Source organism: Pelmatolapia mariae, linkage group LG3_W, assembly GCF_036321145.2.
Source record: "Pelmatolapia mariae isolate MD_Pm_ZW linkage group LG3_W, Pm_UMD_F_2, whole genome shotgun sequence".
In the NCBI taxonomy this organism is placed as follows: domain Eukaryota; kingdom Metazoa; phylum Chordata; class Actinopteri; order Cichliformes; family Cichlidae; genus Pelmatolapia; species Pelmatolapia mariae.
Genome location: NC_086229.1, coordinates 350,649 through 494,594, shown reverse-complemented (window position 1 = coordinate 494,594; position 143,946 = coordinate 350,649). Strand labels below are relative to the sequence as shown.

The window sequence follows — 143,946 nt, the reverse complement described above, 5'->3', positions numbered from 1 at the left end:
CTTGCCTTCACGATCGTGTGGTCAAACGTTGCAACTGATAACACAACACCTACGAACCATAGCTGAAGCTGTATCCTGTGTCTAGCCTACTGTCATGGCGGAAAGGGGCGTGGCCCAGCTCCAGTGACATCACGCTCCAAAGCCCTATATCAAAAGCTGCAAAATTGGACATAAACCAAATTAAAATGTGAGCGGTGAGAGGTTACAGTTCTCTCAGTCACACTGATCGAGTGTTTATATGATAAGATACATGTTTAATACATAAAGTTGGAATTACAAGTTAGTAAGAAGGTTTTTAACAAAGGTTTAAATTAACCCTGAAGTTTAAAGGTGACAGAAATTTCAAGGTTTATCAAAGCTAACAAGGACATAGGTCAAAGGTTAAGATTAAGTGAAATTTTAAGCCTTTGTTAGTTAAACCAGATAAAATAATCAGAATTGGGGGAAAATCGCAAAGATGTTGTGATCAAAGCTCTTTTAAAATAGTTTGTACGGCATAAAGAAAAACACGTTTCAGTAAATTGTATGTTGAGCTAAAACCACTGTAGACACTGGTAGTGACCTCAGATCATTGTTACTGAGGAAGGAGGAATTCTGCTTTAACCAGTAAAGTGTTCTTTAACCGTACGACATTGATAGAGTTTGTTTGTGTGTTTGTGTGTTTGAGAGTTCAGACTGAAAGGTGTGTGTGTGTGTGTGTGTGTGTGTGTCTGCAGCTGTTCTTTGTGTTGTTGCTGGATCGTTGCCTCAGGGTGAAAGTTGTGTGTGTGTTGAACATGCAGACTAACAGAGACTGCAGCTGTCAGCAGCCACACACACTTTATATTCTTCAAATCAAATCACAGTGAAACATGTTCACTGACAGCTCAGCTTCAGCATCTTCTTCATGCTGTGACTGCAGCCGTTCAACTCTGTTTCTCTTTAACCCAAATCATCACAACATGGAAATATAATCATCAAAATGATGTGACTGGAAGGATGCAGCAGTCTGTGCTCCACCTTTCTCCTCCACACCTGCAGGTGGAGAACATGGATGCATGAATCTCTACAGAGTTCTTTGAATATTATCCATCTTATCAGTTTTCAGTCAACAAAAATCCTCACAGAGCCAAAATAAGCAGTTTGTATCCAACATAACTCAGCTGGACTCTGATGCTCCGTATAACAGCCACACATGAGTCTGGATTCACTCAAAGCATTGAACAAACTTTATTGTAAATGAAGCTTTTGGACATTTATTCTCTGATATTTGCTCTTCAGCTCGAGTCTCCATCAGTGGGAACATTTCCTGATTCAACTTTTCTTCTGTTCAAATCAAACTCCATGAGAATCAAAGTGTGAATCAGAGTCCTGATGATCAGATTCTATAGAAACATGGAGACTGTAGAGGATTTACACTCAATACACTGAAAAAAGTCTAACATGCAGTCATTCATTCAATCTAATAAGTGCCATTCAAAACAGAATAAAATCATTGATTTGATTGTGAAACCCTTTCTTTTTGCATTTTAAAATACCACTTTTGATTTGGATGAAACTAAATATCTGTACAAAGGACACAACGCAAAGTTTTTGATTTCTCTCAAAACATATATTTCTTTTCATGTTGAACAGATAGTATCTTTAATTTGAGTCAAAGTGATTTGCACTTGAACACGCCCACCAGAAATAGACCGGGACCCATTTTTATTCTGCATGGCTGCTGGAAACATCGTGTCACATCTTTGATTAATTTCATCTGAAAATAAATGTAAGTAAAGCCAAGTGTGTTACAAAAGCTTTTATAATTTGTATTGCCAAAATTGCAGAAAATAACCCCATTTAAGCTGGGTCGACAGCCACCCCCAATTTTTGCATGATTGTAGCTGCTAGCTACAAGCTAGCTAGCTATCCGGCGCGACGTTAGAACTGGTTACCAGCAACCGACCATCACTGTCGGGAATGCAAGTTAGGCAAAAAGCCGTTTTTTACCAGTATACTAACTAGCTAGCGTTACCACGATGCATCGGTGGTGGATACAGCTAGCTAGCATAAGTTCATAGTTCATAACATTCATAGTATAACTTAATTAATAAATTACAGTGGAGTGGACACTCACTGAAGCTCCGCTTCGTTTGAATTTTTCTGGTGAGCTCGCGGTTTCTAGACACAAGCTTGTGTTTGTGCGCGCACGTTTGTCTCTGTCTCTCTTCATATAAATATCTGTGTGTTATGTGTGTGTACACCGAGCGCAAAAGATAATTATTAATGTGCATGATTTAGAGACAGAAATAACACGCCAGCATATAAGATCAATGACATAAGACTAATTCCTTCAATTGACTTTCAGGCGCGGCTCGGAAAAATGTGCATTTTCTGAAGAAATTTTAATTTTAACAGCAAAAAAATGACCCTATGCCAAACTTAGTCGCTAATGGCTGGTCTGTAGACTGTTTGGTAAACCTAAATCAAATTATAGTACTAGCTTTTTATAAGGATGTGTATGTCATGTTACGTATTTCTTGGTTTTTCTATGTTATGTGTTTTATAGAGAAGTAACATTATTCTTTTTTTTCTGTATGCTTTCAGAACCACAGATCGCTCCATCCATTCCATGGCTGAAGCATACATTTTCATTTAATCTGAACAGGTATCATTTTGCATTTACACTGCACATCCTTTTTAAACATTTCATAATAATCTAGACCCTCCCTCATTATCCTCTCATTCACCTTGCTGATGTGTTGGCACTATTGTGTGCAATAATTGCTCTCTCGGCTTCACCCAGGTGTGTGCTCAGTGCTGGTTGTGTAGGGAGATGTGCCCCATTTCCCCTTTTCTAGTCTTCGTAATTGAAAAGCACTCTGAAAATCACTTTTGTAGTAGTAAGTAATATTGCTATTGCATTAGTTACATCCGTTGTGTGAGTTAGTAAGAGATCCTTGTCCACTAATTTCCTCTGTCCAGTTATAAATGCAGCAACATTTTCTATGGAGGGCAAAGGGAACATTTCATTTTGGTTGTGTCCTGTTATTTTGGAGTGTAACTACTTAAAGAGTAACTGAAGCCTAACAACTTGTTTTGCTTAGAAACTGTTATAATGGGTTTTTACAAGGCAATCTTTCAGTTTTGGGCAGTTTTTGACATTTCTGTGTAAACTTGTTAAATTCTACCCTTTTTGGTCTAACTCTTACACATGGTTTACATTGGCCACAGGAACACTTCGAAGTGGTGCGCTTAGGAAAATCATACATTGTTCGCAAGCTGAGGGCGTGGCATTGGGAGCATTTCAGGGCCTTTGAACTTCAAGTGAGCCCCAACAAGGACATTTTGCTTTTGGGGCCAGATGAACTGACAGATCCATATCCATTGGTGGATTATACTGTAGGAGGAATGCGTTTGATTACCTTAAAGAGATATATTCAAGTTTAAGGTCTGCATTGACATAGCACTTACAATTTTAACCTGATCATCTTTATGCCAACACAAGGAGATTGTAAATGGGAACTAATGCCTCCTCCCTCCCTTGCTCCTTTTCTATAGACATCCAGGACGTGTTTTGACATTAAATTCCTGCGCTACATAAGTAGTTTGTGCACAGTCTACATCAACCCTTCAACACGCACAGGTAAGAATGACAGTTGTGACTTGTAACATTTATTTCTAACCTGGTCTTCTCTTGCCTCCTGTGGTCTCCATGGAAGAGCATGTCCACAAAAAAGTCAAGGTTGGACTTAGAACACACTTTATCTTCTGTGCAATACAGGCTAGAAAAGTCCATGACATAACTGGACCACTTTTGGCTTTGGAAAATGTCCTTTGTATAGGATAAGGTGTGGTTGTACACACTAAACATGCAATCCAAATTTGCAGTCTTCTGTGACAGTACCCTTATAACATATGTTCAAAAACCTGCAGTGGGAGCTGATACTGTGTTGTGTCTCTTTCCTTTGTGTTATTTTATGTTGTAAGTTTTGTGTACACTAGCGCTGAGAGGCAACTTGATCCACAAATATGGCAAATCCCATACGACTCCTCATTTTGTTTAGTGACAATAGCTCTGAGAGGATGGATCTATCAAGGGTGCCAGACACAGTTGAAGAGCTCATTGAACAAGTTAAAGAGTCATGCAAAGTTGCTAGAGGTATCAGGCTGCAATATAAAGATGTAGACTTTGGTGGAACATTTGTGAACTTGAACTCAACCTCCATGATCACGGATCTTACCACCATCAAGGTCATACCGTCTGCTACTGAAACATTAATTTTAGAATTTGTAGAAAGTGACCTAGATACAAGCTCCATCTCAACACACACTGATGACACAGTCATACTAAGCAGCAGCTCCTCTGAGAAACTCCTCACAGAGCCCTGGCCAAAGGAGTTCAACATCCCACAATTCTCTTTTGAAACAGAAGGTCAACTTGAGAAAGGGAATGCGGAATACACAAAGGACCAAACCAGGCTCACACCTACATCGAAAATGTTCTCCGACATTCTGGAAAGACTGGCAGAGAATTTTCTCCTACAAGGCGTACCCCAGTGATGCAGACCTGAGTGACGTTGCGGAGGCTCTGACAAGGAAACATCCCTGCTTGAGGCAACCAGACTCCTTCAATGAGAGCTACGGATGGAAACTCAGACTAAAGACTAAGATGAGCAATTACCGCACTCAGCTTAAGTCACATGGACTTGCATCTGAGCTCTTAGTAAATACCCTCAAATCAAAGTCACGAGAAGATCCTGTTCCCAAGCCAGCCAAGAACAACAAAAAGGCAAGAAGAGGTGAGGCCAATTACTATCCTCAGACCAGCAGTGAGAATCCAGAAAGCCTAGAACTAGAGCGAATATCTCTCCTGACCGAATTAAAGAAGAGAAACAATGAGAAAACTGTACGAGAGAAGATGGCCAGGACCTTCGAATTCAGGAGGAAAGAGGTTGTGGATAAGAAGCCTGACATCAAGAATCTCTTGGAAAGATGGCCAGGTCTATTTCAGATGAAAGAGGTATAACTTTAACTTTTTTGTACTAATGCCTTTTATCATAGTTTGGAAATGGGAAATATATGTTTTGACTTTTTCTTGTTGGAAGTTGGTCTTTAAAAAAATGTATTGTACACTGTCTACTCATGTACAGATTAATGCAGAGTTTCTGCGGGTTACTGCAGTTCCCCTGCTAACCAGATTCATGGCCCAGCTGGACAAGCACTCCCCACAGCTACTTAAAATAATCAGAAAGAAAGGAGGGACAACCAAAGCAAAAACTGCCATAATCCTAGAGTTTCTTGATCAGGTAGGGTGTATATAATTAACTATTAACATGACAGTTAGCATTTTAACCCCTGTATCTAATGAGAATTTGTATCCTGTTACAGTTTTATTTTGGTAACGTCAGTGATTATGGCTGTGACGTTTTAAAATGTTGAAAGGCAGTGTGGGCTTTGTCCTTGAATGAATGAAGAGATTTATTGTCATTATACAAGTACAGAGCACAACTACAACAAAATTTATTTTGGAGACACATTTTCACTCTCACTCGCCAGATACACATACATACATATATACGTATAAACTTTTATTTAGGGACAAGAAAGCATATGCCGCTTTTCCACCGACAGAACACGGTGTGGCTCAGTTCACTTTAGCCCCCTGCAGACGCTTTTCCACCGCCTTTACACCTGATTGGCCCGGGTGTGTGTGGTGCCCACGTGATGTGATATAGAAGCGCTCCCACAAAAGGCTTTAAAAAAAACTCCCAGCAACCATACTCCACTGACTTTGGACCATGACGACTTCCTCCACAAGAACCAAAAATCAAACCAATCAAAATGAACCACAGACAGAGCAAAGTACAAAAACACACATATATCGCGATTGTTGTTGTTCTTCGGGCTGTGACGTTGCGGACAAAGACTTTTGCGCGCGACTTTTCATAGCCAGATGGGTTCGCCCCTGTTCCCAGTTACGTCCGCTTTATGTTTCCACCGCAACAAGCGAGTTCATCCGCGCTAAACTGAACTGCTCTCAAGCGCACCGTGCCGATTTGTCGGTGGAAAAGGGGCATTAGTCACCTCATGAGGATAGAGAGGTGAAAAAAAAATTCCTCTCACGCAGCATACTCTCCATATTGCATAGTAACAATTTTAACTGTTCTTGCAGGATGCTGATGCTGACATTAGGAGGGAGTGTATACTTAAATCTCTCATTATCTACCTTGGAGAACGTGTTGAGGAGTTGATAAAAGAATACATGGTATGTCCATATCTGTTCTGTCTCTACATGAGATGCAGTCTCTTGATGTAAATTTGACAACTCTGCTATTAAATGCAGTGATTAATGTAGAACAGCAACGATTAATCAACTCATCAAGTTAATATCTTAGGGTTCTGTATTGTTTTCTTTTTTTTCTTGGGCTTTGTGGAACATTTATGAAAATGTTCCACCATTGATTTAATTTAATGATTATGCAATTCACAATCTGATTAGTCAAATAATTGTTCTAATAGTCTGTGACCAAACAACTATCAAAATAGTAGTTTATTATGGTCAAAGATTTATCAGGTGTGCCAGACTTCAGTTCTTCACTTGTACATTTTGTTCCATATTTTAACTCAAGATATCCCAGAAAGATGAAGCTGAGGAAGAGCTGCAGAGTACCACCATGGCACTCTTCGTCTTCAGGGACAACTCAAGCCTCCTACATCAGCCTCGAGACATCGGGATAATCATTGATGGTGTGGAAGTCCTGAATGAGTTGCCTTCTGTGGCAGCTGGAGTGGCAATGGTCTTTGGACTCTGTTATGCTCTTAATATGGAATATCCACGAGGATTCAGGTTCACCTTTGAGGCTCTTCAAAAGATTATGATGGAGCTTGACTTTAACAAGATGACCTCTAAGATTCGCAAACTTAATTGTGAACTTAACACTGCACAGTAGTGTGTTTGCATGCATGTGTGCATGTGTATGTGCACATGCATGTGCATGTGTGCTTGGTTATTTTGCTTGGTTGGCCTGCAGTGGTATTCTACATTCAAAAATTATAAGAACACCCATTTGAAAGGGAGATTTAAGTTGATTTCATTGATACATGTGTAGATTTTTTTTTTACATTGTACAGGCACAGTGCACATAAACATTTTTGAGTACTTGCAAATTGGTTTAAAAAGAGTTTTTATAATGGTTTTATGCCAGTTTTAGACAGGTTGCAGGTTTTATACCAGTTCTAAAAAGATTGCAGGTTTTATACTGGTTTTCAAAAGATTGCAGGTTTTATACTGGTTTTCAAAAGATTGCAGGTTTTATAAAACAAACATTTCTCTAATCATTTCTGCCGTAGCACTAAATCTGTATATTACTAATCCTCTCTATTGATTATAGTTAAAATGGTTTGGAACAATAAATAATTTTGAAATAATTGGTTGGCCAACTGTCTTGTTTTTTATAGGAAATGCAGAGCATTTTTGAACTGAAATAAAATGAAATGTAAAAAATATAGTTTGAATATCCATCCATTCGCTTCCGCTTATCCTTTCCAGGATCGCGGGGGGCGCTGGAGCCTATCCCAGCCGTCATAGGGCGAGAGGCGGGGTACACCCTGGACAGGTCGCCAGTCTGTCGCAGGGCCAACACACAGGGACAGACAACCATTCACACCTAATGACAATTTGGATGATCCAATTAACCTATCCCCTCAAGCTGCATGTCTTTGGACGGTGGGAGGAACCCGGAGTACCCGGAGAAAACCCACGCAAACACGGGGAGAACATGCAAACTCCACACAGAAAGACCCCGGCCTGATGGTGGAATTGAACTCAGGACCTTCTTGCTGTGCGGCAACAGTGATAACCACCGTGCCACCGTGATATATGTAAATCAATTACCTAGCTTCAACACAAACATATTAGTTCATGTTAATTTGGTTCGATGTGAATACATTAGGTTGGTTAAATTTCAATATATTAGCTTGGTTCAATAATTAAAATATGGTTCTATGTAAAAAAAATCAATTTGGATCAATGCAAAATTTAAAGTTTCAGTCAAGTCTAGTAATATTGTTTATATCAACATAAAAGTATCAGGTCATATCAAGTGACTCAATTTGGATTCTATGAAGTCAAATATTTTGGATGTGACAATTGGACATAATTTTTTAAAATTTGAATAGGGTTATTCTTTTTACAGTGTATGTTCATTTGGTCCCTTCAAGAAAAATCAATCATTCATCAAATAAAATCAGTCGTTGATCGACTCAGTTTGATTGACAGGACAGATGATCAGAGGTGCAGAGTTTTTACCACCATAATTAGGACATGGACCGAACAATGGGTGGAGTTTGTGAGTGAAGGAGCAGCCAGTAAAGGAGTAGACCAGAGCTGCAGCACCTACATCATAAAAGGAGACCAGACCCTCCTCATAATCCACAAACACCCCCACCTTCTCAGGACCAGGATGAAGACAGAGGGGGAGTGGTGAACCAATAAGAGCTCTGTACTTATTTCCATTTCTCAGCCTCACAGTCCAGAAACCATCCTGAGGTCTCAGTGTGATTTGTCCCTTCCTGTTGATCGACTCTGTGGCCACTCCTAAATCCCAGTCAGTCTTTCCTTCAACCTGAACCTCAAAGTAAAATCTGCCTGAAGAGAAACTCTGCTCTCCTAAAACACAAGCACAGTAAGAAAATCTCTCTGGGTTGTCTGGAAGATTCTTCTCCACATCACCACAGTACACTTGTTTTCCATCATCAGACAGGATGAGCCATGGATTTGCTGTATCAGGATCCAGAGTCACATCCACCTCATACTGCTGCACCCTCTGCAGCTCAGCCTCAAACAGCTCCTTCTTCATGGGTTTCCAGACTGTCTCCTCCAGCTGAGCCACAGCTCTCACCACAGTCCCCTCATATGATGGTGGATGAACTTTGACCTCTGTCCAGTCCTTGCTGGGTAGAGCAGCTTTCAGGGAGGAGAAGCTTTGGAGGAGGTGGAGGTGGTCTTCAGAGCGTGAGAGCTGCTCCACCTCAGAGCTTCTCTCCATCAGCTCAGAGATTTCCTGTTCCAGATCTTTGATGAGACCTTCAGCCTGTTTCTCTGTTGTTTCCTGTTTGTCTTCGATCTCCTTCATGAGCTCCTTCAGGCGTCTCTCAACAGACTCCATCAGAGCAGTGAAGACCTGAACACCTTCTGCTTTCTGTCTGTCTGCAGCATCTTTACTCATCTTCACCGACTCTGTGATCTCCTGAATCTTCAGTCGTCTCTTCTGGATCATCTGCTGAATCTCAGCCTCTGTCTTCTCCAGCTCTGCCTTCTTTCCTTCATATTCTTCTCTCAGAGGAACAAACTCGTGGTTCTTGTGGTCTAAAACAGAGCAGAGCACGCAGACACATGTCTGGTCGGTCTTACAGAACAGCTCCAGAGGTTTATCGTGCTTCGTACACATCCTGCCTTCCAGGTTCTCCACAGCATCAATCAGCTGATGTCTTTTCAGACGTTTCACTGTCAGATGAGGCTCCAGGTGAGTCTGACAGTAGGAGGTCTGACACACCAGGCAGGACTTCAGGGCCTTCAGTCTGGTTCCAGTGCAGACGTCACAGGGAACTTCTCCTGGTTTGGCAGCTTGTTGCTCTGAGCTGCTGCTGCTGGCTTTCTGCTGAGCTTCACGTCTGAACTGAGCAACCATCTCAGAGATGAAGGTGTTGACCCTCAGCTGAGGTCTAGTGTAGAAAGTCTCTTTACACATGGGACACTGACAGCTCTGATTCAGGTCCCAGTGCTGACTGATGCAGGTTTTGCAGAAGTTGTGTCCACATGGTGTAGAGACTGGATCAGTGAACACATCCAGACAGATGGAGCACAGAAACTGATCTTCAGATCGCAGATTGCTGGCAGCAGACATGTCTGCACTCTGAGGGAGAAAGAAAAGAAACACATTTGATTCAAAATTCACTTTAAATTTCATTTTTAAAAAGAGAGAAACAAGCGTCAGTAGTCTGAGGAGCTTGGAAAGAAAAGCGTCTGGACTTTTATTTTATTAATACTGGACTTTTGGAAGAACCCCCTCCCCTGCAGCCTCTTATCGTCAAAGGGGTGGAGGTGGAGAGGGCAAACAGCCACAGGTTGCTGGGACTGCAGGTTACATCAGACCTGAGCTGGACTCTCAACACCACAGCAACAGTGAAAAAAGCCCAGCAAGGCTTTATTTCATTAGGCTGCTCAGGAAAGCTGGCATGAACCACCACCCTCTCACCCAGGCCTACAGAGGACTGATAGAGAGCATCCTCACCGCAGGCATCACTGTCTGGTATGGAAACACTACACAGACAGAGAGGAAGGCTCTGCAAAGAGTCATAAAGTCTGCAGAGAGGATTATGGGAACAAAACTTGCCTCCATGGACCTGCACATACAATCTCAGAGACAACAGAGCGGACAGCAGCATCACACACAGAACAAGATTCTTCAATAGCTTCTTCGACTGTTAGACACTGAGAGGTTGATGGCTCCGTGTCAGAGCACTGGCCTCAACGAAAAAGTTATCAATCGTTCTTTTCATCTTTTCTCATTACCCACAGCTACATCCACTCCTATCAGGCTGCTCACCTCCTGCACTTTCAAACGTACACACTTAGGCCTGCAGGAATATTTTATTTATTTTTTATTTTATTTATTTAGGACAGTGCATGTTAATGAACATAAATGTAAAAAAAAATTACATGAATGTAAACATGCCAGATTATAGCCAAAGGCTAATTCCAATCTGTTGTCCTTAAACATAAAAAAAATAGACATAATAATTCATAAAAGTTCATCATTCATTCATAATAAAAACTCCATCACCAAACTTACACATACACACCATTCTGTTCCCAAATAAAACATTAAAACTATACAACTCATACATGATCACACACTTGATTTGTCCATAACCAGTTTTTAACCTTTGCCTTAAACAAGTTGAATGTCGCGCATTCTCTAATGGGTTGAGGAAGACTGTTCCACAGATGGCCACCCTTGACTGAGAGGACGTTCTGCCCAAATGCTGTCCGTCTGTGGGGTATAAACATGTCTCCTCGGATTGTAGCTCGAGTGGTCCTGTCTGAGCTTTCTTTATGCCTAATGAACTGCTTTAGTGGTGGTGGAGCAAGGGAGTGTAAGACTTTATATATTAAACAGACTCTTTTAAGTTTCACTAAGTTATTGAAGTTCAGTAATTTATGTTTTTTTAACACATGACAGTGGTGGTAGGAAGTCGGTTTTTTGTCAAGTAGTTTTAAACTTCTTTTATAAATGTTTTCAATAGTTTTAAGTGTTGTTGGACAAGCAAGGGACCAGGACGTCAAACAATAGTCCATATGAGAGATGATCATTGAGTAAAAATACGTTTTTGCAACATTCATATTAAAATTATTACGTATATGATTAAAATTTTGATTATTAAATTTAAGTACCTGGGACACTTTATTTATGTTACTCTTGAAGGATAATGTTGGGTCTAGAATGACCCCAAGATATTTAAATTCTGGAGCTAATTCAAGCTCTACTCCATCCAGGAATATGTTTGACTGCTTCAAGTTTAAGGGGCGTTTTCAAAAATACATACAGACAGTTTTTGAGGTGTTCAACATTAGGCATGAGTCCTCCAGCCAGCTGTGCATTAATGCTAAAGCAGCTGTAAGATCTTTTGCCACCTGCTGGACACTATTTGCTTGCGTATATCTAACTGCATCATCCGCATACATTTGAGCAAATATATTTGGACAGACTTCAGGTAAGTTATTGATAAAAAGAGAGAACAATAAGGGCCCAAGAACAGATCCTTGAGGAACCCCTGTATCACAGTCTAAATATGGAGATTTAACCCCATCCAACACCACACACTGTTTCCTGTGTGAGAGATATGAGGCAAACCACTGAAGAGCCTGACTGGAGATATTAAACTGAGTCAATCTGGACAACAATATCTGATGGTTTACAGAGTCGAAAGCCTTCTTCAGATCTAAAAATACAGCTCCAACACAGGGACTGTTGTCCAGCAGGCTCTTCAAGTTCTCCACTAACATACACAGGGCAGTATCCGTGGAGTGATGTGCCCGAAAGCCAAACTGCAATGGATGGTTGGGTGTTTTCTAGGTGAGCAGTGAGGAGTTTAACCACCCACTTCTCAGCTATTTTAGATACGACCGGGAGTATGCTTATGGGGCGATAATTAGCCATGTCAGTCTTGTGTTCAAAAGACATATTCAAAACATGAGTGGTTGGACGTACAAGCAAATCCATATGTTCCTTTAGGAAATTTGTGTTAATACCATATACATCAAGTGCTTTTGATTGTTTTAAACCTGTAATTAGTTTAGCAACTTCAGTGTCTGAAATATGAGTGATGGTGAACAAATTTTGACCAACATCATTTACATTATCAGAGCATACGACTGAGTCAAAGCTCTGACTGATCTCCTTTACAGATGAAATAAAGAAAGTGTTTAAGTTACTGGCAATAGATAGAGGCTCTCTAACAATAGAGTTATTTACATAAAGTTCAATTGTATTTTTACTTTTGTTTGAATGACAGCCAAGTAATTTATTTAAGTGTTGCCAGATAATTTTACCATTACCTTTGGCTCTTTCAACTATATTTATAAAAAAAATTTGCTTTGGCCTGTCTCAAACTTCTTGTTACTTTGTTCCGCATTGAAGTAAATCTCTGTCTATCCAGAGTTAGACCTGTTTTCAGGAACTGTTTTAGTAATTGATCTCTTGTTTTCATTAAATTCTTGCACTCTTTGTTTAACCAGGGCAAATTAGATGTTGTCTTTATTTTTTGTCGACCTCTAATGGAGTATGTTGATATAACATCCTTGACAATGTCAGTGAAGTGACTGCTGCAGAATTGTGGATCATCACTACACAATAAAGGCTCCCAGTTAACTGATGCTGATGCTAATGCTTCTGCTACATTTTGTCGCTGACTTCTTGGTATAAATTCATAAAAGGATCTCCTATTAGATGAACTATGAAAGTGATTCTTAACCCGTGATTTTATAAGTTTTCTAGAAAATAATATAAAATTGTGGTCTGAAATACCAGTGATAAAATTATAAGATTTAATAATTCGCTCGGGCTTATTACTGAAAAACAGATCTATTTTAGTTTTAGAATGTCTCGTTATTCTATGTGTTGAGTAAAGTTCAAAGTCTCCATTATGTCCTTGAGTGTTTTTCTGTCCTTTTCACAGTCCCAGTTGACATTAAAATCTCCCATTACAATTATTTCATTAGACTTATTATTTATAGTATGATATTTAAGTAATATCTGTAGTTGTTCATAAAAAATATTCTTTGCAGAAGGAGGGCGATATAAACAGATCAACGTAAATGACATTTCTGGGGAAAGAGTGATTTTAACAGAAATATGTTCTATTTCGACATCTATTGGTGAACTAAGTAAAGAGCAATCCAGGTGTTTTTTTTACATACACAAGTATTCCTCCTCCTCTTGTTCCAATTCTATCCCTTCTGAATACTGTGTACTCTGGAAAGACAACCGCAGATTCAGGAGAAGAACTTGTGAGCCAAGATTCAGAGATACCCAAAATAGAAATATTGGAATTGCTTAGAATATGTTCCAGTTGCTCATGCTTTGGTAACATACTGAGAATGTTAATGTGTCCACATAGAAGCCCCTTTGGTTTATTTTTAGTGTCCCAGATTACTTTAGCCTGATTAAATGTCTTGCAGATATTTGTTCCTCTGTAACTTTTAATAGCAGGATTTCTTGTCCTTTTGTTGACAATGCTATGAGCATTTAATGATGAGAAACCCTTTAGCAGCCGAGGTGGGGGCCCAGGCAGCCGAGGCGGGGGCCCAGGCAACTGAGGCGGGGGCCCAGGCAACTAAGGCAGAGGCCCAAGCAGCTGAGGTGGTAACCCAAACAGCAAGAGTGGAGGCCCGGACAACAGGGGCATAAATACTATTAGCTGCAGGTGTAGCCTTACTAACTGGGACGGTGGTTGGAGCACAGTTAGTTGAGGTGGAAAGCAATGCAGAGATAGCTGTGCCCATAGGCTAACTAGGCTAATTAGTTGTAGCCAGTCCAAATCACTGATGTTTGAATTAGGTCCAGGATTTAGTTCTATATCACCAGCCAAAAGTAGCATCAGAACAAGTTTCAGAATCTCCAGCGATAGTTGTGGTATATTTGATTGTTCATGTTTACCTGGGGGTGGTCTAGCATGACCAAAATCCAAGAATCTTGTGAACAAAAGATGTTGACTCCATTTGGCTGGGAAAGTGGTATAATTATCCAGCTTTCTTGGACATGTCGAACTCCACAGAAGATGAAAATGTATAAAAACAAAAAGACAAGTTGATGTCAAGATCCAGGGGTTTTTAGATGGTTTTTTAGGTGGGGTTTTTTGGCAAAAGCACAGGACCTGCCAAGCTGTGTGTCTGCACCCTAGCAGCCATCTTTTTGCCCTCCAGGGTCATATCTGGACCACGGCCAATCAGAGAGGTCCTGACTTCTCTCTGATTGGTTTAGCCAACGATATGGGCATAATGTGTTGTTGACCACACGGAGACTTTCAGATTTGCAGAGATTTCCTTTTGTTTTTGCTGGAATGGCTGGTCATACCGGTGTGACCTAGCATTTGTTTAGGCTACGTCCACACTAATGCGGTTTCGTTTGAAAAAGCACTGTTTTCTCTCCGTTTTGGCCTCCACACTGAGACGCCGTTTTCTCCAAGGAAAACATTTTGAAAACAAAACGAGACGGTGCGTTTGTGTCACAGTGTGAACAGTGAAAACAGAGACTTTCTAAAACGATGATGCATGTTAGTCATGTGATGCAGTCATGTGACCAATTAAACAAAGATAGTGGAGAGCATTATACAGCAGCAGTTTTGACAGGCCTATTAAAGATTAATATCAGTCTGTAAATGCTCCACATAGCTTTTCTTCAAATTCTTTAATTCTCACTCGCTTTTGCAAGTTTGTACTTTTGTGTTACTCGCAGCAACAACTCCACCTCATTGTTAGTCCATTTAAAAAACTCGGTGCTTTTCCTCCACCTTTTGCCGCGAAGTTTAAAAGAGCCGGAAAGTAAATAAATGGCCGAAAGAAATGAGACCGGTCCAATCGTCTTGCGTTTCACGCATGCGCAGGACTGGAGCGTAAGCGTTTTCGGCCGTTTTAATGTGGACGCGCAAATCTGTGAAAACGACAGAAAACGCTACTGTGGACACGGAGTGCTGTTTTCAAATCTATCCGGGCGAGTGTGGACGTAGCCTAAGTCGCACCATGGAGAAATGAGGTGGCGCTCTAGAGCCCTGATGAAGTGAACAGAGTGAAGATTTGTGTAGAAACAGGAAGTGTGATCAGCTGCACTCACCACTGTTGCTGAGAGAAACCTGATGGACTCCAGTGAATCTTCTTTTAGAGACAAACAGGACTCGACTGCAGCTCTGCTGCTGCTCTCTCACACTTTCACTTCTGCAAAATGACGTTGAACTTCTCGTCTTTGCTCCGCCTCTTCCTTTATCAGCCGGTCTGTACTCTGACTGTGTGCAGCGGGTGGGAGGAGTGAGGAGTGGTGTGTGGGTCACACAGTAATGACGGCCTCAGGTGATCAGGAGAAACTCACCTGGATTTCCTTTCTCCACAGCAGACTGAGAGCTTCAGGTGGACCCTGAAGGAGGTCTCAGACACAGGTGGTAAAAGTACACACAGTGTGTACTGAAGTAGAAGTACTACTGTTAAAAATACTCCAAGTACTATTTCAACTTCTTTACTCAAGTAAAAGTAAAAAAGTACTGGCTGTGAAATGTAAGAGAGTAAAAAGAGCTGATTGAAGAACATTTCTAACACATGTGTTTATACAAAGCTAACTGAACCATGTGCTGCATCAACGTAATAATAAAATAATATTATTCACTTTATTTCTGTCTAAATTTGAATTCTAATAAATATTTTAGCTTGAAATAAGTGAAAAAAATCTGCCAATGGAACAAGTTAAAATTCTCTAGTTTTTCTCTGGTTACAACACCAACTGTCTGCCATCTATAATCCAGTTTTGAGTTCCCTTCACAGATGCCTTAACGCCCACTCACATCCTGGGCCATCTGACCTCAGGAAATCACATGATAGGGTGGGGCCAGGTTTCATAATGAGCTCACCCGAAACCCTGGCTGATTAGGACCCACACCCACTTTCACACCTTGGCTCATGTGATTAGGTAGAGGATCATCAGGGGGTCCTTTGTCCCCCTTTGGGGGGAAACTCCCACTGGGTTTAAATCTGGGACTCTCCACCATTTGACCCTTGGAACTGAAGAAGCTTCTCGGATGAGAGGTGAAATGTCTTCAGGCAACTCAAGAAGTCCAGACGCTTTTCTTTGCAAGCTCCTTAGTCTCTCTGGTTTCAAGATTCACTGTCTTGAAAAAAGTTCATATATCTTACAAAATGTTGCTCTGTAGCTGATTGTGTCTTATTTTAAGTGTAATAAGATATTTTGACAAATATACTTGGTAAGATTTTGAGTTTTTGCAGCGCATCAGAGATCTCTGTCCAGAAGAGCTAGTTCATGCATGTATTACTTCCAGGCTGGACTTTCGTAATTCATTATTATCAGGAAGTCCTAAAACTCCCTGAAAAGCCTTCAGTTAATCTAAAATGCTGCATGAGCACTAGAACTGTTAAACTTACTTTATTGTTATGATTTTAGTTACATGAAATACTGCATCAAAAAGAACAACACAGTGATCACAGACATGTTTATGCCAACAAACAAACATGAACCCAGAAAAGCCTTTAAAACAACCTGCTGTGGTTTGGAGTAGAGACTCCTGAATTTACCAGGTGCACCTAAAGGCAGCACGTACTAGAGTTTCTTTGTTGCTGATTTTTGTTCCACAAACCAAAAGAAAAAAAGAATCAACCTTTAATATATTTTCATGTGTGTTTCAAGCACTGTGACATATCACACACACACACACACACACACACACACACACACACACACACATGCTGAGTGTGTAAAGCTGTGACACAGCAGCTCACTCAGTCCAGTCCAGGTAACAGACTCACCTGTTAGCAGCAGCTCTCCCCTCACAGAGCTCAGCTGCTTATTTTAGTCAACAGGAAAATGATCTGTTAATATTATGGCTACAGCAGTCTGTCAGGGCCGTTCAAGGACACAAAGTCACACACAGGTTTAAACTGTTAGACTCATGAATATCCACAACGTTAGATTTTAGATGCACATTTATCTTTAATGGGAGCAAACGGCCTGATCAAGGTCTTAAATAATCAGGCCCCATCTTATCTTAATGACCTTGTAGTACCATATCACCCTCTTAGAGCACTTCGCTCTCGCTTTGCAGGCTTACTTGTTGTCCCTAGAGTATTTAAAAGTAGAATGGGAGGGAGAGCCTTCAGTTTTCAGGCCCCTCTTCTGTGGAACCAGCTTCCAGTTTGGATTCGGGAGACAGACACTATCTCTACTTTCAAGATTAGGCTTAAAACTTTCCTCTTTGCTAAAGCATATAGTTAGGGCTGGACCAGGTGACCCTGAGTCCTCCCTTAGTTATGCTGCAATAGACGTAGGCTGCCGGGGATTCCCATGATGCCATGATTCCCATTCCTTCTTTCACCCCAACTGGTCGCAGCAGATGGCCTCCCTGAGCCTGGTTCTGCCGGAGGTTTCTTCCTGTTAAAAGGGAGTTTTTCCTTCCCACTGTCGCCAAAGTGCTGCTCATAGGGGGTCATATGATTGTTGGGTTTTTCTCTGTATCTATTATTGTGCGATCTGCTGTACAATATAAAGCACCTTGAGGCGACTGTTGTTATGATTTCGTGCTGTATAAATAAAATTGAATTGAACTGAACAGAAGAGTGCAGTCCTAGGAACAGCAAAGATACTGTGCAGGACCCTCAAGCTCTGAGGCCTCTGGTGGATAATGTCGGGTTTTTGATTCACTTTCGGTTTCTTAATGATTGCGTGTTTATTGAAGATGATTCTGGGTTGTGTAGGTGCCTGAGATATTTCAGAGTTTCTCTGGTAAAGGAGCAGAAGGATGGACTCTCATCATATCTCTTTATACATGACATGATTTATTAGTCTGATTGCATTATTTAGCAAATACTCACTGAGACCTGTGACTTGTTCACTCACCTCTGACACTGAGCATCACTACTCTCTGTAGCAGCATGTGTCCATCCTTGTTGTAGACGGTGCAGGTGTAGACTCCACGGTCAGTGAGGTGGAGGTCTTTCAGGGTCAGACTGAGGTCTCCCAGAGAAGCATGGTATCAACTGTTCAAAGACATTAATCATTCATATATAGAATATTTTCATAATCCAGGTAAAACTGTGCCAACCACAAGCTTCTTTGTATTAAAAGAAAAACACGACTTATTTTGAAATTAAAAACTCAGTGTTAACTTTACATGTGGTTAGAAGGTGAGCGAGTCATCAGATAAATAGATATTTATACGTGTGAGCCAACTCTATTTTATTACCTTCAAGAGCGATTACTGACTCAATCATTTGGGCCCATTTTTCTTGATTTGGAAAACAACAGCTTTGTTTTGTCTGCATTGAGATCAAGTTTAAGCTGAAGTGATGAGTGTTGGACAGTAAAAATTACTTTCTGGAAGGAATCAATGTCTTGGACAAGAATTGAACCACAGCTGTCAATAACTGTGTCATCAGCATAGAAATGCAAGCTTGCATCTGACACATTTAGTCAGAGATTGTTAATGTAAATGATAAATAGAAGGGGACCTAATACAAAGCCCTGTGCACTGTAACAGATTCAGAACATAGACCATTAGATTTAATGCAATGAGACCTGTTACTGAGGTCATTAGAGAACCATGCTCTCTCAGCAAGTCCTGACTGGAGGAGTCCAAGTTTTAAAATACAATGATTAACAGTGTGCAATGCTTTTGATAAATCAATAAAAAGAGATGCACAGTGTTGTTTCTTATCAAGTGCAACAGTGATATCATTTACCACTTTCACTGCAGAACGTCTGTGGATTATTTTCTCAGTGGTGACAGACAAGTAATATTCGGATTTAGCTTGAACGCGGACATTGCAGACTCGGCTATCCAGCTAACCGGATTAGCATGCTACCGAGCCGACAGAGAAGCCTCCTTATCTGGTAAGAGCCTAGGCGGTGGTTTGTGTGTGTACAGCAACAAACAGTGGTGCACAAACTCAACTGAAGTGATTTGCCACTGCTCACCACAGGAGGGATTTTTAATAGTGAAGTGTTGCCCGTTTGATCTACCAAGACAGGCATTTCTGCTGCACACAAAGGTAACTGAATATCATTTCTTCTTTTCAGGTTGGAAATGTGTCCAGACTCTAACATGACCCACGGGCTCCATCCTTGGGATTTATGAGGAACAGGGAAAATGATCAGGAGAGAAGCAACAGACTGACTGACAGAACTGGAACGAGCTCATATAGAATCAGCTAAACAATATTCTGGATAAGCAAATAGAAGCTTAAATACCTCAGACAAAACTATTTTGAAAACGGCCCCAAAGCTAAAAAAATAACAGCATGGAAACTGTGCAAACAATTAACAGTTAGAAACATTAAAAATCCACCTGCTTATTGCTGCAAACCCAAAGATACAGAAGAATCCTTTTGGTCCTCCTTTGTCACTTGCCTGCTCCTCCTCTGCCTCACCTCGTGCTGTCATCCTGGGGTTGCATTGAAAGTATTCCCCACCTAATCCCTTATCTATGTAATGCTGAGCTTTGTGCCCCTTTTAAAAAGAAAACAAGGAGAGAGCGCTCCAACATACACCCTACCAAAGTTACTAGAATTATAGACCTGCCACCAACAGGTCAGCAGATCTCCCAGCAGCTCCATGGAGGGAATTTCACCTCCACAGATATTTTTTTACTTTTTGTTTTTTTGTGGTTATTAGTGACTCCAGAACTCTTGCAGCTGTTAGTAATCACAGCAAGTTTCACAATCCCAGCTTTAGTTTTCCACTCACCCTTTATTTACAGACAGACATCGGGAACATTGTCAGCTCTGTTTTGCCTGTTGATGTTTTTGTTTTCACATTTTTGGGTTTAATCCTTTTAAATAAACTATTAAAAACAATCCATGTGTCAGAGCCTTGTTTGTGGTGATTATTGTAGATTCAAGATTCTTTATTTGTCACATGCACAGTTATACAAGTACAACACGCAGTGAAATGTATCCTGACACGCTCCTGCACTGTGCAAAAGGGACAGAAGAACATTATATTATATACATTAAGTACACAAAATATACATTGATGTATATATTATATACACTGTAGGTGTTGGAGCTGTTATCGATGAAACACTGTCCTTCTCCCTGCCGTCTCTCTTCATGAGATCCTCCACCGATGGGCCAAAGTAGGCTGTCATTCCCAGAATAGTCCCAGGTCTCTATCTTACAATAAAACACAGACCTATCTCTCCTTCCTCCTCTTCCTCCTTCATCCTCTTCCTCCTTCATCCCCTCTGAAGATCCAGAAAAGGGTTCAAAGAGTCTCTACTCCCTGTCAAAATTCGCCGAGCCAGCAGCAAAAGAAGCAGCAAACTACGCTTCACATTTGATCAATGTCCTCATGAATTTCCTCTGACTTTTGCTGTTTTGCTTCCACCACGATAAAAATCACACTTCATACACAGCTCTTTGTGTGTACTTGAAGAACAGTTTCCATCTCAAATCTCTGTTTTCTGCATTATTCATTCGCTTATTACCCACCAGTCTACCGTTGTTTACAGCGCTGTCGGCCGCTGTCTTTTTCTTTTCTTTTTCTTTTTTTCACTTAAATGTCCTCGGACAAGAAAGCCTAATTTCTGCTGTTCAATACTGAAGAAATTTAAACTTTTTAAAATTATGCAAAATTGCAGAATATTGCAGAATATTTTTAAGGTTATCTGCTATAAAAAGTCAGACCAGGAAAATCTCCTTCATGTTTTTCTGTGTTTTATTCTCAGTTACTTTTACACAAAGGCATCTGCTGTGATGTTCACAATTCTGATGAAGTCTCACAAGTGTCAGTACTGATAAATGATCAGAATTATAATATTTCTGACTGTCTGAGGCTAAATTGAATCGAATCAGGACTTTGAGAACCGGAATCGAATGGATTATAGAAATCAGTGATGATATCCAGCCCTAGTGAGCAGCCTAGGCCTGACAGAAGTGGATGTAGCTGTGGGTAATAAGAAAAGATGAAAAGAACTATTGATAACTTTTGTGTTAAGTTAAGGCCTGATCCGTCTGAAATTCATAGTCAGTGCCATCAATCTTTGAATGCTGAAAAAACAGCAGTGTATCCAGAAAACACACTTCATGCTGCAATAAATGCACTGCCCAAGTGTCCTCTCTCCCCACTGCCTTTCAGCAGCAGCAGCAGCAAACAGGTCGTCAGAGGAGGCCAAGATGATGATTAAGTTTAACATTTTCTACAATATTGACAAAGCACTTTAAGCACAACATTGTTAGTTAATAATTTAGAAATGAATATTGTCTGTATGGACTTCCCCCCAAAGAAAGTGCACATGTAAAACTGCGGTGTTAAGTGATGTGGTTGAAAAATTTGAGTGCGCCTAACTTTTGTGCCGGTACGCCTAAATTTTTAAAGTTAGGCGTACCGGTGCGCCCATGTCAAAAAGTTAGTCTAGAGCACACAGCACAGCAGCTACACACCAGAGATCAGCTGAGCCGCCTGATGCTCAGATTAACTGGAGACGGTCAAACAGATGTGTGACAGACTTTAAGGAGCTGCTGCCAACAAACCAGCAAATAAACACTGAATATTTCATGTGTGACATTTGTGAGTTTACCTTAAACACAGTCCGTCAGTCTTTTTGCTCTTGAACAATAAAATATTAAAAACTGTCTCGAGTTTATTTGGTGATGTTCTCATGCACGAGGCGAAAACAGCAAACAAACGTCACAGTAAATCTTTCCAGCTGATGTCGGGCATCCTCCACCTGCTGAATCCACTTCAGCCTCTTCCTGCTCATGTTCCTGTTTAGAGGCACAGTCAGTCTGTACAATGGAGAAAACTGAACACAGGAATATTTGGATTTTCCTCTTTTTCTCTGCTCATGTTCAACTTGTCTGATTCAAGCTGGGAATATTTATTAGAATTCAAATTTAGACTGAAATAAAGTGAATAATATTATTTTATTATTACGTTGATGCAGCACATGTTTCAGTTAGCTTTGTATAAACACATGTGTTAGAAATGTTCTTCAATCAGCTCTTTTTACTCTCTTACATTTCACAGCCAGTTTTTTACTTGAAATACTTTTTTTTATTATTTATTAATATTTATTTATTATTTATCAATTTTTTCAATTAATTATCAATTTATCAATATTTATTAATATTATTTTTACTAAAAATAATAATAAGAACAACTGGAATGTTTTGCTTCTATAACATTTTTCTGTCATCATTTTATTATAGATTACGTGTAAGAGTTGTTAAGTGTGGATAATTAAATAATAGTTTATTGCAATAGCAAGTTGTGCCTTGTTCTCAGATGTACAGCAAGTGGAGAGTGATATCTGAAATGAGGGGATGGAAGGAGGAAGAGATGCAAAGAGTGATTCACAGGCAGAGCCTTGTTTGTTTCTCAGTTTTTTGTTGCCTTATGGTTCCAAGCGCTGTCACCAATCTTTGCATTTTGTTATTATCTCATGACACTTGTTTAATCAGCTACCATCTCTCCTATGGACTTTTTAATGTCTACAGTCTCAGATCAACACAGCCCTGCCCTCCAGCACTATCAGCAGCAGGAGCAGCAGCAATAGAGATTGACAGACCACGTGACTTTCGCGCGTTGCATGCCAGGAGGTGATGGAAAAACATTCAAAGTACCGCATTAAATACAAGCATTTGCAGCACCACAAAACGTTTATTCTCCGGTTCCAATACCTTCTTGCTTTTTCTTTCCTCACCAAAAAAAGAATGTACAAATGAAGGACAGAGACAGACTCGACAAAAAGGCAAAGAAAAGGTACGAGGAAAATATCAAAGGAGTGAAAGGGTCAGACCCTTACGAGCACACAGAGTGGATAAAAGACGTCAGCGTACTGGCCAACTTTCACCACGCTCAGATTTATAATTATATGGTTCTTGGAGTGAGTGCATACACTCATGAAGTTTTTAGTAACTTCAGGTCATTGCAACAAGCCCAGGTACAGTTTACCGACGGATGGGTGCAGGACCTTGAAATGCACCGTGTAGAACACAAGACCATCGTACGAACAAAGGTAAGTTTACCAGTCTCACAAATCGTCTGCATAAACGTGGCAATTATTATATATAATATATTATATTATATGCCCAGTCTGGATCGCATTCCAGCATTTCGTAGGCTGGTTTGCCTACAAAATACAGCAAACATTACACACAGCAGCATAGCGCGATGATTTCTGTTCAGCGCCAATTAAGACGTATTAACTACCACAAAACACTTACCTTTGTGGAAATGCTTGGAGCAGACTAACATGTGAGGTGGAGTGTTTTCGAACGTTATATTAGGTATTAGGATAGCGGCAATCCAGGCCATCCATCGCCTCTTCGTGACTTCGGAGACATGGCTTGGACAATTTCTCTTTCACGCCGGAATCCGATAAAAACCAAACGCATTTCCCGTCGACTTCACGCGGCTGTCGTTCGCCCGGCTTGTGCAGTTAATAATACAACAGCTTCTTGCCATTTTATGTTTCTTTTTATCGCTGTTTAACTGATTTCTATTGAAAGCCAGTGCCCGCTAGTACCTCTTACCACCACCTCCCAGAATCCTTTGCGGTTTTACCCCTGAATGACGTCACATTTTCAATCTCTATATAGGCTACGTTAGCTTTGCCTCACAACAGTGATATAATATGATGCGATCCCATATTAGATTCTTGATGAATGTGTGTTGTTGTTATTCAGCCTGGTTCAATGTGCCCCTTTTTAGCTTTGAGCACCTGCCCCTTTAAACGTCTCTGCACGGCCCGGGTTAAGTTAAATCCAAAGTATTAACCGACCTTTGAGGTGAAGTGCAGCTGCGAAGAACGCTAAGGCAGGCAATGAGGTGCGTTTAATGTCACTCTGTTAATTTGAGTGTCCATAAATCAGTGGTCCCCAATCTCTTTTTGCTGGGCCCCCCTTTGTTTTACAAGAAAAATGTCCCCCCCACCCCCCCGCACGTAGCACGCACACTCACAAACACATCCTCCAACCACACACACCCATATTTTGCTCCATTGCTGTTTATTTCACACCTCAAACATTTAGTAAACAATTAAGCAAATACAAGTAATCTGCAATAAATTACAGGTAGCAAGAAAATAAACTACTATCTCTTTTACACTATATCCGCACCTAAACGGGTATTTTTGAACACGCAGCTGTTTCGTCCACACGTGAACGACTTTTCGAATCACCACAGAGATTTTTTAAAACTCCTTTTTTGCGTTTACGTGTGGACGAGGAATACAGAGTTCGTCACACAACGTCAAAGGCATGTGCCTTTTTTCACGTCACGCTGTGCGCCACGTTATTGTTTACATGAGATGAACTGCAGAATGGCAGATAGAGACAAAATACTGTTAATCTGACTATCTGCAGTGTAACACGCTTACATACACACACGCAGTTACTGTCCCTCCATTTAGAAAGGCAGAGGCGTCACGGTGTGATTATTTTACATGTAGTTGTTTTTTTTCCTGTGTAATAATATTCAACATTGCTATCAATACATTTTTCAATCCCTCTGCAAAATGGGTTCAAAAACATAAACAACTGTAGGATACTGTTTGTCTGTGATTTGAACCAGGGGAACAAATCGTGGCAGGATCAGCCTGATGTTATTTGTATCCCACTATAACTTTACTGTATAAAGAGCTAACATGTCCAAAATGTCAGGAGTAAGTTAGTCATTACAACAAGTGTTTGTGAACTAAAAATCAAGAATGTGGGATACTGTTTGTCCGTGATTTGGAGAGCCCAGCGCTGCTCCCTACGAGGTCAGCACCACCGTATATGGAAAAGACCCCGACACCAAAAACTGAACCGGTGAAAAAGTTTTGTTGCAGATAAACTATTAACTTTATGTTATTTATTTTCAGCTCATACCATCATGTTAGCATGATGCATGTTAGAACACGCATGTAGGATTTCACAAATCATCGCTCCTAAATACATTTAATCGCATCCATAACAATTGTTTGTACATGTTAGCTTTGAAAACATCACATTCTTCATGTTAGTTGGTTTAGATGAGTGATCTCCAGGATGAAGGATGAATGAGTGCAGAGGCCCGTTTCATGGAGACTGTTTAAGTGTGATGTAAACCTGGATTAAAAACCCCACATTTGAACACATTCATCAGTGGCTGTGACCATGTTGAAGGACTAATGCTGACGTGCTCTGACACTCATTAGCATAGAAAACAAAGTGGTGAAAGCACAGAGCCCTGAGGAGCTCCACTGGACGGCTCTGTTCACACAACTTACATTTAATGATTTCACTTTTATTTACATGCAAAACACCCTCAGAGAGAACAGTTGTTTCAGAGCTGCCAGCTTTATTGGAAAGATGAACTGAAATCATTTAACCTAAAATAGTTCAATTTATGACAAACTAACACGGTGAAATGTTGCAGGATTAAAATGTGTCGATGGATGAACTCTTTCAGTATAAGATCAAATAATACAAAACACATGAAGGTGAGGAGAAATGAATTTTAAAGTAAGTGTGATTTAAAGCAGACTGATTCTTTCCTGGTCAGGCTGAAGCTTTCACTGTCTGACGTCTGTAAAGAAACTGAAACACGTTCACAGTGTTTAGTTTTACTTCACAAACACAGAGAGAATCTGAACTACAGGCTGTGGGAGTTACACCTGACCCAGAGACACACGTGTCACACAGTGGAGGTCAAACCTTTATTGTCCCGCTCTGTGCCACAAACACCAGATTAACCAGTTTCACTCATCATCCTTCTACTGTCAGATTTTACTGGTGCAGGTTTTATGAATCACCATCTGAGAACGTCTCTGATGTAGGCGCCACTCACAGGGATCACTTCCTGTAGAAGGGTCACATGACCTGTTATAGGCCCCTTTGTGATGATGACAGTTGGGTTAAACCCAGAGAGCTTCGTGTGACCTCTGACCCTGATCACCAGCGTTAGGGTCAGTGAAGGTGAGATACCGTGTGACAGGAGGAGGAACAATAAAGTTTTATTTGTACGAACACGTAGAAGAGATGAAGTCAGAACAAAGCAGGTGGAGCTCAGTCAGGGTGGAGGTGGAGACAGGTGAGCTGAAGGGGAGGAGCCAGTCTGGTCAGGAACTCTCTGTCTCCTCGAGTGAACCTCCTCACCTCTGAAACACAAACACACACACACACACACACACACGACTGAAGGTTGCAGTCAGGTTGGTCAGGGTGGTGAGGGTGGGGTTACCTTCTGGTCTCTGGTTGGTGCGTTTCCTGCAGGTGAGGCTGAGCGGCCGAATCATGACATCACTGCTGCACAGACACAACAGGAAGTGGAGGAGGAAGTCGTCAGCGTCCCCGTCACACACCTGAGACAGAGACAGAGGTTATGTGACTGCAGACTCACGGCTCGGCCCTGTGGAAACGTCATGCAGGACGTCTGTTTCTCTCTGTGGTGTCCCCCCACAGTGTCCCCACCGTGCTTCACTGTGTGGACGCTGTTCTTTGGGTTGTAGCTGCATCTTCTTCTCGTTTCACCTCCTCTGACCACAGGACGTTTCAGTCTGCAGGGTCTTTGTCCCGGTCGTCCTCAGCAGTGTGGCTGAAGGTGTCTGCTCTGCAGACGTGGAGCTCTGTGAGCTCACAGTGTGTCCCTGTGCAGCCTATAGAGTCTTTGAAGTCTTTGCTCTGACAGGCTTGTTCTGTACTGGGCGGCTCTTTGACTTTCTTCAGGTTTCACTTCCTGACACTCTGATAAGCTCAGATATCCACAATGTGAATCCTCACAAACGTCTGTTTCTTTCTTTTCACTCAAACCTTCTGACGTTTTTACACCGACTGTAAATATGAAGAAAACCCTCAGTTTGAACTTGAGTCTACAAACTGAGCTTTGCAAAGTGAATAACAAATAACAGATATGAGTTAAAACCATAAATGGAAATAAGTGCTCATTAATCATAAAGAGTCTCGTGTCACAGTTTATGGAGTTAAAACGTGTTCTTGTTATTTTAAACAGGACGTCTCAGTTTAGACTCCACGTTTGTGTTTTTAGAAACTGTTACTGTTTGATACTAATCTCACTTTCTTATGATTATAATTATTTTCTGCAGTAAAGGACAAAAATTAATATTCAGTTAACACAGCTCCACCTGTGGGTGGAGGGTCCCTGTGGGTTCTCCTGGTGTGACCCGAGTCCTAAATGCCTCTCGCTGTCCTGCCCCTCCCCTGTGGTCTCCACCCTCCGTGTGGGAGGTGTGGCGTTGCAGTGAACATGGAGCTGGTCAGCCCTGATTACCCTCAGAACTACACCACCTGCTGCTTCTTCAGGTCGAGTGGGTGGAGTCAGGGGCACGACCTGAGTCTCGCTGAAACACACGGCTGTAAGGCCCCTCCCCCCTGTTCACGTGAGCCCAGCGTGGGTCCGTCACACCTACAGACTTTTAAAGGTGGAAGTGGCCACGCCCCCAAACCAGTTCAGCAGTGTGAGCAGACGGAGCTGTTACCAGGATGCAAACAGGATGTGCCCTTTCACAGTTAAAGCCTCAGAAATAAAAAATGACCCGATCTTAAATTTTAAAGACAAAATAAAGTTTAAAGAGGACGATGAGCACGTGACTCACCTGTGACAGGTAAATATATACACCTGACAGGTGGTACTGACCTGGCTCTGCCCACGAGGGAAGATTCTGATGTGACCTCTGACCCTGAGTGCTCTCTGAAGCCCCTCCCACTGAGCATCAGCCAATCCCAGCAGAGCACGAACCAGAGCAGCTGAGAACCAGACGTGAGCCTCACCTGTCCCGTCATCAATCACCAGCCTGATCGAAGAGCAGAGCGACATGGTTTGATCATGTGACTGTCACCTGACTGATCCAGGTGATTAACATGTATCAGCAGGTGAGCTCAACAGGAAGCTGCTCTTACTTTGCTGTGGACTGAAACACTGACGAGGTCGAGTGACACTGAGAGCTGCTGCAGCCCTGAGAGAGAGAGAGCAACAGGTAAACACACACACACCTGAAATCGTGAGCAGTTTACTCCAAAACTACACTTTACTTACGTGCACTAACACTAACACACCACCAACACGCTAACAACACATGAAGCACTCTGAGTACTTTCACTGCACCCGAGAAACTACAACTAAACACATCCTGTACACACTGTGTGTATTTTATGCAGTACCTGTGTGTACACGCTGCCACACAGCGAGCAGCTCCACTGCAGTTGCAGGAACAGGAAACACACCACGTGACCTTTGACCTGTCCCACAGTGCACCTCTGCTTGCTGCTCAGAGCCCACTCACCCAGGTGCATGATGGGAGCAGGAGGAGGAGGCTGGGCCGAGCTGATAGAAACAAACAAATAAACAACAGCACGACAAACACGTGAACCAGACTTTACCTGCCCTGTAAACTTACCTGGTGTCTCCCAGGGAGACCACAGTTATCGAGCTGACAGGTAAGTACGTGCAGTACACACTTCCTGTCCTGAAACACACACACAGGTAAACCACACAGGTACGTAACCATCAGCGTAACTTTGTATTGAACATTGGGGGGTCAAGATCTCTGTCTAAATAAATAAATTAATCTGGGTACATTCCCAGATGATTAAACATGCAACTATTTTGCTGGTAACACCTGAAATGAGTAAAGAAGATCAACAGCCTATTTATGGAAGATAATTCATAATTTTATTGTTGGGTTACATTGGTTGGAAATGAGTCCAAATAAAGAGTCCAAACATTTATAAGCCTGTCTATATCTGTGTCCAAATTCATGGGCTGCATCCTCCTGAGGACGCATTTGTAGACCGATTACGTCACAGCGACGCGCCGAAGGCTGTCCAAATTCGTAGACTCCTCCGAATGCAGCCGACAAATGCATCCTCCTTTTCCCCGAATTTGAAGGATGGGTCGGGTGTGTCCTTCGTGGCCCACCATATCCCAGAATTCATAGCGCAGCCCAGCCAAACTCTAGTTTCCAACAATGGCGGCCGCTACTAAGTTTTAAAATTACTCTTATTAATCTTTCTCGGTCACAAAATAAACTTTTAACATATTTTCAGGCGAGAATGTAGCTGTGTAAACTTCGAATATCTGCTCAGTTTATCAAGATATCGCATATTTCTAAAAGTGCTTCGACGTTTTTGGAGACGTCTGTTACCCACCAGCTCGATAGCTAACCGGGAGCTCGAGGGTCGAGAACGGCACAACTCCCGGCACATCATTTTCAGATCATTTCCCTACTCAGGTTAAACTTAATATGTAAGTCACTTAGACAACCTAAAAATTTTATTGTTTTTGCTTTTTTCAGTGTTTTATTTGTTCATGGCTAAATCTGTTTGGCTGAGATTAAAGTTATTAGATCAGATTAGATAAAATAAAACTTTATTAATCCCCTGGGTGGGTTCCTCCTTGGTTTTCACACAGCTGACTAAACGTCAAACAGAAAACTGATTAAACAGAAGTGTGAGACGGTCGAGAACTTACGTCAGTGTCCTGTTATATTTTAGATAGCAAGGAGCAGACGGCCGAGTTTATTAAACTCCACTGAGACAGCGGTGACACTAATCTGAAGGCTAGACTGTCCAATTTCACAGCCGTTTACTTCCAGCTTACCCGACCTTCTGAGGACCCGGCCCACGTAGACCACGAAGGCCGGGTCCTCAGGAGGATACAGCCCATGAATTTGGACAGGACCTTTGTCCAGGAGACTGAAAGAAGAACAGAATCAATACAATGAAACAGGAGCAGACAGGACTGGCTCACAGACGCCTTCTGCTGGTTGCTGGTTAGTGCATAAAACTGTGTTTCATAAACACTCAAACACACCTCGTGATAGATTTCCTGTGACATGTTCATTTTTACTGTGTTCATTTTGCTTTTGTTAAAGGTCTTTGGCTCTGACTGTGTATGTTCAGCTTGTACTTTAAATGATTATGTCCTGTTATATCTGAGCTGTGAGGCTCACCAGCGAGTGCTGCACCTGAATGCAGCACTCGTAAAAACAGGAAGATTTCAGGTTGTTGAGTTTTATTCATAAAGTCATAAAAAGCTTCACGTTTTTTCATGTAACACTTTAAAATCAGACAAAGGCCCATACAGAGAAGACTTTACAGGAAACATTAGATTACAAAGCAGAGCGGGGTTATTCTAAGCTTCACACAGAGCACACTGTCATCTGCCTTTAACACTTTTCACGTCCATGCCTCTGGCGCCCTCTACAGACGGCAGTAGAAACTGCTGCAGAGCTGTGAGTCAGTGGGATGTCACACGATGTTGAAGTGTGTGTCAGTGACTCAGTGGGCAGCTGTTACTGACCCACAGTCACTGTGAACACTTTACAGAGCTCCCACAGATCTAAGTGCTGACTCACCTGTTCAACATGCCAGAGGAAGCTCACATACACACAGAGCTCTGACATCATGACTCATGACATCAGCTCAGTGTAAAACATTTCAACAACTTCTTTAAGCAGTTTGGCAAAAAGGATCAGTCTCTTTTATCTAAAGGAGGCTTTTTTTAATCACACATGCTAATATCACCCTTAAATTTGACCCAAAATGCACTTTGTGAAGGTGGATTCAAAAGTTCAGGGTACCAACGTTCATATATGTATCTACATCACAGATATTAAATGTTTTCCCACTAGATCATGGATCTATGTCTGATGGTATTGGTGCAGTTTCTAACAGAGCTTAAACAGGTTTTTCAGGTCATAATTTAATAAAAATGCTGGAACTCAGTTAAAGCACCACATTTAGACCCACCTGTGTGCACTTCAAGGGCCTGACACTCTTTTCTACAGAGGCCACATCAGAGCAGTAATATACTGGTTTACAGCGTCAGAGCGAGAGGATAACATCCATTACTGTGTATGTGTGTGGTTGTTGTGTTACCTGTCCTCCTGCCAGCCTTCCTCTGAGGTTTGATGGCCACCTGACAATAAGTGACCTCAGGAGGACCTGAAGACGTGAAGACATGAATGAAGTGATGCTGCTGGATCAGACACAGGAAACATCTCACTCCTGAGAGACCTGAATCAGCTGAACGTGTCTCTGAAACACGTCTGAAACGCTCTGTGAGAACCATGAAACTGTTTTTGATAGAAACCCCACAAAGAACAGATCCAGACTGGGGACAAAATGGTTTTAAGACATTTCTCAAATAAAAATGATTTTATCTTCATCTGCTGTTCTTAATAAAGCCAAAATAAAACGTGCTACATTAAAAACACATCAGTGAATGAACCTAAAGGAATCCTTCCCACCAGGTGCTCACACAGTCTGTCCCATCCTGAAGTTAATTTTAACACCCTGTTCCTGCTCCAGGAGCTGAGCTCTCAGACTCTCAGCCCATGCAGCAGGTCATGGTTACATGTCCTCTACCCTTGATCACCTCTGTGATCCTCAGAGCCACTATCTACTCTAACTAGACTCAGACATGATTATCATCTTGTATCACAGCAAGCGATTAACAGACACGCTGGTCCACAGTGTGGATTCTACGCTTTGCCTCTGCTCAGTGTGAAATGGACACGATTATTTATTCACAGCCAACCAGTCGCTACTGATGAAGGAATGTAGGTAGTACAGTCCAGGTTACAGAAAATTTAAAAGAATATAGAATTAACAACTTAATTATAGTTGCTAAATTTTTCATTCACAAATGTCGCTTCTTGAAAATTACTCCAATTTTTGTTGGTTTTAAAAATGAAGCCCTGCTGTGGAAGGCTGTATTTAGATAAGTGTAACTTAAATAAAGCTCAAGCCTTACTGGAGTTTTTGATTGATGTAACTGGATTGTATATGCATACTTGTATATGTTATGTCACCTTACTGTACTTGTATGCTGCTTTATTCCTGACCTATACTGTTCTTTAAATGTTCCTTTGCTTGACTACTGCTTTGTTCCACTTATACTTGTATATGACTCTTTGTTGACATGTCAAAATAAGCGCTGTACTGTTATATTGTTTGAGAATTAAAAAAGTACAGTCCAGGCACCTTTTCTGCCTGGTGAGATCGAGCTGGGTGTCTGATATGTCCTAACATGTCCTAGAATTGTCTTTATGTTGGTCGGAAATCAAACATCTTCCTACTGCTGATACTGCAGCTTGCTGCAACTCGTGAATGCGTGTTCATTCCACACTCTTTCATAGTTAATAACATAATTTAATAATAGGCCCCGCCCCCGACTGTACCGCCACCTTTATTAACCAGCAGCGGGGTGGTCCCATTAGTCACATACTCAAGTTATTGGAGAAATGAGAAACACAGTCACTACATTATGAACACGTATGAATTCAGTCATCTCCATTTTCACTTTTTTTACATTTAATGAAACAGTTCATGAACAACCCCTAACTTTTATAAAGTGTCCTGAATTTAAAGAACCAAGATTCATAAACGAACATTTATTCAGAACATTTAAATACAAAACCGAGTGTTACATTCAAACCAGGACAGATTCAAAAATCAGAAAGTGAGTTGTCATTTGTCCCTCTGCTGTGGTCTCTCTGTTGTTAATGTAGACGTATTAATGACATCATCGATAAAGAGAATAAAACAGCAGCTTGGTGCTGAGAAACGCCCCCTGTCAGTGTTTCCTGTCCAGCAGGGAGGAGACTCTCTGCGCCTCCTTCAGCAGAGTAACGGATCTGAGAGCTGTCGGTGGTTCCTGTGTCGGTGGTGAGGATCAGCTGTAACGGGACTGTTTAAAGATGCTGATGTTTCTGCTCCTCGTTTTCGGTAAGAAGGCCTCTCTGATCCTCTGAGCGCGCGCGCACGGACAGCTGTGAGCACGTGTTTAAACACCACCACAGTAACGTGTGTGACGTCATTCTGTGTGGTCAGCTGCTACTCGTACATAAACTCACTGTGCGGCTCATGGAGGCTTTAAAAACCAGAAGTGCAGTTAATACAGTTATGTCACAGAAGCCGCTGTCGTCACCATCATTGTTATTATTGTTATTACTGCAGATTAAATCTTCAAAACCAAACTTTATGGTCCATTTGCCGCTGTGTCGCTCGTGCTGTATGTACTGACGTCACCCGTACTTCCCCACAGTCACGCCTTCTATTCCTCGGAGAGGATAATGCGTCAGTAAGTCTGTGGAAAACATCAGAGCTGTCTGCTGGAATTTGGGGATTGAACCGAGGCTTGTTCTGTTAGAAGCTACTTTATTGTTGTGATTTTAGCTCTGAGTTATATTAAACCTTCATCACAATGAATTTCAAGCGTATCTGGCCAAAGTGTTTTTATTTTGGGTAAATAAGTCTTCATTGAAAGTACAGAAGTAACTTTTAACCTGTAATTTTACGCAAATAAAAACTGTAAAATAACTTTTCTGAACACAAAAGTAAGAACCACGATTTTTCAAACTTATACAATTAATGAATGATTTAAAAATCTGACATACTCCTGATATCAGTTTTCTGTCAGATACATCAGACAAACAGGTTTCTGTGACATTTGTTATGTGCAGTTATTTCATTAATCATCCATCATACATGTTGAAATATCAGCCAGTACATCAGTCACACACCTTTAATGTTGTAGCAGCAGTCTCTCTCTCTCTCTCAGCAGGTAAAACAATGTGACAGCACAGGCATGTGTCATGGTTTAAACAGAAAATAACAAAGAAATGCATTTTTAAGCAGAAGTATTCACGTGTTTGTCAGCAGGTAGGATTTTATCCTACACATCTGTTTCACTCTCACCTGTTAATCTGAGGCAGCTTTTCCAGGTGAAACACATCTGTTTGTGTTTTATATACAACTTGTGTGTCTCCCAGGAGCTGCTGTGCATGTTCATTTATAGTAAACAAAACTGATAACAGTCAGAGTTTAAACATGTGGAGTCACACAGACATGATATAAACTCATCAATCTAATAAATGACGATAGGCGATATATTCATGCAGGTGACTTTTTGATGGCAGAGCCATGCAATCATGCACGGACTGATTTGTGCATTTAGAATTTATACGTTTTGTTTGGAAGAATATTTTACTTTTTCTTCTTTGTTTCAGCATTAGCATAGCTACTTTTTGAATTATTCATTTATTTGAGATGGGCCAACTCGCACTGAACTTTTTTTTATGTCCCCAGAAGATACATTTTGATTTTTAGCTTTTTGTTTAATTTTGTATTTGTTGTTTGGTCAAGTGTGTAAGACAGATAAACAGTGGATTGGCCTGTAAACACAGTTATAGTAGAAAAAAGAAGCCAGTTTCTCTTTGTTTGATTTTCACACAAACATCACCCAACAGAATAGTCCCAAAGACAGAAAGATTCAGTGAGTGGCAGCTCTGTGGGACAAATTGTCGTGTTGATACATACCAGAGAACGATACCTTTGATTCTGGATGGGTTCTCAATCTGTGGTACGCGTACCACTAGGCTCTCTCTGGTGGTAGGCAGGAAATGAACCACCATTACTTACACTCCCTGATTTTTTTAAGCTCCTCCCACCTGTTTAAATTAGGCCATTATTCCTGTTTTGGTCTCATTTTGTGAATTACAACATTTTGGACATTTGAGTTTCTTTGGATTGTCCACGAAAAGCTCACTTTAAGTTTGCAGTATAATGTGTCACATATAACCCTCCTGAATGATATCCAGCAGTATGAAGTACAAACAGTATTTCTGTCACAAGTTATAAGCAGCAATCACTTTTTGGCAGCTTGAAAATGGATGTTGTCAGTCGTTATTCTCAAAAACAAAGAAAGAGTCATGGGGAAACTGGCACAATCGGTTTTTATTGTTTTACCTACAAATTATTCAGACTTATAACCAGTATGAACAATGAGAGTAGATATACTAAACCTGTAGGTATTAATTATAACATCGTGCTGCTTGTGCTATACACTGCAAATAAACTTCAGACAATCATCATAATTTGGTTACAAGAAAGCTTAAAGTTCCATGAATGCATAACTTTGCCTAATAACAAAGGTATAAACATGTTTTGTTGCACGTTATATCAGTTGCATGGAAGTAGCTGTCTGCGTCAGTATTCTAGGTGCTACAGCTTTAAGCAGCTGCACGCTCCCACTGACAGCAATCACTTGAACTGTGACCCCTGTGTGATGTTATTAGGCTGTTTAAATAAACGTGACTTTTGAAGTACAGGAGAGAGATCAATCATAAAAACATCAAAGTTCATAACCCATATCTACATTCACAGCACTCACCTCTTCATGTTTCTCTCCTCAGTTTCCCAGCATGCCTCAGGGGTGGAAGTAGAGCAGGGGGTTGAGTCTGTCGTGCTGCCCTGTCAGGTACCAGTTAATGTTTCCATGAGCTCCACAGCAGCAGTGTGGGACCAAGAGGAACTGACGAAGCCAATGGTTCACGGACGTGTGAAGAGCGGTGATGATCTTTCTCTTCAAAATGATCATTACACCAACCGAACATCAATGAGAGCCGACGCTCTGCAGACTGGAGACCTCAGCCTTACTCTGAGGAACCCCACAGTCTCTGACAGTGGAACCTACACCTGCACCGCCCGCAAGCAAGGACAAGAGCTGAGCCGGACTGAAGTACAGCTGAAGGTCACAGGTCAGTTCTGTTGATAGAGCTCACTCCAAGAGATAAACATATTTACAGACATATAAACATATGTGTTCACACACAGTGTAAAAGCAGTGGGTGATACACCCCATAAAGCCCTACCTCCTCCTTGTACTGTGTAAAAAACACATTTTTGTACCTCTTTTTAACCTAAGTCATGCTGGCACGTTGCTTCAGGTCTTCACTGAGGTCTGTTCCACCTGCTTCACTGCACACACACAGATATGTTGCCTCCCTCACAATTTACACACAATTGTCATAACGAACCACTTCCTTTACCGAGTTGTGCAAATGACCAAATAATCTCTGCTTGTAAGCTGTGCAGTGTACATTAACTAATGCATATTTACCAATCTGTGGTAAAGAATAGAAAAGGCACAATCCATTAAACTGTAATAGTTTTATGGATTATCCTTATGGCCCTTTTTTGCAATATGAAGATTGATTAAAGTGAACATTTATAAGTATTGCCTCAAACCTCTGCACACTAATGCAAATACGGTAAAAGCAGTGAACAATAGAGGTTGTGGAGTGGTTTGTGCTCCAGAATGTGTACTCAGTATTGAAGCACTTCTTGAAACTTTGCTATGTATATGATTTATTTATTTTACCATCTATTATCACACCAAGAAAGCTGTTCTCAATACTGATGGGAATTCCAGCTCTTTTTAGAGAACCGTCTCTTTCAGCTCGGATCACTAAAAAGAGCCGGCTCTAACTACTGACTGTGGTCCAAAATCAAAACTCCGTAAACAGAAAACATACAAAAAGACAGTCCAAACAGAGGATGGTGAGCAGTGCGTACAACAGAGAACTCAAACAACCTCTCCCATGTTTGTATTACAGAAGCTCCTCCAGTCTGGCCCAAAGTCCTCTCAGGTGTCCTGGGTACTCTTCTTCTCCTGACTCTTCTCTGTGGTCTCTGTGTGTATTTTGAACATAAAAGGATGAAGCAGAGTGAAGGTATATATCAGTGTGTGCGTGTGTGTGTGTGTGCGTGTGTGTGTGTGTGTGTGTGTGTGTGTGTGTGTGTGTGTTTCCACAGAGAAGATCAAACTCATTGATGTCTGTCTGTCTTGTGTTTTGCTTTTTTCTCTCAGTTCCTCAAAGCGAGTTTGTGGAGGTGACACAGGGGGTGAAGTCTGTCCTGCTGCCCTTTAAAACTACACCTGACCTTTCTGAGGACGTCACAGTGGAGTGGACTCGCACTCAACCCAAACTCATGACGGTCCACGTGTATGAGAGTGGAAACAATCAGCCACATAAACAAGACCAGGGCTACAGAGGTCGCACAGAGATGAAGGAAGATCCACTGACAACTGGAGACTTCAGTCTGACCCTGAAAGACTTCTACCTCACTGACAGTGGACGCTACACCTGCACCGTCTACAACAAGGATGGAAACGTGCTGCTACAGAAATCAGTGACTCTCGCTGTCAGAGGTGAGTGTAACAGCTGGTTGTCCACAGAAAAACTGAAAACAGGAGTGAAGAGCTGCTAGTTACACAGCAGAGGAGATGATGGAGGATCACACTCACTGACATCTGTCTGTCTGTCTGTAAACTCTTAAAAGAGGTGTTACCAACAGTTGGACCTTTGGTTCTTGAGCTGGTAAACCCTTTGATGTCAGGTGTTGTCCCTAAAGATTTTAAACATGCAGTAGTCAAACCCCCGATTAAAAACACCTGCTCTTGATCCTACGGTTCTTCCAAATTACAGGCCTTCCTCTAAACTATCTTTTCTTTCCAAAATTCTTGAAAAGGTAGTTTACAGCCAATTAATGGCCTTCCTGGGAAAGTTTCAGATTCTAGCCAATCATTTTACAAGGATAGTAGGCGGGTCCATGTACGTACGTTCTTTTAGAACCGCGGTCAAGTCAGCCACTTCTTATCCGCTACATTAATTTTCTTCCGCTTTTACACCAGTCTTTACGGCAGCGCCTTTTCTCCTTACTTCCCGATCGGAAGCATAGATCAGCGCACAAGTACACTTGCGCACGCACTCACTCATGCACGCGAGCGGACTCAGACATGCACGCACGTGCATAAATTGCTTTGGGACAGCCTAAAGCGGGACAGTCTGGTTGATGTCAAAAAATTCATTATTGAATCATTCTTGATAGTTGATGTCCAACTTTCGACAGATTTCTCATCTGGGACACCTACTGTACATCTGTTCCAAGTTTCATCCAGATTGACTGTAATATTCCTCAGAAACTGCAGGAAACGTCTATTATATGCAATACAGTCAATACAATATAATTATGTCAATTTCAAAAATTCATTAAAAATCATCCTGAGTAGTTGAGGTCCAACGTTTGACAGATTTCTCCTGTGGGACACCTACTGTACATGTGGGCCAATTTTGATCCAGATTGACTGTAATATTCCTCAGAAACTGCAGGAAACTTGCACCGGCACCGTTTCCAAAGTACCGGTTTGGCACCGGTATCGGATAAAACCTAAACGATACCCATCCCTACTCACTACCTGTTTTTAAGTCACTCCTGAAAACCCACCTCTTCACCCTGGCCTTTGACACCACGTGACATGTTGGTTTTTATTTTTTAGTTTCATTTTAGTTGTTTTAATTGATTCTATGCGGTTTTATCTTGTTTTCTTTTTTTAATATAGCGCTGTTTTAATTTTTATGTATTGTGTGTTTTATTTACTTTTGCTGTTTTCTCTTATTCTATTGTTTTTAACTTATTTTATGTACAGCACTTTGGTCCTGTGCTGGGTATTTTAAAGTGCTTTATAAATAAAGTAGGATTGGACTGTGTTTCGCTTTTTCTCTCAGTTCCTCCTCCAGAGTGGGTGGAGGCGTTGGTAGTGACCGAAGGAGAGGAGTCTGCCCTGCTGCCCTTTAAGACCACACCTGACCTTCCTCAGGACGTCAGAGTGGAGTGGACTCTCACTCAACCCAAACCCATGAAGGTCCACGTGTATGAGAGTGGAAACAATCAGCCACATAAACAAGACCAGGGTTACAGAGGTCGCACAGAGATGGATGAAGATCCACTGAACACTAAAGACCTCAGTCTGACTCTGAAAGACCTCCACCTCACTGACTGTGGAGTCTACACCTGCACCGTCTACAACAAGGATGGACACATGCTGCTACAGAAATCAGTGACTCTCACTGTCACAGGTAACAGCTGTTTTTCTACAGTAACCGAAAATAAGAATGAAGAGCTGCTGTTTACACAGCAGAGGACATGATGGAGAATCACACTCCCTGTGAGTCTGTCTGTAAACTTTGTGTTTTATTTTTCTCTCAGTTCCTCAGACAAAGATGTTGGAGGTAACACAGGGTGAAAGGTCTGTCCTGCTGCCCTTTAAGACTACACCTGACCTTCCTCAGGACGTCAGAGTGGAGTGGGCTCTCACTCAACCCAAATCCATGAAGGTCCACGTGTATGAGAGTGGAAACAATAAGCCAGATAAACAGGACCAGGATTACAGAGGTCGCACAGAGATGAACGAAGATCGAGTGAAAAATAAAGACTTCAGCCTGACCCTGAAAAACCTCCACTTTACTGACCGTGGAGTCTACACCTGCACCGTCTACAATAAGGATGGACACATGCTGCTACACAAGTCACTGATACTCAGTGTCAGAGGTGAGTGTAACAGCTGTTTGTCCACAGTCTGAATCCCAGATGTGTAAACCTGTGTGTCCAGCTGTTTGTGCAGCCTCACACATAAACGCACAAGCAGTTCAGCTCCAAGTCAGAGAAACACTAAAAACAGGAGTGAAGATCTGCTGGTTACACAGCAAAGGAGAGGATGGAGGATCAACCTCACTGATGTCTGTTTGTTTGTTTTTTGCTTCTTTTTTTCTCTCAGTTTCTCAGACAGAGGTGGTTGAGGTGACACAAGGAGAGACATCTGTCCTTCTACCCTTTACAACCACACCTGACCTTCCTGAGGACGTCACAGTGGAGTGGACTCTCACTGAACCACAACAAATGAAGGTTCACGTGTATGAGAGTGGAAACAATCAGCCAGATAAACAGGACCAGGGTTACAGAGGTCGCACAGAGATGAATGAAGATCCACTGAACACTAAAGACCTCAGTCTGACCCTGAAACACCTCCGCCTCACTGACTGTGGGGTCTACACCTGCACCATCTACAACAAGGATGGACACATTCTGATACAGAAATCAGTGATACTCAGTGTCAGAGGTGAGTGTAACAGCTTCTTGTCCACAGTGTGAATCCCAGATGTAGAAACCTGTCCGTGAAATTGTTTTTAAAACAGTGAACTTTATATTTCGACTATAATGACCTTCCTGGAACATTAGCATCTGTACTCTGGAAAGCAGGGAAGCAGGGCAAGAAGCCTACGTGCGCCACCAAGAACAGAAAATACTAAACAAGATATTTAAAACAAAACTAGAATTAAATCAAATTATGTCTTGATGCATGCTCAATCATCAAGGTAAGTAAATCCCCAAAAGTTGATTCTGTTCATCTGGACGCAGCATTTTGTGGGAGAAATGTTTTGTTTCAGTCATTATGCAAATGTACTGTTCATAGGGTTGGGGAAACCGGCAGTCAGCTGAGACCGAAGAAGTCACTTGGATGAGAGGCGGAAAGTTTCTCCTACTGAAAAATGCGTGAACATGAACAGAATCGATTCTTGGGATTAAATAAAATTGTTAATAAAAAAAACTCAGTTCTTAGTACAAAGACTTCTCCTGCAAAATGTTGAACACGGTAACAAATCCGGTTGATTCCTAGCTAATGTTGGGTTCAAAAATATTAGGAAGGAAATACAGGCGGAATGCAAGTAACCACACTGGTCCAAAAGGTAAAGACGATGGTTTTTAATGAAAAGACACGCGTGGGAGAATGAGCTGACTCCGTAAGCAGAGAGCCCCACAATCTCATCCTCCTAACATCAAACTACAGTTTTATATGCATCAGAGTATATTTTGTGACGCCCCCTCATTGCGTCAGTACATCAGCTTCAAAACCACAAATGTTCTATTTGACAACTTGAGACACAATTAAAAGAACATCGCGTCTTCGCCTCCATGCAGATGTTTTCCCCCACACCGCTGTCGCTTATCGCTGGAACCAGCAGATCGGTTTCCTGAAACAGCTCGGTCGCGTCCGCCGGCACTCTTACAGTTATAGCAGAATTAAATCTGAACTCTTTACCACAAAATGGGCCTACTACTATGTGTATGTATGTGGTTATGTCATCACCGCAGCTGCACTTTGTCTCACCTCTCACCTTCTCCCCAGACAAAGGCCAGCACATACACAACTGAAACTGATGTGTAATATATTGAATAAATGTCTTACTTAAATGGTACTACTTAAAACTTAATCAAAGAATATAAACAGCGTGTGTTGCGATCCTTCCACAGCTCCAGTCAAACTCACAGTAGATTGGCTGGTCATAACGCCAACCAAAAGTTTTTGACCCTCACTTGACCAAGGAGCGACAGCTCTTTAATAAGCACAAAATGCAATTATGTATAAATGATTATTGTCATGATTGGCTGTGTGGCAGGCAGGCAGGAGAGGTGGATCCAAAATGCAGGACTCAGACACGGGGGTTCAACTTAAAGCGCAGCTTTATTGCTGGGAAAAAACCTTGAATTAACTAAACTCACCAAAAAGCAAACAAAAACCCTAGAGAACTAAAACACTAGAACAGAAATACTAAACTGGAGCTGGAGACCAAAACACTGGAAACACAGAGGCAAAACACACAGCTAGTTGAGGGTACGACGCGACACTGAGCAGGGGCAAACACAGGGCTAATATACACAGGGAAGTAATCAGGGAATGGACAACAGAAGGGAGACACAGCTGGGAGAAATCAGGACTGACGAGACAGGGGAAAACGTAAACAGAACACACTGACATCAGACACAGACCTTCACAATAAAACAGGAACTACACAAGCAAAGACACAGACTAAGAAACGCGGACTAAACACAGGAACACATGGGCAGAACTGAATAAACACTAAACAGAGGAAGAACAGAACCAAAATCACAATAGAAAAAACACAAAACGCTGGGTCAAAAGGACCCAGGATCATGACAGTACCCCCCCCTCGAAGGCTGGCCCCAGACAGCCCAACAAGAAAAACAAAACCGCCCGAAAAACAGAAAACCCGACCAGGGCGGGCGGCGGGGGTCCAGGACGGAGGGCTCGGAGCAAAACAAAACAGGTGCACTAGACAGCAAAAAACAAAACACGAGTCCCAAAACCAAAAGAAAAGAAACACACCAGCGCTCAAGAAAACAGTCCAAATCAGAACACCTCAGGGGGCCGGCCGTGAGGACGGCAACGTGGACACAGTTCAGGGGGACGGCCAGGGGGCCGACAGCACCGGAGCCCAGACAGTTCAGGGGGTCGGCCGTGAGGACGGCAGCGGCGGCGACGTGGGCACAGTTCAGGGGGTCGGCCGTGAGGACGGCAGCGGCGGCGACGTGGGCACAGTTCAGGGGGCCGGCCCGGGGGCCGGCAACACAGGAGCCAAGGGGAAAGCAGTTCAGGCGGCCGACCGTGCGCACGGCAACGGCGGCGCCGGGCAAACAGTTCAGGGGGCCGCCCTCGACGGCCATGATGCCGACTCGGAGGCTTGAAAAGCGGCCAACAAAGGCGAGGAGGCGCAGGTCGAGCTGGCTCTGACAGCAGAGTTGCCACAGCAGGACCAGGCGAGGCTGAGGCCGGACCAGGCAAAGCAGGACCGGGCGGCAGCGTGGCAGCTGCGGAAGCCAATGAAGCTGATGCTGACGCTGCAGGCGCGGATGAAGCTGATGATGATGATGATGATGCTGGACCAGACGAGGAAGAAGACACGGAGGCTGGACCAGACGAGGATGAAGACACGGAGGCTGGACCAGACGAGGATGAAGACACGGAGGCTGGACCAGACGAGGATGAAGACACGGAGGCTGGGCCAGACGAGGATGAAGACTCGGAGGCTGGGCCAGACGAGGATGAAGACTCGGAGGCTGGACCAGACGAGGATGAAGACTCGGAGGCTGGACCAGACGACGCTGATGAGGCCGCAGGTGACTGCGTGGAAGCCGGACCAGACGACGCTGATGAGGCCGCAGGTGACTGCGTGGAAGCCGGACCAGACGACGCTGATGAGGCCGCAGGTGACGGCGTGGAAGCCGGAGACGAAGAGGCCGCAGGTGACGGCGTGGAAGCCGGAGACGAAGAGGCCGCAGGTGACGGCGTGGAAGCCGGAGACGAAGAGGCCGCAGGTGACGGCGTGGAAGCCGGAGACGAAGGCACTGCAGCTGGCGGCGTGGATGGGGAAGCTGCAGCTGGCGGCGGCGTGGAAGCCGGAGGCGCTGCAGCTGGCGTGAATGAAGAGGCGGCAGCTGGCGTGGAAGCCAGAGACGGAAGCGCTGCAGGCGGCGGCGTGGAAGCCGGAGGCGGCGGCGCTGCAGGCGGCGGCGGCGCTGCAGGCGGCGGCGTGGAAGCCGGAGGCGGCGGCGCTGCAGCTGGCGTGAATGAAGAGGCTGCAGCTGGCATGAATGAAGAGGCCGCAGCTGGCGTGAAAGCCGGAGACGGAGGCGCTGCAGGCGGCGGCGTGGAAGCCGGAGACGGAGGCGCTGCAGCTGGCGGCGGCGTGGACGCCGGAGACGGAAGCGCTGCAGCTGGCGGCGGCGTGGAAGCCGGAGACGGAGGCGCTGCAGGCTGGACGGATCCCTTGGACCCTCCAGCGATGACAGGAAGCAAAGGCCGGAGCGGTCCTTCGGACCCTCCAGCGGAGACACGAGGCAAAGGCCGGAGCGGTCCCTCGGACCCTCCAGCGGAGACACGAGGCAAAGGCCGGAGCGGTCCCTCGGACCCTCCAGCGGAGACACGAGGCAAAGGCCGGAGCGGTCCCTCGGACCCTCCAGCGGAGACCAGAGACGAAGGCCGGAGCGGTCCCTCGGACCCTTCAGCGGAGACACGAAACGAAGGCCGGAGCGGTCCCTCGGACCCTCCAGCGGAGACTAGAGACGAAGGCCGGAGCGGTCCCTCGGACCCTCCAGCGGAGACACGAAACGAAGGCCGGAGCTGTCCCTCGGACCCTCCAGCAGAAGCCATGACCAAGCCAGCAGTCATGGAGGCCACTAGCTGACACAGTGGCGACTGACAATGCACTGAGCACTGGCTCCGCCCAGGCAACGCTGACGTGAGGTGGTACTCAGGGGGCTGCTTAAACTGCAGGGGTCCAGAATTAGCTGGGGCCTGACACCTAGCCTCTGGGGAAGCCCTGGAGTGGCAAACTGTACCAACGGCGGCTAAACCCTGAAAAGTACACTGAGAAGACGTGAGACTTCCTCCCTGCGTGGAGTGAACGGGTGAACCTGGTGGTCCTGGGGCCTGAACTACAAGTAACGGTGACACTGGAGGCGCAGGGGCCTGGACTACAGGCGGCACTGGGGCCTGGACTACAGGCGGCACTGGGGCCTGGACTACAGGCGGCACTGGGGCCTGGACTACAGGCGGCACTGGGGCCTGGACTACAGGCGGCACTGGGGCCTGGACTACAGGCGGCACTGGGGCCTGGACTACAGGCGGCACTGGGGCCTGGACTACAGGCGGCACTGGAGGCACTGGAGACTGAACTACAGGCGACACTGGAGGCACTGGAGACTGAACTACAGGCGACACTGGAGGCACTGGAGACTGAACTACAGGCGACACTGGAGGCACTGGAGACTGAACTACAGGCGACACTGGAGGCACTGGAGACTGAACTACAGGCGACACTGGAGGCACTGGAGACTGAACTACAGGCGACACTGGAGGCACTGGAGACTGAACTACAGGCGACACTGGAGGGGACTGAGCCGAAAGGGGCACTGGAGACTGCACTGAGGGTGCAGCTGGGAGCACTGGAGACTGCACTGAGGGAGCAGCTGGGAGCTCTGGAGACTGCACTGAGGGAGCAGCTGGGAGCTCTGGAGACTGCACTGAGGGAGCAGCTGGGAGCTCTGGGGACTGCACTGAGGGTGCAGCTGGGAGCTCTGGAGACTGCGCAGAGTGTGAGTGAGCGACTGACACTGGAGACTGAGTGGAGAGTGGCTGCGTAGGACAGTGAGGATGCAGTCTCTTACTGACGGGAGGATCGAAGGATTTGGTTAGTCTTGATTGGAAAAGATGCTGACGCTGAGAACACCAGGCTGCGAGGGCGTCCAGAAGGGCCGCGGAATCTTCCTTGCCTGGACCACCCATGCCAAACAGCTCAAAGCAACACCTGGCTCGCAGAGCTGCTATTATTTGAGTTAGTCTTTTAATGTCCAAAAAGCTGGCTGTACAAAGGGTGGAAGACAGAAAGTTGTCAAAAAAAACAACCTGAATGAGTCTCTTGGGGGTGTTCTCAGCGTGGATAACATCCCGGCAATAATTCCACAGCTGCGCGAGGAACAGTGAGTCTGCTGGATCCATTTGGTGGTCGCGTCGTTCTGTCATGATTGGCTGTGTGGCAGGCAGGCAGGAGAGGTGGATCCAAAATGCAGGACTCAGACACGGGGGTTCAACTTAAAGCGCAGCTTTATTGCTGGGAAAAAACCTTGAATTAACTAAACTCACCAAAAAGCAAACAAAAACCCTAGAGAACTAAAACACTAGAACAGAAATACTAAACTGGAGCTGGAGACCAAAACACTGGAAACACAGAGGCAAAACACACAGCTAGTTGAGGGTACGACGCGACACTGAGCAGGGGCAAACACAGGGCTAATATACACAGGGAAGTAATCAGGGAATGGACAACAGAAGGGAGACACAGCTGGGAGAAATCAGGACTGACGAGACAGGGGAAAACGTAAACAGAACACACTGACATCAGACACAGACCTTCACAATAAAACAGGAACTACACAAGCAAAGACACAGACTAAGAAACGCGGACTAAACACAGGAACACATGGGCAGAACTGAATAAACACTAAACAGAGGAAGAACAGAACCAAAATCACAATAGAAAAAACACAAAACGCTGGGTCAAAAGGACCCAGGATCATGACAATTATAATCGTTTTCATAACAGAAGTTCCAACGGTTTCAAAAGTTGCCAATATATTCGCTCCTCCTAATATAGTCTAAAAGCAACCCCAAGCAAAACAATTTAAACTTTCCCCTATAAATGATCCCTCTAACTAAGTGTGTGTGTGTGTGTGTGTGTGTGTGTGTGTGTGTGTGTGTGGTTACGTGTATGTCTATGTGCTAACCACAATCGCACCCCATTTCACCTGCCGACTAGCTCCTCAGAATAACTTTCGCTCAGACTCTGGTTTTGGTTTCACTTCCTGCAAAGCATGTAACTTCAAAAAACATGTAACTTCCTGTCTTATTTTGGCACAGAGTTACTCTTTCACACTGCGGTCTGCATATAAACATTTAAGATTATAAATTCAACTCAACAGTTTAAAGTGGTTATAACTGCACCTGTAATAAAGCTTAATTGGGTGCCAATATGTTTAAACATCTAAATGCAATATCAATATTAATAAATGCGTCAATGCAGATGCTTGTTATATGATTATGATGCAATAGCAATAACAAAATAATGAAACTAGAAATAGTAAAATGAAATAATAAAAATGGCAGAAAAATAACACCTCAATTCCTCACACTAACCAGTTAAACATAAATAGGGAAAAAAACAACTATATGTGCTGTTTATTTATCTGGGAACATAATTTATGACCCTAAAAGAATAAACAACATTATTAGGGATATCTATGAAATTTTGTACTCACCACAAATAAACCCATCTAAATACGAAATTGATCAAAATTGCTAGACAGTCAAGCAACAGCACTGGATTTGCTGCTGACACGAGGTGAACTCCAGGAAGCCCTGATAAGTATGCCCAATAATAAGGCTCCAGGTCGAGTTGGCTTTCTACAAATAATTCTGGACAATTCTCACACCACAGAATGTTGCAGGAAATCAAGGAAAATGGCAGACTACCACCAAATATGAATTCTGCCAACTTCTGTCCTCACTAGATGTGGACTTGACTTAGATTATCCAGTTTGACAGACTGTGAACAGAATGAGAAGAATGCTTTCAACTCAAATTCTTCTTTACTTCGATCTGCATCTCCAGTTTACAATGCCATGTATTTCTTTGTGCCCCCCTTTCCCTGTTAATGCCCTACCTGGCCCCCCTGGCAAAACCTTGCTAGACCCGCCCCTGCACAGTTACCAGCTGTCAGCTACTTAGAAAAATGATCCTGGTGTTATTTGTCTCTCAGAAACAGTTCATAACTTCCCTTCAACTTATTCATGTCACCTAAAAGGTAAACCTGTTTCACCATCACCTGTTCAGCTCTGATGATTCAGTAAGGACATCTCCTGGTTTCATCTTCATGTTTCCCTCTCACCACATATCCAAACTGATATCATGACCAGCAGCTTTACAGCTGTGGCTCCAGCAAACATCAGCTGATACTAGAAATTAATATTAAATACATTCTAACTACAGCTGATCAAGCTTAAACGTGCTGCTTTTGTTTATCCACTGGTCTCCTCTTTCTAGCGCAAAGTGGGCAATAAACAAACAAGAAAGAAGGGACTTGCATCAGAAAAGCCGATTAGCTGATCATTGACAGTTTTATGATTGAAGGAGCACTACCAAACAATTGAGATATTTTTACACATCAGCCAGCATCTGGCCAATCCACCACCTTTCATTGTTTATACCGTTACAAAAACAACAACAACAAAAAAACATCGGCCCGTAAAATCGAAAAATCACCATGGGCCCAACGGGCAAATGCCCGGAATGCCCCATGGCCAGTCAAGCTATGGTCGGTAGGAGGGAAATTTCTTTTGCAGTTCATCTGAAAGAAGGACTTATGCTTTGGGATCTTTTAGACATCATTAGACTCGTTGCTGTGCGCTGTCTGTCCTGTCTGTGAGAGCAGAACAAGTGCTCACAAAGCAGCTGTTTGGGGATGACGTCACACATGGGTCTTCTGTCGGAATATAGGAAAACCCGGACATTTTTATCAATCTCGAGAAGTAATTGGTGAGAAGTAAGCCGATGTAGACCCAGTCATCCTGCCCTGCAGCTATTTATCCAGCGCCGGGCCAGACCCGGCTTCTGACCTCGGCCTTGGAGATAAGTGGATGAAGTGAATAAGGGTAGGGAATCTATATTTCTTAAACTTCTCAGGCTCAAATTAAGTTTTAGTTACAGGAAAAATCTGATATTTGGGGAAAATTATCAAAAAAAAACTGTATGTGGGGTAATCAGGTTGTTAGTTTTTAACTGTTGCAAATCGGCAACGCCTGGCTCGAGAGGGTTAATACTGAAGGAAGTGAGTTCCGGTGCTGAGGAGCAGAGTGACTGAAAGCTCTGTTCCCCATATTGAGAAGACAGAAGCGGAAGAAGCAGATGACAGATACAAGGAGGGGCAAGATTGTGGATGCACTTAAACATGAGAACTAAGATGTAGGATACACCATAAAAATGCATCCCAGCTTCTATGGGCAACCAGTGAAGCTGTTGGAGAATTGGGGTAATATGGTCTCTTAAGGAAGTACGAGTTACGACCGGAGCTGCAGAATTCTGAAGACGTTTTTGGTGGGACTTATTGGGGAGACCAAATAAGATGGTGTTGCAATAAACAATCCCCGAAGTAATAGGACTATAGACAAGTATGGCAGCAGCATGGGAGTAAGAAAGAGACAAGGTTGGTTAATGTTATGTAAGTGGAAATTATGCAGACCGGGTTATGTAATTAATGTGAGACTGAAATCTGAAACACCCAAACTCTTCACCTGCGGGGAAGGAAGGATGTGGGAATTTTCAATATTAATGGAGAAACTGTGAGATCTGGTTAAGATGGAGGCTTTGAAAGTAAAACTTCTGTTTTATTACTGTTAAGATTGGAGGAGAACCATGATCTAATCTCCATAAGACAGTTTGAGAGTGGAAGTGATGAATTAGATTTGGAGGAAATGTAGAGCTGGATGTCATCATCATAACAATGAAAACTGATATTATATTTTCAGAATATATGGCCAAGAGGGAGCATGTAGATAATGAATAAAAGAGGCCCTAATACTGAACCCTGGGGCACACCAGCAGAAACAGTAAAGAAACTTGAAGAGTGGAATTTAATTTGGATAAACTAAGTGTGGTCTGAGAGATAGGAGGTGAACCAGGCAAGGGGGGTATGACTAATGCAAATGGATGCTAATGTTCAGGAGGATATTATGAGAAATGCAATCAAATGCTGCACTAAGATCAAGAAGGATTAGAATGGTTAAAAGACCAGAATCAGCTGCCATCAGAAGGTCATTAGTCATTAGTAATCCTTAACAGAGCAGTTTCTGTGCTATGATTGGGGCGGAAACCAGACTGAAATTGTTCGTAGAGATTATGGTCACTGAGCTATGAGTGAAGCTGGGAGGCAACAACTTTCTCAAGGATTTTTGAAATAAAGGGGAAGTTTGATATTGGGCGAAGATTATAAAAGTTATTGGGATCTGCCCCAGGCTTTGAGAGAATTCGAATGACAAAAGGAGTTTTCAAAGATGAAGGAACAATTCCAGTGTGAATGGAAGAGTGGATAATACTAGTTATGTTACAAAACTGCGAGGCAGGCAAGCAAGCAGATGAGAGACAGGAGGGAAACACAGCTGGGACAAATCAGGGCTGACGAGACAAAGGAAGCAAAACCAGACGCATTAACATGAGACACAGACTTTCAAAGTAAAACAGGAAACATAACAGAGATGCGAACTTAACAAGGGGATACAGCTGACAGGGGACACAGAGAATAAACCAAAGAACTAACAAAGAAACTAAAGACTAGAAATGATAAATAATATCAAAATCAATTTCAATAATATAATAAACAAAACCCTGGGTCAACGACCCAGGCACCCTAACAAGTTATGAGAGGAGCCAATGAGGGAAGACAGGCTTTAACTAACACAGTGGGAAGAAGGTCGAGCTGACCAGTGGGTAAATTAGATTTTTGAATAAGATTTGATACATCAGGTAGGAGTAAATTTGAAAATGAATGACAGGAAGACAGTGAGGGAAACAGAAAGTCTACTTCAAGGTTAGAAGTTCCTAAAGAGGTAAATTGTTGGTGGATGTCAGAGATTATAAGAGTGAAAAAAGATGTAAGAGTTGCAAAAGTCAGCAGAGTCCATATGAGAGGAGAATGAGTCCGGAGGTTTTGTGATTTTACTAAAGAAAAGAGAGACCTGGAGTTACCTTCACTAGAACTGACTAAGCCAGAATAGTATGCAGATTTGGCTGAAGCAATGCAGTCCTTATACAACAAGATATGATACTTATACATTTCTTTATGTATGGTGAGTCCGGTTTTCTTGAACAGACGTTCCAGTTGGCATCCTTTAGCTTTGATATGGTGCATGTTACGTGTAAACCACAGTGCTGAATGGGAAAATGAGACAGTTCGGTGTTTAAGTGGAGCAAATATGTTAAGAAGATTATGAACGTTGACAGTATAATAAGAAACGAGTTCATCAGGGGATGAGAAGCTGTGAATAAATGTAAGGTCATAAATGGGAGATGAAAGATCAGGAAGATTAATATTACTGATTTTTCTAAATGTGATGTCACAGGTTTTGGAAGCTGTTGCATTACATTAAAAGAAATAAACATATGATCAGATTGGGGAAACAATGAGTGGGGGTAACGCCAGAACAGCAGACCAAATCCAAGATATGACTTATAAATAAATGTAGATTATTGTAACAAGGACCCACCACACAATGGTTGTGTTTTAGTCTCTGTCTTTCTATCTTTGCTCAGGCAAAAATCAATAGTCCACTGTCCACTCTCTGCTCCGGTGCCACTAAAAAACTCACAGCAAGAGAGAAAGCAACAGCTTGTCTGAGGCCAAATGACCAAACATTCTCCAACTTCTGTCTCCTGAGTGGCACCAGGCAGGGATGCCCACTCTCTCCTTTACTGTTTGCAGTTTTTATCAAACCAGCATTTAGACAGGCTGTAGTAATTAAGAATGTAGAGCATAAACTCAGTCTGTATGCAGATGATGTGTTGCTTTTTCTGATGTGAAGCAGCTCAGGAGGGTGACCGTGGGGAAGGGATTGGCGGCGAAGCAGTTCAGGGGGCCGACTATGATGGCGGAGATGTCCAGCTGACAGCCTGGAAAGTGGCCGATGGCAGACGCAGGAGTGCAGGGCGCACTGCGTGGCGGTGGCATGGCAGCAGCAGGAGACAAGGCTGGACCAGACAAGGCTGGTCGCTGGAGCGGGATGCTGGGCGAGCTCGCCTGAGCCCCCAGCTGGCACAAGTAACTGCCACACCACCCGACAAGTAACCCCACAGCAAAACGTCCAAAAACAAACAGTCTCTGGGCACCTGGAAATGGGTGACAGGAGAGCCAGCTAGTTTGATCCAGAAGTGATGCAAACTGGCTCTAAAGCAGTGAGTTCACTCTCCTCAAACCCAGAAGAATTGAACATAGGCTCGACATCCCCATTCATTGATAGTTCTTTAAAGTCCAGAGAGGCTGGACAACAAACAAGATCTACAGCATTGCCCACAAAAACACAACTTAGACCTTCATGGCTGGGTTCCAGGGCAAACCTTAAATTTCCAGGTAAGCATCTAGTTGATGGCAACTTAATAGCATGACAGTTGTATATAGGATTGCCATATTTGCTTGAAACCACACTTGAAGCGAACTGTAACTTAGTAGTGTTAACTGGGTTGTGTGGAGAGACAGGTACAGATAACACAGTGCTAGAATCTCTAGCTGATACAGGTGACATTTGAGGCTGTGTGTTGGTGGTAACATTATCATCCCAACTCAAAACCTTGTCTAGTAATGAGTTCACAGACTCAGAGGAGAAATATGTCAGCCTAACTTTGAGAGGAGATAACATTTATTCACTAACAGTAGAATCGGATCCCCTGAGCTCAGCCTCAATCTCCTGATTGGAGGTGACAGTGCTAAACATTCAAAAACACCCTGCTTGATATTCTGAGGTAAACAGAATTCTAGTTGAGAAGTTTCACAGTTTGGGTTACCATGACCTGAATCCATATTGTCCTTTTTGAGTTTAAGGCGGGTTCATGATCAGCATTTTCAGTTTTTTGAACATAGGAACAGCAAGCAAAACATGATCACTTGCCAGTTCACACACAGTCTTTTCATATATTATTTAATGTCTTGCCTCCTCTGGCATATCATTACTTGCTATATAAGCAGAGGGGTCTGGAGGAGAGAAAACACACTCCTTGATGATGGGCTCCAGTGCACACACTTCTGTCAGACCATCAAAGGAGGGTCTGGCTTTGGAACCGAGGAAACTTCAGGCAGTTCTTCCCTCTTGTTGAAAAAATGTACATGTTGGGGGAATTTGGTGAGGACTGTCTTGAGGTTTACAGGGTTAATGTTGCCAGCTATGACAAGGAAAGCTTCCGGATGTGCAGTCTGGAGCTTGTTGATAGCCTGAGATAGCTCTCCTAGTGCTATGTTAGCATTAGCTTTTGTACGGAGATACACTGCTATAACAAGTATCGAGGAAAACACTTTACTATTAAAAATCCCTCCTGTGGTGAGCAGTGGCGACTCACTTCAGCCAAATTTGTGCACCACAGTTTGTTGACATTTACACACAAACCACCGCCTAGGCTCTTACAAGATAAGGAGGCTTCTCTGTCGGCTCGGTAGCATGCTAATCCGGTTAGCTGGATAGCCGAGTCTGCAATGTCCGCGTTCAAGCTAAATCCGGATATTACTTGTCTGTGACCACTGAGAACCGAAATAATCCACAGACGTTCAGAAGTGGTAAATGATATCACTGTTGCACTTGATAAGAAACAGGGGAACAGAGCCCGCGGGCTCATCACTACAGTCCCCTGTGCTTTCTGTGGCTTCCATGGCTGCTGGGTGACCCCCTGTCATGGCTCCCGACACCCACTATCAGATAGTTACATGGAGAAACCTTTGAATACAAATGTGTTCACGCACACAGGTGTACACACAGGTGTTCACAGACACACACTATCTTCCTGTGCTGCTGCCTCAAAGCATATCCTGCATTGTTGGTCTTGTGTGCTGCTCAGTAACATTCATAACTTATTATTTACTGTTACTTATACTTTTCTATGTTGTTGCTGTAGAAGAAAAACCTGTGAGTGCTTCCAGCTGTGTGAGGATAAAAGCTGCACAGCTGTTTGTGCAGCCTCACACATCAACACACACGAAGTTCAGCTCCAAGTCAGAGAAACAGGAATGAAGAGCTGCTTGTTACACAGCAGAGGACATGATGGAGGATCAACCTCACTTATGTCTGTCTGTCTGTACTCTGATATTTTGCTTTTAGATGTTGGGATGCAGATGGTGGTTACACAAGGGCTAAAGTCTGTAATGCTGCCCTTCAAAATACCACGTGACCTTCCTCAGGGCACCACAGTGGAGTGGAGACACAACAGTGTGAAAGTCTACAAGTGCAAGTTGATAGTTATAAGTTGTTGCACAGAGCACCAGCCTCGCAGAGATCGTGCCAGGATGGATGGATATCCACTGACAACTGGAGACTTCAGTCTGACCCTTAGAGACCCCCACCTCACTGACAGTGGAGTCTACACCTGCACCGTCAACAACACATACAGAGACATCCTGCTACAGAAAGTGGTGACTCTCAGTGTCACAGGTGAGTGTAACAGCTGTTTGTGTGAATCGAACATGAATCAGTGTAATCAAAGATCTGCTGATGGATCTGTGATAACCTGATATCACAGAAACAAAGTGAATTAAAAAAGTCATACTCTGCTGACATGTTACATTTTTCCATCCATTTAAAACTGTTCAGATGAAGAAATGTCCCAGTGTTCAGGACATTGTTCAGCTGTGAGTCCAGCTGTTTCCAGCTGTTTGAGAATGAATGTGTAAGAGTAAAGAAAGCAACAGAAAGCTATGCAGCCTCACACATAAACACAAAAGCAGTTCAGCTCCAAGTCAGAGAAACACTGAAAACAGGAGCTGCTGGTTACACAGCAGAGGACATGATGGAGGATCAACCTCGCTGATGTCTGTCTGTCTGTACTTGACATGTTCTGCTCTGGTCTCTTTTCAGATAATGAAGTGGGCGTGTTGGAGGTGACACAAGGGGAGAGGTCTGTGCTGCTGCCCTTTCAAACCACAGCTGACCTTCGTCAGGGCGTCACAGTGGAGTGGACACGCTCAGACTCCAAACACACCAAAGTCTGCGTGTTTCAGAAACGCCAAAGCCAGCCAGACAAACAGCACCAGGGTTACAGAGGTCGCGCAGAGATGGATGAAGATGCACTGAGAACTGGAGACCTCAGTCTGACCCTGAAAGACCTCCGCCTCACTGACAGTGGAGTCTACACCTGCACCGTCTACAACAAGGATGGACACATGCTGCTACAGAGAGTAGTGACTCTCAGTGTCAGAGGTGAGTGAACAAGTCACAGGTCTCAGTGAGTATTTGCTAAATAATGCAATCAGACTAATAAATCATGTGGGTGTTCAGATTCATGGGCTGCATCCTCCTGAGGACGCATTTGTAGACCGATTACGTCACAGCGACGTGATGAAGGCTGTCCAAATTCGTAGACTCCTCCGAATGCAGCCGACAAATGCGTCCTCCTTTTCCCCGAATTTGAAGGATGGGTCGGGTGTGTCCTTCGTGGCCCACCATATCCCAGAATTCATAGCGTGGCTCAGTCAATTCCAGTTTTCAACAATGGCGGCCACTACTAAATTTTAAAATTACTCTTATTACTCTTTCTGGGTCACAAAATAAACTTTTAACATATTTTCAGGCAAGAATGTGGGTATGTAAACTTCAAATATCTGCTCGGTTTATCAAGATATCGCATATTTGCAAAAGTGTTCCGACGTTTTCGGAGACGTCTGTCACCCACCAGCTCGATAGCGAGCCGAGAGCTCGAGGGTCACTAGAGCTGAGAACGGCACAACTCCCGGCACATCATTTTCAGATAATTTCGCTACTCAGGTTAAACGTAATATGTAAGTTACTTAGACAACCTAAAAATGTTATTGTTTTTGACTTTTTCAGTGTTTTATTTGTCCATGACTAAATCGGTTTGGCTGAGATTAAAGTTATTAGATCAGATTAGATAAAATAAAACTTTATTAATCCCCTGGATGGGTTCCTCCTTGGTTTTCACACAGCTGACTAAACGTCAAACAGAAAACTGATTAAACAGAAGTGTGAGACAGTCGAGAACTTACGTCAGTGTCCTGTTATAGTTTAGATAGCAAGGAGTAGACGGCCGAGTTTATTAAACTCCACAGAGAGCGGTGACGCAAATCTGAAGGCTAGACCGTCCAATTTCACAGCATTTTACTTCTGGCCTACCCGACCTTCTGAGGACCCAGCCCACGTAGACCGCGAAGGACGGGTCCTCAGGAGGATGCAGCCCATGAATTTGGACACGGCTCATGTCGTGTATAAAGAGATATGATGAGAGTCCATCCTTCTCCTGCTCCTTTACCAGAGAAACTCTGAAATATCTCAGGCACCTACACAACCCAGAATCATCTTCAATAAACACGCAATCATTAATAAACCGAGAGTGAAACAAAAACCTGACATTATCTATCAGAGGCCTCAGAGCTTGAGGGTCCTGCACAGTATCTTTGCTGTTGCTAGAACTGCACTCTTCTGTTCAGTTCAATTAAATTGTATTTATATGGCAACAACAGGCGCCTTAAGGTGCTTTATATTCTACAGTAGATCATACTGTTGGAAGGAAAAACTCCCTTTTAACAGGAAGAAACCTCCGTCAGAACCAGGCTCAGAGAGGGGCGGGGCCATCTGCTGCGACCAGTTGGGGTGAGAGAAGTAAGACAGGATAAAGACATGCTGTGGAAGAGAGACAGAGGTTAATAACAGATATGATTCAAGGCAGAGAGGTCTATTAACACATAGTGAGTGAGAAAGGTGACTGGAAAGGAAAGGCCCCTCCCTGAGCCTGGTTCTGCCGGAGGTTTCTTCCTGTTAAAAGTTTTTCCTTCCCACTGTTGCCAAAGTGCTGCTCATAGGGGGTCATATGATTGTTGGGTTTTTCTCTGTATCTATTGTTGTACGATCTACTGTACAATATAAAGGGTCTTGCCCTGTGTGATCGACCCCAGCCTCTATGGATCTTGTACTCAGAGCTTGTTCCTGTGCTGCCATGATTAGTGCCTCTGTGCTGTCTTTCAATCCAGCTTTGTCCAGCCACTGGAAGGATTTCTGGATGTCAGCCGCCTCCTCTATCTGCCGGTGGTACATACCGTGCAGGGGCACAAATAAGAGGCTGTGAACCCAGATTTCCATCCACATATTCAATCACAGAAATCAGATTCACTCAATCACGCTCATTAAGATTGAGTTGTACGGTTTTATAAATCTAACAGCATGAATTTGGAGACCTGACCAGAGTCAGTGTTCAGCTCTGCCGGGTTCATGCAGGCTTGGACGGTCACTCATGTTCCACTAGTGATTTTAGTATTTCCACTATTCAAATTCAAACTAAACCACAGCTGAGAGGAAAGAGTCTTGCACATGGTCACCTGGTTTGTGTGTGTGATGTAGAAATAAGTTGATGAGCTCTGAGACTCGCTCCTGTTTTCTCCTCTGCAGCAACCTTAAAGGGAGCCATGGCAGACATGCTGGCACGTCTCAGGAGGAGGAGGGCAGCAAAATCTGAGATTAAAATGGAAAAGAGGTATGTTTGCAGGGTCACAGTGGTGTCTGTGTTTACCAGTGAGGTCACCATGGTAACTGCAGCTGGTCCACTGTAAATGAGCTCAGTGAGTGAGGATGTGTAGGGTCACATGATCACAGGAACTCACCTGCCCGTGCAGGTATGAATGTATGAACCTGGTTTAATTCTTGGCTCTGATCCTCATCCTAGTCCCAGCTGATCGATCACAGATCAGAGAACCGATCAGTCTGTTTGTAGGATATTGATCAGCTGGCACAGCTGGGATAGACTCCAGCATCAAACCCACGGACCCATGTGAGTGTCTGACTCTCCTCTGTGTCCTCAGGAACACGAACCAAGAACAGGAACGTCTGACTGCTGAAGAAACAGTCTGATGAGGAGGAGGAGCTGGTGATGAAGAGCAGCCTGTGTGTATATACAGTATCTCTTGTGTATTCACCACTGAGGAAGATGAAGACGCAGCTTTGCTTTGGCCTTCCTCTGCTAACAGCTAACAGCTAACTAACCTCAGCCAGATGTTCTGCAGCTGTTTGTCTAACATTAGAAGTTTATAATGATGATGACCCCGAACGTGTTTCTGCTTTTCTGATGGAGGGAAAATGCTTCATTTGAGTCAAAGGTCAAAGCTGCTGACTGTCAGGAAGCATCAGAGCTTCAGAGAAGATCAGACAAACATCATGACACACCCCCTCTGACCCACGGGTCCTTCCTGCTCCAATCTGAGCAGTTTAGAGGTTGTTTTATGTTACGTTCCTTATTTAAAAAATCTTCTTTGTTTCTGGAAAATTCTAAATAAAAAAAAGAAATATTGTTTTTTCCCGACCCTGAAAGTTTGTGATGAGCCAGTTTCAAAGGTTTCCAAACAAACAGAAATATAAAAACTGTTTCACTGAAGCCAAACTCCACATGTCCACCAGAGCTCTGTGACTGCACACAGCCAACAACACACACACAGCAGGATGTTCACTCCAATCATGTCACTAATGCTGCTGTTAAAATGCATCAACATGTAATTAACACAGCACTAATAATCTATGCATGAACTGTATGGAGCAGTTATTGTTTAATATGACATTAAACCTGCAGTGATAACCACAGCAGCACTTCCTGTTTGATTCATGTACAAACACAGTGACAGACAGCTGCTTTGTCCCTGCAGTCTCTGCTTTTCTCTGGAATATTGTCCTCATGTCCAGGGATGCTGCAGTCTCTGCACGATGATCAGGTGTAGACCACCTGAGGGCTGAGTGGGATCACATGACGTGGATCAAAGCTTTGCCCACTTCTCTGTGTGAAACTGGAACATGTGATGTTACATGTGTGTCATTATGAGACCAGCCTGGATCCATCTGATGCTCTCTCTGACTCTCCTCTGTCTGCTCCTCCAGGAGGAACAAAGATTCCGACTGGAGCACAGAGTAAAAACACAGATGCCTCTGTTGTTAAACCAGCTGATGGATGAAGAGCAGACCCTGCTTTTGCTTTTCAACAAACAGCAGAGAAGAATATTATGATCATGCATGTACTTTTTATCTATATCAGTGTGACCTGAACTGTAATGTGAATGTAATGTAATCATGTTGCAATCAGTAATTGTATGTATTTATTTAAGTAGCAAAGTCCTTATTGTAGTGTATAATCTATAAAGAAACAGGATGTTGTGATAGAAAATTCTGACTTTATTTTTACTTTTTATTTTATTTCTTTTATTTTGAAGTATCTAAGTGTTGAATTGTGACGTGTAATCTAGAAGGAAACAAGATACTGTGTCAGAAAATGTCAAGTTTCATCCTTTCACTGTGTTAAACTGCAACCTGATATCACAGCAAAGGTGAAATGGGTGAATGGAGGTGTTCATGGTATCGGGGGTAAGGTCAGGCCACTTTTGGCCACGAACAAGCTGAAAGGGTCGTGATTTTGAACAAACCCAGAGGGTTAAATAATTAAATCTGTAATTATTCAAACTTGTCATTAATTAATGAAAATTGGAAATAAATAATTGATACATTTTAATGAAATTAATGAAACATTTAAATAAAAAAATTATTGGTGTATTTCTTTAATTCATGTTGGCACTCCCGACCCTCCATAAATGTGGCTGCAGCAGCTGCTCCATCATAAACACTCCTGGCTGTGGGACAGTGGGAGGAGGAGTCAGTTTACAACAAATATGAACAACTGTGAGCTGATGTGGAGCAGTCCAGTGGAAGAGTTTGAAGAAGAAGTTAAAGACCAGTGAAGTCTTTACCAGCAGTGAAAAATCATCATCTGCAGCTTAAACACTAACAGGCTCCGCAGCTCAGAAGGCATGCTCAGTGGTGACATCATCATACTCTCTGTCCAATCCCTGACCTCCTCCATCACGCTGGGTCATCTCCATGGAGACAGCTGGTTTGTTCTTCCTGCTCCAGCAGATGGACAGCAGCAGACCGGTGGAGATGCAGTACGGACAGAAGACCACTAGATGGCAGAAGAGTCTGAGCTCAGAGGGAGGAGGAGCTGAAGGACGAGGAAGCAGAGAGGAGGAGTCAGGAGTATAAAATCTTCTGCTTCTAAACTTTTCTTTTGTTTCAGTGCACACACAGCTGGACACAATTTGTCTCACACTTTGAATTGTACGTCATTGTTGCTGCAGAGTAGTTTGTGTTTAACAGACACTGTTATCACACATGAATTATTTCATGCTTACACAGTAATAACCTACTATCTATGTGCAGCTCTGACCTTTGACCCTAAGTTTCCAAGTCAGATGATCCAAACTTGTGGATGTGGGGGTTCCACTGTTACTGTGGACCATCAGAGTTTTAGATCAGAGAATAAAGAAACTCCCATCATGGATCAGGTCTCAGCAGGAGAGGAACCTGAGTGCAGTAGATACTACTGTGACTGGTGCAGATATCAGTGTGTATTGATCAGCTGAAGAGAGCACAGTGGTGCAGTGGTCAGCACTGTCCCCTCACAGCAAGGAGGTTGATTTTAGCCCCAGCTGGGTGATTTCTGTCCGGTATGTTCTAGAGATGGACCGATCCGATATTACGTATCAGTGTCGGTCCGATACTGACCTAAATTACTGGATCGGATATCGGAGAGAAATAAAAAATGTAATCCGATCCATGAAATATCACAAAAGCACCTCAGAAAACTCGCGACATGGAGTAACTCAGCTCATAACCTTAGCACGTCGGAGCAGTATGCATCACGTGATAGAGCGGCTGTGGCGTGTGAGACCTTAACACAGGGGTCCCCAATCTCAGTCCAGCTCTGTGCATTCAATCATCATCATCATCATCGTTTCTTTATATAGCACTTTAAAAACACACAAAGCTGACCAAAGTGCTGAACAATAGAAACATAATAGATACCATAAGAATAATAAATACGATAAAATAATAAACATAGCGAAAACAATAAAATACAAGTCAGTCAACCACTGAGTCAAAAACAAGCGAATAAAAATGTGTTTTCAATCTGGATTTAAAAACCAGCACTGATTTCGATTGCCTAATGTGAAGAGGAAGATTATTCCAAAGCTTAGGAGCCAGGATAGAGAACGCTCGGTCTCCTCTCAGTTTCAGCCGTGATTTGGGGACTGAGAGCAACAGCTGCTCAGCTGACCGGAGCGAACAAGCGAGGACATAGGGCTTCAGCAAATCAGACATATATGCAGGTGCCAGACCATTTAAAGATTTAAAAACCAATAAAAGAACTTTAAAATGAATCCTAAATTCAATTGGAAGCCAGTGCAGGGAGGCCAGGACCGGAGTAATGTGCTCAAATTTCCTTTTACCAGATAAAAACCGTGCCGCAGCTACTGTACTAGTTGCAGGCGTGTCAGAGTGCCCGGTCCAACCCCTATTAGAAGGGAGTTACAATAATCCAGGCGTGAGGTTATAAAAGCGTGGATAACAGTCTCCAAGTCACGCCATGAAAGAAAAGGTTTAACCTTCGACAGACGCCTGAGTTGATAGAATGACGATTTCATCACCCCATTCACGTGGCCATCAAAGGTAAGTGCAGAGTCGATTTTTAACCCAAGATTGGTAATCGAGCTCTTCAGGTGAGGAGTCAGAACAGCAAGGTCAACATCAGGGATATCAGAGGAACGATTCAGGTCGAACAGAATTGCTTCCGTTTTACGTTCATTAAATTTTAAAAGGTTTTGAGCCATCCATGACTTAACATCACTAAGGCAATCAAGCAGGAGTCTAATTGGGGAGCTATCAGAATGACTGAAAGGAAAATAGAGCTGGCAATCATCAGGATATAAATGAAATGAAACTTTGTGTTTACGAAAGATCGCACCCAGTGGCAGGAGATACAATGAAAACAGTAATGGCCCAAGGTGGTAAACACTGTGCAGTGCTGACAGCTGACAAGACGGTAGAAAGAAAATGAAAGCCTCCTGATTAAGGAGCAGAGTGTGGTAACAATATTTCTAAGTCCAGCAGTAATGAAGGAGGACTCTGTCTGTGGCTCTTCCTCCAGAGGACTTTTCTCCCTCCTCCTTCATTTATTAGTGTTTGTTCTTCATCCTCTACTCACCTGCAGGAACAGCCAGAGCAGACAGCAGCAGCACACACACACCTGCAACAGGACAGAGGTCACTAAAGGTCACCAAAGGTCAGAGGTCATGATGAGGACAGACAGGTGTAGGAACATCAGCTCACCTGCAGCAGTCAGCAGAAACAGGCCTGAAACTGAAGAACACACTGATCAGAGATCAAATGGTCACATGACCAAAGAGAAGCATTCAGACTGCAGTGATTGGTTACTGTTCCCACACATCAATAACCCACAGCGCCCTCCAGTGGTGGAAACACAGATAATACATGAAACATGAAGGAGACTCACAGCAGAGGCAGACGCTCCGTCTCAGACAGCCGTCACCTCCACAGCTCCACAGGTCTGCTCCCCGACCTCCTACATCACACAGAGAAACATCAGCACAGGAGGAGTAATGGTGCACATCAAACTCATGTGATGGTTCGTGCTGACAGCGTGATGGTGTTTGTTAGACAGCAGGAAGTGCTGTGAACTTGTTGTTCCTGCAGACACATGAGTGGAAGGAAACCTGGGACCAGCTGAATGTGTGATGTGTAAACACAACTCCTCTGTTTTCAAACACACAAACATTATTGTTCCAACTCATCCTGCAGCAGGTTTTAAAGGAGTTGCAGGTGCTCTCGTCAGCTTTAAGGGATAAAGGAACAAGACTTTTACTTCTGTGCAGGTTTATCACCTTTTAGTTTACTGCAGAGGAACAGAACTCCACCCAGAACCAGAACCAGGAGAACCCCAGAGACCAGACCTGCTACAACTGGGACCACGAGAGAAGGAGGAGGAGGAGGACAGGGAGGACATGTAAGACCAGTTTCTACAGGAGGAGCAAAGTTTGTGGAGGTGCTTGGAGGAGGAGGACAGTGAGGAGGATGGATGATTTTGAGAGGATCTGCAGGAGAGATGATGAAGATGGTTCAGTCAGTTTATTATCAGGTCACAATGTTACATCAGCTTTTAAACAGGAAGTGATGTCAGTGTTCTGACCTCTGACCCTCAGAGAGCTCTGAGGAGACTTTCCACCCTGATTAGTAGAACATGAGTAGAGACCTTCATCAGCCTGTGTGATGTTAGTGATGATGTGCTCTGGTTTATGACCAACAGAACTTCCTTTGATGAAGAAATAAGCTGCGACTGTGGCACCATTCCTCTGTCTGCAGCGCAGAATGACATCACTTCCTGTCCTCACAGGAAGTGTAGGGATCTCCAGGATGACAGCTTTATCTGACCATCAGAGACAAACAGAGTTAATGAGAGCAGAGTCACACAGAGACAGAGACACAGCTGGAACATCTCACCTGTAGTGTCTGATTGGACACTGAAGGAGACTCTGTCACTCTGCTGTCCAGAGGAGTCCTCACACCAGAAGGTTTCATTGGGAGCAGAAAGATCCACAACACAGTAGGAACCAAGAAGCCTCCCAAAGCCTGGAGCTGCTCCACAGTCCTCAGTGAGTCCTCCTCTGGTCCTCTTCACTGTCCATCCATCAGCTGTCTGTCCATCATCAACACAACTCAGATCCACTAAAGATCCTCTGAAGACCTGCTGAAGGTTTGGACCGACAGACAAAGACACTGGAGGACACACACACACACAAACACACACACACACACACACACACACACACACACACACACACACACACACACACACACACACAGACACACACACACACACAGAGTAAATGTATTTGTGTTCTTGTTGGAGTCTCACTGATTGTTTTCACTTCCATCAACTCACCTGCAGAAACAGTCGGTGCAGACAGCAGCAGCACACACACACCTGCAACAGGAGGTCAGAGGTCACTAAAGGTCAGAGGTCACAAACAGGCAGACCACAGTCTGGACCCAGACCCTGTCAGATCCAAACCAACAACCAAATCAGATTTTCCAGCCTGCAGTCAGCTGATGTGACTAACGTGGACCTGAAGCTTGTAAGAGGTGACCTTCCACCACTGAGACGAGTTTCTCAGCTTTGACTCTGAGCATCGTCACCATGTTTGGCTCCACACACTAAAGCAGTTTCTCCACAGTCGACATAATCACAGCCAAATATGGTTCCCAGCTCATCAGTGAGCTCCTCCACATGTGTGTGAGGCTCTGAGTCAGCCAGGGTTAAAATCCTGGCAGCACAAGCTGGAGCTCAGTTTACTCACAGAGCAGAAACGTGCAAAAGCACAGGAGAGTGGAAACTGTGGTTGAGATGTGTTACCAGTATAACTGAGACACAGTCAGTGTGTGAAACAGAAAAGAGGAAATTCAAGTTATTTCTCTTTTTATTTATCTCCCTTTGAACATGCATCACATTGTATTATGTTAAAATGGAGCATTATACACATGAACAGTCTTACATATGTGTTTACTTCTATGTTGCATCTACATGTCTGTATCTGTGTGTTTATGTTTGATCCTCTGGACTTTAGCTTCAAGACATTGTCTCTGACATGACCTCTTTAAACTTTAAACTGCACCACAGCAGATCTACTAGATGATGTGAATGCAGGACCACACCTACTGCAACCAGCTCATCTACACCACAGCAGGAGAGATCAGTGAGATGCTACAAGCAGCAGTGGCCTCCATGGAGAAGGAGACTAGAGGCCAAGGTCAAAGTATCACGGAGGGAGGTTGAAGTGGTCTTGAGCAGCAGTTCTCCAGGGTTTATGATCACCATTCAAGTTTTTTCTTTGGACATATTTGGTTGTTTTCTCACTGGTTTCCAGTCGAGTGGAAGTCAGCAGGAAGTCACATGTAGTTAGTAGGATTAGGATATATTCAGAACAGGGTGCTCTCTGTGCTGAGCTCTTTAAGGTGGATGGAAGAGTCAGCACTGAAAATCCACCCACACACAGACCTGTACCCCCATCACTCCCACAGATGGTTTTAAAGGTGAGTGAAAAGAGGCAGCAGTAATACAGAGATGCTATTTCCTGAGGAGTTTGTACTTTTCCATGTATTTACATTTATATTCCTATTTTCCCTTAAAGGAAATCACCTCCAGGAAGTCTGTAGTCTTGTCTGTGAAACGGTGACGTTTGATCTAAAGACCAATCACATACATAACAGTGGCACAGTCAGGCTACCACACTGAATGTAGTCAAAGGGATGTTTTTTAATGAAACTAGTTTATGGTTTAATCACCAGGTGTTGTGTTTTACACCTTTTCATGTTCACAGTGTCCCAGACCACTGAAATCAGTATTTTAAATGCTTTTCCTGCTTGTTTAACCATAATTATTAGCGTGTAGTCACTCTGGTGTACTGGAGAATTATTAAAGTGTATAAAAGTCCGAAGTTTTTATTTAAATTCATGACCTGATGGCATTGTTTTTGTAAACTGTTATTAAACGACGGTAAACATTAAGTAGACTGAACTCAATTTTCATCAGGTTGTTATTAGATCTCAGGTTAGGTAAGTTACCTGTACTTTTTATTCAAAGAGCTGATCAACTCAGTTTATTTGAGTTGTCTTAAATTAGAAAAACTAAGTAAGCTGGAAATTGAGACTATATGGTTTGAAAATGCCACGTCACTACCGTCCTCCTCCTCTCACAGATCAGTCCGCGTGTTCATGGTGCCGCCATCTTTTTCTGGAAGATGTTGAGCAAACCTGGAGAAGTTTCAGCTCAAGAGATTATTGTTGTCACTGCTGTGGATCTTTACCTGATACACTGACTCAGTGAGTAAATGTTTACTCTTATTCAAACTGATTTTGTGCCTTCTCTCAGTTTAGCACCAGGTTTATGAACTTGCTAGCTAGCTAGTGTTAGCCTAGCGTTGCTGCTGCCTCTGGGCTCATGTTACTTAAAAATTAATCCACAGCTTTAAAAACATTATATAAAATCTCTCAGTGAAGTTTTCTGTTGACTATTTGAAATAGAAACGTGAGCAGATACCAGATAAGAGCCCAGCTGTTAGGGGCGGGGCTTGTTTTCAACCCACTTTTATAACACATGAACTGCATCTTCTTAACCTCTGTATTTATTTTAATTCTTTGTGGCAGCTTTTCACATGACATCAAACTCTTACACGTCTAGAAAAGGAGCTGCTGGACAGAAAGACATCAGCTGAGTGGGAAGTATTTTGGTTACAGTTTACTTCCCACAATATATTAGTAGCTGTCACATTTATATTAATCTGAACTTTAATCATAATTTAGATCAAACTGTTTTACTTGCTGTTTCCTTTGTGCTTTGGTTTCATGTCTTCTGTTATTAGACCTGAGATGTGACTGCTCTGTGCTGTTGCTGATGACTCCAGTTAATCCTACAGGACATGTTGTGTAAGTAACAAACAACAACAGTTTGGTCTGCATTTATTCAAAGATCACAGACTTAGTTTAGAGGGTCCACACTGTCTGCACTGTATATAGTGAAGTCTGCAAGTTTTTGAACAGTGAAATTTATTTTGTGGCCAAATTATTATATTTTTAAAATTATGCTTTCATGACATTATCATGTGTGGGGTGGTGGTCAGAGCTATCAGTGAATGTCACCTCTCTGGTGGGGGTGGAGCCTGAGATTGAGTCTGAACTGAGGTCTGTTGAATAGCAAATGCAGAAAAACATGTTTTAATAAAGCAAATAAGTTGTTGTTCTAAAGAATCTGATTGTTTGCTTGCAGGACACCAGCAGAGATGAGTCCTCCATCACTGATGGTTGGTCAGTGACCTGCAGGTCAAAGGTCATTGCATCTCCAGCCCACATCCACTGCCACTGTACTGAAGGGCAGTTAAAGACTTTCTGCTGCACTTACATTTGGATCAGCTCGATCCATGACAGTCATTCAGGCAGTGATGCCTGGACTGGAAACAAGCATCCTTAAAATATTACAACACACCAGCTCCTGTGTTTGAATGTAAAACAAATGTGTTGTTTGATCTGGAGACTGAACAATAAATACATTTTATTTTGATTATAGAAGTAATGTAACTACAAACAAACTTAATAAACTAATAATAAGAATAATTAAATCTGAGACGTTGTTTCATTGTAAGATTATAACAATGATGACAGTATAACTGTTGTTGTTCAGCAGAACGGTGTCCAGGATGTTGGCTGTTTTACATTTCAAAATAAAAGTTGGGCTGATTTAAACACCATTACAAGAAGTGTTGTTAATTATTCTTTTTGAATCACATTTGCATACAGTGTTATATTAATATAAGTTACTACAAGTTGTTCTTTAATGTAGCAGAATTTGACATGTTTGTCAGTGGGTGAACAATCAGTGTTACACAGTCATCAAGTTATTCTTAGAACTGTACACTTAATGAATAAGTTGTCCTAATATAGTCATCTTAAGCTTTACTCTGTTTTTTTGAGGCAACAAGTTTTATTAGCTGTTTTTTAGTTCTGGGAGCTAATTAGATTTCACAGTGTGGATTTAGTGTCTGTGTCTGTCCTGCATCACAGTTTCCCACATTCCCGGCTGTGTGTAGCAGAGCTTCCATTCAGTTTAATGCTGATGAATAAATGAGCAGCAGCTCTGAGTTTGACTCACCGAGGAGCAGAGAGACACACGGAGTCTTCATCGTGTCTGGATGACGACTGAACATCAGTCTGAGCAGCAGCGAGACGCCTTCAGCTTCATCACTTCCCCTTTAACAAGTTTAACACATGAAGTGTTTCACTGGCTGAACTCCACCACACTGTGTGGTTGGTGAGGGCGGGGCTTACTTTACTGCACCACAGCCTGTAGTTATCATGTACCAAGCTAAAGTTCATCATTGTCCCAGCACACACACTCAGGAAAAGGACAAAGCCCACCATCAGAACCAGTAACACCTTTTCTGAGGAAGCTCTGGCTCAGCTGCAGGACTGTTTTGCGCTCACAGAGTGTCTCTGAACAGGACGACCTAGAGACTCACACAACCGCAGTGCTGGGTTACATCAAACACTGCATGGACACTGTCACCACAGAAAAGTGCGACAAACCGTAAACCCTGGATGACAAGTCAGGTTCAGGCATGTTAAAGGCAACTCGACATACAAATCTGGGGACCAGGACATGTACAGCAGAGCAAGAGCAGACCTTAAAAAAGGCATCAGAGCAGCAAAACTGGACATTTCAAACAAGTTATCAGATCTCCTCTCTGATAACGACTCCAGGAAGGTATGGGAGGGCCTGAAACACATCACCAACTACAAAGGCAACGGGACAAATACAGATAACATGGACATCTCATTAGCAGAGGAACTTCCACTTCGAGAGAACTGCAGACACCCCCACCACCAGCTGGCACAAACTTGTCACTTATAATTAATTTAAAAAATGTAAAATAAATAAATAATTAAATCAATATGTGAGGAGTCTAATAAGTCACCCTGATCTGTGACTGAAATTGCTGTTTTACCCGAGTGACCCTGAACTAAGCAGGAGGCTCAGTTATGATGTCACATGAAAAAATGATTTGCAGTGGTAAGAAGATGAAAACAGGAACAAAAGAGAAAAGGAGGACGTGCCACAACAAAAATAGATGATTACTGAGGAAGGAAACAGCACAGAGCTGAGTGACAGCGCTACTTAGATGTTCTTTTAGATTATTGTAGGGTCGGCTTTAACTGTTGTTGTGTTTTGCTGCTGTATAAACTGAATTAAATTGAATCGTTGCCTCTAAACCAGACAGTCTGCTGGAGCAGACATTGTCCTCATGTTAGGGTACCTGGGTCGTTGACCCAGTGGTTTCAGTTTTGTACCTTTTTATTAGAGTTCTTATCTTAGTTTGTTTTTGTGAAGGTTTTGGTTTCTGTTTTGCATTTCTAAGTTTTTCCCCAGTTCTTCTTGATGTTTGATTATGTAGTTCTCAGGTTTGGGTTTCTCCCTCTATTCTGTGTCCAGTCAGTGTGTGTCTGCCCTGTTCCCACGTCTCTGTTACAGTGCCTGCTTGTGAGTCTGTGTCTATAAGTTCAGTCTGTTTCCTGTTTTATTTTGAAGGTCCATGTCTTATGTTAATGTATCTGGTTTTGCTTCCCCTGTTTCGTTAGGCCTGATGTGCCCCAGCTGTGTTTCCCTGCTGTTACTCATTCCCTGATTGCTCCTCTGTGTATTTAAGCCCTGTGTTTCTCTGTGTCCATGTTGCCATCTGCCCTCATCTTGCTGTGTGTTCTGTCTGTGTGAGCTTATTTTGTAGTCCTAGTTTTGTTTCCCTTTTCAGTTCAGCATTAAAGCTGTTTTGAGTTCATGTTTCGTTTCCCTGAGTCTGCATTTTGGTCCACCATTCCTGCCTGCACAGCCCTCACATGACAGGCTGAGAATATATAAATCGTAGTAGTTGTGGAAAATCTTGACCCAAAACAGAATTTATTAAACACAAAATAAACCTTTATTATCACAGACAGTAAATCCAGAAGGCTGAAGAAGGAAGGGTTCAAATCAGGTAATACTTGAAGCAAACACTTTAACAATCCGAGTACAACAAGAATTAAAGAAAACTGAGGCTTAACTGCACATAAGCGAGTCAGGAAAAGACACACAGTTTGGAAAAACAAGGCACAGGAAAACAGGATATCAAAATAAGACAGGAAACATCAAATATCAAACAGGAAACTGGGTACAAAACCCAGGATCATGACACTAATGCAGATATCTTCATTCTTAAATCAAATCTCAGTTTTATCTCATATGAGGAAATGAACATTAAATATAATGACAGGTCTCAGGCACACTATGGTATTTTGGTTGTTTCTGAACATGTATGCTGCATGAGGTCATGCAACAATCATGCATAACCTGCCGGATACACGATGGACGGGTGGCATAACTGGAGGCTCGTGTGCCTGGCGGGACTGTATTGAGGACACTGAAGACACCTGCCTGTTCTGAACCATGATAACAGGGTTCTTGCTGATCGTAGCTGACTTGGCCCTGACTTATCGAAGATTAAAGAAAGCAGAACCGGCTGTTCTGTACTGTCTACATTGGCTGTCTCTCACCCTTTACCCACCCCTGTTGGTTGTCATGTGTTTCTTTGGTGTATTAAGAGTTTTTTCATGTGCAGAGGTGTTTTTTACTGTTCTCAAACTGATCTCCTGTTGGAGCTCAGTCTGGGGGGAGTTATTTTTTCTCCTTATCTTTCCTCATGTTGTGCTTTTCCATGTTATACCCTCTGACCGGTCTTCCCCATGTGATGTTTGTGTGATGTATGTATGGTCGGAAGGGTAAGATGGCGCTGGCACGGCTGGCAACCTTAATCCAATTTCCCTCGGGATGAATAAAGTATAATCAATCAATCAATCAATTTGGAGACCTGACCAGAGTCGGTGCTCAGCTCTGCTGGGTTCATGCAGGCTTGGAGGGTCACTGTCAGATGGTCCACTGGTGATTTTATTATTCAAACTAAACCACAGCTGAGAGTCTTGCACATGGTCACATGGTTTGTTTCTGATGTGGAAATAAGTTGATGATGACAGGAATTTTGGGTTTTCATGAGTTATGTATGCCAAAATCATCAATATTAAAACAACGAAACTACTTCAGTTGTGTGTAATGAACCTAAAATATATGAAAGTCTAATGTTTATCAGTACATTACAGGAATAATGAACTTTATCACAATATGTAAATTTTTTGAGAAGGACCTGTATTTTATTTTATTTTCAGTTATTACACACGGGACAGACATGACTGGGGGAAAGGAAAGGGAGAAAGAAAGAGAGGGTGGGAAAAAAGCGGGGAAGAGGAACGGCGATAAAGGACACGATAAAAATAAGACGAAAAAAAGGTGGTGATGGTGATATATATATATATATATATATATATATATATAAAAGAGAGCAATATAATAAACAACTCATCGTGATAATCTGTGGTTAATACTAAATATTGAATATTATTGTGCAGCACGTAGGATAGACAGCGCACAGTGTGCTTTAAGGTAGCAGCCAAGAAAGGTGTAGTTTGTGTGTGTGAGCACCCGTGTGTATACCTGTGAGCACGAACGCGCTTGGATTTAAAAGGTTCCTTCATGTAATGATTTGCTGGAGGGTGTGGGGGGCCACAGCCCCGTCCTCCAGGGCATGAAGTATGGAGGAGATCGAAACTCCAGACATCCAGAGACCCTCATAGTGCAAGAGTCCAAGGAAGACCAAGACTGATCTTTCCATACAGCAATACTGTGAACATGTCTGTCAAAATTCGATTTATATTGTTGAAAGAATTACATATTTTTCACAAAATTCAATAAAGTGGAAGAAATGTCAGTGAATAAAGCAAAGAGACGGTTTCAGTAAAGTCTGGTTTATTTCTTTATTCATTTGTTTAAAGTTATGCACTGGAAACATAAAATCAGTAATTCTCAGAAAGTATTTCCAGCAGAAACAATAAAAGATTATTAAATGCCAAAAATCTTCCACTACACCCTCACAGTTTAGTGAGGATTTCAATAATATTTGGTGCACAGCAAAATCTCCAGTGTTAAATTAACACTATAGAGTGTGTATATGTGTCCACTCCTCTGAGTGTTAAATGAACACTTTTGTGTTATATTTTTAAAAGTAACCAGTTCTGAAGATTTACAATGACTAACACTGAGCAGTGCTGATTTTCTAACACTGGAATATTTCTAACATTTTGAGTCCATTGTTAGAAAATCAGCACAGGTGTTATATTTAACACTCAGAGGAGTGGACACATATACACTCTCTCCAGTGTTAATTAAACACTGGAGATGTTGCTGTGTGGAGAGGTTCAGTCTGATTTGATCAATTATCCAACATCCCATCTATGTGACCATGTTATGCCTGCTTTAGCTGATATTTAGTGATTCAATGTCAAAGCTAATTTTTAAAGGTTTTAACTCCAGAGGATTGACCTGATTTTTCTGTACTGTGAAGCTGGTTCACAATCTCAAACAGCTGCAGCCTTAATCAGATGTCCTTTCCAACAGTGTTGTGTTTTACTGGCATATCTTTGGTCTAGATGTTATAAGGATGATTTTCTGTAGAAGAAAGGGAAGCCCTGGGGCCCTTAACCAGCTGATATCCTGATCATCAGCCTTAGGGTGAGTAAATCCAGATAATACAGATGATGGGTGATCAAGTCATTTTGCTAGATCTGCCTTAAAAACAGTAAGACCTTTCATTTTAACCTCTCATTATAATAATTAGATTTGCTCCCTGTTGTGTACACCAACTTTCAGTGTTGCAACGCTGGAGTTTGTCATGCCCAATGTAACAACAACATCATCATCTCTGTGTTTCAGATCATGACCATCAGCTTTTCCTCTAACAAACCTTCTCTCATCACTGTAATACATCTTGTGATAAAGATCATTATCACAGTTTGTTTCCCTGTCAAAGGCTCCGACTGCAAACCAGTTAGAGTACCGGCCGTAGTCAAAAGGAACAGAGAACATGACGGCAATTTTCTTATCAGCTCTGTCTTTAGCTGGATTGTAGAGATCGTAGGTGAAGACTCCAACAGATCCACACGCTGTGCCACCAATCTTAGAGAACAGAGCATTGCCAGATTCAGAAGGCTCAAGTTTTGTTGGCAGAGGAATCTGGCAGAGTCCGCTAACAAGATGCAGACTAGTCAGAAAAAAGAAAACATGAATTAATATTCAAACAGGATCCACACTCCTCATCATGAGTCAGGTGGATCAATGTCTTTAGAGTAAGAAACATGGATAGGGGCATTACTGTAAGGTGCAGATGTGTTAAATTTGTGTCTTTGTTACAGCTTCCCGTGTGTTCACACAAACACAGGTGTGATGCTGCTGAGCCAATTCTGTTTCATTTTATGTACATTTCTTTTGTTTTTAATTCATCAGCTGTTGAGTTCAGCAGCACTCACCTGCATGAAAGGTCAATATGGATGAGTTTGTAAAATAAAGCCAAAACAATATCCTTTAAGATCCATGCAGTATAGATTTTTAATGTGTGGAAACTTACTCTAGGGTTACAGATAAATCCCGCCCACTTTAGAAACCACCACCGTAAACACAGAAGAACAAAAGTGTCGTCACCTGGGGTTACGAAGGGTGTAGCCCTCAGTCTTGTTGGTAATATGAATGGCGGACTGTCGAGCACCCATGGTGTCTGCAAACTGAAGAACAAAAAAAAGAGTGAAGACCATGTTTCTGTCTGTGGAAGCATCTCTGTTTGTACATCTGTGAGCACATGGCTGAAGACTAGGGCTGGGTATCGTCACTGATTTATAGAATCGAGTCATTCCGATTCACAAGGTCCCAAATCGATTCGATCCACCATTCGATTCAATTTGATTTAAATCTGGGAAATTTTGCCTCAGACAGTCAGAAATATTATAATTCAGATCAGTACATTTACATATTTTTGTATCTATAAAAAGGAAGCTGACACTCGCAAGACTTTATCAAAGGTGCGTCACAGCAGATGCCTTTGTGTCAAAGTAGCTGAAGATAAAACACAGAAAAACATGAAGGTGGTTTTCCTGGCCTGGATTTTATAAAAATATTCTGCAGTACATCAAAAACGAAAGAAAACCATTAATCAACATATGAACGTTACCTCTGACGTTACAGCGGTTTTATTAGAGACACGGCTGAGCGTTTTGCATTTTGCATGATTTTAAAAAGTTAAAATTTCTTCAGAAGCCTATTGAAAAGCAGAAATGAGGTTTTCTTTTCGGAAGTAAGTAAAAGGGGGAAACAAACAGCGGCAGACAGCACTGTAAACAACGGTAGACTGGTCATAACAAGAAAACAAATAATGCAGAAAACAGATTTTAAGATGGAAAACTGTTCCTGAAGTACAGAGAGAGGGAGAGAGAGAGAGAGAGAGAGCTGTGCATGAAGTGTGGTGGAAGCAAAACAGCAAAAGAGAGTGATTTCATGACGATGTTTTTGTGAAGCGTAGTTTGATTCTTCTTTTGCTGCTGGTTCGGTCAATAATGTTTGGAGAAAGATCAAACTAACAGCTTTAGAATCAGCGCAAAAGGGGCTTAAACACAAACCGCGGACCCGCCAACAGATCAGAATCAGCGAGCTGTCAGCTTTCAGCCCCGATCATGTCCATGCCATCAGGTGAGAAAGGCGACATCTCACTGATTCTGATCCTTCGGCCGGTCCGCGCTTTGTGTTCACGTCTTTGTGCAGAATCCGTGTTCCTGCTCTCATTTATTGTTTTAGCTGTTTGGTGGTTCTTTAAATTTTGTGAGGTTTAACCTGAGACTCTGGTGTTTCGGGCAAAATAAATTAATATTTAAAAAATCGATTCAGGATTTTAATGAATCGATATCACGTTATCCAAGCTAGATTTGATTTTAATCAATAAATCGATTATCAAAACCCACCCCTACTGAAGACTCCAGTAGGCATGATACAAATACCATCATAGTGTCCACTGATCGTTACACACTCCCCGTGCTCCATCCTGTTGGACGCTTCCAATAAGAGAGACCTTTTTTAAAAATTTTCTTTCAAAGGGCTCTGCAGATTTTTCCCCTTAAACTTCCCTTTCTCATTTCATGCCTTTAATCTTTTAAAAACACAGTTTAAAAATGGATGCTCAGTGTGTTTGAGCATCTGTGACATGACTCATATTTCCACGGTAAGTGCTCCAAACACAGAGAGCAGAAAAACATTGAAAGCCAGCTTCTGAAAAAGTGGTGAGTCAGAGAAAGAAGCATTTACATGTAAGATTACCTAATAAACATGAACTTGTCTCCTTTTCTGTCAAATAAACGAAGTCATACTCACAGTGATGAGATGAATTCAGGTGAAAGAAATCAGCAGTGTTTTTGTGAGCAGTCCTCACAGTCTGACTGGCACCAAATAATCCTCTGTGCATACCCTAAAAGTGAAAATAGAATGTTTGTTCATGAACTGAAGGATGATGAGATCAGAACACACTGATCGGAGGTCAGCTCTGACATTGTTTGTTTTCTTTGGAATATGAACAATGCAGACATTGTCAGGGAGTTTCTCTGTTTGCCATCTAGATCCTGTTAAACGTCCTAATTTCAGCACAGCCAGTCAGCTATATATCCGGGGTATTTTTCCTGTATCCGTATTTGCTTACCAAAACACCAGTGATGACAATAAACTGTCACATGAAGATAGCTTTCCACCCATTAAGTTAATCCAGGGTTTCACCTGTGTGTGAAAGAAGTGTTTCATAAATAATCTGGAGTAGTGCCACCTGCTCCAGAAACCATGCAACAGTAAATTCTTTGGTTTATCTGGTGTTTTATTCAATTCAATTCACTTTTATTTATACAACGCCGAACAACAGCAACAGTCACCTCAAGACATTTTATCCTGTAAGGTAGACCCTACAATAATACATACAGAGAAAAACAGCAATCAGACAGCCTCTTATCCTGGTCAAGTGAAAAAGTAATTAGTTACTAATTACTGATTACCTCTCCAATGAAGTAATCCTAATACATTACTCGTTATTTGAAAAGGATATCTGCTGTTATGAGCAAGTGATTTCACGACAGTGGAAGGAACAAACTCCCATTTAAGTACAGCTGGGCGATAGAACGATAACGATCTGTATTGCGAAATAAGTTTTTCTCAATAGAAAAATTGAACTATTGCGATAGGCCTCATCTCTCTTCTCCTCTTAAAAAAAGAGAAGAACAGCCAATCCAAATTAAGTAGCGCAGAGCCTAACCAATCACAGCCGCAGCGTCACGTCACGTGACTTGTTACGTACAGCACATGTTCCAAGCCGCACATGTGTATTTGTTTGGGAAGCAGCCAGCTGCCGTGCCGCCCGGGTAATGGAGGAAATGAGTGTGACGACTAGAGAAAAATTTAACCAAGAGCGTGACCGAAGGTTACCGAAGAGAAAACAGATGATGGTGCCAATTCCGGAGAGATTGTCGCACGGAAGGGACACACACACACACACACACACACACACACACACACACACACACACACACACACACGTATACTTGCTTAAGTCCCATTTGGGGTCGCATATCTTAACTCCCACCATTTGGGGACACCACTTTCTGTATGGTTTAGAAGCAAGCTGGCAACTGAGTTTTACTCCTCCAAGACTACAGAAATAAAAAATCCCTTGAGATTTTCATTTTAAGCAACTTTTGTCCAGACAGTATTTTTACCCTCCCATTGGGGACTGGGAATTTTTAATGTCCACTTTGGGGTCTTCAGCGATACACAGATAAACAAACTTTTTTATGCCACTTTTGGGGACCTTACTTCCATTTGGGGTCTTCAGCAACACACACATACACAAACTATTTTATGCCACTTTTGGGGACCTTGCTTCCATTTGGGGTCTTCAGCAACATACACATACACATGTTATTTTATGTCAGTTTTGGGGACCTTACTGTCATGTGTAGGCTGTGTGCAGGCAGGAATGGTAGTATGAGGACCCAAAGTGCGGATGGAGGCAAAATGTGAACTCAAATACAGCTTTAATGCTAAACTCAAAAAGTAACAAATCAAGGAATACAAAATAAACTTACACTGGCAAACAGACAGAACACACAGCAAGATGAGGGTAGATCGCGACACGGACACAAAGAAACACAGGGCTTAAATACACAGAGGGAGCAATCAGAGTAACAGGAGGGAAACACACCTGGGGCAAATCAGGCCTAACGAAACAGGGGAAACAAAACCAGATACATTAACATAAGACACGGACTTTCAAAGTAAAACAGGAAACATAACACAGACTGAACTTACAGACAGACTCACAGGCAGGCACTACAACAGAGAGACATGGGACCAGGGCAGACAGACACTGAGTGGATATAGCAGACAGGGGAGACAGCAACTAAGGATTACACAGAGACAAAAACAAAAAGACAGAACTCTAACAAAGAAACCAAAGACTATTATCAGTGCGCCCCAGGGTGGCTGTGGCTACAACGTAGCTTGCCATCACCAGTGTGTGAATGTGTGTGTGAATGGGTGGATGACTGGATATGTAAAGCGCTTTGGGGTCCTTAGGGACTAGTAAAGCGCTATATAAATACAGGCCATTTATTATAGTATTTATCATTTCTAAACTCAAAACCATAGGTCAACGACCCAGGCATCCCAACACTTACTTCCCTTTGGGGTCTGCAGCAATACACACATACACAAGTTATTTTATGTCAGTTTTGCGGATATTACTTCCCTTAAAGGCAAGTCCTTCAAAGTAAAATGTAAGGTTAACTACCCAATCTAACAATGATCTAAACAATAATTAAGGTCTCTATTTATCTTGAAGAAATCAAAACTATGTCCATTGTCTCGGACATAGAACAATATAAATTTTTAACTGCATTTATTACTACTGTGTTGTTTTGGGAGTATACATGCACATCATTAATGCAGAGAAACTTGGGGAAAAAATCATCTGTACTATGGAGTGTTTGTTACCAGCAAATTGTATGGCAAGAACTTTGTTGTTCACTAGAAAGAAGTCCCTGGTCCCCTGTCTTCATCTTGATCTGTTTTCTTATTCTATTGTGTTTTTGTTGCCTCCATACCTGAAAGAAGAGACTCAATCTCATTGCTTGAGGAATCCGGATTTTGCAGATCAATTTTTTTTTTTTAACGTTTCAGGCATTTCTCATGATGCTGCTTCAGCTTGATTAGTCTTGAGTAGATAAACATAAGTTAAATAGGGAAACATTAGACAGTTAACCTAGTTTTTATATTTAATTTAATTTATTTATTATTTATTTAAACTAATTTCAACTATGAATTGTTAACAGAGATAATTTGTACACAATTACTAAGGGTTCATTTGATTAGATTGATGTCTGCTTTAACCTACATTAGAACCAATCAAAATATCCTTTACCTCAGGGCACCAATAAGTACAGTACTAAAGATCTGTGAGTGATAAGACAAGCTGAACGATTTTAGAATGGATTTCTTAATTTTAGTTTTCACTGATGTTATGAGTAGATTTAACATGAATAACAAATAGACAAGAGACAATTGAAAACTGCCAAAAAAGATGACTCTTATGACTTCCGGGGACATTTCTAACAAAAATACACTGCGTTAACCTGACTGAGGACAATCAAAAGGATATACATAAATGAAATTGAATAGAATTGATATAGTAACAGAGTACAGTGATCATTAACTGATGTCATTAACGATCAGTGACCATTAACGGTTTTGTCACTGATCTCAAGGGTGGATTAATACTAAATACAGAAATATACCTCCATTTAAATATTGCAAAAACATATCCAAATATAGTTATTGCTACACCTGACTCTTATGACTTTTGGGGACGTTTCTAACACAAATACACTCCACTTTAACCTAAATGAGGACATTCCATGGGAAACATTCCTTAGGGAATTGGGAAACACAATGTGTAATGATTTGGGGGATGGATTGCTTTATATTAGTCCTCATTCTCATTGGTATTTGTTTCATATTTCCAAATCTTAGACATAATGACGGGTTTTACAACATAACTCTTACTTTTTAATTTTTAAAAAAACATACAAAAATATATCCAACTATAATCATTAGTATGCCATATACTTATGACTTTTGGGGACGTTTCTAACACAAATACACTCCGCTTTAACCTAAATGGGGACATTCAATGGGAAACTTTCCTTAGGGAACTGGTAAATACAATGAACTCTAATTATTAAATATTTGCTTATGTTAAACTATGTATAATGATTTGGGGGATGGATTGCTTTCTCTTAGTCCTCATTCTGATTGGTATTTGTTTCATATTTCCAAATCTTAGACATAATGAAGGATTTTACAACATAACTCTTACTTGAGTGTGGTGATCACTGATAAATTGTTCTCGAAATTCATGTATGGAGTTACACTGAAAAAGGGACATGACACTATTTTTAAAAAACAATACAAAAGCATATCCAACTATAGTCATTAGAATGCCATATACTTATGACTTTTGGGGACGTTTCTAACACAAATACACTCCGCTTTAACCTAAATGGGGAAATTCAATGGGAAACTTTCCTTAGGGAACTGGTAAACACAATGAACTCTGATTATGAAACATATGCATATGTTGAGGTATGTGTAATGATTTGGGCGCTGGATTGCTTTATCTTACTCCTCATTCTGATTGGTATTTGTTCCATATTTTCAAATCTTAGACATAATGTAGGATTTTACAACAATAACCCTTACTTGAGTGTGGGCATCATTGAGAAATTGTTTACAGACTTCATGGAGAAATTTATACTGAAAAAGGGACATGACACTATTTTTAAAAAACAATACAAAAGCATATCCAACTATAGTCATTAGTATGCCATATACTTATGACTTTTGGGGACGTTTCTAACACAAATACACTCCACTTTAACCTAAATGGGGACATTCCATGGAAACATTCCTTAGGGAACTGGTAAACACAATGAACTCTGATTATTAAATATTTGCTTATGTTAAAGCAGGGGTCCCCGATCCCAGTCCACGAGGGCCGGTGTCCCTGCAGGTTTTAGATCTCACCCTGGGTCAACACATCTGAATCACATGATTAGTTCATCACCAGGCCTCTGGAGAACTTCAAGACATGTTGAGAAGGTAATTTAACCATTTAAATAAGCTGTGATGGATCAAGGACACATCTCAAACCTGCATGGACACCGGCCCTCGTGGACTGGGATTGGGTCCCCTTTGTTAAAGTATGTATAATGATTTGGGGGAGGGATTGCTTTCTCTTAGTCCTCATTCTGATTGGTATTTGTTTCATATTTCCAAATCTTAGACATAGTGTAGGATTTTACATCATAACTCTTACTTGAGTGTGGTGATCACTGATAAATTGTTCTCGAACTTCATGTATGGAGTTATAGAGAAAAAGAGACATGAAACCATTTTTTTTTTTAAAAATACAAAAACATATCCATCTATAGTCATTAGTATGCCATATACTTATGACTTTTGGGGACGTTTCTCACACAAATACACTCCGCTTTAACCGAAATGGGGACATTCAATGGGAAAATTTCCTTAGGGAACTGGTAAATACAACAAACTCTGATTATGAAACATATGCATATGTTGAGGTATTAGTAATGATTTGGGAGATGGATTTCTTTCTCTTAGTCCTCCTTCTGATTGGTATTTGTTTCACATTTCCAAATCTTAGACATAATGAAGGATTTTACAACAATAACCCTTACTTGAGTGGGGTGATCATTGATAAATTGTTTGTTGACTTTATAGGTAGATTTATACAGAAAAAAGGGACATGATAACATCTTTTAAAAGATCCCAAAGCATATCCAACTATAGTCATTAGTATGCCATACACTTATGACTTTTGGGGACATTTCTAACACAAATACACTCCACTTTAACCTAAAGTTGGACATTCAATGGGAAACTTTTCTTAGGGAACTGGTAAATGCAATGAACTCTGATTATTAAATATTTGCTTATGTTGAGGTATGTGTAATGATTTGGGGGAGGGATTTCTTTGTCTTAGTCCTCATTCTGATTGGTATTTGTTCCATATTTCTAAATCTTAGACATAATGAAGGATTTTACAACATAACCCTTGCTTGAGTGTGGGAATCATTGATAAATTGTTCTCCGACTTCATGGGTAGATTTATACAGAAAAAAGGGACATGATACCATTAAAAAAAATTACAAAACCATATCCAACTATAGTCTTTAGTATGCCATATTCTAGTGACTTTTGGGGAAGTTTCTAACACAAATCCACTCCACTTTAACCTAAATGGGGACATTCAAAATCCTGCAGCTTATTTATGTTTCTTTGTTTCAGAATAATAAATAAATAAATAAATAAATTACACAAATAACATAATATTCCTTTTTATGAATCTTATTTATTTTTTCAATTTTATTAGCCTCTCTTAATTAACAAGCTAATCCTCATTGTTAGCTTGCACATGAAAAACTTAAGGATGCTAATAAACATCCTTTTTTATTTTAGAATCATAAAAGCATAAAAAAATGAAACCCCCTAAAATATTGAAAGTTTGGTTCATTCATACATCCCTTGATTTTTAATCCAAGACAGCTCTGAATGTGTAATCTATACGTGGCTAGCTTTTTCGGGCTAATTAGCTAAAGCCTTTTTTTTTTTTTTCAAAATTATCAAGGGCAAATCTAGCAAACCAATATTATAAATTATTACTAAATAACTTTCTCACATTCAAACAGAAAATGCTGAAAGATTTCAGCAGAAACCTTAAGATATAGGTATAAGAAACTAAAAAAGTTTTAATCACTTTTCATACCTTTAAAGCTGCTCTACATGTTGCTGCTTCCCGGCACACACCTCCATGGCTGCGATCAAGGCCTATGGTGACATAGAGGTCTTACCTCACCTCCCCTACCTTTAGGCTGTCCCTGCTCTGTCCCTCTTGACTGTCACACACACAAACTCCAGACCTGCATTCATCTCTTTCCTCTGATTCCCCCAACCCGACAGACATACAAAACTCTAAACATCGCCCTTTGACTGACTGCCCCACCCCTACTTGCACACAAACTCTTGCCCGAAAGCACTCTGATTGTATGACACTAGTGTTTATTGTATTGTGTTGTACATAGGACTTTTGTTTTGTTTTTATCTTTAAGTTGTTCACTGTACACTGAAGACTGTGGGAGCATTACAATTTAAAATTTTTCTGTCATGATCCATATCTATTGACCATAGTCTTACACAGTTTTTGATAAGCTGTTAAAGAGACTTTAGTGAGAATTAAGTTTTATCACCATTCAACAGAAATTCAAGAAACATCTTAAATATGTTGCAATACAAGTATCAAGAATTTAGAGTAATTTATGTCAAGCTGCATGTAACAAGGCGGCCCTTAGCAGCTGGAAACACAGTGAGATGGACCAAGGCAAGTGTAGTGGAACAAAAGTATTTATTTGCTATACAGCTCTCCTTACAACTATTAACTCATCGAGCTTCTTCACAGCACAAATCCACCCTCTCTAATGACAACCGGCAGCCTTAAATATGTTCAGCTGTCACAGACTAAACCATTCTTCCACTCTCAGGTAAATTCTTAAATCTAAGGATCTAGGATCTAAAACAAGGCTACCAACTGATTTTAAAATTCCCAATAAATATTCAATAAATAATTAAACTTCTTGTGTGCAAATGTTTTACTGTGCAAATCCATGCTTTAAGTGCAATGCTTAATAAAGTGCTTGATAAGGTGCTTTTAATAAAGTGAAAGGTGTGCTCTAAACTGCTATACAAATCATATAATATATATAAATGTAGTAAGGGAGTCCTCTTCCTTACACTTCAGTTCAGAAAGCAAATATGAACCTAAAGTGCTCCATTATTTCATGCATCGGCTTCACATCATGCCAAATAATTCTTAAAAAAAAATACTAAAGCTATTTATATCATAATTACGTGAAATACGACTCTTGTATTTTCTAGTGTCCTATTTACCTTTTGAAAATATAATCTACTTTCTAACAAATAGTCTACTGATTTCTATTATTTAGTCAAGAAAACAAATGTTTGTTTATATAAAACCATTCATACAGAAGAATGTTGAATAAGATTTTCAACAAAGATCAGTATATTAAAAGAAATCTTACCTCTCCCTAACCCTTGTATTATTATAGTGTAATACACACTGAACCTAATGTTAACAATGAAAAATGTCAAAAATAAATAAAGATAAAAGTTACACACGTCTTCTTTTTTTCTTTTAGTTTTTTAATTTCTCTCACATTTCACAGCCAGTACTTTTTTACTTTTACTTGAGTAAAGAAGTTGAATTAGTACTTGGAGTATTTTTAACAGTAGTACTTCTACTTCAGTACACACTGTGTGTACTTTTACCACCTGTGTCTGAGACCTCTTTCAGGGTCCACCTGAAGCTCTCAGTCTGCTGTGGAAAAAGGAAATCCAGGTGAGTTTCTCCTGATCACCTGAGGCCGTCATTACTGTGTGAACTTTACCCACACACCACTCCTCACTCCTCCCACCCGCTGCACACAGTCACTGAGTACAGAACAGCTGATTGCTGTAAAGGGAGAGGCAGCAAAACCAGACAAACAGGTGCAGGAAGAAGTGGAGCAACACCTGAAAAACAACAAGTTCAATGTCATTTTGCAGAAGTGAAAGTGTGAGAGAGCAGCAGCAGAGCTGCAGTCGAGTCCTGTTTGTCTCTAAAGGAAGATTCACTGGAGTCCATCAGGTTTCTCTCAACAACAGTGGTGAGTGCAGCTGATCACACTTCCTGTTTCTACACAAATCTTCACTCTGTTCACTTCATGCTGACTCATCACAGTCACACTGGATCCATAGAAATCTGCTCATGTAAGCACAGATCCACTGTAGGAACATCGAGCTGCTGCTTCAGTCTCACTGTGGCTCTGCTCAGGACTGTGGACTCAGTCTGTGCTCTGGACTTCAGACTGACTCCACACTTCCTGGTTATTCATGATTCGTGATCTTGGATCGTTCGGTTCTCCGAAGCTCATCCGGGACTTGCTGTCATAGCAACAGATCCGTAAGCGTAAACCTGCTCGGGAGCAGGCTTACTTTATGTAAACAGGATTAGATCGCGGCCACTCAGGTATGTCCGCTTCATCTATACGAAAGCAACAGCGATATTTCGCCACTGTTTTACCATAAATAAATATTATCAATGTAAGATAATAGAACATCCACTGCAGCTACAGGGAGAAGACTTGGTGGAAACCAACCGCTTCATCTACCTAGGAAGCATAGTCAACAGCGACGGCGGCGCAGATGAAGACGTTAGGAGCCGGATAAACAAAGCAAGGCTTGCATTTAACACCCTGCGACCCATCTGGAACTCCAAAGCCTTATCTCAGCGCAGCAAGATCTGCATCTTCAACAGCAATGTGAAAGCAGTCCTTCTGTATGGGTCCGAGACATGGCGAGTGACCAAGACCACTACTAGCAAGATACAGATTTTCATCAACAAGTGCTTGCGACACATCCTCAACATCAGATGGCCTGAGAAGATCTCAAACACAGACCTGTGGAAGAGAACCAGCCAGAACCCGGTCGATCAAGACATCAGGAAGAGAAAATGGGGCTGGATAGGCCACACACTTCGAAAACCACTCGACAACGTCGCAAGGCAAGCACTGGACTGGAACCCACAAGGGAAAAGGAAAGTGGGGAGGCCCAAACAGACGTGGAGAAGATCTGTCGAGAGCGAAGTGAAGGCCGCTGGAATGACGTGGACCCAGCTAAAGAGAGCAGCCCAGAACAGAGTTTGTTGGCGTGGTGTTGTTGCGGACCTATGCTCCCCTAGGAGTTAACAGGAAATATATATATATAAGATAATGCAGCATTTGATTCTTTTATTGATTTCATACAGATACATACAGGTCATTTCCGAAAAAAAGGGAAATGTACTATTAATCATTCTATGTCATGTAGTAGATTATGTCAGATGTAATTCATATTTTAGAGTAGTAATAGTAAATTACTACGTGCAATCAAGATGAGAGACCACGGCTATAAAAGCGAAGGTGGATTTGGGAAGTCTGTCGCAGCCATGTCCTGTCAGTTTGTACGCAAGCAACCCATTGCGGAAGGTGCAAGATTGATAAGGAGAGTTTCCAGAATTCAGCGGATATTGTGGGATAGACAGGATCCTTTAGCTCAGAGCGACGGTGTGCTCGTAGAGAGATATCGATTCTCCCGTGAGGGTATTATTTACTTTCTTCCTCTCTCTCTCTAGATATATATATATATCTCCCAACTTACTGTCCCGGCCTCTCTGTCCTGGTCATTGTGTCCTTGGGCAAGACACTTCACCTACCGCCTACTGGTGTTGGCCAGAGGGGCCGATGGCGCGATATGGCAGCCTCGCTTCTGTCAGTCTGCCCCAGGGCAGCTGTGGCTACAACTGTAGCTTGCCTCCACCAGTGTATGAATGTGAACGTGAATGAATAATGGCATTGTAAAGCGCTTTGGGTGCCTTGAAAAGCGCTATATAAATCCAATGCATTATAATTATTATTATTATTGTGCATGCTTCAGTCACCCCTTGCATGGGAACAGGTAAAAGTGATGAAGTGTTATGTCAAACTACACACAAAAAAACCCACAATGTCAATAGGTAGCACAGTACAGTAAAGGGGTGTGACGAGGGGGTGCAGGACCACCACCTGTCTTTATTTGCTCTGCCCTTTTCTTGGTTGCTGTTAAAAACAAACAAACTGATTATTCCAGGGTCTCTTTTCAAGAGACTAAAAGCAATATAAGTGATAAATTTTACCATTCTGTAGAATATTCTTATATTTCACTTTTACTTGTTCCCATGTTCTAGTGGGTCCTGTTGTGGCTCTAATGTGGAAGAGGATATAATGTAATATAATGTACTGTGGTATAATATAATATCACATGATATAATGTAATATCATGGATCACTTACGAGTTTAATATGTCAGCAACTTTCTGCCAGCCCTCTCTCCTTGCTTTTGCAGCCTTTGCAGTGTTCTCCTGCGTTTTAATTAAACTCTGAAACTCCTGAAATCCCTCAATCAAGAGTTCTTGCTCTGCTGCCGTAAAATACTGAGCGCGCTCCTTCGACATCTTCGCCGACCAATCACAGGGTTGCCGATCAATGTTTCTACTATCGATGCGTAGCCCCTTTTAAGCCACCCACTGATTACAGACGTGAAAACACCTGTTTATTCTTTATTGATATAAAGCCTTTGATACTGTAAACCAGCAGATTTTGGTCAGTACTTCAAAAAGTCATTCAGACATTTTACAAAGAGAGATTGTCTGACTTAGTGTATCCTGTAAGAGTCACAGATGTTCCTGAATCATTCAGAAAACAGTCGATGCTGCACTTTATAACTTTGTGTGGAAACATAAATCTCATTATTTAAACAGATATGTTTAAATCATCCTGATAATCGAGGCTTTAAATATGTCAGAGTTCACACATCAGCTGTGATATTCAAGCTGAACTGGATCAAACATGTCATCAGACACAAACATAGATGATGGTGTTTAATCCCAAAGCTTATTTAAACAAACTGGAGGACAGAATTCCTCCTTAAATGTGATTTTGATCAACAAAATCCGCTGATCTCATTTTCACACACAGGCTTTATCATGGTGGCTTCTTCTCTACTAACATAAATCTTTGAAATATATATGAAATACAAAAATAAATCAATGTTTTCTGAGGATCCAGAATAATTGAATGATGTATCCCAGCGAGTGACTGGAAAAGTTCATCTTCTTCCATATCCTGAGTTTGTGAGGAGCTGTGATGTTCCAGTATCTGTGAGAGAAAACAGTTTTTAATGACGCACAAATGGACCAAATATACAGACACCACTGAATAAACATGTTCTCATAAATGCCATTCATATACTGGATCAACAGTTAATAACACATTTCTGAGGTTTATGATTCATTGTCCTCCTCACTGTCACTTCTATTGGAACAGTCACTGTTTAACATTAATGGCTCGTTGATCTGGACTTACAATAAGAAGGATTTAGTCACCAACAAGGTCGAAGTTTACTTCACAGTAATTGATGGAATATATCCAACAAACTGATTTATTCAAGTATAAAATGATTTGGATGAATCTTGGACCTTCTGTAAAACAGTCAGAGAAACAATTTCACATCTTTTTAACGACTGTATTTATCTTCATCCCCAAAGTTATTCTGTTCATCTGGACGCTGCACTGTACAGCAGACACTACGATGTTAAGTTTGTGTTTGTGATGAACCAGTTTGTGTCTGAGTGTGTTGCTGGGTCTCCACCAGTTACTCTGAGAACTGAAGAAGCTTCTCTGATGAAACGTCTTCAAGAAACTCAAAGAAGTCCAGACACTTTTCTTTCCAAGCTCCTCAGACTACTGACGCTTGTTTCTCTCTTTTTAAAAATGAAATTTAAAGTGAATTTTGAATCAAATGTTTCTTTTCTTTCTCCCTCAGAGTGCAGACATGTCTGCTGCCAGCAATCTGCGATCTGAAGATCAGTTTCTGTGCTCCATCTGTCTGGATGTGTTCACTGATCCAGTCTCTACACCATGTGGACACAACTTCTGCAAAACCTGCATCAGTCAGCACTGGGACATGAATCAGAGCTGTCAGTGTCCCATGTGTAAAGAGACTTTCTCCACTAGACCTCAGCTGAGGGTCAACACCTTCATCTCTGGGATGGTTGCTCAGTTCAGACGTGAAGCTCAGCAGAAAGCCAGCAGCAGCAGCTCAGAGCAACAAGCTGCCAAACCAGGAGAAGTTCCCTGTGACGTCTGCACTGGAACCAGACTGAAGGCCCTGAAGTCCTGCCTGGTGTGTCGGACCTCCTACTGTCAGACTCACCTGGAGCCTCATCTGACAAAGAAAGGTCTGAAAAGACATCAGCTGATTGATGCTGTGGAGAACCTGGAAGGCAGGATGTGCACGAAGCACGATAACCTTCTGCAGCTGTTCTGTAAGACCGACCAGACATGTGTCTGTGTGCTCTGCTCTGTTTTAGACCACAAGAACCACGAGTTTGTTCCTCTGAGAGAAGAATATGAAGGAAAGAAGGCAGAGCTGGAGAAGACAGAGGCTGAGATTCAGCAGATGATCCAGAAGAGACGACTGAAGATTCAGGAGATCACAGAGTCGGTGAAGATGAGTAAAGATGCTGCAGACAGACAGAAAGCAGAAGGTGTTCAGGTCTTCACTGCTCTGATGGAGTCTGTTGAGAGACGCCTGAAGGAGCTCATGAAGGAGATCGAAGACAAACAGGAAACTACAGAGAAACAGGCTGAAAGTCTCATCAAAGATCTGGAACACGAAATCTCTGAGCTGATGGAGAGAAGCTCTGAGGTGGAGCAGCTCTCACGCTCTGAAGACCACCTCCACCTCCTCCAAAGCTTCTCCTCCCTGAAAGCTGCTCCACCCACCAAGGACAGGACAGAGGCAAGAGTTCATCCACCATCATATGAGGGGACTGTGGGGAGAGCTGTGGCTCAGCTGGAGGAGACAGTCTGGAAACCCATGAAGAAGAAGCTGTTTGAGGCTGAGCTGCAGAGGGTGCAGCAGCATGAGGTGGATGTGACTCTGGATCCTGATACAGCTCATCCTAAACTCATCCTGTCTGATGATGGAAAACAAGTGTATCATAGTGAAGTGAGGAAGAATCTTCCAGACAACCCAGAGAGATTTTCTCTGTGTGCTTGTGTTTTAGGAGAGCAGAGTTTCTCTTCAGGCAGATTCTACTTTGAGGTTCAGGTTAAAGGAAAGACTGAGTGGGATTTAGGAGTGGCCACAGAGTCGATCAAACGGAAGGGAAAAATCAGAGTGAGTCCTGAGGATGGTTTCTGGACTGTGTGGCTGAGAAATGGAAATGATTACAAAGCTCTTGCTTCCCCTTCACTTCCCCTCTGTCTTCATCCTGGTCCTGAGAAGGTGGGGGTGTTTGTGGATTATGAGGAGGGTCTGGTCTCCTTTTATGATGTAGGTGCTGCAGCTCTGATCTACTCCTTTACTGGCTGCTCCTTCACTCACAGACTCCACCCATTCTTCAGTCCATGTCCTAATGATGGTGGTAAAAACTCTGCACCTCTGATCATCTGTCCTGTCAATCAAACTGAGTCGATCAACGACTGATTTTATTTGATGAATGATTGATTTTTCTTGAAGGGAACAAATGAACATATTGAGTGTAAATCCTCTACACTCTCCATGTTTCTATAGAATCAATTCAATTCAATTCAATTTTATTTATATAGCGCCAAATCACAACAAAAGTCGCCTCAAGGCGCTTCAAGAATCTGATCATCAGGACTCTGATTCACACTTTGATTCTCATGGAGTTTGATTTGAACAGAAGAAAAGTTGAATCAGGAAATGTTCCCACTGATGGAGACTCGAGCTGAAGAGCAAATATCAGAGAATAAATGTCCAAAAGCTTCATTTACAATAAAGTTTGTTCAATGCTTTGAGTGAATCCAGACTCATGTGTGGCTGTTATACGGAGCATCAGAGTCCAGCTGAGTTATGTTGGATACAAACTGCTTATTTTGGCTCTGTGAGGATTTTTGTTCACTGAAAACTGATAAGACGGATAATATTCAAAGAACTCTGTAGAGATTCATGCATCCATGTTCTCCACCTGCAGGTGTGGAGGAGAAAGGTGGAGCACAGACTGCTGCATCCTTCCAGTCACATCATTTTGATGATTATATTTCCATGTTGTGATGATTTGGGTTAAAGAGACTACTAATAAGATGGCACCTGTTCAAGATGGCGGCCAACCAAACCGGTTTGAGAACCGGTTTGACCGGTTTCGTGCATGTGTATGCGCGTTCAGGTGTGCTGGGGGGTCATGCGAGTTCATGTGTGGAAACACACAGGGGTTAGAGAGGTTATATGAGTTTATAGGTTTATATGAGTTCATGTGTTTTTGACTGGTTTTTAATTTAAACAAACCATAGGGTTTTTAATTAAACTATTTTTATCACTTTGGTATGTCTCAACATTCAGTTATGCAGACATATGTGTCCGTAAGAGCACTTCTTTGTTTTGCGGGCGGTGTGGAAGGCGTTTTGCTTCGCAGTGCACATTAACAAAGCGGGGATGCTTTTTATTTACATCTAGTCAAAAGTGGTACTAATTGTGTTTTAACCACACTAATTTTATCATTCTGACAATGTCCCAGCAGCACACAGCGATGCAACCATTTTATTTTAAAAACGGCACAAATGCGAATTTCTTCTGAATGGGTAATGTCAGCCTGTTCACAAGCGTTTCATTTAATAAAACCACTAGTTTTAATTTAACTAGTTTTACGCATCTAGTGGGGTTTCTTTCAAAGATTGATGCGATCATTTTATTTAAAAATCGGGATTTCGGAATGTTGAACTAAGCGGGAGACAGAGCCAGCTAGTTTTTAACACAGTAAATGGTCACAAATAACATTCAGTCCCTTTAGAAAATAAATGCTATAAGCAGGCAGTATCGCTCTTTTCAAACTAATTGTGTTTTAATCACACTCATTTTGTGATACTGATGTCACAGCATGGTGCGATGCATGCCTTTTATTTTAAAAACGGCACAAGTGGGAATTTCTTCTGTACGGGTAATTTCAACCTGTTCACAAGCGTTTCATTTAATCAAACCACTAGTTTTTAATCTAATTAGTTTTACGCATGTACTGGGTTTCTTTCACGGATTGATGCATCATTTTATTTAAAAATCGGGATTTCGGAATATTGATCCAAGAGGGAGAGAGGGCCAGCTAGTTTTTCAACACAGTAAATGGTCACAAATAACATTCAGCCCTTTAGAAAATGAATGCTATAAGCCTACTTCTAAAACACGCTGCACATGATGTCACCTTTTCACCCAAAGCAACCAGTATCGCTCTTTTCAAACTAATCCTGTTTTAATCACACTCATTTTGTGATTCTGATGTCACAGCATGCAGCGATGCATGCCTTTTATTTTAAAAACGGATCAAACGGGCATTTCTTCTGTAAGGGGTTTCATGGTTTCAGAGTAGTTTTTAACACAACAGATGGTCGCAAATAACATTCAGCCCTTTAGAAAATAAATGTTATAAGCAGGCAGTATCGGTCTTTTCAACAGCCGGTTAATTGTTTGAAATTTTTCAGGATTGCAAAAGCCCACTGCGGGTATCATTTAATTGTTGTGATTCCTTAGGAAAAGGTAAAAGCCGACAGGTGTACCGGTCGGGTGGGGACCCCGCCTATTGTCTGAAGTATCGGTTCATTTGTAATTCCTTAGGAAAAGGTAAAAGTCCCGCAGATGTACCAGTCATGCAAGTTCTCGCCTATTTTCTGAAGTAGCCAGCAACAGCGGACCCTTAGGCCTATCTTGGTCAGTTACACGGGAGCTCCCCAACTGCGTGCCCCACCCTCATTGTTTTAAACTTGTACAGCAAGGGGATGCCCTGCAGGTGTATCGCCCCCCAGACTTATCGGCAACCCAGCTACTGTTTTGGAAGCACCCGGTCCTATATGAAGAGTTCCTCAGAGCCTGAGACCCTCGCCATTTCGCGTCAGGACCAGCGCCGGTGCAGACCATTTTCTACCCACACAGAGCGTTTCTGACCAGCCGGCGTTGCTTATGCATAAGAGAAAAGCGACAATACAACGCGGTTCTCTGCTCCAAGACATCCGCGGTCCTTTCACACGGTAAGGATGTGTGTTATAGCCAGCGCTTCATAAATGTCTGTCTGGCAGCGTAGATTATTTAAACTGTTTTTAAAACGTGACTCATTTGTTGTCCAAAAAACATTTCCTCTAAATTTGCAAAGTTACTGATTTAAAAATATATATTTACGAATTTTTAGTTGGATGTCAAACATATGATAGACTCTTGAGCATATTTGTATAGCAAAATTCACAGTGGTATAACCATAAAAGATTGTGCACCAATGCACTCTAATGCAAGCCTTTAAACTGTAAGCTGATAAGTGCATGAAGTATACCTCAATAGCTGAAAAGAGTCTGCATCCATAATTTGTGGATCAATTGATTTGTTTTTAATGTGGCACAATTTTCAGGAACTGCAGATGATGAAATCCTCTTTATTTGAGAAAGTGTCCCTAAGCTACTGCTACTCATACTTACTGAGTTCCCTAGCTACTTCTTTACTATGTCAGTAAACGTTTTGAACAAGGCAGGTATCATAGATTTAAAGACACATCTTAATTGAAGCAAAGGCAAAAGTTGGAATGAATTATATGTGGTTGTTCATATTAAAGCCATCAAAGAGTGAAAATCCAAAAAGCTGCTGCAATCCTTTGTATTAATGATCTCTCTTTCTCCCTCTCTCTCTGTGTTGTTGTTCTTGTGTGCGTGTGTGTGCATGTGTGTGCGTGTGAGTGCGTGCGTGCTCGCAGAAGCAGACAGGAGCATTTTTTTTTTTGAATGCATCTCCAATCAGCTTTTTTTTTTTTTTTTTTTTTGTAACAAGAAGTGTAACTCATACATTGCAATAAATGCATTCTGCTACATCTGCTAACGAGAGAACGTGTTTTTTCATCATAAAGACTGTGATATGAAGCATTGTTAAGGTGTCACCTCAGTAATGCTGCTGAGGGAAACAAGTATTGACTCATTTCTTTTTAAATACATGACTTAAAAAAACTAAAATCTAATTTCAGGGGTTTATTGTAAGTTTACAGAATATAACAGCTGGAAAGACGATGAGTTTTACTTCTCACTGTCCGTGTTATGTTTTAGTATCCATTATCATGTATGCTACTTTGCTCTGTGGACTGTAAAATGTTTCATTGTATTCATGAAATAAACCAGACTTTCAATGCCTGAATCTTTTACTGTTTTTCTGCTTTTGTTCACCCCAAGTTGACAAAACCCGCAGACATCCTGAGTTTACTCACTAAAATGTGGAGCACTCAGTGTATTTAGCTGCTTTTACCCTAAACACAATCAGCTGACTGAGAGAAATGCCTGTAGTCCTCACTTTGGTCATTATGAATGTTGAAGGAGATTTGTTCCATAGACACCTTATTTCCTACACTTAATCCAACACTACTATGTTATATTTAAACCCAGATTCCTTTTATAGATTGCAGTGAAATTTGTTAAGCCATTGCTTAATGGGACAGATGTACAAGTTGCTCTTTACTAGCACTTTGTAGATAAGTTTGTTGCTGGACAATAAAGCTAGCAGTCTCACATTCTCTTTAGATTTTTGAAGTTTTGTGTGTAATGGTTTAGTCTCGCACACCTTACCCTTTTCTTCCCAGTATCACAACAGTATGACTCTCAAAGTGCGGCTCAGTAAACAAACAAGGACTCTGAATTCAGAACAGAAAGATACAGTTGGAAGATTAATGATTGCGTTTTTTTTTGTTTGTTTGTTTTTTTTATGATGCGTAGTAAACTACCCCCTCTTCTTCTTCTCTGTGTTGATGTTGTTCTTGTGTGTGCGTGAATGCCTTAGAAGTCAAAGTATACATTAGCCATACTTACAAAAAACATTTTTTAATTTCATTTAGAAGAAGTGAGATTCTAAGTTGTAAGAAGAAATCTTATGCTCAGCCAGGAGTATGTTTCCCCACTTTCACAATGCTAAGATGTCAAATCCGTGATCCAACAGATGGTTTGTCGCATGCGGGCAAGAAGGGCAAGCCATCCCTTACTCACACAACCTCACACACTATAGATTTTGAAAGTTCTTTTGTACAACAGTTATAACTTCTACTTTTGATAAACATCACTCCCTCGGCATATTTCACAACAAATAAAGCGTCTTTACAGGGATATTTATTGTCAAACTATGCAATTTTCCAAATGTGTGTGGAGTAAAATGTTGTGACCAAGAATCATTCAGGATTAACAACACAAACTGTTTTGATAGCAGAAACAGTCTGCCTTATAGTTCCCATACTTCACCACTAGTTTTACAAACACATTCTTCTTCATGTCTGTTTACATGGTTTTTATGAAACTGGTTTTCATTTGTACAACCAACGTCTAACTTTTCTTTGCTCCCCAGTATAAATGCAAGAATTTTGCAAGCTTTATTGAAACTGTCACAATTTAACACTCAACGCCATAAACAGAGTTGATCCATGTCTCTGTGGACACTGTTTCATACATCAACAGCTCTGAAAATCACTTTTAAAGTAATGTAGAACATGATCTCTCTCACTCTCAGCGTCTCTAAAAACCCAGCAAACTGACAATCACCTCTAAACAAGGGGGGTTAGTTTATAGGTTTTCTTTTTGTTTGTTTGTTTGTTTGTTTTTGTTTTTTATCAGTCGCAACACCATGTAACGCATGGCTGTTAGACTCTTTTACCAGACCATGTTGCTAGCCAAACCACCAGGCTCAGGGTTTCTGACCTCTAACCCTGGCTGCCAAATGTGGCTCTGAGCCACTTGGGCCTTTTCACCACCGGACTAAGTTTGTAGTCTCACCTACTAATATTATTTTATTATAGCACAATATTCAGCTTGGTTAACTTACTACTTTGACTTTCTTACTTTGAGCACATTTCTGAGCCGATCAGTATTTCTGACACTAGCAGCTATACTTCTGCTTAAGTAAAAAAATGCCCGTACTATCGGTATATAAAGCTGTCTGTAATTCTTGAACAATTCATGCAAAAATTATACATTAAACCTGCACCACAGCTAACTCTTCTTAATAACTAATAACAGGTGTATTTCTTAGATCTAGTGATACAGCCAAAACACTCTGCTTGTATAATGCCATATTCTCTCCCAGCGTACCCTTGTCTCACAAGAGGGTGATTCCCAAAGTACGACTCAATAAACAGAGACTCTAAAACCAGAACAGAAAGATAAAGTTGGAAGATCAAAGATTAAGGTTTGTGTTTTTATAGCATAAAGTAAATTGTCCCCTTGTCTTCTAGGCCTTGGCGTGCGTACCTTAGAAGTCAGATTATACATTAGTCATACTTCCAAAAACATTTTGAATTCCATTTATAACTGAGATGTCAAGCTGTTATCAGACATCTTATGCTCCCCAGGAGCAAGTATCCCCAACTTCAAAACCTTAAAGTGTCAAATTCACAAACCCAACATGGGCTCATTCAACACAGGGGCCAGAAGTGCATGTCACCCTTTACTGACACACTGTAAATAAGTTCAATACAGGGCAACGCGGCTAACAGCCTTGGAAACACTTTACATGAAATAAAACTTTTTAGAAAACCCTTTACAAGAATAAATGTGATGATGTGTTTTACCTGAATCAAATGTATTTGTTTGTTTACTTGAAATAAAACTTATTTTGGAAACCCTGTACATGAAGTAAAAAGTATCGTGTTGTAAGTTCTGGCTTTAATATTTCCAGCTGATAAGGACACGTATTGCATTTCAAACGCTTCATATCCTACCAGCCCTTTAAGATCATCCCACTTCCAGATCAAGCCCCACCTTCTGTTATTTTAAAACAATACCGCCGTCTCATTCCTCCAAAACCTTTTTTATCTCAAAACAGCGAGAAGGATGGACTGTGCACCCCTGCGTCACACTGAGGAGGAGGACAGTTCCTCGGACGAGGGCTCTTTAGTACCTGACACGCCCGGTTACTATCGCCCCTTGGAGAAGCAGCAGCAGCAAGCCATCGAGCTTGACGGTCGGGCTTCTTCTTTATTCATCGATACCGTGAAAACAGCTGTGTATCACCTAGTCAACCTAGTAATCAACAAGTACCTCACTGACGAATGCAGTGGCTGTAAGTTCGATCACCCCAGCCAGAGACAGCATGAGTGTCTGCAAGTGTTGGAGGATGACTTTTACGCTGAAAATTATTACAGCATCCGAAAAAGACTCCTCACCCCTCGTTTCATTCCTTCCATTCAATGTCTGATGATTGCCCGCAACATCAAAATGGACGATGTCAAAGTCCGCACGGTGGCGGAGACTCTCTTGCACGAACTAAAAACGGTAAAGAAAGTCTTTGACGCCATCGCCGAGGCATACGACAATCTGGTGGGGTTGGACGTGGTGAAAATCGGACAGCTACGGTTGGTCACAGAGTGTTACAAAGGAGGCTGCTAATGTTTTCTCTGAAACACTGATTCTTTCCAAAAAACCCAAAAAACGTATTGAACCGTATCTTTCAAACAGCTACCCTGCTTATTTTTTTCAAACAAGCATCCAGATTTTTCTTTTTAAAATGTGTAACCTGCATTTTACCACATTTTTAAAAGCATGTATCCTTTTTTAAACATAAATTTAAAACATGTATCCTGATATATGGTCACCCTTCCAAGGCCCTGAGAAATTACCCAAATCACTATGGGATAAGGATGGGGACTTACCCTCTGTACCCACGTAAACGGTGATGAATTGTGAAGCTACAGTTCTTTTCTGTAAAAAAGCATTTTTATTTTGTATATAAATAAAATGTTGATGTTATGCGACGGGATTGTGTGCTTCAATTTTACATATAATGTGCCAAATCACTACAATGGATGGCTCAAGACGATGCCGTCCAGAGTAAGGATCTTGTTACCGGTACACCTGTCGGCTTTTACCTTTTCCTAAGGAATCACAACAATTAAATGATACCCGCAGTGGGCTTTTGCAATCCTGAAAAATTTCAAACAATTAACCGGCTGTTGAAAAGACCGATACTGCCTGCTTATAACATTTATTTTCTAAAGGGCTGAATGTTATTTGCGACCATCTGTTGTGTTAAAAACTACTCTGAAACCATGAAACCCCTTACAGAAGAAATGCCCGTTTGATCCGTTTTTAAAATAAAAGGCATGCATCGCTGCATGCTGTGACATCAGAATCACAAAATGAGTGTGATTAAAACAGGATTAGTTTGAAAAGAGCGATACTGGTTGCTTTGGGTGAAAAGGTGACATCATGTGCAGCGTGTTTTAGAATTAGGCTTATAGCATTTATTTTCTAAAGGGACTGAATGTTATTTGTGACCATTTACTGTGTTAAAAACTAGCTGGCTCTGTCTCCCGCTTAGTTCAACATTCCGAAATCCCGATTTTTAAATAAAATGATCGCATCAATCTTTGAAAGAAACCCCACTAGATGCGTAAAACTAGTTAAATTAAAACTAGTGGTTTTATTAAATGAAACGCTTGTGAACAGGCTGACATTACCCATTCAGAAGAAATTCGCATTTGTGCCGTTTTTAAAATAAAATGGTTGCATCGCTGTGTGCTGCTGGGACATTGTCAGAATGATAAAATTAGTGTGGTTAAAACACAATTAGTACCACTTTTGACTAGATGTAAATAAAAAGCATCCCCGCTTTGTTAATGTGCACTGCGAAGCAAAACGCCTTCCACACCGCCCGCAAAACAAAGAAGTGCTCTTAAGGACACATATGTCTGCATAACTGAATGTTGAGACATACCAAAGTGATAAAAATAGTTTAATTAAAAACCCTATGGTTTGTTTAAATTAAAAACCAGTCAAAAACACATGAACTCATATAAACCTATAAACTCATATAACCTCTCTAACCCCTGTGTGTTTCCACACATGAACTCGCATGACCCCCCAGCACACCTGAACGCGCATACACATGCACGAAACCGGTCAAACCGGTTCTCAAACCGGTTTGGTTGGCCGCCATCTTGAACAGGTGCCATCTTATTAGTAGTAAAGAGAAACAGAGTTGAACGGCTGCAGTCACAGCATGAATAAGATGCTGAAGCTGAGCTGTCAGTGAACATGTTTCACTGTGATTTGATTTTTAGAATATAAAGTGTGTGTGGCTGCTGACAGCTGCAGTCTCTGTTAGTCTGCATGTTCAACACACACACAACTTTCCCCCTGAGGCAACGATCCAGCAACAACACAAAGAACAGCTGCAGACACACACATACGCACTAACCTGACCTTTGACCTATTAATTTTAACTTAAGTGTACTCGTTTTGACCTTTGACCTACTTATTATTATTACGCTGCCCCCCCCCCCACCCCCGAAAATGACCTCCAACCTGAAAGCCTCATTTCTGCTGTTTAACAGTGAAGATGATGCAAAATTACAAAACTCTTATCTGTGTCTCTAATCAAACCTCTGTAACTTTGCTCTGCTTCACTTCAGCAGCATCAGCTAATGTTCACATGTTGATTCATGGTTTTCTTTCATTTTTGATCTACTGCAGAATATTTTAAGGTTATCTGCTATAAAATCCCAGGCCATGAATATCTCCTTCATGTTTTTCTGTTTTATCCTCAGTTACTTTGACACAAAGGCATCTGCTGTGATGCTCACACTTTTGATAATGTCTCGCAAGTATCAGCTTTTTGTTTTAGATGTTAAAATATGGAAATGTATTGATACATGATCAGAATTATATTTCTGACTGAGGCAAAATTTCCCTAATTAAAATCAAATTGAATCGAATCAAATCATGGATCGAATCGATTCAGGATGATGAAAGTACCTGAACAGCACACGTGTTCAGGTACACGCGTCACACAGCACACCTGTTCAGGTACACGTGTCACACAGCGGAGGTCAAACCTTTATTGTCCCGCTCTGCGTCACAAACACCAGATTAACCAGTTTCACTCATCATCCTTCTACTGTCAGATTTTACTGGTGCAGGTTTTATGAATCACCATCTGAGAACGTCTCTGATGTGGGCGCCACTCACAGGGATCACTTCCTGTAGAAGGGTCACATGACCTGTTATAGGCCCCTTTGTGATGATGACAGCTCATTAGGGTCAGTGAAGGTGAGATACCGTGTGACAGGATGAGGAACAATAAAGTTTTATTTGTATGAACACGTAGAACAGATAAAATCAGAACGAAGCAGGTGGAGCTGAGTCAGGGTGGAGGTGCAGACAGGTGAGCTGAAGGGGAGGAGCCAGTCTGGTCAGGAACTCTCTGTCTCCTTGAGTGAACCTCCTCACCTCTGAAACACACACACACACACACGACTGAAGGTTGCAGTCAGGTTGGGTCAGGGTGGTCAGGGTGGTGAGGGTGGGGTGATCATGGCGGACTTTGAAGCAATAGAACACCTGCTTTTTATGAATGCACCTGCCCACTACCTAAAGAGGTTGGATACTGTGTACCATTGTGCTTTACGTTTTATTACTGGCTATGGAAATCGTGTACATCATTGTTCTTTGTATGCTGCTGCTAAATGTCCATCTTTGCATATTCGCAGACTCTCCCATTGGTTGATCTTTATCTATAAATCTCTCCTTGGGCTGGTTCCATCTTATTTATGTGTTTATATGTGTAGAAACCACAACCAATACAGCCTTCGCTCTCACAATACCATACAATTGATTGTCCCTAAAATCAGAACAGAATTGGGGAAAAAGGCTTTTAAATACGCTGCCCCTGCTTCCTGGAATAATCTGCAGAAGGAACTGAAATTATCAGAATTGGTTACCTTGGGAGAGTTTAAGTCTGTCTTAAAGGAACGAGAGAACAGCTCTTTTACTCAGTGTGATTGTTTTTAATGTACTCTTAATTTGATCTGTTATTGTATATTTTACACATGTTCTATGGGATATTGTATTTGTTTTAAATTTTATATACCTATGTGGTATGTGACTTTTGTTGCCATGATGCCAGGTCTCTCTTGGAAATGAGATTTTAAATCTCAATGAGATTTTTACCTGAATAAATAAAGGACTAATAATAATCTGTTCTATGTCTGCTGCCACCGCTACAGGTTCCTTGCGGAAGCAGATGAGGACTCCTAAAAGTGAATTATTCAAGTCAGGGCCACTCAGCAGGATGTCATTCAGTGAGACACCATCCTGCTTAGCGCTGGAGTCGAACACTGCCAGTACCTGACCTGGTTTTCGCGAATGATACACTCCGAAGATTGCCATTACCAGCACTCTTGTTCATCAGTGGGTGGTGGTACTGGTTCAGCATGACCTGCCTCAAAGATCTTCTGCATGAAGACAATCATGTGTTCTTTCATGTCTGGCTTCTTCTCCAGCATGTGCCGTAATGTCAAAAGATGCTTGACTGCTTGGGCTCGGTTGTTAGGGAGCTTGCGCCTTGGTTGCCTGAAAGGTAGTGGTGACACCCAACTATTCGAGTCGTCTATGAAGACCTCGTTGTCCATTATTTCCAGAAAGAGTTTGTCTTCCACAGACATCGCAGGTTTGTTGTCGTGTGGTGTTTGCTGGAAGACTCCTTCACCAAGGCCATCTTTCCCATCAAACAGGATTTTGGATGCATTAGCTCCTAGAAACTGACGCTGCTGCTCTGGAGTGTCAAGATTCTCTTTGATGTGGAGACTGTTAGTGCAAGGGTCGAAAAGAGATGTACGACCGTTACTCAGCACGTTGCACCGATAAACGTTTACAAACTCTGGTTTGTGAGCTCTTCCGAGACAAACCTCTCCCACAATCACCCATCCCAAGTCGAGACGCTGGGCGTAGGGGGCATCGTGGGGCCCATTGCATCACTCTCGAACCTTGTGTGCCTGTGGTACATCTCGACCGAGCAAGATCAGCATGCTTGCTGATGGATCTATAGCCGGGATTCTATCCACAACCCACTTGATAATGTCTGGCGATCTCAGGTGTGGGGATTTCAGACTTATCATCAGGAAGCATGTCACATTCAATTAAGGTGGGGAGTGGAATGTGAGTTTTACCATCTAATGACTCCATGATGAAATTGTTAGCTCGGCACCCTGTTGTTTCCATAACTCCTGAGCAGGTCTTCAAGGTGTTTGCTGCCGTGCCCTCTGTAACCCCAAAGAGCTCAAAAAACTCTGTTCTTGCCAAAGACTTATTGGTTTGCTCATCGAGAACAACGTACGCCTTAAAAGCTTTCTCCCTCTGGCCAGCTGGATAAACTCTGACAAGACAGATATTGGAGCATGACTTTGCTCTGACGGTAGTCCCACAAATGTCTGTGCAGTTTGCTGTGACAGCTAGAGGAGCTTCTTCTCCTTGCTCCCCGCCTTGCTCTCTTGTGGTTACAGGAGTCTCTGATATCCAGGGGGCCGGCCCTGGGTGTAGTGCAGTAGGCTGGTTCTCACTCCTGCACTCTCTGCACTGAACGTTTTTTTGGCAGTCCTTCGTTAGATGAGTGAACGAAGCGCAGCACTTAAAGCAAATATTATTCTCTTTAAGATAAGCTTTCCTTTCATCCAAAGATCTGCTCCTAAACCCACGACAGTTTCTGAGGGGGTGTGGTTTGTTATGGAGTGGGCATTGTTCATCTGGTTCGGCCCTCCTCTTCCCTGAGGGGCTGGCTTGCATGCTTTTAGAGTTTGCGGAGATTCCTGTCTTTTTGACAGAAATTGGTATTTTCATGTTTGATTTGAAGGGGTGTTCTGGCTTCCCTGTCCTCCAACCACCTGTAAGAGGGGCAAAGCTGGGATCATTGAGCGTTTTGGGTTGATCACAAACAAACTTTGCGAAGAAGGAGAACCGTGGGTAAGACGCTTGATGATTTTCTTTGTAACAAGATGCTACAGAGACCCACTTTTCATGCAGGGAGTATGGCAACTTTTGGATGATTGGAGTGATGCCCAGAGATGTGTCCAGGTAACTGAGGCCTGGTAGGAACCCATCGGCTCTGGCGGCTTCAAGCTCCAAGAGAATGTCTCCCAGCTCTCTCAGCTTTTGATTTTCTCGATTTGAGATTCATGGAAAATCATCCAGTTTCTTTAGGAGAGCCTCTTCAATTGCTTCTGGCGATCCATAGCAGTCTTCCAACCTTTGCCATACCATTCTTACACCTGCAGCTGTGTCGTGTATGTGGACCGCTCGTATCCTCTTAGCATGCTCTGATGACTTTGGTCCCAGCCATTTACATAGCAGATCAAGCTCTTCTCTTGAAGTCAGTTTTAAGTCCTCTGTAGAACCGTGGAAGGATTGCTTCCAGGCCCAATAATTTTCTGGCTGATCATCGAACCTTAACAGCCCAGACCTTATCATCTCTCACCGTATTAGATACTTGGCCAGGTCTGTGGTCGATGATGAAGTGGGCTCGTCAGTTCTGGCAGCACCTGTATGAGACTGAGGTGGTTGGTAGGTACTGCTGTATTGTCTCATATCATGTGACTGTGTCTGGTGTCTGTAGGTATCCTTGGATGGATTTAAGCTGTGTGAATGTTCTTGCTTGAACGGGCCTGTCCTGCAGGGGCTTTGAGTACGAGGGTAATAGGGAGTGGCATCTTGACTCAATTTGGTTGTTCTTTGTACAGGCAAGTCGTATTTGCTGATCATCATTGTCGACTGGTAGTTGGTGCATCAGAGTTGGCATGAGTTCTGGTAGCTCTGAGTTTTGGTGAGGTTCAGGACTTGGATTATGCTCAACGTATGCATTTTTCAGGCCAACCCGATCTAACTCCCCAAATTCGTTCTCAACAGCTGCTTCAAGAACATTCTCTTCAGCAATGGCAGCTGCAGCCACGCTATCAAGCCTCAAGGTATGCAAACTGGCTTGCAGCTCTGCTTTCTTCCTAGCAGCCTCAGCTGCTGCTTTTTGTTGTTCTTCCTCAATATATGCTTGTGCTTTTAACATATCTGACTCTTTTTGTGCAAATAGTGCTTGAGCACGTGCAGCCTCTGCTTTTGCCCGTGCTCTGGCTGCAATGGCACTGGCTGAAGAGCGCTGACTGGCACGTGAGGTGTTGGAGCATACTGACCACGTCTCAAGCGTGTCGTTACTATCCATTGTAGCTTAGAAGAAACAGAAGAAACTGTTTCCACGCAGATCCACTTTTCTGTAGGTAGGTAGCCGTGTTGGGACGGTGCCTTTTTACTATTCTGCCCTCACTAGGGTGTGAAGCTGGTTTCTAGCTTGGCAGATAGCTAACAGGTCCACAATAAACATCCAGGGGTCAGCGGATACGTTTTAGATGTTTACTGTAGAAGCACTGTAAAACTGGTACAGAAACAAAAATAAAATATTACATTTCTGCTATAATTGCATTTTCTTTACAACATCAAACATTAAGCCATGCACTACAATGTATATAACACATAAACACAAGCTTATCCAAACCCTTTCACTGGCTATTAGGCCCACCCGTTTAGCGATTAGCTTAATGCTAACATTACATGGGAAATCCCATAGACGGGCTAACGTGTTAGCATCGTAGCCGTTTTTCCTCACAAAAGAAAGTCTCTCACACAAAACTCGAAACTGCTACACAAAACTAACGCTGGAAAGCTTACAAAACAAATAGCAACTACTTACAGGCATGTGCTCTCTCAGGCTCAGCAAGAAAAAGTGAACAAAAAGTGGAACAGACAAGTTTGGCTAAAGGACTGTTTTTCACTGGTGAGGTACTACAGCAAGTCTGCTGGTACAAAAAACACACTCCCAAATTATCATGCCTGCCTTAAGGGGCAGCACAGCTGTATCTGTAAATTTAAACAGTCTTTGAATCCACTTCATAAGGAGATGATAATGATGTTGATGACGATTGTAGACAACCTGCTGTTAGTTTGGTATTTTGTCCTAATCTTGCCGAACCTCCGTGTAGGTCTGTGTATGTTTTGAGTGGTGTAGGCGGCATTCCGTTATTGAGTCCAAGCATGTAAGTTGTCTGCTGCTCTGCTGGTTAATAAAACCACGTTAACTGAATCTACTGCGTCATCATTATCATACTGGTGAACATACAACATGGTGTCAGAAGCGACGGAACACGTACTTCGTATTTGACGGTATTTTTTTTTTCCGTCTCAAGTCTTTTTTGTGGGTGCATTTTTTGTATCCGGACTGTAGCCGACATGGCGGAAGGATTCAGGAGGCCCGACCCGCTTGTTTTCGATGGTAATGTTGCTGAAAATTGGCGCATTTTTGAGCAGGAGTATGACATTTTTATAGCGGCGGCACACTCTGACAAGCCAGCGTGCACACAAGCCTACATATTGCTCAACTTAGCAGGTCCTGAAGCTATAGAACGGGAGCGGTCTTTTGTTTACGCGCCAGAAGTGAGAGAGCCCGGCGATGGAGGATGAGTTCTCATTCCTGCAGAATCGAAGGAGGATCCTGAGTGCCTCAAAAGGAAATTCAGGGAAATGTGCAGCCCACAAACCAACGTCACGATGGAAAGACACAAGTTCAACACGCGGAATCAGAGGACTGGTGAGACTGTTGAATCCTATGTAAGTGATTTACAGATTAAAGCAAAAAGCTGCAGATTTGGTGAGCTGAGTGTGACCAAGTGGTCGGCGGGGTTATAAAAGAAATAATAAAATGACAACGCCACCTAGGGGAATTTCACCCCCAGGAAATATATTTAAGAAAAATAGATAAAAAAGAATAAAAGGAGGCCGCAAAGATTCAAGGATGCACACTGAGGCAGGTTGGCTCCAATATTAAAACAGTTTTATTTATAGTAAAAATAAATAAAATATTTAGAAACCAAGATGTAGCGTCATTGTTGACAGTGTCCTAAAGTGAAATTAAAACAAACATGGAACTTGGACTTACCAGCAGCCGTGTACCCAAAAGAAAATCACACAAAACGAAAATCACTGCAGACCACCCGGTGCTGTACAAAAGAAAGTGTGAAAACGACCCACCACCTGAGGTCCCAGGGCCACTGGCACGTCCTTCGTCCACTGAAATAAAACAGAAATATGTTAAAAGAATAGAAGGGACACTGAGCGTCTAGCTCGCTACAGATCATAAAAAAACTAACACACTTTAATAACTTTAATAAAAGAAACCGCACACACGCACACCACACTGGAAGGCTTATGCCCCATGGATCCACTCGTACTGGTAGTAGTTGTCCAAGCCTCAATCGCAAGCTGGTCTGGCTCCCCACAGGCTAAGACCAGCAACGGAGGCAATTTAAAATCCCCAGCACGACACTTGGGCAAAGGATTGTTTCAGCCCGATCACAGAAGCCTGGGCACAGGCAACAGTCCAGAGATAAAATAAAATAAAACCAGGCGAACCAGGAAATGGTAGGCCTACTTAATAAAACAATTCAAAACCCGACAAGACAAGGCAAGACAAGACAAGACAGCAGGCTCCACCGAGGAGGAGCCCTCACAACAACGGCTAAGCAGGCGTCTTGATTCTTCAATTAAGGCTGTGCAAGTTGCCATGGAGGTGAAGGCAGCGATCAAGCCCTAAAACAGACAAATGTAACCTTAGCCTCTGGTAGCTGTGAATGCCAATAAAAATAGTTTTAACGGCTTACCCCAGGACCGGAGGCGCTATACTCTCACTGGCGGAGGGTCGCACAAGCACCTCTCTCTGCAACACCGGAATAAAACAACCTGCCGCGCTACAACAGGCCGCAAAAACTATTACTATACATTCCAATACTGAGAGGGAATCTGAGGTTAAGCAAGAGCATACCTGTGACGGTCATATGATCTACTCTTGCCGATCAGTCCGTCGCAGAGTGCCAGCATTTACTGCTGCTTTGCGCTGAATGCATGGGAGGAATAGTCCGGAGAAGCACCGGCTTAGCTTTATACCTGATGCCAGCCTGCAATCAATATGCAGGTGGCTTCCATATTGTCCATATTGCGCTCATGGGGCCGGAGACCTCGACTGGCATAAGCCACTGGCCGGACAACACCCTCTACTTCTTGGGAGAGGACTGCACCCAAACCACTGTGACTGGCGTCAACCTCCAATATGAATGGATGTGTGAAATCAGCATACGCCAGCACAGGGGCAGACACAAGTTTGGCTTTCAGGGCCTCAAAACTCTCCTCACACTGAGGTGTCCAGATAGCACTCAAACTCTGCCCCGAGCCCTTCTTTGTCTTAGTGCCAGCCAATTTAGCCACCACTTGATGCAGGGGGGCCGCCAGCGTGGCAAACCCCTCCACAAAACGCCGGTAATAGCTAGCGAAACCCAAGAAGGATCGCAGCTCCGACACAGAGCGAGGACACCGCCACTTGGCTACTGCGTCAACCTTAGCTGGATCGGTGGAGACGCCCTCACACGAGATGACATGACCCAAGTAGTTGACCTTTGGCTGGAAAAAGGCACACTTTTCTAGTCTAGCCTTGAGCCCCTCTTGCTGCAGCCTTTTCATCACCATCTCTAGCCGTTGCAGATGCTGAGAAACGGACGAGGAAAACACAATGATGTCGTCCAGGTACAGCAGTAGCGACTGACACTGCTGATCCCCGAACATCCGCTGCATTAGGCGCTGAAAAGTACCAGGAGCATTGCACAGCCCAAATGGCATTCGATTCCATTCGAACAAGCCAAACGGCGTGCAAAAAGCGGTCTTAGGCTTATCCTGCTCAGAGACTGGCACCTGGTTATACCCACTGGCCAGATCGATGGTAGAAAACCAGCGTGCGCCAGCAAGGGCATCCAGACTTTCCTCAATGCGAGGTAGCGGGAAGGCGTCCTTCCTCGTTTTGCTATTCAGCAGACGATAGTCAACGCACAAACGGAGACTTCCATCCTTCTTGCGGACCAACACCATGGGGGAGGCATACGGACTGCTACTCTCCCTGATTACCTGGGCCTCCAATAACTGATTGATATGGACCCTGACGTCCTCATAATCAGAAGGAGGAATCCGCCTATACCTCTGCCGGATGGGTACGTCATCTAGCAGAGGTATATCGTGCGAGATAAGGTTGGTGCAGCCCAAGTCTCCCTCATGAGTGGAGAAAACAGAGCGGTACTTCTGCAAAAGTAACCGTACCTCATGTTGCTCTGACTCAGCGAGAGCAGACAGGTCAATTGCATCCACCATGTCTCGAGCAGGGCTGCTGGTCGTATGGGAGGAAACTGTAATGGGAAAAGAGTGTTCCTTGCTAACACCAGCAGGGAGGCTAACAACAGTAGCTTGGCTTATCACTCCTAAATGGGTCCATGGGTGGAGGACAGCTTCAACTGTTCCCACATTAGTGACTGGAACATAGGCAACACCCTTATCCCACCTGGACCAAACATGGAGAGGCCAGTAACCCAACTGGCAGCCCGGACTCAGGAGGCTCGAAAAGCACAGACTGGCCTGACAACTGCTGTGAACAAGTGGTGGCCACCAGCTGCATGACACCACCAGGCATCCGCACGGCCCGCGGGCCCTGTACCTTGACGGTACCAACACGGTCCTCTGGGGCTTGGGCTGCAGACTGGTGACACTGATGTAAGGCCTCCAAAACTGGTCTTGGTGCCTGTGACACAGAAGGAGAATTAAACAAGGAGCCACCGAAAGCCCCAAACAGTTCTTGATAACAGCGGCGGATTACATTCATCCCTAAAATACCAGGAACTGAGGGCGTGGCACCAGGAGGGTCCTTCACTATAAGGATCCCACAAGAGGGCATTTCCTTGCCACACAGGAGTACACTGAGCTCCAAATAACCAATGTAGGGAATGGCCAACCCATTGGCGGCCCGAAGCTGCAACCAATGGCATGACTGAAGGCGTTCTTGCCCCCAAGGGGCAAAATGTGCCAAAAAGAAACTTTCTGTGATGGTGGAAACCATGGACCCAGTATCCACCAAACAAGGGACAGTCACCCCACTAATCAGCACATCTACCTTTGGACACGATGAAATTAGCCTGCCCATCTTATCCTTCTGTGAGCCAGTGAACTCCCCACCTGAACTGTGACTCTGCAGCTCAGAGGGCTTTAGTTTTCCGACTGGGTAGCAGGAAAATGATTTCCAACTGCGGTATAAGGAGGGCCTGAATCAGAACCTGCTCTGGTGCGGCGTGAAGCCCGCTCCCCAGTGCACTCCCTAGCAAAGTGTCCTGGCTGCTGACACCGGCGACAAATCACAGAGCCAGCCCGTGAAGGCCGAACACCTCTTCGGGGGTTCTGTAAAGAAACCACTGTCTCAGTGAGCTGATTTAACTGCTCTTGCTGGCGCTTTAGGAGTTCCTTTAGCTCACGCCACTCAGACTCAGGTGTACCAACAGGAGTGAACCTAGGGCTAGTGTGCACCCCACACTGGAAACCATACGCTGATGGGTGGGAATAGCCACGGTCGCGAACACCGCCTGAAAACCCTTCTCTTTCCCATCTATTTGCTTCCCCGCGCACCTCTAACAAGGTGGCAGTAGGCTCACGGCGAACATATTGTTTAAGCTCTCTGCGGAGAGCACTGTCAGCGACATGTTCTACAAACTGGTCTCGGAGCAGCACCTCTGCATTACGCATGCCGTCAGGTGCACTTTGTTTCACTTGCTCCATCAGAGCCATTAGCGCTAAGGAAAACTCCCGCAAAGTCTCTCCCTCCCGCTGTCTCCTCGAAAAGAAAGCCTGCTGCAGAGTGACACAGGACTGCGCATTACCATACAGTTCCTTTAAAATGGTCAACACCCGAGCAGGATCCCCTCGCTCTGAATTGGGGCGAAATTTGATCTCCTCCCTTGCTTCTCCCTCTAAATGGTCAAAAATAAAGAATGCTTGATCAGCAACAGACAGGTGCCGGGCACGCATGCACGCTTGAACCTCTTCGACCCATTCAGCTATATTGATGCCCGTTCTGCCATTAAACATGGGACATTTACGGTCCCTAGGCACCACCACCAAACGCTCTGTAACAGCGGCCTGGCTACCAACATTTGGTATGCAACCAGCTGGTGCGAAGGAGGCCGAAGCGGCACCACCACCAGACTCCAGCACAGCGCCTCCATCCCGGCGCAATTGCTCATTATCTGCTTTTAACTGTGCTACCAAGTCTCTAAGTTGCTGCAATTCTTCCTCCATAATAAATTTTAGACCAAAACAGCAAAAATTAAATCAGCAAGGTGCTAAAATTCTATTACTCTTCCTCCTAAACCTGGATACTGCTGTCTTGTCTATAATCACACTTAAAAAGAAATAGAGCCTTCAAACAGGTAAACTAAGCTCTCTACAAAAATAAAACAATTTACAAAACCAAACATCTACCTCAAATGTGCATCCTGTCGACCAACACCAAGTATGGGCACCAAGGTATTGAGCGTACCACTGAATTAGTCCGGCAGCGTTGCTATTGGCCCGGGATGTCCTCTGACATCAAACAATGGGTTCAGCGTTGTGAACGCTGTCAGGTCGCGAAGGATTCAGAGTTGGGGCCTCATAGTTATATGGGCCACCTGTTGGCATCTAGGCCGAATGAAATTCTGGCCATGGATTTCACACTGTTGGAACCTTCTCGTAGTGGAGTCGAAAACGTCCTGGTTATGACTGACGTTTTCAGCAAATACACTGTCGCAGTCCCTACCCGGGACCAGCGGGCCTCTACTGTGGCCCAGGCCCTGTTGACAGAGTGGTTTTTTAAGTTTGGCATTCCTAGCCGCCTCCACTCTGACCAGGGTAGAAATTTTGAGAGTCTGGTGATGCAACAATTATGTGAGTTGTATCGGGTAGCTAAGTCCCGTACAACACCTTACCACCCAGCAGGTAATGGGCAGTGTGAACGGTTTAATCGGACCCACCATAACCTCCTGCGGACCCTGCCGTCATCTCGGAAACGCGACTGGGCTGCATGCTTACCACACCTGCTCTTTTGCTATAATAGCACGCCCCATCAGGGCACGGGAGAGTCGCCCTTTTTCCTGATGTTTGGCAGGGATCCTAGGCTGCCCATTGATTTTCTTCTAGGTCGTGTTCAGGACCCGGTGCCTGGAGAGGTCCACGACTGGGTGGTTGAGCATCAAGCCAGGTTAATGGTGGCTTTTGAGGGAGCTCGGGCACGGTTGTCGCTGGCTGCTGACCGTCGCAAGGAGCGCCACGACCAGAGAGTCCACCCTGTTCCTTTAAAGGTCGGTCAGCTGGTGTATCTTCGAGATCACAGCGCCCGGGGCCGGCACAAGATCCAGGACCTATGGAGCTCTGTGGTCTATCAGGTCTTGAGGGCACCCCAAGAGAATGGGGCTGTTTATACCATTGCCCCCGTGGGAGACTTGGAGAAGGTTCGACATGTCCATTGCGACATGTTGAAGGCACAGGTCAGCCCAGGGCCTCCTGCACCTGGTCCACAGGCTCCATCCCCGCCTGTGCCTGCTGACTCAGAGCGGACCTCTCTGAGTGATGATGAGTTGTGGCTCCTTGTCCCTGAGGTACCTTCACAACCTGTGGCACCTGTGGCGTCATCTTCTGATGCCTCTAGAGTTCCATCGGTGGAACTCAGGTCTGCCCCCAGTGTGGTTGTAGCACCCTCAACCTCAGCTCCCCCATGTTCTTCCTCGGGCTCTGGTGAACAGTCCGAGGTGGGTAGGCCACCCTTGCGGAGAACAGCACGTTCTACAGCTGGTCAGCATTCGAATGTACATCATTTGCCACGTTCTGTTGAGCCAGTTGCCAATGCTCAGCTTGCCATATTCAGGCCATGTTGTTAGCTCCCTCGGGTTATTGTCGGGGCGCCAATACAAAAAGGTGGGGTAGATGTAGCTGGAAGGGCTACTCGCTTTTTCTTTCTCTCTCACCCCCACTTGCGCTACTGCTTTCTCTCTCTCCCTCCTGTGCTTGCTCCCGCTGCGCGCTTACGTCAACTAGGAGCACACCTGTATATTGATTACAGGGCGGCGTTCACCTGTATAAAGAGAAGCCGGGTTCTTTTGTTGGATTATTTCCTCCCGAGCTTCTGGTGCGATACAGCGGTAGACGCTGGCTTGCTGGTTAAATTACTGAGGTGATCAGGTCGCGCGATTGCTACAGGTAGGTCTCCTCTTCGATTTCTGATCTCTCCCTAACGTCGGCAATTAGTAGTTATATTTCCGCGGCCCGCTACAGCGCGGCTGTTTTTCTCTCCTTTGCTCCAGCAGTGGTGAGGAGACGCGTGAGTGCATCCGCCGTGCAGTACAGCGCCTCCAAGTTCTGGGGTAAGCCGCTTATTTTATAGCTGCTAGTTTTGTAAATTAAAGAAGACTAAGGTTAGTTTTGCCTTTTTCTAATTTGTAGGGTTTGATTGCTGCCGTGCCCTCTCGGGGACCAACCGCCTGCTTTGGCTACGTAGCGAGTCGGGCACCTGCCCTGCTGCTGTCTTGTTTTGTTGATTTTGTTATATTACGATTAATCTGTCGGCGGCCCAGTTTTCCCTTGTAGCTTGCCTTTCCACGCCCTTTTGGACTATTGTTCCCTCCAGCTTTCGTGGCTGGCCGGGGCGGTTCTCGGCCGTATACTGGGCCAGTTGTACGAACTGGTACTGCCTTTCCCCTTCTCCCAGCTGTGGGAAGTTGTTGTGAGACCGAGCAGACCAAGGATAATTGGACCCAGCACCAGCTGTGGGCTGGTTCGCCGAGTGAAAGTATTTTTAACCGGTGCTCTGTGGTGTATAACTGGGTGTGTTGTATCACCGACCTTTGTTTTCCTTTAATTGTTTCTTTCTTTTGTTTTCTAGGTCGAGAGCTTGTTTATGTCCCATGCTTTTATCCTTTTTAATGTGTTTATCTCGTGTTTTTATTTCAGCGAACTGAGGATTTACCAGCGGCCGTGGGACCTCAGGTGGTGGGTCGTTTTCCACACTTCTTTTGTTGTACAGCACCAGGTGAATAGACTGTAGTATGTTTTTTTGTGTGGTTCTTTTTGGTCCACCACTGCTGGTAAGTCCCAGTTGTATTTATTTTTATTGTAATTTGGGACACACCGTTTTAGATATTCAGTGCGCTGTTGCTTTGTTTTTTCTATTTTACATTAATAAATAAAATTGTGTTCATATTTGAGTTGGCCTCAGTGTGCATCCCTGAACCTGTGCGAGCGTTGTTTTAATTACATTTTATTTTTATAGTTCATATTTCCTGGGGGCTAGAATCCCCCCCCCCCCATGTGGCGTTGTCATTTTTTATTTCTTTTAGAACCCCGCCGACCACTTGGTCACATGAGTGAAGAACTAATAACAGACAGACTAGTTTGTGGCATCAACAATGACAATTTAAGGAAAGCGCTACTGCGTGACAGTGATTTAACACTTGCAAAAGCCATATCTGTCTGCCAGATTCATGAAATGACTGAAGAGCATAATAAAACATTTGATTTTCCTCAACAATCTGCAACAAATGTTGATGTGCTCCAGCCCAAATTTACAAGAAAGCACAGAGGAGATAAAATGAAAAATCAAGGAGAAAGGTCTGAAACACAGCATATCACTAACTGTACTAACTGTGGGGGTGCTCATGCTGCAAAAAAGAGTAAATGTCCGGCTTTTGGGCAGCAGTGTCATGCATGCAAAAAGTGGAATCATTTTAAGAAACGGTGCAGAGCCATTCAGCCTACCCAACATGTAGCAAGGCACAGAAAGTCAGTCCATTATGTGGAACCAGACCAAGCTGATGACAGCGGAGATGACACATTCTACGTTGATGGAATAAACCTGCAATATGCAATCCATGCGACTGCTGTACATGTGGAACACAAAGAGGAAGTTTTTGTCACCGTGCAGATTAATGGGATTCCTGTTGAGATGAAAGTGGACACAGGTGCTAAATGTAATATGCTTCCCAAGAAAACGGTTAACATTATAAGAGCATATAAACAAATGAAAGCACACCCCAAGTCCGTTAACCTAGTAGCATTTGGAGGCAGCAAGATTCAAACCTCAGGTGTAATTAAGCTGCAGTGTTTTCTGCATGGGCAGTCACATGTGCTATCATTCTTTGTCGTTAATGAAGATGTTCAGCCAATACTTGGACTATGTGCATGCAGAGAAATGGGACTTGTATCATTCAGCAATGACGTCCACCAATTAAGTACGTCTACAGATGACCTGTCACAACAGCTTATCACGGAATACAGCGACTTATTTTCTGATGGGCTTGGAAGGTTGCCAGTCACCTATTGCATGACACTGAACCCAGATGTGAAACCAGTTGTTCGCCCAGCACATCGCATCCCTTTGGCCATGAAAGACAGAGTCAAGGCAGAGTTGGACAGGATGGAGAAGTTAGGCGTCATTACTCCCGTCTCAGAGCCGACAGACTGGGTGTCTTCTATGGTAGCCACCAACAAGAAAGGCAAAGATGAAATAAGGATATGCATAAATCCTCGAGATTTAAACACAGCTCTGAAAAGACCACACCATCCAACGCGCACAGTAGAAGAAGTGGCTGCATTAATGTCAAATGCTACTGTGTTCTCTGTTTTGGATGCTAAGAACTCTTTTTGGCAGGTGTCATTGGATCAGAAATCATCCATGCTGACCACCTTCAGCACTTGTTTTGGTCGTTACAGGCTTCTCAGAATGCCTTTTGGTCTTAATGCTGCCAGCGAGGTGTTTCAGCGAGCCATGGAGCAGATATTCGCTGGTTATCCATGTGCCATCATTGTTGATGATATACTCATTGGATGGGAGTCTCCCCCCCCTAACTCCCATTAGGTTTAAATCTGGGACTCTCCACCACTGATCCTTAGAACTGAAGAAGCTTCTCGGATGAGAGGTGAAACGTCTTCAAGCAACTCAAGAAGTCCAGACGCTTTTCTTTCCAAGCTCCTTAGTCTACTATGACCTGGATGACTGAGAACCTTCACAGACATACTACTGGCTGTTGTTTTCGCATGTACGAAATTTCATGACTACATTTATGGCAAGCCTGTGGTTGTAGAAACAGACCATCAGCCACTGGTCACCATACTAAAGAAACCTATTCACGCCGCACCAGCCAGATTGCAGAGGATGTTGTTGAGGCTCCAAAAGTACAACATCACGCTCACATATAAATGTGGAAAACAAATGTATCTGGCTGACACGCTGTCTCGTGCTCCCAGCAGATCCACTTTCCAGCAGTCTGAAGAAGAGGACAACTTTGATGTCATGACGGTGAGCTGCATCTCTTCTTCACGCCTGGAGGAACTTAAAGGACACACAGCTGAGGATGAGACATTGCAAGTGCTCAGCTCGTTCATCAAACATGGTTGGCCAGAACGACTCCACAGCCTTCCCATGGCAGTTCATCCATATTTCCCTTTCAGGGATGAGCTGACTGTGGATGATGGCATCATTCTTAAAGGTTCCAAAGCCGTGATCCCAAAATCACTGCAAGGAGACTACATCACCATCATGCACAGAGGACATCCTGGTGTAGAAGCTACCAAGCGGAGAGCACGGGGGATCATCTTCTGGCCGTTCATGTCAAGAGATATTGAACAAACGGTTACTTCCTGCTCGGTGTGTAACAGCACTAAACCTCATCAACAAAAAGAGCCCCTTCATCTGCATGAAGTTCCAGATCTTCCTTGGTCGACCGTGGCTACGGATATCTTTGAGTGGCACTGTCAGCACTATTTTGTAGTAGTCGACTCATACTCAGGCTGGTTTGAGATTGACCTGCTAAAGGATTTGACATCAGTGACAGTCATCAAAAAGCTGAAAAGACACTTCTCAGTCCATGGTGCTCCACACACTCTGATCTCAGACAATGGAAGTCAGTTTACATGCCAGCGTTTCAAAGACTTCGCTTCACAGTGGGACTTTCAACATGTCACCAGCAGTCCAGAGTATCCTCAATCCAATGGGCTTGCTGAGAGAGCAGTGCGCAGTGCTAAACAGCTGATGGAGAAATCTCACAGAGATGGCACAGATGTATTTCTCAACCTGCTGAATCTCAGGAATGTTCCACGTGATCTTAACCTGGGTTCCCCTGCAGAACGACTTCTATCCAGACAGATTCGAACTACGCTCCCAATCACGACCAAACTGCTCGAACCACAACACCGTGGATCTGAGAAAGTGAAAGCCCAGCTACTCAACAAGAGACTGACTCAGAAGGTCTGTTATGACAGATCCAGGCGACCACTTCCACCTCTTGAAGAAGGACAAGTAGTGAGGTTACAGACCGCACAGGGTTATGACCGCACAGGTGTGGTGAAGGAACTTTGTAAAGAACCTAGATCCTACCTGGTACAGTCAGATGGGAACATTTACAGGAGAAATCACAGACACATATTACCTGTGTCTGAGCCTGTTACTGCTCAGAAAGACACTGATCATCATCATTATGATGGACTGCAGGTTGTGGGTGAAAACAATGATGTAGAACAGTTTAAAGACAGCACTCATGTTGAGAGCTCTTCTGATGTTTTGCATTCTTCAGGACCTTCCAGGAGTGATGGTGTTTACAGGACACGCTTTGGTCGTGTATGCAAACCAAATCCAAGATATAGGGATTAATCGGGTACTAGTTAAAACACATAACTTGTTCAGGTTTGATATTTGATCCAACAGTAACTGATGTCCACGTTACATTCAAGTTAAAATTCTGTTTGAGGTAATTTTCAGTAATAATCATATTTAACTTTATACAGCAAAATGATATTTTGTCATGTTTATTTCTTCCATCTGGTTGCAAATTTAAATGTTCCTAAGGATCAGTGTATGTCACCTTTTAATGCTTTGATTATTGTTGTTTAGCATGCATTAAACTTTATATCCGGTTAGGGATGTACTAAAGAAGGGGGATGTAGACAACCTGCTGTTAGTTTGGTATTGTGTCCTAATCCGCTTGCCGAACCTCCGTGTAGGTCTGTGTATGTTTTGAGTGGTGTAGGCGGCATTCCGTTATTGAGTCCAAGCATGTAAGTTGTCTGCTGCTCTGCTGGTTAATAAAACCACGTTATCTGAATCTACTGCTTCATCATTATCATACTGGTGAACATACAACAATGATGTTGTGTTCTGCTGTCAGTGCTGACATCAGCTAAATCATAAAACTGTGGACTCCTTCATGATCATCTGATACACTCATTATCCTCACATTCTCCTCCTGCAGGACTACAGTTTATTATTAACTCCTCACTGAGGTTGTGTGAGGCAGGAGTCCAGCATGCATCAGCACTGTCAAAATGATCATCATGATTATTATAATCAGTATTTAAATCAGGACGTATTTCAGTATTGATCATGATTATTGTGTGATTTTAGAGACTGAAATGGTTTTAAAGATTTGTAAAAACTCTCAGTGTGACTACACACAGAGATATTTGAGCAGTTCAGAGAACGCAGTCTCTCTCAGACCTCAGACTGGACTTTGGCTCAGGACCAGGAATTGTTACCTCAGCAGGGCTGTGCCAGCTCAGCACACCAGCAGGTCGGACCCACATGATGGAGCTCAGATCTGTAAATGTTTTACAATAAAGAGCTCAGAGGGAAAGATCAGACAGGTATGCTGTCAGATCTGACACAGGACAGATCTGATAATGATGACACAAAAGTTCCCTAAAACAAACAAAGAGTTTTATTCGTTTTATCCGATCAAACGTTTAGAAAACATTAAAAAGAATTTCATTGAAAAGCAAATGGAAAAAGATTATACACACACACACACACACACACACACACACACACACACACACACACACACACACACACACACACACACACAGTTTCTCTTACAGGAAGCAGGTTTGAGTGAAACTCTGAGTTTGTTAATCCTCAGATGAAGGAAACTCCAGCCTTTTGGTCCCAGTAAGAAGGATAACTTGAACAGGGTCAGTTACCATGGCAACAGATGGCACACATCCAGAAAGCCATAACTCCTGATGTTTAGTACAAACATGTAAAGAGTGTGAAGGAGAGCATGTAGGAGGAAATAGGAATGAACAAATATGGTCTGTGGACAATCAGCAGCAGCTCAAACTGGGACCAGCAGACGGCGCTGTCGGCTCATCTCAGTGCTTCTGTGTTTGACCTCACCTGCTGCACCTGCTGCTGCCTAAGTGTGTCTGTGTGGACATCAGAGGGGACAGACAGTAGTTGTGTGTCGCTCTCAGTGCATGTTAATGCTGCTGAGCTCACAGTGAGCGTCTTCCTGCTGTGTGACTACAGAAACCTGCCGACTCAGGCTCACATCCACGCTCTGTCACACAGACTCAGCTCTCTGAGGAGGTCACAGACCCTCATTCACACCTGTGTCCTCAGCTCTCACTACTGCTTCTGTCTGTGGCTCAGGGGTACAGCGGGTCCCCACCAACCAGAGACTGTGGATTGGCAGTCAGAGGACCTCTGTGCTAAACAGTCTGCCGCCTCCATCAGTGTGAGAGTGTGTTAGAGTGCAGCACAGCGTCTGTGTGCAAGTCTGAAACCTGCACAGGTGACAACAGGAAACTCAGAGTTACTGAACCTGCTTCCTGAGCAGATGTTACTGTGTGCACAGGTGAGAGCTAACAGCTGTATTTAAAACAGACTAAAGCACAGACAGCATGAAGAAGAGGAGCAGAGGGAAGGATGAAGGTCCATCAGGCCCAGGGTATCCTCAGCTTCCTGTTCAGAGACAAACATGATGTCAGCTCCTCACAGTCAGCCCATCTGATCTTAATGACCTTATAGTACAATAAGTAAAATGTGTTTACAGTAGATCACACACTCACAGATAAAAATCACAAACTGCTTCACAATAAAACCAGAAGTATAAATAAAATAATAATATGAAACGATTAATTAATTAACAGCTTGTCTGTACAGAAATGCCTTCAGCTGCTTTTTAAAGACACTCAGTGGATTCAGCGTAAACACGGTGGAGGAGACGACCTTGGTGCCGCTGCCTGAAAAGCACAATCCACTCATGTTTTGAACCGAGTACGTGGGACCAACAGTAACCTCTGACCTGAAGGCCTAAGTGCTCAGGATGAAGCGTGAGGTTTAAACAGGTCAGAGATGTACTGGGGAGCTTCACCATGAAGAGATCTAAAATTTACTGGCAACCAATGAAGAGAAGCCAAAACTGGAGTAATGTTTGACCAGAATGCATCAGCGTTCTGTGTAATCTGAAGGCAATCCAAGGCTGACTGGTGGGAACAAGTAAAAAGACCGTTACAATAATCCAAGGGAAGGGACACTTTCTCCACACTCCTCTTTGGTTCACGCCACACTGCCAGAAACACACACAAAACTCCAAACTCACACTCAGGGATTCAGGGAAGAATCAGGGACACGTCCAAGGAAATCTACATACAAAGAAACAGGCGATTAGAATCAGTAATAACAAAGGCCAAGAGAATACCAGAGTAGAAAAGAGCCGACTGACACAAGTAGTAACGATCCAACAAACAGAAACACTGAGCCGAGGGTATATGATTGTTGGGTTTTCCTCTGTATGTATTATTCTAGGGTCTACCTTATAATCTGAAGCACCTTGAGGTGATTGTTGTGTTTTGGCGCTGTATAAATAAAATTGAATTGAATTGAAAACTTTACATTTGTGTGTAAATGTTACCTGCTCTCAGTGATGAATACACAACACCTGGATCAGCTGACTGCTCTGTAACACACACAGAAAAACAACAAAGGAGTGTGAAGCATCATACGTGTCCTGCAGTCATGTGTAGGTTCAAACTGTCAGAGGCAGCTCACATACATGAAGCTCCAACTTCTCACTCACTGCATATAAATTCAAAGAGGAGTCCCATATGGAAAAGATATATATATATAAATCTTATAAAGTTTGTATCTGTCATGTGTGAAACTTGTATGAAAAGCATACAAGAGTGAAAACAGATATAAGATCCCTTGAAAAACTATATAATGAAACTTGTATGTTTTGGATACTTACTAAAACAATATATGAAAGTAATGAGAAAGTGGCCACTTTCATGAGTAAATCATATAAGTTTTTCTTTTCCATATGGGGTCCTTTCATCTCCTCTATCTGCTCCGAGCAGCCACCTGTCCCACATGTCTGTGAAGTTTCCTCCAGTAAATGATCACAAACAGATCAACCCTCCTTTCTGTTCTTCCACATCAGTTACTTAGGAAGTGATGAACTCAGAGCTCTGTGGTCTTACCCCACAGCAACCCTGACACCAGAGCAGAAATCACCTTCCACTTCAGCCTCTCAGACTCTGGAACCCCTCCCACCCCAGATGTGAAGTGTTTGTGACACCACCCTGACACGAGCTCCATCAGAACAGTTTCTTTCTCCCAGTCGTTGTAATCCTTTAGTCTCTCATCGGTGCTCATTCTGTGATATTAAACCTGTTAAACTGAGACTCGTCTCTTGCCAACAGTCCACTTTCTCATACCGACCCCCCTTCAGGTCTTGACTCAGCTGCTGGACTCCCATCCAGATGTTTGTGTTCTATGTACAGTGTCTTGACAAAGTATTTATATTCATCCTGTAAAGTGTGGTGTGAATCTGTATTCAGCCCCCATTAATCTGACTACATTTTATATTTCCTACCTTCTTCCTTAATCTGCTATTTTTCTCTCGGGTGTGCTGCACATTTATTGCTATGAAAAAAACCTGATCTAATAAAATTAAGAAAATTCATTTTATTTGTTTGTACCTGCAGTGAGAATCCTCACGTCAGAGTAGACAACATGTGTATCTGGAAAATACAAACACACACACTCAGGTCATGTTACAACTACAAGCAGAGGAAACACAAACAGATGATGTTTAAAGTCTGTAATCAGCTGCAGTCAGCACAGAACCTCAAACATACTGACTCATACTAAGTCACACTGACTGATATTGATTCACCTGTAATGAAGCAGACGTTTGGCAGTTTGGTGGTCTGGAGCATTCAGCTGTGTGTTAACACAACACCAACAATAAAGACAACAGTGATTTTACAGGTAAGTTTGTTGACATTGTGGGAAGGTTTTTGAATCCATTTCCAGACAAAGGTAACTGACCCCGAGGTCAAAGCAGACAGCCCTCAGAGAAAACAACAGAAACCCAAAACCTCAAGCCTCATCTCATCATTTCAGTCAGATGTTTCCAAACCTCAGTGTGATCACACTTCAGAAATAAGTCTGGTTGCTAAGCTAGCCTGCCTGTAGTCCACCTGTTTCACTCACTGAAACATCTGAAGCTTCATAAAACCAAAAGTACTCATAAAGGAGCAGCTGAGATCAACCAAAATGGAAACATCTGGCCTCAGACTGCAGCAGCTGGGCTCCTTGTTGTGATGAAAAATAAAAGATCTCAGGTGAATGTGACAGAGGTCGTACCATTTGCTTCATTTTGCTTTTTGCAGTGGAAAAGAAGTCGAACTAGAACCAAGAGCAGAACCAGAAGAACCACAGGAACCAGGCCTGCTATGAGTGCAGTGAGAAAGGAGGTGAGACCCTGAGGAGGTGATGAAGCAGTGTCAACAGAAGAGTTCACAGGAGGAGTGGAGGCTGAGCTCCTGTGCTGAGGAGGACCTGCAGGAGAGATGATGCAGACGGTTCAGTCATTTTATCAGCAAGTCATGTCTGTAAACAGGAAGTGATGTCACTGTTCTGACCTCTGACCCTCAGAAAGCTCTGAGGAGACGATCCAAATGCTTCCGTAGCACACGAGTAGAGACCTTCATCAGACTGTTTAACCCGTCTAATGACGAGCTCTGCTGCGGTTCCAGATCCAACAGGATGTCCATTAAAGGAGAAATAAGCAGCAGCTGTGTCACCGCTCCTCTCTCTGCAACGCAGAGTGAGATCACTTCCTGTCCTCACAGGAAGTGCAGGAATCTCCAGAATCGCACCTTTATCTGACAACAGAAACACAAACAGAGCAGAGTCAAGAGCTCCTCTCAGATGTGCTGCTTCCTGTCTGAACGAGCCCCTCGCTGACTTCCTGTCACTGAGACGATCTGAGCAGGTCAAACCTCAAAACATCCACCAGTCTGAACACATGCTGCCAAAATATTGGGATTGGGGTGGCTGTAGCTCAGGTGGTAGAGCAGGTCATCTACTGATCGGAAGGTTGGTAGTTCGGTTCTTGGCTTCCCCTAGTCTGCATGCCAAATATCCTTGGGCAAGATACTAACCCTGAATTGCTCTCCGCTGCATCCATTGGAGTATGAGTGTGTGTGTGAATGTTACTTAGAAAGCACCCAGAAAAAATGTGCTTGGGTGAATGCACAAGTTGTGTACAGCGCTTTGAGTGCTCAGAAGAGTAGAAAAGCGCTATATAAGAACCAGTCCATTAGCCCTTTACTATCTCACTTACAGAAATGTAGCCAACATCTGCAAACATCAGCACAGAGACACTAGAACATCTCCCTGTCTGTACCTGAAACAATGATGGACACTTCATCGCTCTGCTGTCCAGATGAGTTCTCACAGAAGTAACTTCCATCAGAGGAGACGGAGCGATCCAGAACACAGGAGGAACCAAGAAGCCTCCCAAAGCCTGCAGCTGCTCCACAGTCCTCAGTGAGTCCTCCTCTGGTCCTCTTCACTGTCCATCCATCAGCTGTCTGTCCATCATCATCAACACAGCTCAGATACACTGAAGAAGATCCTCTGAAGAACTGCTGAAGGTTTGGACTGACAGACAGAGACACTGGAGGACACACACACACACACACACACACACACACAGAGTAAATGCTTTTGTGTTCTTGTTGGAGTCTCACTGATTGTTTTCACTTCATCAACTCACCTGCAGAAACAGTCGGTGCAGACAGCAGCAGCACACACACACCTGCAACAGGAGGGCAGAGGTCACTAAAGGTCAGAGGTCATTAGTTGCTAGGAACAAGTTACCCCTGGAAGGGTCATCAGAGGGAATTTGGTATTTGCATGAGCCATTCTTCTTTCAAGCTCAGAAGTGTTGGATGTCATCTTATTGTGTAGTTTGTATTTTTTATATTAAGCTAGAAAGAGAATAATTTAGCTTTCAAACTACAGCAGTTTGTCTCCTCATTAAAAAAACTTATGCTGATGAATTTTGCGGTGAACAGTGTCTGTGCTGATCTTGAGAGGACGTTTGGAGCTCCGCATTTTACGTGACTTTTACACACCAATTGCCTTGAGACTCGATGACTGTGTTCTGTGACCGTATATGGTCTTATACTTCCGGGATGAGCTGCTGTGGTTACTAAATGTTTCCACTGTGAAATGATTTCACTTAGAGCTGTGGAAAATTTTGAATCTGTCCACCTCTACGGTCAAGACTAGGCATCCTTCTGCATCTAAAGGTCAAAGGTCACTCTTTGAGGATGCCTATGTTCACATTTTGGACAGAGAGGACAGATGGTTTGAAAGAGGCAACATTTAAAATAAAATAGAATAAAAAAGATTTTTCCAAACCAACGTGTTATGATCCTGTTACAGTTCTAGACTCACGTTCACTGAGCTCTTAGAAAGATCCATTCTTTGACTAATGTTTCTAAAAGCAGTCTGCATGGCAGCTGCTGCATTTTATACACCTGTGGTCATGAGATTAAAAACTCCAGATTTCACTGATTAATACTACTCAAACCCAGGCCAGCTGCTCTCAGCAATGCGATATATATCTACACCATCAACGGAGCTAATCCTGCCCAGGCTGTTATTAAGCACCAAAATTGGAGAAGGCATAGAGAGGGGATACACTAACATATGAAACTGGAAATGAGCGCCGTGTGTTCTATTTATTTCAACAAAGTAACTTCTGATTACCAACAGTAACTGTAAAGGACTGCAGTTACCCATATTTTGTATTTTAAATACGTAACACCGGTACATGTATTCCGTTACTCCGCAACACTGGGCAGATGATATCATGGATAAATGAGTAGATGAACGTTTGACTCACCGAGGAGCAGAGAGGCAGACGGGGTCTTCATGGTGTCTGAATGGCGACTGAATGCTTTAAGTCTGAGCAGCGTAGACGTCTTCAGCTTCACCACTTCCCTGTTAACACTTTCACTGTCTGAGCAAACGCTCCACTGATGAGAAGCACGCCCACACAGTGTCCGGTAAGTTTCAAAAACATTTTTACTTAATAAATGAAATCCTCATTTAAAAACTGTATTGTGTAGAACTCAGGTTGTATTTGTCTAATATTACATTTGTTTCATGATTGGAAATAATAAGTGTGACAAATATGTACAAAACCAAGACATTGGTGAGGGGCAGATGAGTTTTCATGGTATAAACTGAAACATGATGTATCTAAAAAGGTAGGACCAGGAGACTTTAGTGCTGCACACAGGTTGGCAACCTTCTGACATTTATTTATTTCTATGTACATTAGGAGAAATGTGGCCCTGTGAGGGACTCTAATGTGTTCATAGTAAGCGTGTGTTATTCTAATTCATTAACTGTAAAGTGACCAGTAGACAGGCTGGAGGAATAAAGCTTGTGTCCAGTAGTTCAACTTCACATGGACAGAAACAGTTCTGGTGCCGAGAGGTTCTGACCCTGATGGACTGCAGCCTCCTGCCTGAGGGGAGCAACTCAGGAAGTTTCTCTTTGAGGGAGGTTGGAGAGGTCAGCAGTAATATGTCCTACCTGCATAACATGGAGGAAGAGCAGACTGCAGGTGATCAGCTTTCAGTCTGCAGGTGGTGAGGATGGAGGTGAGGATGGATTCACTGATGATGAAGTAGTTGTATCATTGACCACAGGAAGTTCATTATTTGCTTTCGTGATGAGGGTGCTGATGATAGCGGTCATTCTGATCCTGGAGACGACTGTTCAGAAAGACTTCAGTGTCTGATGGACTCTGTGTCTCTGTAGAGCCTGAAACATACTCGTCCCTCTGGTTCTTCTACTTCTCTGTACAGTTGCATTCATTCCAACACTTTCATCAATCTGCCTCCAGGATTCTCACATCTCTGAGTCTTTATATTGAAACTCTGATTATTACTCTTCATCTTTGAAGTTCTCTCACTGATCCATTCGAAAAATGAGTCGACTGTATGGAACAGACCGATCACAATATTCAAAGACTGTGACAACACAACGAGGTTCACCTCAAGTTACAGCGCAGGAAACAGGTCATATCTCAGCAAGCTGTGTGGTTATAGCTGTGCTATAGAAGAAGCAGAGGTAGAACTCCCATGAACCTTTGTAGACCGAAGGAGAGCCTTTAGCTTTTATTATTTAACCTTTATTTCCACAGGTAGTCCTGCTGAGACTCAGTGTCTCATTTCTAAGATAGACCTGGTTCAGCTGAACGCTGGTGCTGTAGTGCAGCTATTTAGCATCTCTCATTGGCTCATGACCACAGGTGGAGGTGGAGACACAGACTGACAGATCGATAGTGTTGCTTTCAAACTCTGTCTTTACTTCACTTTAATACAATAATTAAAAAAAAAAAAACTCATTATCTGCTGTTTCCAAAGGTTTTCTACATTTTACACCTGAACACATGGTTTAGATGATCTTTAAATTCTAATCTTATGTCTTCTCACTCACCTCTAGTCACTTCATATGATACCGCCAGAGCCCACATTTGACCTCTTTTATGGGCCCAGAACCATTTTTTAACCTTTATGAAATACTTGTATTTCTCTGAAGCACCAGTGTCAGAAGTTTAATAGTTTTTCTTTGAAGGTCACAAAGACTACAAACTAACGAAGAAGCTCCACACACAGATGCAGAGACGATCCTCTCTCATCAGGCCGTGTAATGATGTGTATGCAGGTTGTGGTAGGTGGTTCAGTTCAGCTTAACGTGGGCGTTTCATTAAAGACAAAGACAGTAGCAGATGATATAAAGCGCAAACAGAGAAGAACAAAGACAGCAATGCAGAGCTAAACTGATCTTATCACGACTGTCATGAACTGTGTGACAACAGCTCAGCCCACCGAGGCGTGTACCTGCTTTCATAACGTGTGTTTAAATGTGCATGTTAATGATGCTTCAGCCTCAGCAGAAGTGACCGCAGAGACAGAGACTCAGATCTCTGACTGTGTAGTAGAAACATGAACCACAGCTGTGACACCGTCAGACTGTCATGAACACTGACAGTCTGAGAGATTTAGCTCAGAGCGCTGCGGTCTGCTAACATTATCACAGCACACTGAGATAATCAACCACTGTTAGCTCTTTTCCCACTAGATCATGGATCTATGTCTGATGGTATTGGTGCAGTTTCTAACAGAGCTTAAACATGTTTTTCAGGTCATAATTTAATAAAATGCTGGAACACAGTTAAAGCACCACATTTAGACCCACCTGTGTGCACTTCAAGGGCCTGACACTCTTTTCTACAGAGGCCACATCAGAGCGATAATATACTGGTTTACAGGGTCAGAGCGAGAGGAAGGATATTAATACAACTCTGAGCCTGTAGATGAAAACATCCATTACTGTGTATGTGTGTGGTTGTTGTGGTACCTGTCCTCCTGCCAGCCTTCCTCTGAGGTTTGATGGCCACCTGACAATAAGTGACCTCAGGAGGACCTGAAGACATGAATGAAGTGATGCTGCTGGATCAGACACAGGAAACGTCTCAGACCTGAGAGACCTGAATCAGCTGAACGTGTCTCTGAAACACGTCTGAAATGCTCTGGTATCCACTAGGGCTGCAACAAACGATTATTTTGATAGTCGACTAGTAACTGATTACTTTTGCGATTAGTCGACTAATCAGATTATACATCCACTGGACGTAAAACGTACAGCTTATTGCACCAGCATGCATCTGCTCTTATATAGCTATCATTAGCTTACAGCTTGAAGTGTTTAAGGTATGTGCTAACTAAAAATAAAGACAAGATGATAGTTTATTAAATTTTTAATGAAATCTGCAGATTGTTTCGGTGAAGTTTAATATTATATAATATTTAATAATTATAATATATAATATTTTAGATAACTCCTTGCTATTGTGACCAAGTGGTCGGCGGGGTCAGATAAAAGGAAATAATAAAATGACAACGCCACCTAGGGGAATTTCACCCCTAGGAAATATATTTAAGAAAAATAGATAAAAGGAATAAAAAGAGGCCACACAGATTCAAGGATGCACTCTGAGGCAGGTTGGCTCCAATATTAAAACAGTTTTATTTATAGTAAAAATAAATAAAATATTAAAAACCAAGATGTAGCGTCATTGTTGACAGTGTCCTAACGTGAAAATAAAACAATCATGGAACTTGGACTTACCAGCAGCCGTGGACCCAAAAGAAAATCACACAAAACGAAAATCACTGCAGCCCACCCGGTGCTGTACAAAAGAAAGTGTGAAAACGACCCACCACCTGAGGTCCCAGGGCCACTGGCACGTCCTCCGTTCACTAAAAGAAAACACAGAAAAATATGTTAAAAGAATAAAAGGACACTGAGCGTCAGGCTCGCTACAGATCATAAAAAAAAAAAAACAAAAAAAACTAAAACACACTTTAACAGCTTTAATAAAAGAAACCGCACACACACACACACACACACACACACTGGAAGGCTTGTGCCCCACGGGTCCACTCGTACTGGTAGTAGTTGTCCCAGCCTCAATCGCAAGCTGGTCTGGCTCCCCACAGGCTACCAGCAACGGGGCAATTTAAAATCCCCGGCACGACACTCGGGCAAAGAATTGCTTCAGCCCGATCACAGAAGCGTGGGCACACGCAACAATCCAGAGATAAAATAAAACCAGGCGAACCAGGAAATGGCAAGCCTACTTAATAAAACCAGTCTCACGACAAGATAAAACAGAATAAAACAAAATAGAGAAAACAAGGCCAGACAAGACAGCAGGCTCCACCGAGGAGGAGCCCTCACAACAACGGCTAGGCAGGCGTCTTGATTCTTCAATTAAGGCTGTGTGAGTTGCCACGGAGGTGAAGGCAGCGATCAAACCCCCAGGACCGGAGGCTGGTGGAGGATCACACGAGCACCTCTCTTCGCAACGCCGGAATAAAACAACCTGCCGCGCTGTGGCTGTCATATAATCTACTCTTGCCGATCAGTCCGTCGCAGAGTGCCAGCATTTACTGCTGCTTTGCACTGAATGCATGGGAGGAATAGTTCAGAGAAGCACCAGCTTAGCTTTATACCTGATGCCAGCCTGCAATCAACATGCAGGTGGGTTCCCAATTGACCTAGTTTTGCAGTGAGAGCGAGCGCAGGAGAGAGCGAGAGCAGTAGAGCGGGCGAGCGAGAGAGAGAAAAGAAAGGCGAGTAGCCCATCCGGCTACACTATCTAAAATATAACAGGACACCGGAGTATATCCTCGAGCATCTCACACTTCTGATAATCAGTTGTCTGCTTGACGTTTATTCAGCTGTGTAAAAACTATAACTTTAATCTCAGCCAAACCGATTTACTCAGGAGCAAATAAAATACTGAAAAAAGCCAAACAATAATATTTTAAGTTATCTAAGTGACTCATATATCATGTTTAACCTGAGTAGCGAAAGACGGCGGCGGGTTTGAAAACGATTTGCCGGGAGTCCGGTGTTCTCACCGGCTCTAGTGAGCCTCGAGCTCTCGGCTAGCTATCAAGCTGGTGGGTAACAGACGTCTCCGAAAACGTCGGAGCGCTATTGAAAATATGTGGTGTCTTGATAAACTGAGCAGATATTTGAGGTTTACACAGCTACATTCTTGCATGACAATATGTTAAACGTTTATTTTGTGACCCAGAAAGAATAATAACAGTAATATTAAAACTAACTAGCTGCCGCCATTGCTGGAAACTGAGCTGGGCCGAGATGGGCCGCGCTATGAATTCTGGGACACAGCTTCTTCTTCTTCTGTGTTTAATGGCAGCTGGCATCCTTGTACATGCAGTGCTGCCATCTTCTGTTTCAGTCCGTTATTACACTCTTACATCCCACTACTTATCTTACAAAGCTTACAAAGCTACAAAGGGATCTTACAAAGCTTCAAACAACGAGTCGACTATTAAATTAGTCGGCGACGATTTTGATAGTCGACGTAATCGTGACTAGTCGACTTATCGTGGCAGCCCTAGTGAGAACCATGAAAGTGTTTTTGATAGAAACCCCACAAAGAACAGATCCAGACGGGGGAACAAAATGGTTTCAGGACATTTCTCAAATAAAAATGATTTTATCTTCATCTGCTGTTCTTAATAAAGCCAAAATAAAACATGTGCTACATTAAAAACACATCAGTGAATGAACCTAAAGGAATCCTTCCCACCAGGTGCTAACACAGTCTCTTCCATCCTGAAGTTAATTTTAACACCCTGTTCCTGCTCCAGGAGCTGAGCTCTCAGACTCTCAGCCCATGCAGCAGGTCATGGTTACATGTCCTCTACCTTTGATCACCTCTGTGATCCTCAGAGCCACTATATTATCTAACTAGACTCAGACATGATTATCATCTTGTATCACAGCAAGCGATTAACAGACAGGCTGGTCCACAGTGTGGATTCTACGCTTTGCCTCTGCTCAGTGTGAAATGGACACGATTATTTATTCACAGCCAACCAGTCGCTACTGACGAAGGAATGTAGGAAGTACAGTGCAGGTTACAGAAAATTTAAAAGAATATAGAATTAACAACTTAATTATAGTTGCTAAATTTTTCATTCACAAATGTCGCTTCTCGAAAATTACTCCAATTTTGGTTGGTTTTAAAAATGAAGCCCTGCTGTGGAAGGCTTTATTTAGATAAGTGTAACTTAAATGAAGCTCAAGCCTTACTTCAGTTTTTGATGCAGCTTTTTGATTGATGTAACTAGATTGTATATACTTGTATATGTTATGTCACCTTACTGTACTTGTATGCTGCTTTATTCCTGACCTATACTGTTCTTTAAATGTTCCTTTGTTTGACTACTGCTTTGTTCTTATACTTGTATATGACTCTTTGTTGACATGTCAAAATAAGCGCTGTACTGTTATATTGTTTGAGAATTAAAAGAGTACAGTCCAGGCACCTTTTCTGCCAGGTGAGATCAAGCTGGGTGTCTGATATGTACTTACATGTCCTAGAACTGTCTTTATGTTGGTCGGAAATCAAATGTCTTCTTACTGCTGATACTGCAGCTTACTGTAACTTGTGAATGCGTGTTCATTTCACACTCTGCTGTGACACTGGGTTGGTAAGGTAGCTACAACCCTCACAAAACTCATCTCAGAGACCAAAGATTAATTTAGGTGGTCTGTTTTTTAAACAAGTATCTCTTTAAGCGTAAACTGCCAGTAGCAACAGCACACATTCAGAGTAGTGGATGGTGGTAGTGTATGTGTCACAGAGGGGCAAACACAAAAACATGCAAAGGAGAGACAGAACTGAATCTGTATTTTGGGCCTGATGACAAAATAGAAAATAAGAAAAGGCGAAACAAAGTTGACACTAAACTAAAACCTAAATTGGAAAAAAGTAACACTAACTATGAAACTGAACAGGAACATGCAAAAACATAAGTGTGAAACAATCCAAACATGCAAACGAACAGTGGGAAGCAAAATCTCTGTGAGCTGACATGAAGACAGACGACCCAACAGAGGACTTAAATACACAGAAGGCTACTGAGGGAAGTGGAAACACCTGGGGAGACACAGCTGACACAAATGATCATGATGCCGCTGGAAAAAGTAAGTAATCTGAGGCTGTATCCCAATCCAGCGACCGCACGCTTCAGAATACGCGCAGTTCGCGTACTACGCACGGCACGTACTAGGAAGTACGACAAGTGCAGAAGTGAGGAGAAGGGTCTGGCTACAGCCAGGTGCTCTTGAAATTAGAGGAGATTTACGCACAGTCGTAAATTCCCACAGTCTGCTCTTTGTGCTTGTAGTGTGTGTAGTTTTGTTTTATACAGTTGTCAGTCAGGCATCTAAGTAGGAAAAAAATTACACTCCAAAAGACAAAAACAACCCAGGCTTAAGCCCAGTAACCCAGGCAAGAAATTTATACTAGGGGAAAATTCCCCCCCAGCCCGTGGATATTTAGGGTGGAAGATACTACATGTTCATATACAGCAACATTGTTGATTATCAGCTAGTAGGAGACACACACGCTCCACTTGTTAGGTGTTTAAATGTCACAAACGAGGATAGACCTATCTCCATTCTAACTTTTTGAAAAGGTGTACTACACTTCAGCATCCAAATCCACCACTGATGATATTGAAATAGCATTGAAAGACGATCAAAACCAGTACATAATTGTAACCCAAAGGACCTGACACGACTCAGAAGCTCACAGTTTGGTTTTTATTTTGCTACAGTGTCTGTGGCTTTTCCCTGCACCCTACAGCATTTTGCAGTGCTCACTGCTCCTGTCTGCACTGGCTCTCTGCTCCTGCAGCTCTCTCCTCCTCCTCTCCAGCCTAGCTGCTACTGAAATAGGGAAGGCAAGAACTCTGGACACAGACACACACACACACACAGACATATATACACATGCAGATTTACACTCATCCCCCCTCCCCCCTCCAAACGCCTTCAATGCTTATTCCCCTCCGATGCTGACGGTGGATCAAGGAGACCAGCGCATAGGCTGCAGGCCTGGATGTACTGTCTACACTGGCTGTCTCTCACCCTTTACCCACCCCTGTTGCTTGTGTATCTTTGGTGTATTAAGAGTTTTTTTCATGTGCTATGTGCAGAGGTGTTTTTTTCTGTTCTCAAACTGATCTCCCTGTTGGAGCTCAGTCTGGGGGGAGTTATTTTTTCTCCTTATCTTTCCTCATGTGGTGCATTTTCCATTGTTATACCTCTCTGACCTGTCTTCCCCATGTGATGTTTGTGTGATGTATGTATGGTCAGAAGGGTAAGTCGGCGCTGGCAAAGGTCGGCAGCCTTAACCCAAATTTCCCTCGGGGTCAACCTTCAGGATCAATAAAGTTTTATTGAATTGAATTGAATTGAATTGAATTTACATAAATCTTAAATCACTAGCAGTGTGACTCTGAAGTGTTGCACTGTGTGTTTGTAAGTTTTCTCCCCAACAAACACAACAATGTCGACGAAACGTTTTGCACTGTCAAGGGCACCTGCTGTAGCATCCAAAAAGCAGAGGAAGATGCTGACTCTAGCACAAGTTGGACTTCTGGACATGCTAAAGGAAGGCAGAAGTTACTTTGTTTTTCGGACCATAAGACAAGCTGAACTATAAGGCACATTAAGTGAAACAAAACTGTCAGATAAGTCAAACTTTTCCCAACTCATTCTTCTTGCTTTCTCTACTTCAGTACCATTGATATATTAATATTGAATTCTCTCACAGCTGCTCTATTCCCATGTTCTAGACCTGAAAACAGGGTTTGATCTTTGGTTTCATTTTATAATTCTGGACTTATTTTTCTATGACATTTTGAAATCTGAGACTGTTTAAACAAGAGAGAAAAGTGTGAAAATGTTCATGCCTGTCTGAGAAAAGTGTATATAGAGCATCACAGAGTGGAGGGCTATTGGCAATGGCATCTTCTGTGGATCTGTTTCCACGGTATGCAAACTGGTAGGGGTTGAACTCTGGGGGGAGGAAGTCCTTAATGTGCTGAAGGACTAGTCTCTCGAAGCATTTCATGATTACCAGCGTGAGGGCCACAGGGTGGAAATCGTTCAGGCTGGTGATGGGAGACTTCTTGGGCACTGGGATGATTGTGGCTGATTTTAGACAGGATGGGATGGCTGCCTGATCCAGTGAGAGGTTGAAGATTATGGTTAAGATGAGGGTGATCTAGTGAGCACATGCTCTTAGCACCTTGCAAGGTACTCCATCTGGACTGGCAGCCTTCCTGAGGTTCACTGCTAGGAACACGTCTGACATCGTGGTCAGTGAGTTGAGACATGCACGAACCAGATGAGCAGATGAGTGCTGCTGTTGCAAAGTGGGCGAAGAAGCTGTTTATTTGAAGAGTGATTGGACCTGGCTGGTCATCCAGGGTTTTTGGTTTGGGAAAACCTGAATGCTTTTGTCCACAGTCAAATTCCCAATACAGAACTTGATATAGTCCATTATTGATCCTGTGAAAGTTTCTAGGTCCTGGTGTTCAAATATGTCCCAGTCTGTCTGTGTGAAGCAGTCCTGCAGTTTGGAGAGAGCATTTTCAGGCAGGGTTTTAACAGTCTTCGTGGTGGGCCTGGCACTGCATCTGAGGGGGGTGTAGGCTGGAGAGAGCAGGAGGGAGAGGTGGTCTTACTGGCCAAGGTGGGGGAGGGGTATGGCTCTAAATGCATGCTTGATGTTGGAGTAAACATGATCTCGAGTGTGCTCTCCCCTGGTGGGACAGTTCACATGCTGATAGAACTTTGTTTATGTTGGCCTTATTAAAGTCACCTGCAGTTAAGTAAGTGAGTAAAATTTAATTTATATAACACCTTTCTTGATAAAAGATCACAAAGTGCTTCACACAGGGATGACAAAGTATAAAACAAAAACAGACAAAAGTTAACAAAGTGCAATTCTAAAAAGATTAGTTTTTGGTTGTTTCTTAAAAGAGACTACTGAGTCCACAGATTTTGTCACTGTGGCTCCCAGATTGTGGAACTCTTTCCCCTATTTTTTTTATAAATCTCTGACTTGTATTATGACTATAAGCCTGTGGTCTGGGAGAGAGTCCTGTAACTCTCTGTCTGCAAAATACAGTATATAATGACAATGTTGAGCAAATAATTATATAGTTACTTCTTCAAAAAAGTAACTGAGTTTTGCAAACAACATTTTTTGCAGCTGTTTACCTAAAAATGCTGCCAGGGCATTTTTTAAATAAACATTTCAAACTATTTACAGAACAGTCAGCTGTTCTGCATCAAGTTTGATGCCACACAAATTATTTGTGCCACTCCAAAAAATAATTTCTGTCCACTATGAGATAAAGGAGAACAACAGCCTGATACCTGCTGGCCTGACAACAGGAGATGTGTCACTCCTGTAACACCTGTAACATTCAGCAGTCGCCTCATTGTTCTGACACACACAACAAAACTATTGACTACACTACACACTAACTACACAAGATTTGTGCTAAACGTCTCAAATCTACAACATCTCAAAACACCACCGTCACTCCTAAAACTTCCCCCCGTTTCTTAACAACTAGATGTCACATTGCCGTATCATTTTTTGATTGGTCGACATGGTACATTTTTGGACGAATAGGAAAGGGAGAGGGGGTGGAGTTAGTTTTTGCTCACAGGCTTTCGAGCCTTTTTTCTTATAAAACGCCGTTTTTACTGTTTCTTCCCGCAGTAAATATAAACAACGATAGTATTCAGGAAGAAAACCAAACATTGCAGATATTTTTATCATAACTCTGGTTTTACGTGGCCGATCAACACAATTTAAAAACTGGTATAAAGTCCACACTTTTCCCGTCAATTGTTCCGTCTGTCCTGCTCACATCTCCAATGGTTGTACACGTTGTCATTAACGTGGCTTCACTCCACATCAGCCACGCCACTTTGCTAGCTAAAACACCGGTGTCGGCACATAAGGACGCTGTCATAGCCTGTCAACCACGTTGATTGGCTGCGTATATACGAATGTGAATCGCATGATTGGCTGGACTATGGGATAAGGTGGCGTCGTTCTAATACAATATGAGAGCAGCCAGTCACTTACTGACTAACACTGCAAAACAGAATTGTTAAAGTATTAATTTTAATTTCAATTCAGGTTAATTTTTTTGTGCGCAACGCAGATTTTCTGTGTGCAGAGACAGTGCCAGCAGTGCGCAATTGCACACGTGCGCAGCTTAGAGGGAGCATTGGGTTGGGTTGTTCGTGAGTAAATCGGTTTGGCTGAGATTAAAGTTATTAAATTAGATTATCGCTTTCAAACCCCCGCGGTCTTTCGCTACTTGTGTGTGACAGACTTTAAGGAGCTGCTGCCAACAAACCAGCAAATAAACACTGAATATTTCATGTGTGACATTTGTGAGCTTAAACACAGTCCGTCAGTCTTTTTGCTCTTGAACAATAAAATATTAAAAACTGTCTCGAGTTCATTTGGTGATGTTCTCGTGCACGAGGTGAAAACAGCAAACAAACGTCACAGTAAATCTTTCCAGCTGATGTTGGGCATCCTCCACCTGCTGAATCCACTTCAGCCTCTTCCTGCTCATGTTCCTGTTTAGAGGCACAGTCAGTCTGTACAATGGAGAAAACTGAACACAGGAATATTTGGATTTTCCTCCTTTTTCTCTGCTCATGTTCAACTTGTTGATTCAAGCTGGGAATATTTATTAGAATTCAAATTTAGACAGAAATAAAGTGAATAATATTATTTTATTATTACGTTGATGTAGCACATGGTTCAGTTAGCTTTGTATAAACACATGTGTTAGAAATGTTCTTCAATCAGCTCTTTTTACTCTCTTACATTTCACAGCCAGTACTTTTTTACTTTTACTTGAGTAAAGAAGTTGAATTAGTACTTGGAGTATTTTTAACAGTAGTACTTCTACTTCAGTACAGACTGTGTGTACTTTTACCACCTGTGTCTGAGACCTCCTTCAGGGTCCACCTGAAGCTCTCAGTCTGCTGTGGAAAAAGGAAATCCAGGTGAGTTTCTCCTGATCACCTGAGGACGTCATTACTGTGTGAACCCACACACCACTCCTCACTCCTCCCACCCGCTGCACACAGCCACTGAGTACAGACCGGCTGATAAAGGGAGAGGCAGGAAGAGGCGGAGCAAAGACGAGAAGTTCAACGTCATTTTGCAGAAGTGAAAGTGTGAGAGAGCAGCAGCAGAGCTGCAGTCGAGTCCTGTTTGTCTCTAAAAGAAGATTCACTGGAGTCCATCAGGTTTCTCTCAGCAACAGTGGTGAGTGCAGCTGATCACACTTCCTGTTTCTACACAAATCTTCACTCTGTTCACTTCATGCTGACTCATCACAGTCACACTGGATCCATAGAAATCTGCTCATGTAAGCACAGATCCACTGTAGGAACATCGAGCTGCTGCTTCAGTCTCACTGTGGCTCTGCTCAGGACTGTGGACTCAGTCTGTGCTCTGGACTTCAGACTGACTCCACACTTCCTGGTTATTCATCACTTCCTGTTCCTATTAGATTGATTCTGGATCTGATTGATCATAAGGATTACAGACGTGAAAACACCTGTTTATTCTTTATTGATATAAAGCCTTTGATACTGTAAACCAGCAGATTTTGGTCAGTACTTCAAAAAAACATTCAGACATTTTACAAAGAGAGATTATCTGACTTAGTGTATCCTGTAAGAGTCACAGATGTTCCTGAATCATTCAGAAAACAGTCGATGCTGCACTTTATAACTTTGTGTGGAAACATAAATCTCATTATTTAAACAGATGTGTTTGAATCATCCTGATAATCGAGGCTTTAAATATGTCAGAGTTCACACATCAGCTGTGATATTCAAGCTGAACTGGATCAAACATGTCATCAGACACAGACATAGATGATGGTGTTTAATCCCAAAGCTTATTTAAACAAACTGGAGGACAGAATTCCTCCTTAAATGTGATTTTGATCAACAAAATCCACTGATCTCATTTTCACACACAGGCTTTATCATGGTGGCTTCTTCTCTACTAACATAAATCTTTGATCTGGACAAACAAATATATGAAATACAAAAATAAATCAATGTTTTCTGAGGATCCAGAATAATTGAATGATGTATCCCAGCGAGTGACTGGAAAAGTTCATCTTCTTCCATATCCTGAGTTTGTGAGGAGCTGTGATGTTCCAGTATCTGTGAGAGAAAACAGTTTTTAGTGACGCACAAATGGAGCAAATATACAGACACCACTGAATAAACATGTTCTCATAAATGCCATTAATATACTGGATCAACAGTTAATAACACATTTCTGAGGTTTATGATTCATTGTCCTCCTCACTGTCACTTCTATTGGAACAGTCACTGTTTAATATTAATGGCTCGTTGAGTCTGCTTCTACATTAATGAAGGTTGGTGTACTGATGTCACAGTGTTACAGAAACACTGCAGCCCACACTTGGAAAGTTTTTTCATCAATTGTAAACCGTTTTATTCACCGCGGGAGTTTTCTTCCTTCATGCTGGTCGGAGTTTACATCCCTCCTCAGGCCAACGCGAACAACGCACTGTGCGAGCTGGCTGACCAGATCACCACCCTGGAAAGGAAATTCCCGGATTCCTTTACAATTATCCTTGGGGACTTTAACAGAGCAAACCTCAACCACGAACTCCCTAAATACAGACAGCATATAGACTGCCCCACCAGGGACAACATCATACTGGATCACTGTTACACCACTGTAAAAGATGCCTATCGCTCTGTGCCCCGGGCAGCTTTGGGACATTCTGATCACTGCATGGTCCATCTTATTCCAGTTTATAGGCAAAAACTCAAACGTGCCAAGCCTGTAGTCAAAACTGTGAAGAAGTGGACTAACGCAGCAAAGCAGGAACTACAGGACTGTTTTGACTGCACTGATTGGACTGTTTTTGAAGCTGCATCTGAGAACCTGGATGAGCGCACGGACACTGTGACATCATACATCAGTTTTTGTGAAGACGTGTGTGTGCCAACAAAGACCTTTTGCACATACAACAACAATAAACCATGGTTCACTCCTAAACTCCAAAATCTTCGTAAGGCCAAGGAGGACGCCTACAGAAGTGGTGACAGGGCCCTGTACAAGCAGGCCAGGAACACACTGACCAAGGAGATCAAAGCAGCTAAAAGGGTCTACTCTCAGAAGCTGGAAGAACGGCTCTCAGCCAACGACCCTGCGTCAGTGTGGAGGGGCCTGCAGGAAATCACCAGCTACAGACGCCCCCCACCCACTGTTGAAGCAAACAAAGACCTGGCCAACGAGCTAAATACATTCTATTGCAGGTTTGAGACGGACAGACTCCCACGCCTCACCCTCCCCTCCCCAGAGACACTGCTTCAGACAATGACCCCCAACACACCTTCCACTTCTCCCCCCTTCACCCTCCCCCTCCCCAATCCAGTCTCAACGACCACCCCCATCCTCCCCATTTCAGACTCAACGACGACCATCACCCTCTCCAATCCAGACTCAACGACCTCCATCACACCTCTCACCCCCCTTCCCTCCTCCCTGAAACTCAGAATACACACTGAGGATGTGAGCCGACTATTTCAGAAACAGAAGCCCAGGAAAGCCCCCGGACCAGACGGTGTCTCACCCTCCTGCCTCAAGACCTGTTCTGAACAGCTGGCTCCCATCTTTACTCGCATCTTCAACAGATCCCTGGAACTGTGTGAAGTTCCCTCCTGCTTCAAACGCTCCACCATCATCCCTGTTCCCAAGAAACCCACCATCACAGGACTGAATGACTACAGACCTGTTGCCTTGACGTCTGTGGTCATGAAATCCTTTGAATGACTGGTGTTAGCCCATCTGAAGGACATTACAGGCCACCAGCTGGACCCTCTGCAGTTTGCCTACCGGGCAAACAGGTCTGTGGATGATGCAGTGAATATGGGGCTGCATTACATCCTGCAACACCTCGACCGCCCGGGAACCTATGCCAGGATCCTGTTTGTGGACTTTAGTTCGGCTTTTAACACCATCGTGCCTGAACTTCTCTCTTCCAAGCTCTCCCAGCTCAGCGTGTCTCCAGCTACCTGTCAGTGGATCACCAGCTTCTTGACAGACAGAAAGCAACAAGTGAGGCTGGGGGAGATCACCTCTGAAACTCGGTCCCTCAGTATTGGTGCCCCTCAAGGATGTGTCCTCTCACCACTACTGTTCTCCCTCTACACTAATGACTGCACCTCCAAGAACTCAGCTGTAAAACTCCTAAAGTTTGCAGATGACACCACCGTCATTGGCCTCATTCAGGATGGTGATGAGTCTGCATACCGGCAGGAAGTTGAGCGGCTGGTACTCTGGTGCAGTCAGCACAATCTGGAGCTGAACACTCTTAAAACTGTAGAGATGACAGTGGACTTCAGGAGACATCCCTCAACTCTGCCCCCCCTCATCATATCAGACAGCCCTGTGTCGACTGTGGAGATCTTCAAGTTCCTGGGTACCACCATCTCCCAGGACCTGAAGTGGGAGACCAACATCAACTCCATCCTCAAAAAGACCCAGCAGAGGATGTACTTCCTGAGACAACTGGGGAAGTACAGTCTTCCACAGGAGCTGCTGATCCAGTTCTACACTGCAGTCATTGAGTCTGTCCTGTGCTCCTCCATCACAGTCTGGTATGGTGCAGCCACCAAACAGGACAGGAGCAGACTGCAGCGGACTGTACGGGCAGCAGAAAGGATCATCGGCGCCCCCCTGCCCTCCATCCAGGATCTGTACCTCTCAAGAACCAGGAAACGGGCAGGGAAAATCATCACAGACCCCTCACACCCTGGACACAGACTTTTTGATCTGTTGCCCTCTGGCAGACGGTACAGAAGCCTGCAGACCAGGACCACCCGACACAGGAACAGTTTCTTTCCCCTCGCCATCTCCCTTCTAAACAGTTGACCTGTCACACTGCTCCCACTGCCAGACTGCAACTGCACCTTATGTACATTCCGTGGTATTCATTCCACCTCATTTCATTTCTGTATTTTGTGTATATACGTTTAGATTAGTTATTTATAGTTGGTTTACACAGCTTTGTGTATGTATGTGTATGCATGTGTAATGTATATATAGATACGTGTGTGTGTGTGTGTGTGTGTGTGTGTGTGTGTGTGTGTGTGTGTGTGTGTGTGTCTGTGTGTGATTTACATTGCTGTGCTCGAGAGCCACCATCTACCGGAACCAAATTCCTTGTATTTGTCTGCACATATACTTGGCAAATAAACACGATTCTGATTCTGATCTGGACTTACAATAAGAAGGATTTAGTCACCAACAAGGTCGAAGTTTACTTCACAGTAATTGATGGAAAATATCCAACAAACTGATTTATTCAAGTATAAAATGATCTGGATGAATCTTGGAGCTTCTGTAAAACAGTCAGAGAAACAATTTCACATCTTTTTAACGACTGTATTTATCTTCATCCCCAAAGTTATTCTGTTCATCTGGACGCTGCACTGTACAGCAGACACTACGATGTTAAGTTTGTGTTTGGGATGAACCAGTTTGTGTCTGAGTGTGTTGCTGGGTCTCCACCAGTTACTCTGAGAACTGAAGAAGCTTCTCTGATGAAACGTCTTCAAGAAACTCAAAGAAGTCCAGACGCTTTTCTTTCCAAGCTCCTCAGACTACTGACGCTTGTTTCTCTCTTTTTAAAAATGAAATTTAAAGTGAATTTTGAATCAAATGTTTCTTTTCTTTCTCCCTCAGAGTGCAGACATGTCTGCTGCCAGCAATCTGCGATCTGAAGATCAGTTTCTGTGCTCCATCTGTCTGGATGTGTTCACTGATCCAGTCACTACACCATGTGGACACAACTTCTGCAAAACCTGCATCAGTCAGCACTGGGACATGAATCAGAGCTGTCAGTGTCCCATGTGTAAAGAGACTTTCTACACTAGACCTCAGCTGAGGGTCAACACCTTCATCTCTGAGATGGTTGCTCAGTTCAGACGTGAAGCTCAGCAGAAAGCCAGCAGCAGCAGCTCAGAGCAACAAGCTGCCAAACCAGGAGAAGTTCCCTGTGACGTCTGCACTGGAACCAGACTGAAGGCCCTGAAGTCCTGCCTGGTGTGTCAGACCTCCTACTGTCAGACTCACCTGGAGCCTCATCTGACACTGAAAGGCCTGAAAAGACATCAGCTGATTGATGCTGTGGAGAACCTGGAAGGCAGGATGTGCACGAAGCACGATAAACTTCTGGAGCTGTTCTGTAAGACCGACCAGACATGTGTCTGCGTGCTCTGCTCTGTTTTAGAGCACAAGAACCACGAGTTTGTTCCTCTGAGAGAAGAATATGAAGGAAAGAAGGCAGAGCTGGAGAAGACAGAGGCTGAGATTCAGCAGATGATCCAGAAGAGACGACTGAAGATTCAGGAGATCACAGAGTCGGTGAAGATGAGTAAAGATGCTGCAGACAGAAAGAAAGCAGAAGGTGTTCAGGTCTTCACTGCTCTGATGGAGTCTGTTGAGAGACGCCTGAAGGAGCTCATGAAGGAGATCGAAGACAAACAGGAAACTACAGAGAAACAGGCTGAAGGTCTCATCAAAGATCTGGAACAGGAAATCTCTGAGCTGATGGAGAGAAGCTCTGAGGTGGAGCAGCTCTCACGCTCTGAAGACCACCTCCACCTCCTCCAAAGCTTCTCCTCCCTGAAAGCTGCTCCACCCACCAAGGACTGGACAGAGGTCAGAGTTCATCCACCATCATATGAGGGGACTGTGGGGAGAGCTGTGGCTCAGCTGGAGGAGACAGTCTGGAAACCCATAAAGAAGAAGCTGTTTGAGGCTGAGCTGCAGAGGGTGCAGCAGTATGAGGTGGATGTGACTCTGGATCCTGATACAGCAAATCCCTGGCTCATCCTGTCTGATGATGGAAAACAAGTGTACTGTGGTGATGTGAAGAAGAAACTTCCAGACAACCCAGAGAGATTTTCTTACTGTGTTTGTGTTTTAGGAGAGCAGAGTTTCTCTTCAGGCAGATTTTACTTTGAGGTTCAGGTTAAAGGAAAGACTGAGTGGGATTTAGGAGTGGCCACAGAGTCGATCAACAGGAAGGGACAAATCACACTGAGTCCTGAGGATGGTTTCTGGACTGTGATGCTGAGAAATAGAAATGAGTACAAAGCTCTTGATGACCCTTCAGTCCCCCTCTGTCTTCATCCTGGTCCTGAGAAGGTGGGGGTGTTTGTGGATTATGAGGAGGGTCTGGTCTCCTTTTATGATGTAGGTGCTGCAGCTCTGATCTACTCCTTTACTGGCTGCTCCTTCACTCACAAACTCCACCCATACTTCAGTCCCTATATGAATGATGGTGGTAAAAACTCTGCACCTCTGATCATCTGTCCTGTCAATCAAACTGAGTCGATCAACGACTGATTTTATTTGATGAATGATTGATTTTTCTTTAAGGGACCAAATGAACATATTGAGTGTAAATCCTCTACAGTCTCCATGTTTCTATAGAATCTGATCATCAGGACTCTGATTCACACTTTGATTCTCATGGAGTTTGATTTGAACAGAAGAAAAGTTGAATCAGGAAATGTTCCCACTGATGGAGACTCGAGCTGAAGAGCAAATATCAGAGAATAAATGTCCAAAAGCTTCATTTACAATAAAGTTTGTTCAATGCTTTGAGTGAATCCAGACTCATGTGTGGCTGTTATACGGAGCATCAGAGTCCAGCTGAGTTATGTTGGATACAAACTGCTTATTTTGGCTCTGTGAGGATTTTTGTTCACTGAAAACTGATAAGACGGATAATATTCAAAGAACTCTGTAGAGATTCATGCATCCATGTTCTCCACCTGCAGGTGTGGAGGAGAAAGGTGGAGCACAGACTGCTGCATCCTTTCAGTCACATCATTTTGATGATTATATTTCCATGTTGTGATGATTTGGGTTAAAGAGAAACAGAGTTGAACGGCTGCAGTCACAGCATGAAGAAGATGCTGAAGCTGAGCTGTCAGTGAACATGTTTCACTGTGATTTGATTTGAAGAATATAAAGTGTGTGTGGCTGCTGACAGCTGCAGTCTCTGTTAGTCTGCATGTTCAACACACACACAACTTTCCCCCTGAGGCAACCATCCAGCAACAACACAAAGAACAGCTGCACACACACACACACACACACACACACGCACACTGTTAAAGAACACTTTACTGGTTTTTATTGTTTTGAGGTGGAATTCCTCCTCCTTCAGTAACAATGATTTGAGGTCTCTACCAGTGTCTACAGTGGTTTTAGCTCAACATACAATTTACTGAAACATGTGTTTTTTTAATGCCATACAAACTATTTTAAAAGAGCTTTGATTACAACATCTTTGCTTTTTCCTCCAATCGTTTATTCTGCTTATTTCATCTGGTTTAACTAACAAAGGGTTAAAATTTAACTCTTAACCTGATTTAATCGTTTAATTTCTCATTAACTCAAACTTTTAATTTATTTCCTTGTTTAATGTATTATTTCTTCATCCTTGTTTAAGTTTTGCTGATCCTGTTTAACCTGACCTTTGACCTATTAATTTTAACTTAACTGTACTCTTGTTTTGACCTTTGACCTACTTATTATTATTATGCCCCCCCCCCCTCCGAAAATGACCTCCAACAAGAAAGCCTCATTTCTGCTGTTTAACAGAGAAGAAATGTAAAATGATGCAAAATTACAAAACTCTTATCTGTGTCTCTAATCAAACCTCTGTAACTTTGCTCTGATTCACTTCAGCAGCATCAGCTAATGTTCACATGTTGATTCATGGTTTTCTTTCGTTTTTGATCTCCTGCAGAATATTCTAAGACCATCTGCCATAAAATCCCAGGCCAGGAAAATCTCCTTCATGTTTTTCTGTTTTATCCTCAGTTACTTTCACACAAAGGCATCTGCTGTGATGCTCACACTTTTGATAATGTCTCGCAAGTGCCAGCTTTCTTTTTATAGATGTAAAAATATGGAAATGTACTGATACGTGATCAGAATTATAATATTTCTGACTGAGGCAAAATTTCCCCAATTAAAATTAAATTGAATCGAATCAAATCATGGATCAAATCAATTCAGGACCTTGTGAATCAGATCAAATCGATTCTAGAAATCAGTGACAATACCCAGCCCTAAAGCTCACTACTAGCCTGTAATACAGATACTGGTATTTGAAATTACATGGTGGTGGATAAAAAACTGTCACTTTTTATCCACCACCATGTAATTTCAAATATCAGATTTTTCTCTATGTGTTCAAGCAGCATGTGTGCAAGGCACAGTTCTAAGTACAAGCGCATGTTTCAGTTACGATTTTGTTGGAAGCTGATTTTTTAAAATGATTTTTCTTTGGAAGCTTTAGAGTCAGATTTACTGACATTTGCAGCAACTGAAACCTTGAGACTGAAAGCTGTGGACAGGAGTATTTTTGCAGCTGATCTGCATATGGATTTGTAGGACTTTCACTTTCAGAAGGAAAAATATTTAAATCAGCATTGCATTGCTGCTAGGAGAGCTGAGCTGAAGTAAAAGTGAAAAGGCTGCAATACATCGAAGGACATTAATGTAAGAGCTATACAGTTCACAAAGCACATGTGAGTTATTTGAGTGGTGTGTACAGATCCAAACTTGACACTCACATTTTGTTACGAGTGATTCACTTTGTTAGCTTTGAAAACATCACATTCTTCATGTTAGTTGGTTTAGATGAGTGATCTCCAGGATGAAGGATGAATGAGTGCAGAGGCCTGTTTCATGGAGGCTGTTTAAGTGTGATGTAAACCTGGATTAAAAAACCCACATTTGAACACATTCATCAGTGGCTGTGACCATGTTGAAGGACTAATGCTGACGTGCTCTGACACTCATTAGCATAGAAAACAAAGTGGTGAAAGCACAGAGCCCTGAGGAGCTCCACTGGACGGCTCTGTTCACACAACTTACATTTAATGATTTCACTTTTATTTACATGCTAAACACCCTCAGAGAGAACAGTTGTTTCAGAGCTGCCAGCTTTATTGGAAAGATGAACCGAAATCATTTAACCTAAAATAGTCCAATTTATGACAAACTAACACGGTGAAATGTTGCAGGATTAAAATGTGTCGATGGATGAACTCTTTCAGTATAAGATCAAATAATACAAAACACATGAAGGTGAGGAGAAATGAATTTTAAAGTAAGTGTGACTTAAAGCAGACTGATTCTTTCCTGGTCAGGCTGAAGCTTTCACCGTCTGACGTCTGTAAAGAAACTGAAACACGTTCACAGTGTTTAGTTTTACTTCACAAACACAGAGAGAATCTGAACTACAGGCCGGCTGTGGGAGTTACACCTGACCCAGAGACACACGTGTCACACAGCACACCTGTTCAGGTACACGTGTCACACAGCACACCTGTTCAGGTACAGTTGTCACACAGTGGAGGTCAAACCTTTATTGTCCCGCTCTGTGCCACAAACACCAGATTAACCAGTTTTACTCATCATCCTTCTACTGTCAGATTTTACTGGTTCAGGTTTTATGAATCACCATCTGAGAACGTCTCTGATGTGGACGCCACTCACACATACACTTCCTGTAGGAGGGTCACATTACCTGTTATACGCCCCTTTATGATTATGACAGCTCCGCCCCTTTCACGTGAGGTTAAACCCAGAGAGCTTCATGTGACCTCTGACCCTGATCACCAGCGTTAGGGTCAGTGAAGGTGAGATACCGTGTGACAGGAGGAGGAACAATAAAGTTTTATTTGTACGAACACGTAAAACAGATCAAATCAGAACGAAGCAGGTGGAGCTCAGTCAGGGTGGAGGTGCAGACAGGTGAGCTGAAGGGGAGGAGCCAGTCTGGTCAGGAACTCTCTGTCTCCTCGAGTGAACCTCCTCACCTCTGAAACACACACACACAGACACACGACTCTGAAGGTTGCAGTCAGGTTGGGTCAGGGTGGTGAGGGTGCGGTTACCTTCTGGTCTCTGGTTGGTGCGTTTCCTGCAGGTGAGGCTGAGCGGCCGAATCATGACATCACTGCTGCACAGACACAACAGGAAGTGGAGGAGGAAGTCGTCAGCGTCCCCGTCACACACCTGAGACAGAGACAGAGGTTATGTGACTGCAGACTCACGGCTCGGCTCTGTGGAAACGTCCTGCAGGACGCCTGTTTCTCTCTGTGGTGTCCCCCCACAGTGTCTCCACCGTGCTTCACTGTGTGGACGCTGTTCTTTGGGTTGTAGCTGCATCTTCTTCTCGTTTCACCTCCTCTGACCACAGGACGTTTCAGTCTGCAGGGTCTTTGTCCCGGTCGTCCTCAGCAGTGTGGCTGAAGGTGTCTGCTCTGCAGACGTGGAGCTCTGTGAGCTCACAGTGTGTCCCTGTGCAGCCTATAGAGTCTTTGAGGTCTTTGCTCTGACAGGCTTGTTCTGTACTGGGCGGCTCTTTGACTTTCTTCAGGTTTCACTTCCTGACACTCTGATAACCTCAGATATCCACAATGTGAATCCTCACAAACGTCTGTTTCTCTCTTTTCACTCAAACCTTCTGACGTTTTTACACCGACTGTAAATATGAAGAAAACCCTCAGTTTGAACTTGAGTCTACAAACTGATCTTTGCAAAGTAAATAACAAATAACATGAATGAGTTAAAACATAAATGGAAATAAGTGCTCATTAATCATAAAGAGTCTCGTGTCACAGTTTATGGAGTTAAAACGTGTTCTTGTTATTTTAAACAGGACGTCTCAGTTTAGACTCCACGTTTGTGTTTTTATAAACTGTTACTGTTTGATACTAATCTCACTTTCTTATGATTATAATTATTTTCTGCAGTAAAGGACAAAAATTAATATTCAGTTAACACAGCTCCACCTGTGGGTGGAGGGTCCCTGTGGGTTCTCCTGGTGTGACCCGAGTCCTAAATGCCTCTCGCTGTCCTGCCCCTCCCCTGTGGTCTCCACCCTCTGTGTGGGAGGTGTGGCGTTGCAGTGAACATGGAGCTGGTCAGCCCTGATTACCCTCAGAGCTACACCACCTGCTGCTTCTTCAGGTCGAGTGGGTGGAGTCAGTGGCACGACCTGAGTCTCACTGAAACACACGGCTGTAAGGCCCCTCCCCCCTGTTCACGTGAGCCCAGCGTGGGTCCGTCACACCTACAGACTTTTAAAGGTGGAAGTGGCCACGCCCCCAAACCAGTTCAGCAGTAAAGTGTGAGCAGACGGAGCTGTTACCAGGATGCAAACAGGATGTGCCCTTTCACAGTTAAAGCCTTAGAAATAAAAACATGACCCGATCTTAAATTTTAAAGACAAAATAAAGTTTAAAGACGATGATGAGCACGTGATTCACCTGTGACAGGTAAATATATACACCTGACAGGTGGTACTGACCTGGCTCTGCCCACGAGGGAAGATTCTGATGTGACCTCTGACCCTGAGTGCTCTCTGAAGCCCCTCCCACTGAGCATCAGCCAATCCCAGCAGAGCACGAACCAGAGCCGCTGAGAACCAGACGTGAGC

General features: G+C 42.9%; 7 protein-coding genes across 9 annotated transcripts in view; 4 read left to right on the top strand and 3 right to left on the bottom strand.

Annotated features, from left to right (window-relative positions):
- The window catches only part of LOC134615742 (uncharacterized), an 11,093-nt gene extending 3,728 nt beyond the window's left edge, over positions 1-7,365 (top strand). Inside the window, exons 2-8 of one of the 3 annotated variants that reach the window (XM_063460381.1) lie at positions 2,569-2,629; positions 3,196-3,412; positions 3,523-3,607; positions 4,394-4,984; positions 5,115-5,270; positions 6,137-6,229; positions 6,594-7,364. In XM_063460381.1, the coding sequence (XP_063316451.1) occupies positions 4,415-4,984; positions 5,115-5,270; positions 6,137-6,229; positions 6,594-6,914 (1,140 nt within the window). In that variant the 5' untranslated portion in view covers positions 2,569-2,629; positions 3,196-3,412; positions 3,523-3,607; positions 4,394-4,414 and the 3' untranslated portion in view covers positions 6,915-7,364. Of the gene's footprint in view, positions 1-2,568; positions 2,630-3,195; positions 3,413-3,522; positions 3,608-3,951; positions 4,985-5,114; positions 5,271-6,136; positions 6,230-6,593 lie in introns of all 3 variants that reach the window. The other 2 variants (XM_063460374.1, XM_063460365.1) reach the window with 2 other exon arrangements.
- Positions 7,366-8,210: 845 nt separating this feature from the next.
- On the bottom strand, positions 8,211-15,479 carry LOC134647160 (E3 ubiquitin-protein ligase TRIM39-like). The gene is made up of 2 exons (XM_063501382.1): positions 15,357-15,479; positions 8,211-9,878 (listed from the first exon to the last, which is right to left on the bottom strand). Exon 2 carries the CDS (start codon positions 9,867-9,869, stop codon positions 8,211-8,213), a length of 1,659 nt encoding a protein of 552 aa, XP_063357452.1. The 5' UTR covers positions 9,870-9,878; positions 15,357-15,479.
- Positions 15,480-26,269: 10,790 nt separating this feature from the next.
- LOC134647156 (CST complex subunit CTC1-like) lies at positions 26,270-28,706 on the bottom strand. Its single transcript, XM_063501371.1, has 6 exons — positions 28,618-28,706; positions 28,382-28,544; positions 28,121-28,176; positions 27,858-28,014; positions 26,445-26,565; positions 26,270-26,361 (listed from the first exon to the last, which is right to left on the bottom strand). Exons 2-6 carry the CDS (start codon positions 28,511-28,513, stop codon positions 26,270-26,272), a joined length of 558 nt encoding a protein of 185 aa, XP_063357441.1. The 5' UTR covers positions 28,514-28,544; positions 28,618-28,706.
- Positions 28,707-32,854: 4,148 nt separating this feature from the next.
- Positions 32,855-58,096, top strand: LOC134615736 (muscle M-line assembly protein unc-89-like). Its single transcript, XM_063460351.1, has 12 exons — positions 32,855-32,950; positions 35,419-35,763; positions 36,622-36,738; positions 36,876-37,217; positions 38,575-38,925; positions 39,056-39,397; positions 39,624-39,965; positions 53,111-53,440; positions 53,864-54,205; positions 56,405-56,489; positions 56,815-56,896; positions 57,878-58,096. The coding sequence occupies exons 1-11, from the start codon at positions 32,923-32,925 to the stop codon at positions 56,861-56,863; spliced, it is 2,673 nt and encodes an 890-aa protein (XP_063316421.1). The 5' UTR covers positions 32,855-32,922; the 3' UTR covers positions 56,864-56,896; positions 57,878-58,096.
- A 27,734-nt stretch (positions 58,097-85,830) lies between these two features.
- LOC134647154 (zinc finger protein RFP-like) lies at positions 85,831-87,586 on the top strand. The gene has a single exon (XM_063501355.1). It carries the CDS (start codon positions 85,895-85,897, stop codon positions 87,584-87,586), a length of 1,692 nt encoding a protein of 563 aa, XP_063357425.1. The 5' UTR covers positions 85,831-85,894.
- Positions 87,587-132,576: 44,990 nt separating this feature from the next.
- On the top strand, positions 132,577-139,090 carry LOC134624127 (E3 ubiquitin-protein ligase TRIM21-like). The gene is made up of 2 exons (XM_063469105.1): positions 132,577-132,680; positions 137,157-139,090. Exon 2 carries the CDS (start codon positions 137,166-137,168, stop codon positions 138,822-138,824), a length of 1,659 nt encoding a protein of 552 aa, XP_063325175.1. The 5' UTR covers positions 132,577-132,680; positions 137,157-137,165; the 3' UTR covers positions 138,825-139,090.
- Positions 139,091-142,037: 2,947 nt separating this feature from the next.
- Positions 142,038-143,946, bottom strand: part of LOC134647145 (CST complex subunit CTC1-like) — a 3,139-nt gene continuing 1,230 nt past the window's right edge. The window contains exons 6-8 of the mRNA XM_063501342.1: positions 143,818-143,946; positions 142,400-142,520; positions 142,038-142,323 (exon numbers count right to left, since the gene is read on the bottom strand). The exon at positions 143,818-143,946 is cut by the window's right edge and continues 28 nt beyond it. Of these exons, the coding sequence (XP_063357412.1) occupies positions 142,232-142,323; positions 142,400-142,520; positions 143,818-143,946 (342 nt within the window). The 3' untranslated portion in view covers positions 142,038-142,231. The remainder of the gene's footprint in view (positions 142,324-142,399; positions 142,521-143,817) is intronic.

What these genes read in the sequence shown, in the direction of transcription:
- LOC134647160 (XM_063501382.1), bottom strand. Translation starts at nt 9,869, where the DNA reads ATGTCTGCTGCCAGCAATCTGCGATCTGAAGATCAGTTTCTGTGCTCC.
- LOC134647156 (XM_063501371.1), bottom strand. Translation starts at nt 28,513, where the DNA reads ATGCACCTGGGTGAGTGGGCTCTGAGCAGCAAGCAGAGGTGCACTGTG. An exon ending in GTGGCAGCGTGTACACACAG is followed by an intron (nt 28,177 to 28,381) that starts GTACTGCATAAA and finishes TCTCTCTCTCAG; the next exon opens with GGCTGCAGCAGCTCTCAGTG. An exon ending in GTGTTTCAGTCCACAGCAAA is followed by an intron (nt 28,015 to 28,120) that starts GTAAGAGCAGCT and finishes CTCTTCGATCAG; the next exon opens with GCTGGTGATTGATGACGGGA.
- LOC134615736 (XM_063460351.1), top strand. Translation starts at nt 32,923, where the DNA reads ATGCTGATGTTTCTGCTCCTCGTTTTCG. An exon ending in GTTTCTGCTCCTCGTTTTCG is followed by an intron (nt 32,951 to 35,418) that starts GTAAGAAGGCCT and finishes TTCTCTCCTCAG; the next exon opens with TTTCCCAGCATGCCTCAGGG. An exon ending in AGTGATACTCAGTGTCAGAG is followed by an intron (nt 39,966 to 53,110) that starts GTGAGTGTAACA and finishes TTTTGCTTTTAG; the next exon opens with ATGTTGGGATGCAGATGGTG.
- LOC134647154 (XM_063501355.1), top strand. Translation starts at nt 85,895, where the DNA reads ATGTTTCTTTTCTTTCTCCCTCAGAGTGCAGACATGTCTGCTGCCAGC.
- LOC134624127 (XM_063469105.1), top strand. Translation starts at nt 137,166, where the DNA reads ATGTCTGCTGCCAGCAATCTGCGATCTGAAGATCAGTTTCTGTGCTCC.